Source organism: Lampetra fluviatilis, chromosome 52 (assembly GCF_964198595.1).
Source record: "Lampetra fluviatilis chromosome 52, kcLamFluv1.1, whole genome shotgun sequence".
Taxonomy (NCBI): Eukaryota; Metazoa; Chordata; class Hyperoartia; order Petromyzontiformes; family Petromyzontidae; genus Lampetra; species Lampetra fluviatilis.
The window spans coordinates 575,612-717,376 of NC_136326.1; the positions used below are offsets into that span (position 1 = coordinate 575,612).

Consider the following 141,765-nt stretch of genomic DNA (forward strand, 5'->3'; position numbering starts at 1 on the left):
TCAACCCACCACCCCCCCTATCAACCCACCACCCCTCTCTCAATCCACCACCCCCCCTCTCAACCCACCCCCCTCTCTCAATCCACCCCCCCTCTCAACCCACCACCCCCCTCTCTCAACCCACCACCCCCCCTATCAACCCACCCCCCTCTCTCAATCCACCACCCCCCCTCTCAACCCACCCCCCTATCTCAATCCACCCCCCCTTTCAACCCACCACCCCCCTCTCTCAACCCACCACCCCCCCTATCAACCCACCACCCTCTCTCAACCCACCCCCCTCTCTCAACCCACCACCCCCCCTATCAACCCACCCCCCTCTCTCAACCCACCCCCCCTATCAACCCACCACCCCCCTCTCAACCCACCCCCCTCTCTCAACCCACCACCCCCCCTATCAACCCACCCCCCTCTCTCAACCCACCCCCCCTATCAACCCACCACCCCCCTCTCAACCCACCCCCCTCTCTCAACCCACCACCCCCCCTATCAACCCACCCCCCCTATCAACCCACCCACCTCTCAACCCACCCCCCTCTCAACCCACCCCTCCCCCCCCCCCTGTCCCCCCACCTCTCCCACCACCACCACCCTCCTCACCCACTACCCCCCCCCACAACCACTTCTCCTCCCACCAGAATCTCCTCCCAGTGCCGTGCGGGGTGCAGGGTGCCGGGTGCCGTGCGGGGTGCCGTGCGGGGTGCCGTCATTCATCACGACAGGAGCCAGGCGCGACCATTTACGCGATCCATTTATTCCACGCGGTAGTAGTTGTCACTCAAATCGTATCATCATCAGCATCATCATAATCTTCGACACCTCCCTGTCCACATTAAGACATTTACAAATAATATACAGCAGTTTCTATAAAACAGCCCGTGCATTGCAAAACGAGGAGACAAACCCAAGACGGGTGTATATAGAAGCCATCTCAGAATGGATTCATTTGCTTTTGCAACCAACTCCTCCTCCTCATTCCTGCCATTCCAAAATAACTCGGAGGGATTCACAATCGGTTCCCCTGGGGTGAGAACCAGGCGATTAGGTTCGAGTAACCAATTGCGTGGAAGCCTACGGTATGAAAACTCAGAGAGATCGTGATAAGTTATTTACACAAAGCTGTAGTTCACAAAAAGCCCTATTAAAAGTGTATTTTTTTTACAGTTTGTGAAACGTCGATTAAAATGGGAGCCTGTTTCCGTATTGCTTAAAATCCAGACTGCCGAAATATCACAGCTTCAGACGGGATTTTTTTCTTGAGTCTCAAATTTATTTAGGGCAGCGGTAAGGAACTTTACCCCTTACCGAGGGCCAAATAGGAATTTCAAACAGCTCTGATGGGCAACCACACATCGCCAAAGGCAAAGGTTCCGCCGTATAGCCTCAACAGACTTTAGGGGCAAGTGCTGTTAGCGAGTAGCGACACCTACGAAGGCTGGCACGGTGGCACACGAGGGGTGGGCGACAAGCACCACGCTCGGCCGTCTTCAGCTCCCCAGTGACGACACACTACACCAGGTAATCATTTGAGGCCGAGTCGACCTAGGGGAGGCCCACAACCGATTCAGATAACCGTCACTGACGTTGGTGGCCGTGAGCGGGAATCGAACTCGGGTCGCCAGGTTCGCAGCGCAGCGCGCTAACCGCTGCGCCACCGCTCCCCACCACGACCACCGCCACGCACCTCGGTTACTCGAAGAGGCCCTTCGCTGTGACAAAGGCGGCCGAGTATGGCGCTAAAGTGTTGAAAGACGGTTACAACTCAACACGGAGGTTTCTGTAGCCAAAACGAGGACCCAGATTAGATTTTTGGATGAGGCCACGGTGGTGGTGGTGGTGGGTCATGCCACATTTCCTGTGAATGGCCCTCTCCACCACCCGACGAGACTGGGCGATGTTGAGACGCGCCAATGTGTCGATCACATTCTCGCGCTAACCTGGCTGCAAGGCTTCTTCATTAACGAACTTGAACGCCGAGGTGAGTGGAACGTCGCGTGGTGATGTTGGAATTCAGCGGAAAGTGTTTGACAGCGAGGTGCTAAACAGGTCACTCACCAACCTAAAAATATCTTGTATGCAAAGCTCCGCTGCACATTTCTACGATATGCATAGAAAGGATTATCGTCTTAATAGTCTGTTACATTATTATATTCACGTCATCAGTATAACTTCCAGCCGGCAAGTTTATTCTAAATAATTTATAGTAATGCTATATACATATATAAAGCCAATATATATATTTCTTAAATTTAATTTTACATTTCTGAATGTTCATGATGGCCGTGTCAGAGACGCCGATCCGGCACCACTGAGAAACTGTTTGAATCCGAATCCCCGCTCGCACACTCGAGCAAAGCCAGAATGAGGCCTTTTGCCAGTGGCTTTTGGCTGGCCATCGAACAAAGACGGTCAACCGCATCGCGCGCTCTCAAATGCGCATCTGCGGCCATCTGGAACGCTCTCCCTTCCGATGTTAGGAAGCCACTGGGGCTACGCACTTTTAAATCTAAATTGAAAGCTAATTTCTTTAGAACTACGTTTTGCGTTTATTATGTTGTCCTTGCCCCGCACCTCCAATTAGCATGGTTGGCTACGTACGATGCGAAAGTTTACCGTACACACATTACGGTACAGGTTGTTTTTCCACCGGCTATTTGCCGATCCGAGCCAGAACCAAACCGTGAAAGGCTTCCCTCGCATGCCACCTGAGTTTGGCTCAGGGCCACGTGGGGCTACGCGAGCAGCACGGGTCGCCTCCCGCAGTGGAAAACCACCTGGTGCCACCTGGGCCACGTCAGGCTGGCTGGGCACGGCTCGGCTTGGTGGTGGAAAATAGGAAGTAGAAGTGGGCAAGCGAAACGTCCTCTTCCGCTTTGACCAATTTGGAACTTGTTCATTCGTGGCTCCTGGATGTTCAGGATTGCGAGCAGCGGCGATGATGAACACCGCGGAACCTCTTGGGACATCCGAATGAGCGCGCGAGAGGCTCCGGCCTTTGCCAGTGGGGCCACAAGAGCAGCCGCCTTTGTTGACGTCAGCGAGACTGTCGGCAGCCCACGGCAGCCTCACCGCAAGAGCGACGCGAGGCAGATCGGGGCGCTGCGGCTCTCAGCAAACATTTTCAAAGATGCACATAACAAGAACTGGGACAATTGAGCTGATGAATTAATCGAAAGGCAGTCACCGTTTCCTTTTCGTTGTGGTCGATAACTGGGCCCCTCCCCCACCCCTTTAAAAATAGCGGCCACTTTCCGTGACGCAGCTGTTCGTGCCGATCGACGTCGCCGAGCCTCGCCCATCCATCACCTCCCGTCCAGCGGCACATGTTGGAAACTTGCTCCCCCCCCCACCCCACCCCGTTGTTTCAACGGTCGCGCCAGGAGATCAAACTGGTGGCCTGTAGATTTCAAGTCCAGTGCGCTATCCATTACACCGCCACTGTAGCATCCTTAAGCATATATATACACACGCACGCACGCACACACGCACACACGCACACACGCACACACGCACACACGCACACACGCACACACGCACACACGCACACACGCACACACGCACGCGCAAGATGAGCAGGACCGCACCCCTGTACTTGTGTGCAATGGCACTGCCATTCTCCAACACCGCTCGGCAGGGGCAGTTTCTGCGCTGCGTGAACTCCGGGCATCACCCCGACACAAACCTTTCCCTCGCTCTTGTTGTATTTAGCGCAAATCCACCTCCTATTTACACCGACAGTTTACACCTCCAGCCGCGAATTCCGTTTACCTGCTTTGCATATAACAGTCGCAACGCAAACGGGAAGGGCGTTTATTGTTATTATTTTTTTAAAGTGCCAACAACAACCCTGCCTCCGTCTTGCATATGGTATCGTTACGCCGGACCACTCACAAACGCGACAAGAGATGGAGGGTGGGGGGCGGGGACATCCGCAGTCTTTGCGCTAAAAGTTCTCTCTCCGCGTGTCCCCCGTCTCTCTTCTGTGGCACTGCAAGGCCCCGTGCCCTCGCCGCCACTCGGAGGTCTCCACCGACGCAAGAGCCCCGAGGGCTCGGCACGGTCTCACCGGCCACGGGCGACGGTGCCGCGCTGCTGGCGGCGAGAGCGAATTTGGCGAACGGGGTGTTCGCAAGTCCCCGCGTAACTTATTTTTTTGCATCCGTTGTCAGGCGCGCCACGCGCGCGCGTACACGTGTGCGCGCGCGGAAGCACGCGAGCCCTGCAGACGCCCGGCATTAGCCGCAATAAAAGCAAATCGGAACGAGATCGGCAGCCGCGCGGGTTCCTAACGGGCCGCACGCGTCCCTCGCGACCGCGTCTCAGCCGCCTCGTGGGGGGGGGGGGGGGGCCCCGCCCATTTGCCCCGCGTAGCGATTCCCGACGGGTCTTTAACACGGCAGGATCGCCGACGATAATGAATGATAATAATAAATACGGCCCAGTTCGGTTGCGGAGGCCGAAACTCGTACAAAAAAAATGGGGGGGGGGGGGGGGGGGGGGAGGGCCGACCGTGAATTCTTTACAGAGCGGTGCGGGCGAGAAGTTCCTGCCGAGGGGGGGATTCCGATGGACGTGGTGCGGGGGAAGGAGGGGGGTTCTCGGTGGCGTTGTCCTCCGGCAGCCGCTGCCGTGTCGTCGAGGTGCCGAGCGCGCTCGCGGGCGTGGAGTTTGCGGCGCGGTCCGGAGAAGAATGAACTACGCGGCAACCGCGCCCAAGAATAACCGCTGCCGTCAAAAACTCTGCCGCCGCCATTCTGTAACGTAGAGGCTGACACCAGCGGTCCCTTTTTCCCCATTTATAATAGCAACAGAGTCGCTCTGCACCGTGTGGCGGGAAGCCAGGTGAGCTCGCACAGACGGGTTCACAATCCCACTTGCTGTACGGCCATCGACGTGGCCAACCCTCACAACCCACGTGGGTTTGGGATGCACCGCGTGCCCTGCCGGCGACTGCGCTCGGTCCACAGGCGTGCGCTGCCGTGCTCCGCTCGATTACGCTCGACTCTCGATTTTCCCCCAAGGCCTGGAAGGGAGGGGAAGGTGGCCTGGATAAAGAACACGGCTGACGGATTCGCTGTTTGGCTACGCAGAGTGCAGGGGGTGTTTACTTAGCAAAGTTTCGGGTTTACTTGCCTGCGCGTGTGCGCTCACGAGGGCGCCAAGAGTGAAGTTTGCCGCCCCCCCTCTCCACCCCTCCCCACTCACAATGAAGCCGGGGCGTGTGCGTCAAGATTGCTAGTCACTTTTTGGCAAGGCGGGTTAAATCCGCAGCCCACAGTAATCCACTCACGGATTATCGGGAATCAACCGGCGCTCCTGTTTTCCCAAGCCAACCGCGAGGGGGGGGTGAGAGCCGGAGGGTGAGCAGGCGTGCAAGGGCGTGCCCCTTCACGGAGCGAGATCTACGACGAGGTAAGGGTGCAGCCTGCAATTTTCTTTCTCGCGCTACTGCTGGCAGGGATGGCATCGTCCTACACCGGAGGGAGCCCCAGACACGCGAGGAGAGGTCTGTGTACTCACACTTTACCCCACCACAACGGCCGCCCGTCGACTAACCGTGGTGAACCGATCTTTGCTTCTGGGTGGCGTTAACTGCCACGCCGGGAGATGGAATGGAATTTGGTGACCTGTGGATCGCAAGTCCAGCGCGCGAACCCTTACACCATCGTGACAGCATCGCGAGAGATCTAGGAGTCCATCGGAACGATAAAATTATAATCGGCGTCCCCTGCTGACAGACCGTCAATGGTGCCACAGAGGCCACTCTTGCGAATGAGCGCCGTCACTCAAGGCGCCTCTCCTCTCACCTGGTCAAACAAAACAAAGGTGGAGACTTGAAACGGACACGGAGTCGTCAACCCCCCCTCCACGTTGGCCGCGGCTCTGTCTTCTCCACGACGTCCGGCCGCGAGCACCACCACCATCACCGACGACGACTCACACCTTGGTCCCATAGCCCTGCTGGTATGACGACGGTGCGTGGGCCCGGCCGCCATACCAGTGCTGCTGCTGCTGCTGCTGATGTCGCTGATGATGATGCTGATGCTGCTGCTGCTGATGCTGCCGCGCCTCCATCTCGGAGAGCAGCGCGCGGCGGTAGTCCTCGTAGGAGCGCACCACCTGCTCCAGCTCCTTCATGTAGAGCAGCATGAGCATGCTCTGGTACGTGTCCAGCTCCGACACCTGGAAGAGCTCCCACTTGAGCTTGTGGTCGTACCTGCGCGCGTGGCGGAGCGGGAAGGGTTAGGGGAGGTTGAGGTGGCGGTGGAGACCATTGGTAGTGGTCGTGACGGCGTCGGCGGTGCCGGCAGAGAAGGTGCTTGTGGTGGCAAACATGGTGGTGGTCGTGATGGTGGTGGTTGGTTGTGATGGTGGTGCGGGTGGTGGTGGTGATAATGGTACAGGTCGTGAAGGTGGTCGTCACCATGCGAGCAAGCGCGCGAGTGAGCGATATGGCGAGAAATACTTCATACGCGGGGGCGAGCGCCCAAACGGACGTGCGCCGCGCGAGCCGGTTTCTTTCTTGTCGCGAGCGAGCTCTTACTCGTGCGGGGCGTGCGCGTACACCAGCAGCCACTCGGGGATCTCGGCGCTGTGGTAGGGGTTGGCCGGCACCAGCACCGGCTGGCTCCGCACCGGCGGCTGGGCGTTGTAGAGCATCGGGGGCAACGCGCGCATGGGCGGAGGCTGGTCGTAGCGCAGGATGCTGCGGAGCAACGACGGAGCACGACAGCGGTGGTTATGCGAATGTCGCAAACCAAAGTTGCGTTCTCCCTTGCCACTTTGTTGTTGCTGACCAATTATTATTACGATGATGATTTCGCTCGTTCACCTCGGAAAGCCTCACACTCATGACCAATTTTCAGGAGGGTCCTGCCAAGTTTTCACAGTAGGGGGCGATGCTCCTGCTGTGTGTGATCCCAACTGAGTAATTTGTCGGTGATACTTCAGCAGTATGATGTTTGCTCAATTCCTGTCACATTGTGCGAGTATGTGTGTGTGTTTTTGTACATATGGGAAGAAACTGGAGAAACCCGGAGCGAGCCCATGCAGAACAGGGAGAGAACAAACAAATTCCACTGCACTCACTCTCTCACACACTCACACACTCTCACACTCACTCATTCACACACTCACACTCTCACAAACACACACACACTCATTCACACACACACTCTCACACACGCGCACACTCACACACTCTCATACTCACACTCTCATACACGCGCACACTCACACACTCTCACACTCACACTCTCACTCATTCACACACACTCACACACACTCACTCTCACACACACTCACTCATTCACACTCCGTCGAACCGGGGGAGAACAAACTCCACGCGGTTTGAACCCAAGTCCTTGTTGCGGCGAGGCACGATGCGTTATCAACCCGGCGGGCTGGGAAACGCAGCGGCTCCCGCAGCGGGGGGGGGGGGGGCCGGTAGCTCTCGACAGCCCTCTGCCCAACGGCAAGACCTTGGCTCAAACCAGGGTGGTTAATTTACTTGTGTGTTAGCATCGCCGATGGATCGTAAGCAAACAGAAAAAGATTGCAAAACGATTGCGGCTTGCCGCACAGACCGAAGGAATGGCTAACAGTGAAAATAAAGTGCAGCCCTTGGTGACGTCACCGCCACTTAGTGGCGAATGGCAGTTGTTGTTGTCTGTGTTAACAGTCATAACAACAACGCCACCAACAACATACACAAACCCCACTAACAAACACCACCACCTCAACCGTACCAACAAATCCACTGATGACCACCACCATAGCTGTTCCAACACCACCACCACCACAACCAACACCACCACAACCAACACTACCACCACAACCAACACCACCACCACCACCACAGCTTGACAGGTATGCAAAGATCCCCCATATAGCCTTAACAGACTTTTGGGGCAAGTGCTGTTAGCGAGCACCTATGAAGGCCGCCTTGTTCTCACCAGTTTCGATGTTTTTACGCACCACACCAGGAACTCATTTGAGGCTCAGTCGACCTAGGGGTGGCCCAGGACCGGTTCAATAATCGTCACTGATCTTGGCCGTGAGCGGGAATCGAACTCGGGTCGCCAGGTTCGTAGCGCTAACCGCTGCACTGCCGCCCCCCCACACAAGTGAACACACACGCGCACACACTCGTTTTACGTCGGAGCGGACCTAGGTGCGCAAGGGTGGCGGTACTGCGCCTTGCGGTTGACGTGGTCCACGTAGTAGAGGCCGAACTCGGGCGACTCGACGCGCTCCCAGCCCGGGGGCAGCCCCTCCCTCTCCAGCGGGTGGCTCCAGTGAGTGGTGTTCGTGTTGTGGTCGATGTAGTACCTTGTGAGGGAGCGCAGCAAACACAAGCCTGTCAACCCAGTACCCGACCGAGTAACAGGCCAATTCAGACCCTGTTGGTCACCCCGTACCCCTTATACATCTCAACGGTCGCCCAACAAAGTCCCATCTCAAGGGAGAAACACAAACAAATAGGCATTTTTTTCCCCGTATTGAAACGGCTGTGCGCCCTATGGACCTGACAATTACATTTCCCTGTACAAGAATACAGGGTAGACCGTATGGGTTGATAGCACCACGGCAGTTTACCCTTTCCCTGTTCTGATGACGGAAGTAGAAGGCCACGAGGGAGGTTTCGCGTGGCACAGTTTGGCACCAGCAATCACAGAGTGTGGTCGTGTCGCGACAGTTCTCTGCGGTGAGTAACAACGTCTTTAAAAACAACGGCGCAACTACGCCTCTCTAAATAAAATGAACGCTGAGCCAGCTCGCGCGTTCCTAGATCTAGCGGTGAACAGGACCCCCACCACCCTGCTGACGTCTCGGAAGGGAGAAGGGTTGAACAGGCGTGGACGCGGCGACCAATTCAAAACAACCTCCACGGCACGAACTGCAGCGTCCTCACCTGCGCCCGCGGATCGTCCAGTCCACCGTCCAGCCCGGCGGCAGCGGGAGATCGTCGGGACCTGGCGGACCGGCCGAGCCAGGCGGTGGCAGCTGCTGCTGCTGCTGCTGCTGCGAAGCAGAGGCCGACGCGAGGCTTCTCACCGACTGGGCGCTCACGACCGAGCGGGGCTGCCCTGTGAGAGAGGAGGACGTCAATAAACAGGGCAGTCCATCAGCCCACCAGCCCACCAGCCCGCCGTATTTAATAACTTATTTACGTATTTACTTAAGGTAATTAATCAAAAAAGTATCCCTCGTCGCGAATAACGAGGGAATGCTGCACGGCACTTCCGTCACGGGGCCGTAGGGTGCCGGCGTACCTTGCTGCGGCCTGCGTTGCGGGGCACCGGGCCCCCACCGCGCCTGCACGCCGTACGGGTCGCCCGGCGGCCCCACGGCACCGGCGGAGGCGCCGTACTGCTCCGCCGGCTGGTAGGCCTCGCTGTAGGCCCCGGCGCCGCCGCCGCCGCGGTAGTCGTCCTGGTAGGGGTCGGGCGGCACGCGCCGGTGCGTCTGCGGCGCCGGCTGCTTCTGCGGGCCCTCGTCGGCGTAGTAGGGGTCGGCGGGGTAGAGGTAGTGGGCACCGTCGGCGCCGTTCTCTCCCTGCTGGTCGGCGGCGACGTAGTCTGAATCGCACGCGGAGCACGGGGTCACGGGGTCACAGGGTCACGGGGGCCGCCACTCAAACGGTCGTCTGTGGTGTGGGGTGATTGGCCGGGTGACCAAGGTTGCCGCGGTGGCTCGGAGATGTTAACTACCTCGCCTGGTATACAGCAGGTCGTGGGGTTGAACCCGACCCGGACGCCTGCTGCTGTATATTTGGAGGTTGCGCGTCAATCTCTCTCTTCGTGATCTCGTGGATTTTCTCCAGATCCTCTGGTTTTTCCCTCCACATTTAGAATCCACATCACGCGTTTAGAGTGTTTGGTTGCTATACATTTCCACGTGATAAGCCAGGTCACTTCTAAAAAAGAGCTACATAGCTCAGTGGGCTTTACCTGGTAAAATAACAAAAAAAGTTTAGTTTAGGCTCCGAGGTCAGAGCTGTGAGCGGGCACCTTTAAGATCCTGGGTTCTGAACCCAGGTTTCAACCACCTGTACGTATGCGCTGTATGTTGAACTTCTTTCGCACCATACGCAGCCAACCGTGACAGTTGCAGGTGCGGGAAATAATGATTTTGTCATTCTCGGATAAGCCTCGAGCGTCTTGATGTGATGCGGAGGCTTTCACGACCAAATATTATGATCCAAAATTAGTTAATTTTGGGTTAGATCGTCATCGCGTAATGTATAATTCCGGTTTGTCTTGACTATAACCTCCGCCACCCCAACAGAGCCAATCACATTACGTTGACACGTCGTAGGCAAATGTGCCCTGATCAACTGTTTCTTCAGCAAAATCGTTGGTAAGTGAGCAGAATGTAAATATTTTTGCTCGAAGTTTCGCTGGAGACGACACCCAGCGTCATCAGACGGTGAAGCTTACGTCGGGCGAACACGCTCACGTCCCCGCCTCCGAGACGATGGAAAGACTTTGTGACACCACCGACCTGCCTCCTCCTCATGTCGCTGCTTACAGGCTATCCACAACGTATCCGTTACGATCGATTCAAGAAGATTTCTAACGATCGCCATGAAGCTTGGCGCCGCGCGCAAAACACCGAGTTATTTTTCAATCAATGAAATGTGAGCGTGCGTTTTATTGTTTTTCCCTCTGGCATCGGGGGTCACAATGAGAGAGATCATTTACATTTAGAGTACGGCTCTTTTGTCGATCCTCCGCTGGTTGAGGGCTTATTCAATGCCGTGCAGGTCACGGGAGCTGTATGACCGTACTTCACCACGCTGCCCAGTGCTGATTGTACACGGGGAAGCGACGTTGTGGCGCGGTTAATCAATGGATATTGGCAGCGCTGCCCGATGCCACGCACGAATCGGCCATCGTGTGCCGTCGTGACCATCCAAACTTGAAAAGTTACCCACAAATTACTCAATCGGGATCACACAACAGCAGCAGCATCGCAACGTGCTACGAAAACTTGGCAGGAGACCTCCTGAAAGGAATCTTGACACTCAGCGAGGCTTTGCTGGGTAAACAAGCGTAATCGCAACAACAACAGCAGCAACAACATAGCTCCACTGCAGCCTCGCACCGCCTGCTTTTTTACGCACAACGGTCGCTCGCTAAAATCCGAGCGCCATGCAGGCCGGAACCTGCTTGGCTTCCGGCTCAGACAAGGCCGGGCAAATCCCAGACGAACCCGTCATGGGCTTGTATCAGAAACTCTCTCACGATCACGCGCACCCACTCACGCCGTACAATCCTCTCTCGCTCCGCCCCCCCCCCTCGCGAACTCACGCCGGCGCTCTCCTCACCGTATTCCCGCGGCGCCACCGCCGCCGCTCCATAGCTGTAGGCGCTGTGGGGGGGCGTCCGCCGGTGCTCCCGCCAGCCGCTCTCCGCGGCTTGGCCCCCCCTCAGGAAGCTGGTGTTCCGCGAGACGCCGGCACCACCGCCGCCGCCCGCGGACGACGAGACGACGGCATTGCCGGCGCCGTCCTGGGCGCCGTAACCGGACGGTGCCGCGCCCGCCTCGGCACGCCGCGGGATGGTGGGGCCGTGCCGGATGAACGAGGGCATGAGGTCTGCGGGGGAGGGGGGGTAGACGGGGGGGGGGCGGCACAAGCGAGAGAGACGCGCGCATTGGAAGCGCCGCAGCGGAGGAAGGAAAACCTTCGGCCTGAATTTTGCGCGGCAGGGCGGCTGGCGGCAGCGGAGACGCTCGTGCCTCACGGCAAGAAGCGCCTGGGTTGGATCCCTGACACGGGCGCCTTGCCGTGTGGAAGCAGTACGTTCTCCCCCAGTCCTGCGTGAGTTTCATCCGGGTTCTCTGGTTTCTTCCCATAAATAAAAAAAACCCACACAATGACACCGGCTCATCGCGTGGCTGCTGCCTTCCCACCCCGTCTGCGGTTCTGCTAGAAAAAGAGCTTTATAGCTTATCGGATTCCTCCAGTATAAATATTCTGATTCTGGACCCTCCTCGTGCCTCTAAGGTCGTCCCTTCTCTCTCTCTTCGAGAGCGAGGGAAGCAGACGCCGGCTATTGCACTCGCACGGCAAACGCGAGCCGCTTCTCACGTGGTTTATCGGATGACGCCGTCTGGTAATGGCTGGTTGCCCACCAAAGGTCCCATTCGACCCCTCGGTAAAGTAAAAGTTCCCCCCATCCCACCCTGGCTCAGAGCACCATCGTCATAGAGATGTGGGGCTGCTTGGTCAAGTAACTGGAGACCGTCATCCAGCAGCGGATTGACAAGAGGTCTGTGCGTGTGCGTGGAAACAGCTTACAAGTGCACCGTTGCACGGGCTTGTAGACGAGCAAGGGTTTGGCTGATCTTGTTGGGTTTGTAAACCCATCTGTGCGGACCTTTGAATCTCGTGAGTTCGATCCGGACCCTGACGCCTGCTGTATATATGGAGTCTGCGTGTCTCTCTCCCGCCATGGTCGCGTGGAATATTCTCCGGGTCGTCCGGTTTTCCCCTCCGCATTTAGAATCAACATCATGCGTTTAGAGTATTCGGACGCTATAAATTTCCACATTTGTCATAACTAGGTCGCTTCCAAAAAAAAATCTATATAAAGCTCAGTGGGCCTTAGCTGGTCAAAAAAAAAAAATCATGAAGGGTTATTGCCACCTCCTCACGGTTGCTGCCACATGGAAGCAAAACACACACATTGGCCGAATATCTGAGTGTGGGACTTTCTGAAAATGTCCCTAGACTTTGGGGAGGCGTTCCTGTACAAATAAAATGACACGTTTATTGTAGACGTTAACTGGGTCACATACCATGTATCATGGAAAACACAAGAAGCACAAGGCAACATACACAATGCCAAGACACACACAGGGTACAAACAGGAACACAACACGCGAAAACACAGTACGCAACGTAAATACACAACAAAACACGCAATCGACAACACAAGGCAGACCGTGTACATGTGCTGATGAACGCAAACGGCGAACAGCCACAAGCACCACTCGCACGACATACACAAACAAACACAAACAAACACAAAACCAACACCACACGCAAGCACGGTCGACAGAAGCACAGGGTCAACAGAACAGCGAAACACATCATACAAGAAGGGGAACCGCTACCCCTAAGGTAATTGATGCGCAACACTTCACAAACACACATACATACACAACCATAACACACACCACACAAACACACACAACCATAACACACACCACACAAACACACATACACAACCATAACACACACCACACAAACACACATACACAACCATAACACACACCACACACACATACACAACCAACACAACCATAACACACACCACACCAACAACACACACACAGGTACGCACGCACACACACCTGCACAAAGACAAAGATCCCCCGTATAGCCTTCACATACTGTGGGGGCAAGTGCTGTTAGCGAGTACCTATGATGGCCGGTGTTCGTAGCGCCACCGCTCCCCACAACATTGAGCAGACACAACACACAATACAACACACAACACACCACACAATACACAACGCACAATACACAACACACCGATTTGAACACGCAACAAACACAATCCTAAGGCTGCGCATTTCCCTTTTCAAGTTCCCTGACACGACACACAGCAATAGCAACACAATACAAGTTAACACAGACACACAACACAAGTCAACACAGAGACACACAACAGAAGTTAACACAGACACACAACACAAGTTAACACATAGACGCACAATACCAACCCAAGTTAACAGACACATACAATACGCATATACCACAGGACACACACCGAGGACAGACATCAGACATGCACAGGATACACACACGAAACACACAGAAAAAACACACACGGGACACACAAACGATACATACACGCACGTCACACACACAAGGCAGATATACACAAGACACACATACCACGGGACACGCACAGAGAAACACACAGGACACACATACAGCTCACACACAAACCACAGGACACACACGAACCACAGACACACACACGTACCAGAGACACACACACGTACCACACACACACACGAACCACAGACACACAATCGTACCACACACACATACGAACCACAGTACACACACATGCCATAGACACACACACCAGACACACACGGGATACACACGGGACACACACAGGACATACGTACCACAGACACACACATGTACCACAGACACACACACGGGACACACACACGAACCACAGAATACACACATACCACAGACACACGGGACAAACACAAGACACACATACCACACACACACATAAGAGACACACACACAAGATGCACATACCACACACATACACGGAAACACACAGAACGCACATACCACAGGACACACACAAACGGGACACACGCAAGACGCACATACCACAGATACCACAGACACACACATACACACGAGACACGGGGCACACACAAGACACACACAAGACGCACACACCACAGGACACACCACAGGACACACGAGACACACACAAGACGCACATACACACACACCACAGGAGACACCACACACACACCACAGGACACACACAAGACACGCACCGCACACACCACAGGACACACACAAGACACACACACACGAGGCGCACACACCACGGGACTCACTCCTGAGGAAAGGCGCCGCCTCCCGCTTCAGGTATCGGCCCTGCACCTCGCTGGGTTTGCTCGCCTCGTGTCGACTCTTCTTGCGCGACAGCATCGCCTCTCTCGCGGCCTCCCTCCTCAGTCTCACAACAACAACCACCACCTCCGCCTCCTCCCCCTCACGCACGCACAGGCGCGCGAGCTCCACCACCACCACCCTCCTCCTCACCACCACCACCGTCCTCACCACCGCCGCGCTCCTCACCGCCCTCTTCCTCCTCCTCACGGGAGGCGCCGCGCGCCCGCGCCGCGCGGGGCTCGCTGCTGAGACGCGCACGGAGCAGGGGCCGCCATCGCGGCGGCCATCATCGTCGTCATCGCCGCCGTCGTCATCACCACGCCCCGCCCCCCCAACCCCCGCCCCCCCCCAACCCCCGCACCCGTCCCCCCCAACCCCCGCCCCCCGTCCCCCCCAACCCCCCCCCCAACCCCCCCAACCCCCCCCTGTCCCCCCAACAACCGCAACCCCCGCCCCCTCCCTAAGTTTTTAATGCCGGCGTCGTGACGTCAGCACGTTCCCGCCTCACCTCCTGACGTCACCACGCAACCACGAGTTCGTTCGGAATGGCGCGCGCGCGAAGTCGTCGGGTGACATCATCGCGCACGACGGTTTCCCCCCCACCCCGCCGACGTCGGCGCAAGTGGGTCAGCCGGCGAGGTGACGCCATCACGCACGAGTCGATGGCGTGCTGGTTACGTCATCACGCAAGTGCGCGTTCCCTAAACAGCGACACAATCAGCGCAGTTTCTCAGGGTCTCTCTCGCCTGAAGACCTGTATGTACACGTATGTACACGTATGTGCATGTATGTGCATGTATGTACACGTGTGATGAACTTCTTTCGCACTGCACATATCCAACCGCGCTAATCGGAGGTAACGCGATGCTGTCTCTGTGCGCGTAGCCTGGCAAGCGGGGAGGGTTGTAGGATGGCAACATTTGTTGTGAACAAATATTCTCCCGTGGGCGTCCAAGTGCCGGAGCTGTGGTTCGCCAGGACTCCTCCTCCTGCGCCTGTTCCCTCTCGCGTGGGATGAGAAGGTTGCTTCCTCGCTCACTCGCTCGCTCACGTGGGTTTCCTCCAAAAAATCGAAGCTCATTCATTCGGCTGAAAACATCTCAATATCCAGTGGGCGGCAAAGCTTGGGCAACAATTCTCGGTGGTGCCGGCTCTCACGGCGCATTGGCTGCGGTTCATCCCCGAGTCACCCTCGCGCTCGCTCACAAGAGGGAATTCTGTGCGGCGGCATGACGGGTTGAGATCACGAGCGCATGCCACGGCTGGGGTACGCGGGCCAGGCGGCTACCACCGCGTTCGGTCAACTGCCGGCGGGCTGCGGGGCACGGCGCATTCTGCTCGCACGCAACACAAACGGTCCATTTTCTCAAATGAGCTCAATGTAAACAGAGGAAAGCGAGTTTGCCACTTCCCAGCACCGAGAAGCACGTCATCGCCCCCCATTCCAAACCCTCACGACCTGAACACACCACGGGTTTGTTCAGATTTCAACCGGTTACATTTTGTACAATTTGTCCACGAGCCCAGACTGAAACTTTTTTTTATTTTACCACAAAAAAGTTATTTCACCTGCAGAATAAAACAGCTATTTTTCAGAAGCGACCTGGCTGTCACAAACTATAGCTCAACGAAGTTGCGATTCACGTGGAAATAAATGTATCGCAACCTAAAATAATCTAAAAACACGTTTGTAAATGTGGAGGGAAAAAACGGAGGACCCGGAGAAAAATCCACGCGACCACGGGGAGAACACGCAAACTCCCAACATACAGGCGTTAGGGTCGGGATCGAACCTAGGACATTGTAGGTGCCAGGCGAAGTAGCGAGCATCTCGCCACCGTGGCGCCCGTAAGGTATTTCACTTGCGGGCGCCACCTGAGCTAGAGGGTGCACAGCCTTGGCTGTTTCAATCTCTGTGGCCAAACTGTGAATAATGCGATAACCACTTGGGGCGAGTGGAGTTACCAAGTAATTCACGGGACTCACTCCTGTATTTGTACGGCTCATTAGCCGTACAAATACATTGGTACGAGTACACTTTTGCGACCTTGGGTGGTACGAATATCTGCTCCGGACCACGGACTAAAGCTGCGGCGAGGGGTGCCTACAATGTACGAGTTGGGAGACCTTTTAATTACGGATGCATCATAGCCTGCATGCAATGGGCAAAACACACACGAGCCACATGATGGATAACAAAATGACATGTTTATTACAAGGTATTATTTTCAAGAGAAGGAATTCTTACTTGGGTTAGAAATTCCATTTATGGTAACGCTGGGCCTAAAACCAGTCCACGCGGTTTATTATAAAAGTGAAATCTCCACGAGGCCAAGACAGATTTTTTTTTACGTTACTGGCCACCGATGTGAAGCAGTGCGGTGGTGGTGGCGGCAGGGATGGTGATGGTGATGGCGGCTGGATGTGCACATTTATTTCAGTGGTGTGATTGGGGACGAGGCCGGCTTCACCCAGAGTTCGCGGGAACGGGTTTTGTCGACGTTACCCTCGTTCGCGAGCGTGTTAATCGACGTGTTCCACATTGCTCCCGTGAGCACGCGTGTTTTACATTGCTCTCAGCGACAGTGGCTTATCGATGGGTCGTTCCGAATTGTTCTCGTCCGCGGCGTGTTACTTCACCGATCTTGGTCTGCCAAGGAGCTCCCTCGCTCAGGCTGCGCTCTGTGAAGGCGTCGGCCTCGTATATTTGACAACTGCATTGCCCGTGTGCGGGCGTCCTCGTTGGCCCCGCCGAGACTGTTGTCTGTGTGGGCGTCTTCTGCCATCTCCCGCGGCGCGCTTTCACACGGAGCGCGTCATGTGCTCTACGATGCCGCGGTGTCGGTGTGGGCGTGTGCTCCCTCCGCCGATGGCGCGCTGTCTGCGTGGGTCTGCGATGCCAACACCGAGGCCTCGGGGGAGCGACGCAGCCCTGCCACATTAAAGCTCATGTTGTCGACACCCAAAACTGCGACGATGACGGTGTTGTGTGTTTTGACGACTGATGGTGATGGCGAGTGTTGTTAACGACGAAGGTGGTGTTGAGGACGATTGAGTTCTAAGGGCGGTGCCAAGTCACGATATTGACGATGATGCCAAGAGCCGACGATGGTGTAGCGATGATGGGTTGTGAGTGTTGCTGGCGACGGTGCAACACGCCCACAGTGTTAACCCAGCTACACCGAGACGTGAGCACATCGTCATCTCACGACGAGGGGGCCCAACTGCCTGACCAGGGCGACACCCACCCCACCCCACCCAACACCACACACAAACACATCGGGCAACAGAGGCTAGGAGTTGTGCATGTGGAATCTGGCTTGTGACACTGTGCTGCTGCCTAACAATTTATCATTCTCATTCCATGTTTGCATCCTCGGCCAACGCACACGTGGCAAGGCAGTTGGACTGAATGTCTACTGAACGACACAGAGCCAAGTGGAGACCCCCAGATGGCCCCCCTAAAATGTAAAAACAAGACGGACAAACCAAACGAAAACGAACGCGCTGAGCAGATACGGGCGCTGCCAAGAGGGGTCGGGGATTAGCGAGCGAGCGGAGGGACGATTCTGATGGCCCAGCGCCGCCGCCGATGGAACGCTCTTCTTAGATGAGATCGGCCACTGTGGAGAAGAACAGAACAAATGTGGGATTTAGCAAGCGGTGTGTATGTAGTACGTATGTGGTACGTATGTGGTATGTACGCTGAACTTCTTTCGCGCCGTTATGCAGCCAACCGTGCTAATCGGAGGTGCGGGGGGGGGCGGCGAAGGACAACAAACTAAACACAAAAAGTAGTTCTAAAGAAATTAGTGCTCAATCAATAGATTTAAAACGGCAGCACCCTGATATCGGAAGAGCATGCGACGGTTTGTCCGATGGACTTGCAACCCAGAGTTACACCGGTTCCATCTCCCTGCACGGCAGTTGCAGGTTCATGAAAGTGACCCCCACCCCAGGCCTCTACCCAACCAGCCGTACGAGTTCACCAGACAGGAGGTCGTGTCTGTTGGGGTGAAGTGTGGGTACTCACACCTCTTCCTAGATGTATGCCGGGTGGAAGAGTAGGCCAAGTAACCGATCGAGGGGCTCTCTTGAGCTTCCTTAAGTGGAGGCCTTTGCGCCGGCAGCGGCGTATGAAATGTATTGCAGGGCTGCACCTTTACCCAAGTGGGAGCGCAACCCAAAGCAACGTCCCGACCCCGCACAAATCGTCTTATTTACGTCGTCTGCCCCGCACGTTACGTCTCGTCGTAGTGCCTGACCAGCACGGTGAAGTACGGTCAAACGACGTCTACGAGCGACACGGCGTGGCGAGAAGGCGGGGAGGTGGGGGGACTTCATCCAGCAGTGGAGAGCGACTAACGGGCCTTCAACGGCAGCGTCGGCAGGCGCCCCCCCCCTTACCGTTCATGGGCATCTCGTCGATCTGCGTCGAGTAGTACTGCTCGATGTCGCGCAGGATGCGGATGTCGTCGTTCTTCACGAAGTTGATGGCCACACCTTTGCGGCCGTAGCGGCCCGATCGGCCAATCCTGCGGGCGGAAAGCACCGTCGGGTTTTCGTAAAAAAAATATTTCCCGAGTGGAGGTCACGGCGCCGAGCCAGCACCGGCGTGTTGGAGAGCCAAGCCACAACATTCACAATATGAGTGTGGGACGTTTCGCCAGTAATTACAACCGGCATCATCAGACGGGCAGCCAGATTTGTGTCCGCCTGATGATGTTAGTTGTAATTACTAGCAAAACTTCGTACTCGCATTGTAAATGTTGTGGATTTGCTCTCCAACACACCCGTGTGCTGTACTAGTAACGAATTGGCATGTTCTGTTTACGTGACAACCTTTACTAATTGGCTGTGTCAGGTGGTGGTGGGTTTGACAATTATTTTTAAGTGATCCAAGCCAAAAAACCTATATATTGGATGTACTATGAGAACTATTTTTTATTTTACCAGGTAAGACCCACTGAGCTATTTATCTATTTTTCAGAAGCGACCTGGATATCACAAATGACAGCTCAACGAAGTGGCTTAGCATCATCATCATCGTGTGGAAATTTGTAGCAGCCAAATACTCTGAACGCATGTTGCCTTTAAATGCGGAGAGAAACACCGGAGGACCCGGAGAAAAATCCACGCCACCACGGGGAGAGAACATTCAGGCATCATATACAGGCATCAGGGTTGGGATCGAACCCAGAACCTCCTGCGTACCAGGCGAGGAAGATCACATCCCCTAGCCACCGTGTTGCCGCCCTGTGATTAAGCCGCGTTCTCAAGTCTGGCGAGTTGATCGACGGTCTAAGCCCGGTCACCAACAACTGCAGGAAAAAAACCTCCATAGCACCCACAGAATTGTGTTTGATTGTCTACCTAACTGGGCTAAATTCCAGCTGGGAATTAAACATATCGGGATTAATAAAGATTTACATAAATCGTCACGTTGCCTATGAAACCTGCTTGTAGTCCTGGCTTGCAATGAGAAGTCAGCGGTGGCTGACCTATGCATAAACACGCCCCCCGACATAGGAATGTGGAATTTCCGACACTGCCTTAGGGCTGTCAAATGCGAGATGTGAACCAATTTCCAAAGGCTCATCGACTTTAATCTTTGCGCAGTGAATCACTGCGCGTGTTGGGCGGAGTAAGCGACGGCGAGGCGCTGCCGGGACGGGTACCTGTGGATGTAGAGCTCGCGGTTGTTGGGGAGGTCGTAGTTGATGATGAGGGAGACCTGGGGCACGTCGAGACCGCGGGCCCACACATCCGTGGAGATCAGCACACGGCTGCACGCACGCAGACGTACAGATGCACGCGGGGACAAACGCAGACACATGCTTATAGCAGCAGCAGCCGCCATTCACCACGAAGTGGCAATCACGCCTACAAAACGATTGCGCCAGGCTAGGTGCGCTTTGAGTCTACGTAATGCCGTCGAAGGCTCGCCCGCAGGTCAGAGGTGTTATGGGCTAACTGCCTGAGATGACTGACAGATGCACCAGCTGTGCTCCCCACTCTGCCAACATGCAAACACATGTACACACAGATGCACGTGACGTGAACACATGCACGCACAAGCAAATACACGCACAAACACGCACGCAGGAACACACAGCAACGCACGCATAGGACGCACAGGCACACACACACGGTACACACAGACGCACGCCAACGCACTAACACCAATGCCTCGTGGGAACACAATCCAGCGCTGTCTCACAACACAAACTCATTTCTTCAGAAGTGATTTTTCTGTTATTTTATTGTCCTTCCACCCCCGCACCTCCGAGATGAGCACGGTTGGCTACGTGCGACGCCAACGAAGTTCAACGTACGTACGAGAAACCCCCCCCGAGCTCATCGGATCAGGTGAAGTCGAGCAGTGCCCAGGCCTGGCGGGCAGCGCTTGGCTGAGCCATCATCAGCTTGACGCTCACTGGGCGGCGGAGCAGGGGGGGGGCAGCGGGGAGGGGGGTTGGTGTGGGGGGGGAAGACGCGGGGTAGTTGTGGGGGAGTGGGGGGGTGGGGGGGGGTGGGGGAGCGGTGGGGGGGGGGGGCGGGGGAGGGGCAGCGGGGGGGAGTGGTGGGGGGGAGCAGAGTCGGGGGGGTTGTGGGGGGGGCAGGGGGCGGGGCACCTCACCTGGCACCGGAGCGGAACTCCTTCATGATGGTGTCGCGCTCCTTCTGTGGCATGTCCCCGTGCATGCTGGACACCGTGAAGTTCGCCTCGCGCATCTTCTCCGTCAGCCAGTCCACCTGCGCCATGCGGTGGCGGGGAGCGGGGGAAGATGATTAAACCGTTGCAATAGTGATGAGGGGAGGGGGGGTATAAAAACATTTACCATGGGAAATGGATCCCTCAAATTTCTACCCTCCAATCCACTAACAAAACAGAAGCTCCCTTAACAGACTGGCTTGCTGCTGCCTTGTTAGTTGTTATTATGATCAAGTCGCTAATCTCCTCTTTTCACGTTCAGGTGGTCAAGCCAGGTAACAGCGATGTTTTGACCCCGTATTTTGTAGGTAATTCTTTCAGCATTGGGATGTCTGGCCACAATACCAGTGAGATTGTGTAGTTTGTTTTTTAGCTATGTGAGGAAACCCATGCAGGGACAGGGGGAGAACGGACAAACCGCAATGCAGGAAGGCGCCCGAATCGGGAATCGACGTACACGCAAGACAAGCGCGTCACCCGCTGCGCCACCCTGCCACCCAGTGCATCATCGCTTGAAGGGGGGGGGGGGGCACCTTGCGCTTGGTGTTGCAGAAGATGACGGCCTGGGTGATGGTGAGCGTGTCGTAGAGGTCGCACAGGGTGTCGAACTTCCACTCCTCGCGCTCCACGGCCACGAAGAACTGCTTGATGCCCTCCAGGGTCAACTCGTCACTTGAGGCGCACAAACACAACACGCGTGCCACGTCAGTGTGGTGGGGGGACCCCCGGCGGCGTCACAAATGCGCGGCCCCTTTGTCAATCCACTGCTGGATGAAGGCCTCCCCATGCAGTGTCGCCCGACAGTGCTACACCCGCGCTGGTAATGCGGACAAACGAGACGACGGGCAAGGCGGACGATACAAATGGGACGGAACATGCGGGACAGACAATGCAAGACAGAACCTAAGGGACAGGCTAGGCAGACCTCACAAGGTAGGACACGACACAAAAGGGATAGACACACCTATCACCTTTGAATGAACACAAGAGACCGCTCTGCCAACGGTGTGGCTTGGGCAGCATGGGCCAGGAAGGCAATGGGCCTCCCCCCCACCCCCCCCCCCCGTCCTCAATTCCGCTGCCTCTTGGTCGCCCGGCACTTGGGCCCTTCCAGCCCGAGGGGGCCCTGGCGCGGGCGCACCGCCTGCACACTGAGCTACGCCACCGCCCCCCACCCACCCCACCCTTCCCACGTGCGATTCGCGCTATGCCCTACCGTTTGACCAGGATGCGGATGGGGTCCGTCATGAACTTGTTCGTCATCTCCAGGATCTCGTGCGGCAGCGTGGCGCTGATGAGGCACACCTGCGTCGCCGGGGGCAGGTAGCGGTACACGTCGTAGATCTGCTCCTTGAAGCCTGCCAAGGCAACAAAACGATACGTCGGCGACGCGGCACGGCCGAAATTCCGGCAGGCCACCCCAGGGGATTACCGCCGTCTGCTTCACAGCGGACGTCAAAGATCCGGTGCGACGCCAACGGGAACACAGAGTAAGCCACCGTGTGTGCCGGCATCACGGTCCAAGTTTGAAAAACAATTAGGCCGCAAATGACTCAATTGGGATGACCCAGAGCAAGCATCGCTGGCAGGTGCCGAGAGGGGGGGGCGGCTGGCGGCAGCGGTGACGCTCGTGCCTCACAGCAAGCAGCGCCTGGGTTGGAGTCCCGACTCGGGCACCTTGCTGTGTGGAATGTGAATGTCCTCTCCCTGTTCTGCGCGAGTTTCTTCCAGGTTCTCTGGTTTCCGCCCATAAAAAACCCCCCACAGAATTTGACAGCGGCTCATCGCGTGACCACTGTCTTCCCAACCCGTCTGTGGTTCAGCTGGACATCTGTGAAAAAGAGCTTGATAGCTCATCGGATTCCTCCAGTATAATTGAATATTCTGATTGCGAATGTTTGAGGTGAGATGTTGATGTAAGGGCGATGTGGAGTCGCCGAGGCATTTGAGCGTCGTTCAAAACGCTTGCTCACACACACGTCATTCGGTTCTTTAATTTCTTCACTGGCTTCCTCTTCAAATTGACAATTGATTTTCAAGGTCTGCTGACTCCTATTAATTATTCTGCTCGTTTGCCCAGGAAAGCCTTGGGACTCCTTTCAAGTGATCACGTACGTCTCCCCCAGCACTCACGTTCACACACGGCATCAGGAACTCCGGTTAACAACCCATTGTGACCTCACGTGACCATCTGGTAAGATGTGGAGCACCCTCATACGACGGTTATTAGGCGGGCTAATAAAACTTGGGTTGAGCCACGACAAATTCAAATACAATAGATTTGGGTTAAATTTCGATTTAAAGCTTTCGTGACTGCAGGGATTCATCTTCTTGGTCCTTTCGGTAAAGTCACGTAGAAGGGAAATAATAAAAATAAAACTTTATAAAAATAAGAAATGTTTTTTTTATTATGTTTTATTTTTATTATTTTATTATTTCCCTTCTACGTGACTTTACCGAAAGAACCAAAAAGATGATTTGGGTTAATTAGGGTTACGGTTGAGTTGACAAATAAAATTAACTAGAGACTATTTTTATTTTACCAGGTAAGGCCCATTGAGCTACACAGCTCTTTTTCAGAAGCGACCTGACAACAAATGATAGCTCAACGAAGTGGCTTATCATCACGTAGAAATTTTAAGCAAACAAATACTCTAAATGCATTTTCTTAAATGTCGAGGAATGCGAGTCGGCGCGCGCGAGTGAGCGAGCGTGCGAGTGAGTGAGCGTGCGAGTGAGCGTGCGAGTGAGTGAGCGTGCGAGTGAGCTTGCGAGTGAGCGAGCCGCCCACCTTTGTTGAGCATCTCGTCCGCTTCGTCCAAAACTAGCATCTTTATCGCACGCGTGCGCAGATTCCTGCGACGGATCATGTCTGTGCAAAAAAGTCACCAACATCGCATATATTGGTCACAAGCGCGAAAAAACACAACTCTCGTTTACAGTGCGACCCGGATAAACGCGAAACAAACGCAAATCACGTTTTTATAACGCAGCGAAGCGGTGGGCAGCACAAAGGGGGGTAAAAGGTGCAAGAAACACGCTTCCGGATGAAAACGCAGCCGCGATCGAAGTAACGGCGTGGGGCGACGTACCGAAGACCCGGCCCGGCGTGCCGGCCACGACGTGCTGCCCGTAGTCCAGCTTGCGGATGTCCTCGCCCACGTTGGTGCCGCCGATGCAGGAGTGGCACTGAACGCTCATGTAGTCGCCCAGCGCCTTCAGCACCTGGCGGGCGGCGGAAGGGGCGACGCGTGACCGAGTGAGACACTCCTCGAGGCCGAGTGAGTCCACTCTATTTTACTAAAACTTTTATTATTTTAACCGGGAAAGGTCCTGCTGAGCTGTCGAGCTCTTTGTCAGAAGCGACCTGGCCACGGATGTCGGCTCAATCAATTGGCTTATCACGTGGAAATGTCTAGCAGCAAAACACTCTAAACGCGCGTTGATTCTAAATGTAGAGGGAAAAACCAAAGGACCCGCAGAAAAATCCACGCAACCACGGGGAGAGGAACATGCAAGCTCCAAATATACAGCAGGCATCATGGTCGTGATCAATCCATGCCCTCCTGTATACCACCTGCAGACATTGGTGACCGAGCTGAGACCATCAACTCATTACACTTGAGAAACGAGTCTATGCAAGTATATGGGTTTCTATAGGAGTCTGTGGATTCCTACATAAGTGTACAGGTTGCCTATGCAAGTTGCTCGTGATTGGGAGGACATTAATAAGGAATAATAATATAGAGCCGGTGGTCTAAACAAGGCTGTGTGGCGATGTCATGTGATGTATGCAAGGCGTGATGGGAGCCCCAAAACGACGAGGCTCCACTTGGTAACATCTCAAAAATTCGCTTACAACTGCCACGTTATTCATTGTTTCCCAACTACAATCGTATGAGGACGGCTGCTTGCGTTGTGGCCGAAACGTCGTGAGAATTATTTCATTTTATTATGTTTTATTTTTATTATTTTATTACTTCCCTTCTACGTGACTTTACCGAAAGAACCAAGAAGAACTACAATCGTGTTCATATTATTTGCGCACAGCAGTTGGTATTGATAACTATCGGCAGGTCACACACTCGCTGATGCGTGTCAATCGCACGCAGCAAATTGTACCTTCTGTATTTGTGTGGCCAACTCTCTTGTTGGAGACAAGATGAGGGCTTGGGTTTCCCGGACCTGTAACACACACACACACAAATTATCATCACGAGTCGCACTATAACCACCATTACCACTATCAGTATGACGGCTATCGCCACCGCGACCATCACTATTATAAACATTACTATTAACTCCACATTCACCATCATTACCAGCGCTATTGTCTTCACTGTTATCATCACCATAACTACTTTTGTCATAATAAATGTAATCATCACCAACGGTATAATTCTCGGCACTATTACCATCTTGCCTGTTATCATCCTTGCTGTCATTATCACCGCGGTGATTATTAGCACAATCGTCTGCACGGCGTTTAAGAGTATTTGGCTGCCGCTATATATTTCCACACGACGATAAGCCACTTCGTTGAGCTATCATTTGTGGCCAGGTCGCATCTGAAATAGAGCTGCACAGCTCAGTGGGGCCTTACCTGGTAAACTAAACATCGACTGCAACAACTCATCAATCGGGTCTCTCACCTGAGTGTCCAGGCACTGGAGCACCGACACGCAGAAGGTCGCCGTTTTCCCCGTACCGGACTGAGACCTGCGCACGGCGGGTGGGTGAGATAGAGTCGTCGTTACATCTCTCGTGTGGGTTGTGATTCGTCTGTGATCCATGTGTGGATTGTGGTCCTTTAATCTGCACGCGAGTTGTGACTGGTCTGCGATACGCGCGCACGTGGATTGTGAGTGTCGTGTGTGTTGTGTGTGGATTGTGAGTGTCGTGTGTGATGTGTGTGGATTGTGAGTGTCGTGTGTGGTGTGTGTGATGTGTGCGGCTTGCGAGTGGGTCGACACGGAGAGCGATTGTTCCGAGTGGGCGAACGCACTGTGCGATGACGTCACGGCCCTTGATGATCTGCTTGATGGCTCGCTGCTGGATCGCCGAGGGCTTCTCAAAACCTGAAACACACAACGTGCCGCTCTTGTTACTCACTCGTCACGCTCTCATTGGTACATCGCAGTTGTGTGTTAACAGATGCAACTTTCAGCGAAGGTTGTTCGTTTCGGATTTTTGAGCATTATTGATAATCACATGTGACAGCTTTGCTGTATGTGATTGTACCAGTTTATTATTTTGTGTGTATATTTATTCATGGTGATTTGGCCTGTACTCGTCTCCTGTTTGAGCCTCAAGACTTTATCTGGGCAAAACAAACCCCCGAATGTATTCATATACGGTGGTTTGTTTTGTGCAGTCAGTCGTGACTGGGCTGAGTTCTAAAAACTCTCGGCGCACACAAGCCCAGCTGCATCACGTGTGCATGGAATCCGGATTCAGACCCAGGGTCTCGACAGTCAGCTCAGGGTCCCATGCCACGGCCATTATGTACCCCCAGACAAGACGTCAGGGGGCTTAGATTTGAACTTGGAACCTCAGTAGTTACTGCCATCATATGAATTAACACAATTACTATAAAAGACAGCACCGTGCTCACACCCCACGGATCTTCCTTGTAAAATAGCCAGGAAAGTGGATAAACGGGACCATCCGCGTAACCTATCAACATAAACTCTCAATAGTGTAATGCTAGTGATGGCATCACTCACTCTTCTCTGTTGGTCGAGGCCACAAATTTAACTCAGAACACCGGGTTAAGTTGTGCGCTAACCAATGCACCACAGCTCCACCCGTATCGTATACAAAACTAACAGTGAATTCTTACAAGCCCCAACAAGTCCCACCGGACAAGCTGATCACAATATCCGTTTAATTATCAGCAGTGATGATTATCAATCCACTGCTGGATGAAGGCTTCTCTAAGTCACGCGGTGGCGTTCTACCTCCACCCGAGTTCATGCCATCGCTCGCGCCGTCGGACGCACGCGTTCCATTTCATTGCAACGCTACAATGAACACCATCACCCACACAACTTCACCACCAATGTATTAAAATGAGCGCACTCAGTTTTACCATCAACACGATCACACCCACAGCTTTACCATTATTGTTATTATCATCAACACGACCACTCTCAGCTTTATCACCTTCGATTACCACAGTTGGCAACGTATGGTGGGAAAGAAGTTACACGCACATTTCTGTAATTAACATAAACACTCCGCTTTACCCTGAACACGGGCACACTATAAACTTCACAACTACTCTAACACAATCTTTAACACACTTTCACCATGAACTCAACTTCACCACTACTCTACTAACACAATCTTTAACACACTTTCACCACGAACTAAACTTCAACACTTCTCTACTAACACAATCTTTAACACACTTTCACCACTAACTCAACGTCACCCTACTCTACTAACACAATCTTTAACACACTTTCACCATGAACTCAACGTCACCACTACTCTACTAACACAATCTTTAACACACTTTCACCACTGACACGGTGGCACACTCTAAACGTCACCACTACTCTACTAACACAATCGTTAACACTCTAAACGTCACCATTACCCTACTAACACAATCTTTAACACACTTTCACCATGAACTCAACGTCACCATTACTCTACTAACACAATCTTTAACACACTTTCACCATAAACTCAACGTCACCATTACTCTACTAACACAATCGTTAACACACTTTCACCACTAAACAAACGACCCCGCGCTTCGCCGCTAACACGACAACACCCCGCAGCCTCGGCCCGCGCTAGGCGAGACGAGGCCTAGGCAACGCCGCCGAGGCCTGGCCTGGCCCGCCGCCGCCTTACCGTAGGCGTAGATGCCGCGCAGCAGGTCCTCGCGCAGCCCCATGGAGTCGAAGGTGGGCGTCACGTCCACCTCCTCGCTCGTCTCGAACTCGATCTTGGAGAAGTCCTCCTCGAGCACGCGGCGCGGTCTCGCTGGGGCTGCCATCGCTGCCATCGCTGCTGCCTCCTCCCTCAAAGACGACGACAGAGGCGCGCACTGCGCATGCGCGGGGCAACGCTTTACGGTAGGCGGTGTCGCAAAGAGGTCGTACGCGGTGGAGGGGGGGTGGTCACGACGGTGACGTCACGGCGCGCGAGGTCGAGAGCGGAAGTCGCGTCACCGGCGCCGTGTCGCCATCTTGATTAGTTCAACGGGGAGTTCCGCCGCATTATTTATTTAATAAAACGCGTTGCTAATTGATAATTTATTTATTTATACTGCGGGAGGAATCCGATGAGCTATAAACGCTGTTTTTTTTTTACAGAAGTCCAGTCGGGGCACGGGGGTAAGAACGTTAACAACAACAAACATTGCAAGAACACGACAGGAGTGCAAAGTACAATAAAGGCCAACAACAACAACCGCCATTCGCCACTAAGTGGCGGTGACATCACCACGACGCTTGTGCCAGGCTAGGTGCACGATCAGGCCACGTGAAGTGTCGAACGCCCGCCGGCAGGAGGTCACGGGGCAGACCCAGCAGGTGCCACGGGTCGACTGACTGAGACGAGTGGCCGACGCACCCTGGCGTGCCAACAAAGTAAACAAAGCACCAAACACAAACACAACAACACAAACAGACAACACAAACACAACAACAACACATACACACAACAACAACACAGATACACAACAACAACACAGGCACACAACAACACAAACACAACAACAACACAGACACACAACAACACAAACACAACAACACAGATACACAACAACAACACAGACACACAACAAGACAAACACAACAACAACACAGACACACAACAACACAAACACAACAACAACACAGACACACAACAAGACAAACACAACAACAACACAGACACACAACAACACAAACACAACAACAACACATACACACAACAACAACACAGATACACAACAACAACACAGGCACACAACAACACAACACAACAACACAGATACACAACAACAACACAGACACACAACAAGACAAACACAACAACAACACAGACACACAACAACACAAACACAACAACAACACAGATACACAACAACACAAACACGGCAACAACACAAACACACAACACAAACACACAACACAAACACAACAACACAAACACAACAACAACACAGATACACAACAACACAAACACGGCAACAACACAAACACACAACAACACAAACACACAACAACACAAACACAACACAAACACAACACCACAAACACACAACAACATACAACAACCACACTGCACCATCCCCATTCTACCGGGCAAATGACAGCTCAACAAAGGCGGCTTATCGCTTGGACATTTAAAGCAGCAAAATCATCCCGATAGTCTAAACGTCACGGTGCCCGAATTGTAAATGTTGTTGTAAATGTTGTTGTAAATGTTGTTGTAAATGTTGTTGTAAATGTTGTTGTAAATGTTGTTGTAAATGTTGTTGTAAATGTTGTTGTAAATGTTGTTGTAAATGTTGTTGTAAATGTTGTTGTAAATGTTGTTGTTGTAAATGTTGTTGTAAATGTTGTTGTAAATGTTGTTGTAAATGTTGTTGTAAATGTTGTTGTTGTGTGTTCACTCTCCCAACACACAGCCGGTGAGTGCAGAACGAGTCACGAATTGGCCACGTTTTGTTGACGCGACAAACTTTACTCATTGGCCGCGTGTCGGGTGGTGGCGGGTTCAACGACACATTCGTATTTACACGACCTCTATTATGGGTCGTTTAAAGTAAAAAAAAATTAACCCGTAAAAACAAAGTTTTTCACTATAAATCCTTTATATGCGTGGCGGCTAGAGTCCTCTCGTCCTCTGGCTTGAGATGGCTGCCACCTATGGGTCAGATGATTGCCTGCCACCATTAAGCAATTGGTAATTAAATATTATTTATTTTTTCCTAAAAAGTGTAAAATTTTGGAAATTTTTTTTAACGAAAATAAATTGTCACGCACAACGAGTCTGTGTGCAAAATATCAGCTCGATTGGATCACGGGAAGTGGGTTAAAAAACGACCGAAAAATGTGCACGGTCGTAAGCGCGCAAGCAAGCAAGTGAACTTAATATAAAGGATTTAAAAAAGTATCGACCTGAAGTTCGTGAACGAGACACAGTCCCGAGCACCACCGTTGTGTAAAGGCTGGCGGCTCTCTGTCAGTCGCCTGCGACCCAGCGCCTGTGGAGGCAGCGGCGAGGGTTGGTGGATCACACACAGATGGTGGGAGACTCCCTTCTCCCCGTGGGCGTCGAGGAGGAGCCGCGTGCCCTGGCTCGCCAGGAGAAGGCGGCACAGCAAAGTGCGCCACGGCCTCCACTTGTTCAATCTGCATGGGAAAGAGCGTCGCCCCCTCGTGCGAGTGGGGTTTCTCCGGGTGCCCCAGTTTCCTCCCGCAGGTAAACACCCAGTGGGCCGACACGAGAGGAAGATGAGACGTGGACATGAAGATCGCAATATCCTGTCGGAGACTCGCAAAGTGACGCGGTCACTTACTCGCTGGAATGTTTCTCTTTATAGATTTTGCCGCGGTGATTTTTGACGTAATTTCAAACGAGACGTCGTATATAACCACTGAATGCGGTTTGCGAGGATCGTTCGTCAGCTTGCTGGTAGCTGATGGAAAAAAAGCGCATGACACGCGTGTACACGTCACACGGAGCGCATGACACGCGTGTACACGTCACAATGAGCGCATGACACGCATGTACACGTCACAATGAGCGCATGACACACGTGTACACGTCACAAGGAGCGCATGAAACGCGTGTACACGTCACAATGAGCGCATGGCACGCGTGTACACGTCACAAGGAGCGCATGAAACGCGTGTACACGTCACAATGAGCGCATGACACGCATGTACACGTCACAATGAGCGCATGACACGCGTGTACACGTCACAATGAGCGCATGACACGCGTGTACACGTCACAATGAGCGCATGACACGCGTGTACACGTCACAAGGAGCGCATGAAACGCGTGTACACGTCACAATGAGCGCATGACACGCATGTACACGTCACAATGAGCGCATGACACGCGTGTACACGTCACAATGAGCGCATGACACGCGTGTACACGTCACAATGAGCGCATGACATGCATGTACACGTCACAATGAGCGCATGACACGCGTGTACACGTCACAATGCATGTTGTTTGGCTGTCGGGCTGTGGAGGGATTCTAATGGCACAGTTTTTGGTCAGATCATCACGTGGCCTGACAGATTCTTTCCTTTCTCCATCTGAGAGTTGGCTGGGCTGCCCTGCAGCACAGGGCTCCGGTCTTCAGCAGTTCCTGCGAGCAACTACGTCATCTATTCAATATAATTATGAATCATATCGGCTATGAAAACCTACGTGTTAAGAAGTAGCCAAGAGTGTTGTTGTTGTTGTTGCCTCAAGTCCGCCGGACATAGACGTCTCAGCCTTCTGCTAAGCAAGTAGGGCACGCCGCGGTGGCGAGATGTTAACTCCCTCGCCTGGGCTGCAGGTCGTGGGTTCGACCCCTGACGCCTGCTGTATGTGGCCGTCACCTGACGATGCTGCTGCTGCTGCTTGTTGTTGTAATTACCGGCGAAACGTCACGGTGCTCACATTTTAAATGTCGGGTTACTCCCCAACACACAACCGGTTTGCTGAACTAGTAACGAATTGGAATGTTTTGTTAATATGACAAACCTTGCCAATTGGCTGTGCCGGGTGGTGGCAGTTTTTAACGACACATTTATATTTACGTGATCTAATCCAAAAAAACCTCTATTATGTATATTCGGAGTTTGCATGTTTTCCCTGTGGTCGAGTGGATTTTTCTCCAGGTTTCCCCTCCACATTTAGAAAGATGCGCTTAGAGTGTTTGGCTGCGATACATTTCAACATTTGTGGCAAGGTCGCTTCTGAAGAGCTAGAGAGCTCGGTGGGCCCTACCTGGTAATGTCAAATGTTGTAGTTTATTTTTACAAGTGAGCTACAGTAGTTCTATCCTGCAGCGAGGAGACTACAATCAACGTCATCCTCAAACGTTGAAAATACGTTCGTCATCGCGGGAGAAAGAAAAAGGAGCAGAACACATTTTGACGTTTATATTTTTATTATTCATTATTACTCTCTTAATTATATTTGAAATCTTTAACAAGAACAATGACATTATCAAAACCTGATGCCCAATCACAAGTGCACGACATTACACGTAAAATCACAGCATATCACGGATATGTAAAACGAGTCAAGTAAAAACCTCCATTCCATTAGTCACTTCACGATGCATATCTTCAGCCACGGGACACATGCGTGCGTTCTGGACCCTGCCTCTGCAGTTCTCTGATTCTTAATGCACAAAGCTTCAATACCCAGTGTATGGTTTCGGAAGAAAAGGAACTCTAGACAAAAAAAAATACTTCTTGAGAGACGTTTCAGGATTCATAAAGCAACAGCTACCAAACGTCCCCGCCGTGTGGCTGCGACAGTGTCCCAACAAGCATTTGCTAAATCGTGTTTATTTGTTCTTGCTTATAATTGTCTGGCCTCATGCTCAACTCATGATAGGGGGGGGCGGGATAAAGGACGGGGGGGGGGCTACCTGAGCAGTGGGCGGGGCTAGCAGGAGCGTGGGGAGGGTCTATTAGCAGCAGGTCAGAGGCCCATGAGTGGCAGGGGGTTAGTGGTTGAGTGGGAGGGGGGATAGTGGTTGAGTGGGAGGGGGGATAGTGGTTGAGTGGGAGGAGGGTAGTGGTTGAGTGGGCGTGGTTAATGAAGGGGAGGGGCTGCCAGCTCACCACCACGTGTCCCAGTTGAGTCTCCCAGAAACATGGCGTGTTTCGCGATCCAGCCCTCGTGGACTGCCAGTTAGAGGCGTGATGATTCTCTCCGTCACCTCCCTTGCCCGTAACAATTTGATGAATTGTTGCAATTCAGGATGACAATTAGATTTCAGAATCTGTTCTTTATTGTTACATTATGGTGTATGGAGTGGTCTCTCATGGCTGCGAGCATCACACGAACCTACTGAATACCTGCTTCTTCAAATGGCGCCCCAGAGGTCAGATGGTGGCCTGCAACGGCTCATGGTCGTGGCCCCAAGAGCTATGGCCCGCAGAGAGATATGGTTCACCAAGACGTAGATTCAGATGAGATGAGGTGAGAGATGAACGAGAGATGAGATGATTAATCCGTAAACAGACGGATATAGATTCGCGAGAGGTGAAAGAGACATGAACAAGGGATACATGCGAAAGGGGCGATTGTGACCAGAGGACTATCAGTCGTCCCATCATGCCTTGCGTGTCCAGTGATGTCACTGCACTGCGTGTATCGCGAACACAGCCTTGTGTTAGACTAACCAGCTGTTGAAAACAACATGGCCAAGATTTTGACTTGAGTTGTTGAACTAAATCACGGCTGTGTGCATTATAAGATCAGGGCAGTGATATTGTGTCACGTTGCATGCACGGCACCATGGGAGAACTGACGGTTTGGCCACGATGGCGATAGTGACGAGGAACTTGGTAACGTCTCAAGAATGTACTTTCCGCTGTAAAGCCATTCCACCCCTCCTAAATTACGATTCCAAACCACAATAGCATTCGTATTAGAGTATTAGCGTACCGTTTGGTGTTCACAAATATCATCGGCAGGTCAGATCACATTGAAAATAATAAAATCGCCGTGAGAGAAACGAGTTGCTTCTTGAAGAAGTCTTTAGACACTTCAAACTGCAAGCAGCGACAACACAAAAATGAGTACCCATCGAGTGGGTGCTTTAAGCCAGTGTGTTCGAAATAAAGTTGCATTACAAAAATAAATTAACCCTCAGACAGTAGTGTAGTTACGACAGCAGCCAAACGCCACAAGGGGACGTATAATCTGAGTCGAATGAGCAGACGGATTCCGCTTTGAGCCAGAAACCCAACCCCCCCCCCCCCACGTGCAGGAGGGGCCTACACCGCATTACATGGGTGCAGGCCAGAGATTGTAATTGTCAGACCCATACCAAGGTGGAAAAACAGAGATGTGGTTGTTTGCGAATAAGCAGCAGCACAGTTTAAACATCACCATTCTTTTGTCTCCAAGCCACAACTGTATCTGAATGGGCTGTTGGCGTCGCGTCAAACAGAAATCTCGCAGAGCAGCGCAAAACTTCGCAGAGAGAATTCTGACATCCATTCAAGTGACCTCTGAACTACGCAGTAGCGGGGAGGCGGCACTTTTATCACCCACTGCCACTTGCCGCGTGATGGTCAAACCGATGGTTAACATTCTCAACAGCTGAAATTTAGACAAATTAAAAGTGCGGAACCAAATTTAATTTTGAACGGTATTTTTTTTCGCGTGCGCTGACACCATCAACTCTTCGGCACTTGAGAACCCGGTTCAATCACAGGTGGCCCAAACCTGGATTCAGAACCCAGGACCTTAAACGGAGCCAGCTCACAGCTCTCACCTCGGAGCCAGCCGACCAATCACCTGACACCATTTCGACGAGAAATTTGATATTCGACGAACCATCGAAAGCTTGTGACCAAATAAAATCTGCAATGTCTCCGACCTCATCAGACCTAGGAAGCTAGGCAGGATTGAGCCTGGATTGTGTGTGGATGGGCGACCGCCACCGCCACGCGTGCAACATGTTGGAGGTCGCTGCGGAAATAAGTTGTCAACAAAGGGCAGTGCTATTGTTGTACTGTACTACGGTATACTATGCACCATACCGTACTACGGTCCATCTATGCTCCCCACCTTCACGAACTCGCACTGACCCGCATTGGCGAAGTCGGGTTAAATAAACCCCTATGGCCCACGTAAGTGTGAGGAGGCCCTCATCCAGCATTGGATTGACAAATGGGTTGTCCACGCGCATTTATAACCATTGAGGAGGTCATCGCTTATTCATTTCACTTTCAATGGCCACATGGGGGTCTTGCCAGGACAATGGATTCCTGGTCTCAAATTGGGGGACACTGCCGATTTTGCCAAGTTTTCTACCCGAGGTCACGGACCACACGTACGAGACTGCAATGGTATTTAACATCTCATCGTTTTTTTGCCATTCACCAGAACCTCCACCAAATAGAGCACCGTGTGAACAAGCCACCGAGAAATAAAATCCTCCCCTCCCCCCCCCTGACCGTAAGCTGTGGGGTGCCACTACGGCAGCAGAGCTCGGACGAGTAACGACGAGTTCGCAATTCGATATCAAATTCGCCGTAGAGTCGTTTGCCATCAGTATTATCCGGCCCTCGTGAATTCTAGGGGGTCGATAAAATGCGTACCGCTTTGTCGGACATCACCAGCGGTTGTCCTATGGAAAGACTGGCCCCCGACGAAGGAATATGGAATTTCCACTGGCAGCTTGGGAGAGCGGGCGATTGCTGACAGAGATGAGAACCGCCCCAATGTTTGTTTGAGCAGGGAGATTACTCAGGGAAAAATCTGAAATTTAGTGGACTCATTTTTAAATCTTCCAGTCATTGTGAACCGTTCCGCGACCACCAACTCACTACGCTCAAGAAACTGGTTTCAAGAGAAACAAATCCCAAACGCAGGGTTCACAGCGACGCTGGCTCAGTGCCTATGACCCTTGAAGCCACCCGGCAACGTCATCCGATATAAATTAATCCACCCAGCCACCCGCGGACTTTGCCGTGATATCTGCCCGTAGGTTCGTTTGGAATGCACGGTGCGTACACTACTTATACGGCCCGGGGTGTGTGGCAACGTGGCAGAGGGCTAGGCTAAGTAGGGTGTTCACTTAATAACTGAAGCGCTATCGATAACCGCATGCAAAAAACAGTCCATTCGCGGATTGCCGCACTTATTAAAATGTCTTATCAACTGAAAAAAAGTCAAACCTCTGCGTGTGTATCTCAGTCAACCCATGGGACCTGGGTCTGTCCCGTGACTTCCTACCAACAGCGAACCCTCCACACTTCACGGAGACTTAATGTGCACCTAGCCTGGCACAAAGCACCGTGGCGACGACACTGCCACTTAGTGGCGACTGTCGTTGGAGGTACCGCTGATGAGTGCCGTGCGGTTTGAACGTTCGTGCGAGCCAATCGGTCCTATCGTCACCAACCTTGAACTTTAATTAATTATCGATGCCGTGACAAACGGAACCGATAATCTATTCTGAAAACGGATTGTCGAAAAATCTACGATCGGCCAATAAACTCCATCGGCTAACGATCGGAAGGAGAGGTTACAATCGCTCCGGGGATTGTCCCAGCCCATCATCCGACTCGGCTTCAAAAAAAGAGCACCGATTTGTGTTGACAGTGATTGTCTCGTTGACCCTTCGAGGCGGCCGACTGAGATGAGCGCCACACGGCCTGGGACAGGAGCGAGGAACCGGAGCCCACGCGCCGGATACGACCCCCGACCTCATTTCACACGGCCCCGCGGACACAGGAGGCCTACACTACTTCGAAGCGACCCGCCAACAAATATTTATCCATCGCTGCAAGCATCTCAGCCGCACAAGTCGGGTGCGGGAGGGGAACTATCGACCTGGCATCATCAACCACTGTGTTTCTAACTTTAGCGCCGCGCTCAAAGTCACTGCTGTCACTCCAAGACACTCCTGGCAGTGGCAGCAGTGGCTGCGCTGCCCATGCAGTTGCCCGCCAAAGACATCCGAAACTTGTATTCTACCCTGGGGAAGGAAACGGTTCCCCACCCGTGCACTGAGAGGTCGACTGCCCGGTTCACCGGCCCCACGTCGCGCCAAGACGGTCAAAGCGGCAGTGCCACAGCTGATCGTCGCTAATGCTTCTAAGCGTCCAACCCATTCTACTCCCAACTAAGTGCAAAACACAAATTATAGCACAGAAGCGGGTGCTGGGGGAGGGGGGGGAAGCTGACATTCGTCCTAAACTCATCGCAGCTGCGCTTAACTCAACGACACAGCTCAGTAAGGCTAAACAATTTCACCTGTTTTGCATTTAGTGCAATCATTGGTAGTGAAATTTTGGGACACCCGCTACTTTTGACTAAACGCGCGATTGTTTAATTTTTACAGCAATAATGACGAAACTTCACTTTGGTTTTGTGCTATATATATTTTTCTCAACAATCACGCGTGTGTGTGAGTGCGCGCGAGTGGGTGAGCGTGATGAGTGGGTGAGTGACTGTGAGTGGGTGAGTATGGATGGGTAGGTGGGCGAAGAATGAGAGGTGAGAGGGGGCCCTCCCCGTCAGTAGAGGTAAGCAGGGAACGCTTCCTGTGTGAGATCGTACCGTGTAAAGCAAGTGAACAGGAGCCCACATTGTCGTCACGAGGTCGTGAGCTGCCGTTCGGGGGCCGAGCTAACGGGGCCCAGAATCGTTGTGGGGGCCCAGATCCACGTGGCTGGAGCTCAGGGGACGAGACTCGCTCAGCCGGCGGTTCGATCTGCCAGCCTGCGCACACACGGAAACGTACACGCACGTGGTAGTACACACGGGGGGGTCATACACAAGGGGTCATGCAGGGTCGTACACACGGGGTCGTACATGGAATCGTACACACGGAATCGTACACACGGGGTCGTACATGGAATCGTACACACACGGGGTCGTACACACAGGGGGGTCATACCCACAGGGTCATCCACACAGTTTTCAGGCTATTTGTGTCCGTTCCAGCTCCGACAAAGAGAGATGGTTTGTGTCTCTCAGTTTGCTTGCTATGCGATAAACACCTCTAGAGGGCAGGGCGTATGAGATGATGCGGATGGAAGGCAACTGAAGGGACCTTGGAATGACAGGGTGTTCTTAAACAACGTGGGCAGAATAAAAGAGTATACCGTGCCCCGTTCATAACGGGGGTTTTTGGGGAACTATTACTCCTAAATATATAAATATTAAGAAAATTTAATGGCACTCACGAAGCTCACAAACTGAACAGCGAGCAAAGCGGCGCTGCTTCGCTGTTAACTTCACCTCCATGCTGCGCAGGATGCCATGTGCCAGTCTAGTCCAAGTGCAGCCCCAGTCTAGGCCGAGTAATTTTCGGAGGCTTGATTTTTATAACATAAAAAAATGTATAAGTAACATTACAAAGTCTAAGGTGGTAAATTTGGTCTCAATGCAAACACCACATGTTTGGTCAGGAAGTGGATATACCTGGGCACCACCCCGTCACGAAATGAGGCCGCTAAGTAAGTCTGGACATGTGTTGGTGCACACTCCTGTGAGTTCAGTCCATCACCGAAGCGCTCTTTGGCGCAACATCGCTGCTTTGAGTCCGTTGCAAAGCTGGCTCGGGCTCAAGGATGGATCCCGAACATCTGCCACCCGTCACTGGGTTCCAGGTCTCATGAAGGAGCAGAAACCATCAAGCGACACTCCGCTCACCCTCACAGCAGCAGCAGCGGCGGCGGCTTATGGCTGGCCATCGAACAAAGACGTTGGTCACCGCATCGCGCGGCGCTTTCAGATGCGCTTCTGTAGCCGTCTGGAACGCTCTTCCTTCCGATATGAGGAAACCACTGGAGCTATGCACTTTTAAATTATCTAGGTTGACAAAGTGATTTCTTTAGAACTGCTTTTTGTGTTTAGTTTGTTGTCCTTCCCTGGCACCTCTGATTAGCATGGTTGGCTACGTACGGTGCAAAAGAAGTTCAACATACACGTACATACAGGTCTTCAAGCCGGAGAGACCCTGGGGAAACTGCGTTGGCCGCATATCGCTGTAAGTCGTTTGATATCGCCTTTCGGAGACCCCCCCCACATCTGCTGTGAGAGTTAACAGTGGAGTTGCATTTGCGTCAAGATCACGTGCAACAAAAGCTGATGGGAGGCACAGGCGAGATCAAACGGTCGGGATAAAATGGTCTTACTTGATACGGCTCCTCCCAAGTCTTGTTGCTGGTATTTAAAGTGATGAGCGAACTCGCACGTTTCATTCTACAATGCACGAGGAGAGAGAGAGAAAGACGAATCACAGACAAGAGCAAAGTTATTTGGTGACGCTGCCACCGCTCCGCACGGTGCACCAGCACAACCAACAAAAACACGTCAACACGGCCGTCAAGGCCGCCGATGTGCGTGGCCTGAAGACAGAAAAAATAAACGGGCGACGTTTCGGGCGATGGGGCTGAACATTGACGTGCTGTGAAACAGGCCCATTGCCCAGCATGTCACCTGGTATATATTATTTTTATTATTATATTTTAAGGCCACCCGCAGTGTAGTTGACGAATGAGTTGAGTTTTTTGTTGTCGTAAAGTTGACGCACTTTTGCAAAACTGCAGAACCAGCACGAGCCAGTGGAACTCCACAAAACATAGCATCCAATAGGACGAGGCCGCACACACTTCATCCCGTGCTCCCTCCCTCTGGCCTGGCCAGGGCGATCGCTTCCTGCGAAGCGACGTTTGTCTTTCGTGCCACTTCCTCCTGCCCGGGGGCTGTGGAATTCTCTTCCGATTCCACGCCGAATCCTTCGGCTCGTTCAAATCCGCGATTGATTTGTGGGTTAGGTCACCGCGGAACGACCGGGCCAAATCTGTGTTGTTAAGAACCTTCCACACCAACCCGACGCAGCCAAAGAAACTGAATCGGCAAGCGGAGGAAAGCGCTTCACAACGCGCCGATCATTATTGTTGTTGTCGTCGTCGTTATTGCCGGCAAGTCGAAGAACGGTTGTCGCAACCAAACGAAGCAAATCATCAGCGGCCGATGACGCTTGCGAGAGACGCGGCGTGCGCAGACACAGCTGGCGCCGCCGGTTCCGTGGCGAGCGCAAGGGGGGATGGGGAGGAGGAAGCGGGGAGGGCCTTACCCGGGGTTGCGAGGTTCCTCCACCTGCCCCTTGAGCTTCATGACGAGCTTCTCGCTGCTGCGCACGATCGTCTCGCGCAACTTCCCAAACGAGCTGCTCCGCGACATCGCTCCCGTCCCGTCCTGGGCACGCGGGCAGCACACCGACGGGCGCGGGGAGGCGCACGCGCGGAACTCGTGAGCAGAGGTGGAAGAGGCGCGGCAAGCGTGAAGCGGGCATGTGCGTGTGCGCGTGCGCGACGATTGTATCCAGATTGTCGACTCCCTCATCGCCGACGAACAGAATCAACCCGGAAATGTGTCTCATCTCGTCAGATAATTACTTGAAAGAAAATGTGTTGAGCGGGAACACTATGATGAGAAACGGCGTGCTGTTGGCGGGTCAAAAATATTCCCCCCGCCAGTACCCGATCAGTGGGGTTACAACGCTTGCGGCGATGCGTTGACAGGTTTGCGTTTCAAGGCAGTGGGCCTCATGTGTGTGACGGGCTGTATCCTGGCCACGGGCCGTAGGTTCCCTCCCCGTCTCTTAGCGAGTACAAACGTACAAATCCAGCCTCTCTCTCTGCATGCAAACGAGCCCTCGAGTGGCACTTTAACTCAGTCGGCAGCCTCCAAGGAATTATCGGACAATCACCGTCAACACAAGCGGGGCTCACTTTTTCAAAAGCCCCCCCACAGAGTGATTTGAACTTCAGGCCTCTATGTCGACTGCTGGATTGTTAGGTATCGTGCGGCCTTGTGAAATTCTGCAATCGAGGGGGGGGGGGGGGCAGATGCCCCATGCCGGCTCTCCGGAGGGCCGTGCGAGTGAGCGAGTGTGCGCGAGTGTATGAGAGTGCAAGTGAGCGCGAGTGCATGAGAGTGCGAGTGTATGAGAGTGCGCAAGTGCGAACCGCGAGGTCACACACCCCGGTCCATTGCGCCGGGATGCTGACGTCGTCCGCGCCCTCGGGCCCGCTCTCGTACTTGACGAAATCAACCGAATGCAGCGACATCTGGCTCCCGCTGTCGTGCGCGCGCACCAAGTTGCCGTCCTGCACCGCACACGCCGACAGCAGGGTCACTACGCGGCAGCTGGCAAGAGTGAGGAGACAGCGGCACGAGCGAGCAGCTGGAGACAGCTGGCACGAGCGAGCAGTGCGTGGGGGAGCAGCAGTGGCGAAGGCGGCGGTACCTGTGGGTGGCCGCGTGCTATGTATTGCTCGAGCGTTTGCGCGGCCTCCACCCGGCCTTGCCTCCGATACAGCGCCGCCAAGTTCTTCAGCGTGTTCGTCACCGTGGGGCTGCGGCGGCGACGATCACACGCACACGGGGGGGGGGGGGAAGAGAGGTTGCGTCACACAAACGAAGGCACGGCCCAAACAAAAAAAGCCCACACGGCTCCAAACAAACAATCCAAGCGCGTTGCATGAACGGCGAGCAACTCGCCGCCGCGATCATCGGCTGAGACGGAGCTTGTGTGCGTTAACTCGAGCCGGAACGATCGGTCGGTTGCGTCGATAGGCCGACTGAAAGTTGTGTTCGGCTCAAGCTTCTCCGGGGTCGATCAATTTGGGTCCGGGCGAAAAACGGCAGCCATGCCATCGTCCCGCCGCCTCTCCGAGGCTGGGAAACCCCCTACAAAGCCATGCCGGGAGCGATGCGGCCGGTGCCGAAATCTCTACCAACGCAACGCGCCCATCACCACCCGGTCAGCGGCACAAGGAGGTGAGAACAAATTTTTTTCCCCAACTATCGTCACGTTATCGATGCGATAATCCGTTTATATTAATATAATAATTGGAAAGCCCGGCTGTAAAATCTAAACACGCAGTGTGTGGTGATGCCACGTGATATGCAAGGCATGCCGAGAGGATGGATCCGATGGTCACAATGGTGCCGCCACCAGAGCCCGGCTAAGCTTGTCTGTGGAATTTGCATGAACGACGAAGCCACGAACAACGCGAAACAATACCGTTACTATTAACAACAACACGTCGCAACTGTCGGAGGAGACGAGGAGACTTGCCTGTCTTCTCTGCTGACCTTGTACCAGTTTCCCAGCTCAATGTTGCTTCCCTGGGTCACACACAAGCACACCGCAACGAGACGTCCCACAGCCCGCTTGCCACACGGCCCCAGCACAGCGACTAATGATCGCGTGCCCTCGAAATAACGAGGTCACTTAACACCACAACCATACCGTGTCCGGCCCGTCCACCGGGCACACAAAAGGGGTGGCAGGATCACCACCCTGCCTGGCCGACTTTGTCTACAATGCTGAAGTTCACGCACTGCACCGGGTACTCATTTAAGGCCGAGTCGATCCAGGGGCAGGCCAGGACGGTTTCAGATATCACTCGCCACGAATATTCGCCTTGGTCGTGAACGGAACTGGCTTTCTGGGTTCATAGAGCAGTGCGCTAACCAAAGCGCCACCGCTCCACCCAAGGTTAGTAATAAAGGCGACAAAGAAAGATCACCCGGATAGCCTCTAACAGATTGTTGAGGAAAGTGCTGTTCGCGAGTAGCAGCACCGACGATGCCGGCACTGCGCACGCGGGTGGCGAGCACTACGCCCGGGCTCCCTTGGTCTCCCCAGTGGCGATGTTTACACACTGCACCAGGTACTCATTTGATGCCGAGTCAACCTAGGGGAGGCCCAGAACCGGTTCGAATGCGTCGACACTGCATTTGGTCGCGAGCGGGAATCGAACTCGGGTCGCCGGATTGGATTCGTAGCGCAGCGCGCGAACCACTGCTCCCCCGCTCGACAACCTCACAACGCACTGGGCATCTGTGCAAAAGAGCTTCATAGCTCGTCGGATTTGTTCAGGATCAACAAAAATTCCGTTTCTGACACGCGGCCCTCTGCTCGCACCTTCACGTTGTACTCGCGCTCCTCGGCGTGCACCCAGATGGGCTTGTTGGGACCTAGCAGGGAACAACAAACAACGATCGTTCATCTTCTTGGTTCTTTCGGTAAAGTCACGTAGAAGGGAAGTAATAAAATAATAAAAATAAAACATAATAAAATAATTCTCACGACGTTTCGGCCACAACGCAAGCAGCCGTCCTCAGGTGAAGACCAGGTCTGTCGGGGAGACAGCGTCTGAATTCCGTGATAAGAATCGAAATTTAACGATCGTTCAGTTTGATATTTGACCGTATTGGCGGTACACCGGTGGTGCGCGGTATAAACAAACAAATAAACCGCAATAACTGGTTATTTTCCCGCGATTTGCGGGGTGGCGATGGTGCGTCAAAATCAGTTCTCGTGATGTCGAAGCTGGTCGGAAGACGATTGTTGTGAGCGGGCTGAACACGAAGGAGCTTCACAGTCTGTTGCCGTATAGCAGCGCCCAGCCTGATGACGATTGGCTGCTGCGTGTTTTGACTCCTCGTGCCCGAGACAGATTTGACTCCCCGTACCCTAAACTTGGTCGGACGGTTCCTCAATTAAACGGACCCAAATCAACGGTCTCGGTAGACTGAATGAACCTTCGAATCACGTCAAACTTGGCGACAGGGTCAATTAAAGACAGATAAACAGAGTTGACAATTCAAATTTGATTTCAGACAGTTTTATGAGGACCGGCGTGCTATGCTGCACCGGTGTGCCCCAATGTCCATTTAACCGGGAGAGCCTCACCGAGTCTCAAGGCTCGTTATCAGGAGGGGGAGGGTCCCACTTCGTTTTCGCGACCCAACGCCAAGGGAAAGGCCTCATCCAGCAGGGGATTGACACAAGGCATGCGCGTGCAAAGTGGATTCTCATCGTGCTGGCCATTAGCCAAGAAAGAAACTTGGATTTTATTGGTTAAAAATAATCCAAATTGCAATGCGCACGACGCAAAGCGGTATGGCGATCGTAAAACTTTAATCGAGTTGATGATGGCCTAGCGACCCCGCGATGGGGGTGGGGGAAGCGCCGTTGTGTCAAAGTCTCACCGTCAAACGATCCAAACTGCTTTTCGTGAGCACGCGTCAAGATGTCCTTGTACAGGGCTTCCGCCTCGTTGAACTTCCCCTGCTTCTGGTAGCAGGAGGCCTGGAAGAGGGAGCGGAAGGGAGTCAGAGCGGCGAGGACTTTGCTCGGCCATAATACACACGAGCGCACTGCCACGCCACACGGCGGCGATGCGCCACCACGGTTTACCGCGTCAGCCGCTCGTTGCAGAAATTCAGAATTTGATGATTGGGACCCAGGCTCTTCTTGCTGCGAGGCTCACGCGTTACCACCGTGCCACTCTGTAGCCGTATGTATGTTGTATGTAGTATGTATGTTGTGTGTATGTTGCATGTATGTTGTATGTATGTACTGTTGAATTTATTTTGCACCGTACATAGCCAACCGTGCTAAATGGAGGTGCGGGGGGGAGAACAAACTAAAACACAAAAAGCAGTTCTAAAAAAAATCAGTTTTCAATCTAGATCAAGATGATTTAAATGTGCACAGCTCCAGTGGCTTCCTAATATCGGAAGAAGAGCATTCCAGACGGCCACAGAAGCGCATCTGAAATGCGGTGACCACCATCATTGCTCCATGGCCAGCCAAAAGCCGCCACCGCCGCTGTTGCTGCTGCTGCAAAGATGACCGCAGTTTGCGTGATGATGGTTTAACGCTCCGTGACGAGACCAGCAGCGAGGCGCTGCGGTCCATCACTGGTGGCAAGGTGTAGAGCGGGTGGAGGAGGTGCCGCCACCGCCGCCACCGACGCACCAGGTTATTCTTGGTCTTGGCCACGTTGGGGTTGTCGGTGCCCAGCTGCTTGGTGTAGATTTCGAGGGCCCGCCGGTAGTAGTGCTCCACCTCCCCATACTTGCTCTGGTTCTGGCAGAGCAGTGCCAGGTTGTTCAGCTGCTTTGCCACGTCCGGGTGGTCTTTGCCTAAGATCTGGATGGACAGAGAGAGACACACATAAGCAGGCAGGTGGAAATACATTTTATATATATAAATAAAACACTCTTCATTGACAAATATTGTCAGGCTCTAATTTCGTTCACAAAATTAACTCTGCCATGCTGGACGTGGTGGTGGTGGTGGCAGCGGCAGCCCGTGCTTGCGTGCGTGCGCATGAAGGCCACCCACCCCCTCGTGTGCCGTGCCGGCCTTCATAGGTGCTACTCGCAAACAGCACTTGCCCCAACAGCCTGTTAAGGCTACACGGGGGACTTTTGTCTTGTAATATTTACAGTCGCGTGTGTCGTGAATAGTGTCTGTATAACAAAGACAAACATCTAACAGACTTCAACAGGCTGTAGGGGCAAGTGCCGTGCCGGCCTCAATACGTTCTTGCTCACAGCACCTGCCACTGGAGCGATGCACTTTTAAATCTACATTGAAAACTAATTTCTTTAGAACTGCTTTTTGCGTTTGTTATCCTTCTGCCGAACCTCCGATGAGCACGGTTGGCTACACGCGGCGCGAAACAAGTTCAACATACACACGTACAACAGTGTGTTCAAGGCGTGTGTGCGCGTGCATCAGGACACGGCGGTGCCGTTGCGCACCTTCTCCCGGATCTCGAGCGCGCGCTTGCAGAGCGGCTCGGCCTCCTTGTACTTGCCGCGCTTCCCGTAGAGCACGGCCAGGTTGTTCAGCGTTGCCGCCACCTGCCGTGAGAAGGGCGCAACGGGGCGGGGTGAGCGGGCGAGGAGGGACGGTCTCGCACGCGCGTGGCGGTGGCGGAAATACGTTCAGCGGCTCGGTGCCGACAACGTCGGGGTCCACTCGCCGCGACGAGAGGGCCTCAGCAGAGAGGGAGTCGTGTCGCTATTCCTCCTCATCCGATGAATGAGCCCAGACTACAGTGGATTATTATATGGTCCACAGGTTAAATATATGGGCCATAGGTTGACTGTATGATCCACATGTGTACTGTACGATCCACGGGTTTGGGTCGAGGATGGTCTCATACTCGCGTTGGCTCCACCTGTTCAGCGCTGTCGTGGCACCTTAAACCAAACCAACGCCGTCATCCGGGGCGAAACGGATGTCGTTAATTTGATTCCATACGTGATCAGCGTTTACGCGGAAAAACCCTCGGACGGGTTTTGACTTTTTTTCCGAGTCTCGTCGGCAAGGTGCGGCCTGCTATAAACAATTGCTGCCGAGTCTCCAGCTGCGATCGGGAGAAAGCGCTTCCACGAACACCGGCGGAGGGCCTGTCCAGTGCCAAGGGAAGAACAGGAGTTCACGTGGCTTTGGTTTGGAAAGACAAAGATCCCTCCCATAGCCTTAACAGGCTCTTGGGGCAAGTGCTGTCAGCGAGCACCTATGAAGGCCGGCACGGTATACGAGGGGGTGGCGGCCTACACCACGTCCGACCGCCTTTGTCTCCTCAGTGGCAATGTTTTTTACACACCGCATCAGGTACTCATTTGAGGCTGAGTGGACTTAGGGGAGGCCCATGACCGTTTCAGATAATTGCTGCTGGTGTTGGCCGTGAGCAGAATCGAACTTGGGTTGTTGGGCTTGTAGCTAACCGCTACACACAAACACACGCGCACCTCCACCGCGTCTATCACTGCCACGGGGCCTTCAGGGGACAGCAGTATCCAAGCACGGCGCTATAATCATAAACGCAGTGGTGCTGTTGTCAGGTTGAAAATATTAAACGAATATATTTGTTGACTATTTTAACTATTTTAACCAGGTAAGGCCCGCTGAGATGTATTGCTCTTTTTCATAAGCGACCTGGCTTTCACAAATGATAGCTCAATAAAGTGGCTTATCGTGTTAAAATGTATTGCAGCCAAATACTCCAAACGCGTGATGTTGATTCTAAATGTAGAGGGAAAAACCCGGAGTATCCGGAGAAAAATCCACGCGGCCAAGGGCAGAGAGACACGCAAACTCCAAATATACAGGCGTCAGGTTTGGGATCGAACTCACGACCTCTTGTATACCAGGCGAGGTAGTTAACATCTCGCCACTGTGAGATGCCCGTAAGTACCCGATTAGTGCAGCTACAATACTTCCAGCGATGGACGATTTTAGTTCACGAGCTGTTTCCTAAGCGGCAGGCCTCATGTGGCCGCGGTGAAAGCGAAATTAAGTAGTGGGCCCTATCCGGCCCGTGGCCTGCAGGTTTCCCACCGCCGGAGTGCAGAAACACTGCCCGAAAGAAAACATTACTTCTGTGTAACGTTGCAAGAATCTTCTCTCCGAGATGCGCGACAAAGATGCCGCCGCTGCAACAACCAATTACCGCTGGGTGGTCTTTCCCCAAGGTCTTCTCACGAATGGCCAAAGCATCGTTCAGCAAGTTTCCCGCCTCCTTGTACTTGTTCTGATCTCTGTAGAAACGACAATGACAGAGGACATCGTTAACACCAAAACACGTTAGGAAAAATCGTGGAAACGCATTGATCGTGTCGAATTCGTCAGAAGTATGTGATGAGCGGTACGATAGCTGTCAAGACGTCCAGTGGTTCCCGCACTGCGCTACGAACCCGCCGACCCACGATTCGATTCCCACTCGCAGTCAATAAGCGATACATCTCTGAACTGTTCCAGGGCCTCCCCTAGGTCGACTCAGGCTTAGAAAGGAGTACCTGGTGCGGTGGATATAGATTTGCACTTGGGAAACCAAGGCGGCTGAGCGTGGTGCTGGCCAGCCACCCCCTCATAGGTGCTACTCGCGAATAGCACTTGCCCCAACAATCTGTTAAGGCTATGGGGGGGGGGTGATTCTTTGTCTTGTAATATTTACAGTCTCGTGTGTCGCGAATTGTGTCTGTATAACAAAGGCAAAGATCCACCGGACAGACTTCAACAGGCTGTAGGGGCCAAGTGCTGTTGCCGGCCTTAATACGCGCTTGCCAACAGCACTTCCCCCAACCACAGTCGAAGGCACGCGTGAGTATGCGTGCGTGAGTATGCGTGCGTGAGTATGCGTGCAAGAGTATGCGTGCAAGAGTATGCGTGCGTGAGTATGCGTGCAAGAGTATGCGTGCGTGAGTATGCGTGCGTGAGTATGCGTGCGTGAGTATGCGTGCAAGAGTATGCGTGCGTGAGTATGCGTGCAAGAGTATGCGTGCGTGAGTATGCGTGCGTGAGTATGCGTGCAAGAGTATGCGTGCGTGAGTATGCGTGCAAGAGTATGCGTGCGTGAGTATGCGTGCGTGAGTATGCGTGCGTGAGTATGCGTGCAAGAGTATGCGTGCGTGAGTATGCGTGCAAGAGTATGCGTGCGTGAGTATGCGTGCGTGAGTATGCGTGCGTGAGTATGCGTGCGTGAGTATGCGTGCGTGAGTATGCGTGCAAGAGTATGCGTGCGTGAGTATGCGTGCGTGAGTATGCGTGCGTGAGTATGCGTGCAAGAGTATGCGTGCGTGAGTATGCGTGCGTGAGTATGCGTGCAAGAGTATGCGTGAGTGCGTGAGTATGCGTGCAAGAGTGTGCGTGCGTATGCGTGCGTGCGTATGCGTGCAAGAGTATGCGTGCGTGAGTATGCGTGCGTGAGTATGCGTGCAAGAGTGTGCGTGCGTATGCGTGCGTGCGTATGCGTGCAAGAGTATGCGTGCGTGAGTATGCGTGCAAGAGTATGCGTGAGTGCGTGAGTATGCGTGCAAGAGTGTGCGTGAGTATGCGTGCGTGAGTATGCGTGCGTGAGTATGCGTGCGTGAGTATGCGTGCGTGAGTATGCGTGCGTGAGTATGCGTGCAAGAGTATGCGTGAGTGCGTGAGTATGCGTGCAAGAGTGTGCGTGCGTATGCGTGCGTGCGTATGCGTGCGTGAGTATGCGTGCGTGCGTGCGTGAGTATGCGTGCGTGAGTATGCGTGCAAGAGTGTGCGTGCGTGCGTATGCGTGCGTGAGTATGCGTGCGTGAGTATGCGTGCAAGAGTGTGCGTGCGTGCGTATGCGTGCGTGAGTATGCGTGAGTATGCGTGCGTGCGTGCGTATGCGTGCGTGAGTATGCATGTGTGAGTGTGCGCGAGTGTGCGTGCGTATGCGTGCGTGCGTATGCGTGAGTATGCGTGCGTGCGTGAGTATGCGTGCGTGCGTATGCATGCGTGCGTGTGCGCGAGTGTGCGTGCGTATGCGTGCGTCAGGGACAAGTGGGGGCACCACCTGTAGACGAGGGCCAGGATGTTGAGCATGGTGGCCACGTCCGGGTGGTCGTGGCCGCTCGTCTTCTCCAGGTCCTCGAGGGCCTGCTTGCAGAGCGGCACGGCCACCTCGTAGCGGCCCTGCGACGCGTACTGGATCACCAGGTTGTGCAGCGTCTTGAGCCGCGCTGGGATCTCGTAGCCGCCCGAAGGCTGATGGCCACCTAGGACCGTGCACCCACAAAGAGATAATGAAGGATTCCCTCCGTATAACCTTCACAGGCTCTTGCGGCAAGTGCCGTTAGCGAGTAGCACCTGTGAAGGCCGGCACGGCACACGAGGGGGTTGGGCGGCCAGCACCATGCCTGGCCGCGAGTGGGAATGGAACCCGGGTCGCCGAGGTTCGTGGCACGGCACGCTAACCGCTACCCATTTACCGCACACACTCAACAGACGCATGTCAAGACTCCCACACAGGGCGGCAGCAGCAGCATCATCAGAGAGCAGCAACTGTTATCGTTACCCGACATTCAATCTGGTGCCATCCAATTATTTACGGAATCGATTAAAACTACATTTTGCTCAAATAAAGCATTGAGGCAGTGCTCATTGCCTGTTTACAACCGTGAGTCAGTGGTGGAAACTACACATTCCTGTGGCAGGGGCGAGTATAGCCAAAGAACAACCAGTGTGACGTCCCCACAGAGCAGACCACCAGGCACTGAGGTCACAGGTCACTAGAAGAGGGATTCAGTTTTTCAAAAGCGTTATTTTGGACGAGCGGGGAAAGAACGGAAATAAAATTAATGGTGTCCATTTATCCAGCAGAACCTTGCAGCGTCTCAAAACTCTTAGAGGAGGGTCCTGCATTGGGAAATTGGCCAATTCCACGAACGATTACCAGGAGAAAGCCCCACACGTTGGTGGAGGTAATACTCAAGAGGTGAATTCACATGAACAGCCACCAACACATCCGGTGTCTTGCCATATCATGGCCACCTTGCAGTCGCCTAGCTGGTTTGGGGTTTTCTCAAATGAGCGTGCGATCCACTAACCCCTTGGCTCGACTGCGCCGGCTCACAGCTGCGCGTGGCACCGCTCTCTGGGCTAAAGACGGATGAGATGACGGGACGGCAAAGGTGTGAACGAAGAAGCCTCAGAAGAGAAACTCGCCTTCATGGCTGTCGTTCGGGAAGAGGTCGTCAAGAGGCTCCTTGGACAAATCCTTCTCTCCTTCTCCCTGCTGACGGACAGGACACGCACACACACAACATGCACAAGTGCTCCCGCATAAAGACAAAGAGCCGTCATATAGCCTTTGAAAGATTGTTAGGGCAAGTGCCGTTAGAAAGCACCTATTAAGGCAGGAACAGCGTGAGAGTAACTGGCGTGGCCAGCACTTTGCCTTGAATTTTATGTTTGGGGACAGGGGTGTATGGGACGCGTGGGCGTGTGGGCACGTGGGTGTCTGGGTGCGTGGATGTGTGGGCACGTGGGCGAGTGGATGTGTGGGCACGTGGGTGTGTGTAGGCATGTCGGGGTGTGTGGGCATGTAGGGGTGTGTAGGCATGTCGGGGTGTGTGGGCATGTGGTTGCGTGTGGGAGCGCGTCGTGTGTGGCGCGTGGGCACGGACGCACCGCCTCCTTGTTGGACTCGTCGCCCGCCTGGTCGTCGTCGTACTTGCGCATCTGGTTCATGAACTCCAGGTGCTTCTTCTCCTCCTCGAGCTGCGCCACGGCCTGCTCGCTGCGCTGCAGCTTGAGCTGTGTGCCGGCCAGCTCGTCGCGCAGCCACTGGTTCTCCTGGCACAGGCGCCGCACCTGCGCCCGCAGCTTCTGCTTCTCCGCCTCCATCGTGTTCAGGTGATTCGACAAGGCCACCATGACCTGCTCGCCCGTCGGTTGCCAACGAGACATTACTCCAGAATTGTTTACGGTTGCTATTATTTCCACGTTTAAGCTCAACTCAACTTTTTACTTCACCAGGTAAGACCCATTGAGTTGTATAGCTCTTTTTCAGAAGCGACCTGGCCACAAATGATAGCTCAACGAAGTCGCTTATTATCACGTGGAAGTTTATAACACCCAAATACGCTAAACACATGATGTCGATTCGAAATGGAGGAAATATCCACGCGACTATGGGGAGAACATGCAACTCCAAATATACAGCAGGCGTCGGGGTCAGGATCGAACCCATGAACTCCTGTATACCAGGCGAGGTAGTTAACATCTCGCTACCGTGGCACCCAAGGCGACGAGATATTTACCCAGGAAAGCCTCACTGGGCCGTCCCACCACCTCAAGTGACTGCGAGTTGAGTGCAGCATGGCCTATTATTGCGCAGTCATTGGTCGAGCGGACCCACCAACTCCAATATTTTTGTGTCAAAATTTCAGCAGCAAAATGAACCGTGCCCACCGCTAAGACAAGTGGACCAGCTTGCAATCAGAACGGAGTTTTGTTGATATTCTGTTTGGTGGGGGGTTGACTCGGCCCATCATCCTTCCCTCCTGGGGTCGGTAAAGCGAGTTACCACTTTGTGAGAAAGACAACATCGATTGTCCTGTGGATAGACTCGCCTCCGCCATAGGAACGTAGAACTTCCACCACTGGCTCAGGCACCGTAAACAGGAGATGAGCGCTGCTTGAATTTAGCAAATCATTCCGAGTGGTGGCCATTATCACGATGTGTGAAGGGTTTCACCCGCTCGTTATCCATTGTCGACTATAATAAAAAAAAACACACAAGTCGGTGACATATTTTGGTCACTCATTTCGTGAAGACTGGACCGCGTGGCCGGCCACCTCTTTGTGTTTAGCTTCTTGTCCTTCCCCCGCACCATCCGATTAGCACGGTTGGTTACGTTCAATGCGAAAGAAGTTCAACATACATACATCTACAAGTATTATGACAAATTTGTTATTTTACCAGGTAAAATCCACTAAGCTTGATAGCTCTTTTTCAACGAAGTAGATTATCGTGTGGACATTTATAGCAGCAGCCAAACACTCTGAATGCATGATGCTGATTCTAAATGTGGAGGGAAAAACCGGAGGACCCGGAGAAAAATCCACGTGACCACGGGGAGAGACACACAAACTACAAATATACAGCAGGCGTCGGGATCGAATCAGCGACCTCCTGCGTACCAGGCGAGGTAGTTATCGTGCGAGCGAATCGAACGGTGCGAGGAGCAGGCAGAGCTGCCCCCGTGTCGGAATGTGGCTGCCCCCCCCCGCCCCCCCCACCTGTGCCTCGTTGAGCCCCAGCTCGATCATGTCGAGGGAGCGCTGCACCACGCTGCTCTTGTCCGACACCACCCTCTTCTCGTCGTCGCGCTCCACGCACTTGAGCGTCTCGAGCAGCGTGCTGAGGATGGCGTTGTGCTCGTTCTTGAGCGCGTCCAGACCGTGCACCACCGACTTGGCGCTGGCGATGATGTCCTCCTGCGACATCTTTTCCAACTTCTCTTCTCTTGGGGAAAACATTTTGAACTGCCGTCGCGGACACGGAGAGACAAATAATTTACTCATCTTGCCGCCCCCCTGCCCCCACCGTGCCCTCTCCGCCCCCCATCCTCTTACGGAAAGAGACACAAACAAATACAAAGATCCCCTGTGTAGTCTTTGAGACTGATTTGGCAAGTGCTTTTAGCGGGTACCTATGAAGGCCGATACAGCACATGAGGGGGTGGGTGGCCAGCACCACGCCTTTTCCCTCCCAGTGGCGATGTTAACGCACCGCACCAGGTACTCATTTGAGGCCGAGTCGACCTAGGGGAGGCCCAGGACCGGTTCAGATAATCGTCACCGGCGTTAGGGTTCGTAGTATAGTGTGCTAACCCCTAAACCATTAGTCACTAAACAGACGCAAACACACATGACACACGCATGCTTATACAGACACATACAGGCAGCCGTTCAGACCGTCTCAAATGAACTCCACTCCCAGTGGCAGGGCACGTGAGAAAGTGCTGCCCTCTACTGTGCAGCACAGACGACACTTGAAATGATCTCAGAAGTCGCTCTCTGATATCCACTTCCGTGCACCGATAATTATCGACACAATGGGTCGCATGTCGTTGTGAGAGGCCTGAATGGAATTGACTGCGGATATGACATCGTTCGCACAACTGGAATACTTTTGGGCTGGTTGGGGAATGAAAGACGTGAAATATGAGGCACGCGTGAATTCACTTTGGTCGCATTGTAACTCGGGCACACTCGAGTGAAAGCACTCTATAAATACACCACGCGGCACGCCGTACAGCTTCAGAGCACACGTGCTGAACGATGCACTTAAAGGGCTCCCAGACATTGCCAGGCCACGCCACTGCTCGCCCCTGATTCACCAGCGGGCGGCCCGCACCGCCCCCGTCGTCGTTCTTAGAGGTCCAGTTCCAGGGCAGCTCCTGTGGCCGCGTGGTGGAGTGGTTGTCCCCGTTTGGACTAAACGAGCGTCTCACAAGACGCAGTCCTTTGGACTCGCATGTACTCACAAGACAGTGCTTGAATCCACAAGTACTATAAAAAGTGGCAGTACACGCATGTACTTTCAAGACAATGCTTGTACACACATGTACTCGGGACGCAGCACAAGTACTGACAAGACAGTGCTTGAATCCACAAGTACTATCAAGACAGTGGCAGTACACGCGTGTACTTTCAAGACATGCACTCTGCGGAGGCCGTGCTCACAAGACGGCCATTCGTACCCGCCAAGTCCCCAACACGGCCCCCGTGTCCTCACGAGACCTCCTGCTCACTCACGGCGACCGCGACTGACCCCCCCCCCCGCGTACCGCGTGACCCCCCCCTCGCGTGAACCCCCCCCCTCCCTGCGTGACCCCCCCCCGCGTGAACTTCCCCCTCCCCGCATGACCCCCCCCCCGCGTGAACTCCCCCCTCCCCGCGTGATCCCCCCCCCCGCGTGAACTCCCCCCTCCCCGCGTGACCCCCCCCCCCCCCGCGTGAACTCCCCCCTCCCCGCGTGAACTCCCCCCTCCCCGCGTGACCCCCCCCCAGCGTGAACTCCCCCCTCCCCGCGTGACCCCCCCCCCCCCCGCGTGAACTCCCCCCTCCCCGCGTGAACTCCCCCCTCCCCGCGTGACCCCCCCCCAGCGTGAACTCCCCCCTCCCCGCGTGACCCCCCCCCCCCCCCGCGTGAACTCCCCCCCCCCCGCGAGTGACCCTCCCCCCACCCGCTCGGGGATGAGGCGAGAGCTCCTTGGTGACTCTCTGTTGACGGACCCCGTGGGGGACCCCGTGGGGGACCCCGTAGGGGACCCCGTGGGGGACCCCCCCCCCCGACCCCCCCCCCCCACCACGATCAGACTCGAGACGCCGTCACCACCACGACCCGCGGGGCCGTCGCTTCGGTCCCGGTGCCGAATGCCGCCCCCCTCCTCCTCCCCCTTCAACATCTTTGCAGCTGCTGCCGCACTCGCTTCGTGGTGCCACCACAACATGAGAGCCGTGTGACTCATCCTGAGCCATGAGACTCAAGCTGTGAGCCGTGAGACTCAAGCTGAGAGCCGTGAGACTCAAGCTGAGCCGTGACTCAACCTGTGAGCCGTGACTCAACCTGTGAGCCGTGACTCAACCTGTGAGCCGTGAGACTCAAGCTGAGCCGTGAGACTCAAGCTGAGAGCCGTGACTCAACCTGAGCCGTGAGACTCAAGCTGAGCCGTGACTTAACCTGTGAGCCGTGACTCAACCTGTGAGCCGTGACTCAACCTGTGAGCCGTGAGACTCAAGCTGAGAGCCGTGAGACTCAAGCTGAGAGCCGTGACTCAACCTGAGCCGTGAGACTCAAGCTGAGCCGTGACTCAACCTGTGAGCCGTGACTCAACCTGTGAGCCGTGACTCAACCTGTGAGCCGTGACTCAACCTGTGAGCCGTGACTCAACCTGTGAGCCGTGACTCAACCTGTGAGCCGTGACTCAACCTGTGAGCCGTGACTCAACCTGTGAGCCGTGAGACTCAAGCTGAGAGCCGTGAGACTCAAGCTGAGAGCCGTGACTCAACCTGAGCCGTGAGACTCAAGCTGAGCCGTGACTCAACCTGTGAGCCGTGACTCAACCTGTGAGCCGTGACTCAACCTGTGAGCCGTGACTCAACCTGTGAGCCGTGACTCAACCTGTGAGCCGTGAGACTCAAGCTGAGCCGTGACTCAACCTGAGCTGTGACTCAACCTGAGCCGTGAGACTCAAGCTGAGCCGTGAGACTCAAGCTGAGAGCCGTGAGACTCAACCTGTGAGCCGTGACTCATCCCGTGAGCCGTGAGACTCTAGCAACCTGTGAGCCGTGACTCAACCTGAGAGCCGTGACTCATCCCGTGAGCCTCTAGCAACCTGTGAGCCGCGGCCATCCACATCCCCGGGAAGACTCCCTGAGGCCAAGCACGCAGCGAGTCCCAGGGCCCGACAGCCCCCCGGCTCCTCGGCTCGTCCCGAGGAGCCCCAGAAGTCGGGAAACTCCGAGACTCAAGACCCCCCCCGTCACCACCAACACCACCACCACGAAACCCCGAGAAGGCCACAGAACCACCGAGTCACCGAGCCCCCCGAGCGAGCCAGCAAAGCCCGCAGAGCCCCCCACGCTTCCCGCCCCCCACTCACGGCGCCTGGAGTTGCCGCTGCTGCTGCTGCCACCCTCGACCCGTCGGGGTGGGGGGCGCAAGATGGCGGCGTTCCCACAATGCGGCGCGGCGAGAGTCACGTGACGACGCGACAAGAGAGAGGTAAAGGCGCCCCGGGTAGCCTCGCGCGGGGTCTTGGGGCGAGTCTGCACTTGCTCTATTACTGTAGTACCATACCGCCTGGGTGTTTAACGTTAGCGATTTGTCGTATTATCTGGCTGTATAGCAAATTAAAAAAATTAATTACTTTGCTATGCGTGTTAAACATTTGTGTTTTAATGTTTATGTGTTTTTATATTTAGGGCCCCTTTATGACTTCTGTGACAGGCCCCGCACGAGCTTCATCCGGCACTGGATGTCGACAAAGATCCCACTGTTCGATTCCCGCTCACGGCCAACAACATCAGTGGCGGAGAGTACTGCACCTCAACCGGGTCTCCTCTAGGTCGACTCAGCCCTCAGGAGGTGGGAATGTGCTCGCTCGTCCGTGCTCAATGACGACCGACATGGCTGCCATGCGACGGCGTGGCCACCAGGGGGGGCAGCCCCCCACCCCCTCCTCCCCCACCTCCTCCTCCCCCCCCCCTCCTCCGCCCCCTCCTCCTCCCCCCGCCCCCTCCTCCTCCCCCCGCCCCCTACTCCGCCCACCGCCCCCTACTCCGCCCCCCGCCCCCTCCTCCTCCCCCCGCCCCCTCAACGTTTCCCCCCCCCCCTCATGCCCCCGCGTCGAGTTCCGCCGCAAATCGTCACTTCCGCTCACGCCCGCGGGTCTCTTCCCGCCAGCCCCGCCCCGCCCGCCGTCTCCGCCTTCAAACTCCTTCGAGAAGCCGGCGACCGACCGACTCCGGGGTTCGTCTCCGCGTCTCCTTGCCGTTTGCCGTGACGCCTTCGTCGTCTCCTACTCCTCGTCCTCCTCCTCGAGGCGTCGTCCGGGCTCCACCCACCGCCTCCCGTCTCCGCCGATCCGTTCCCTCCCGTCAGAGGCGCGTCTCTCGTGAGCTCTCCCTCCCCGTCGCCATTCATCTGCCTCGTCTCCACAGGGCCTCCTCCTCCAACTCCCTCTTCGCCTCCTCCTCCTCGCCGTGGCTGCAACTTCAGTCGCTAGGCCTGCGTCGCCTCCATTCCCTCCACCCCACCGGGCTGAGTTCCTCATCATCCTCATCATCCTCCTCCTCATCCCCCTACCCCTGTCGGCCTCCCGTCATTTCCTCCCTCCACCACCTCCACACAGAGGTCGCAACCGGGTACCCGATACCCTACCCGATACCCGGCTACCCGTACCCGGCCGGGTACGGGTAGCCGTTTGCGACCCTGGTGCGGCCGGGTACGGATACGGGTAGGCCGTGAGTCACTGGTGAGTCACCGTCACTCATTTCGGGTAGGGTACGGGTAGGGAACAGGTACCCGTGCCGGGTACGGGTACCCATTTGCGACCCTGGTGCGGCCGGGTACGGGTAAGGAATCAAACCCCGTTTGCGACTTCTGCCTCCACATCTCTCGGCAGGGGTCGGCAAACCTGCGGCTCTTCTCGAGCCGCTGCTTCGCGGCGTTTTTATTTGTCGAGGACCCCAACCGCCGTCTCGTAGTCACCACGGGGCGTCATTGCGGCTCTTCAACATACGTTGATGGGGTGGGGGTTTTTTCGAATTTGACAATAATGCCCCATTCCCTAATACAGGGTTTTTGTTAGGTGAGATCGCGTAAATATTAATGTTGTCGTTAAACCCGCCACCACCCCGACAGCCAACTAGTAAAGGTTGTGTCACGTAGACAGAACGTGGCCAATTGGTCACCAGTACAGCATGAACCGGTTGTGTGTTGGAGAATAAAGCCACAACGTTTACAATCGGAGTACGACGTTTCGCCACTAATTACAACCGGCATCATCAGGCGGACAGCAGCCAGATGTGTGTTCAATTGGTAAAGCCCCCTCTTGTTATATTGGCTGCCGACCCCAGGTCTATCTATTCTAGATCATTCAGCCACTTAATAACACATTCCTGCGGAGGGAGCTGGTAGGAACGTTGGGTTGCTCGGTCAATGGCCAGGGTCAACGGCGGCGTGGTGTATTCCGCAAATATGCCCGACTGTGAAGGCGGGCACAAGCCGGCGTGAGTAGGTTAAACGTTCAGTTTTACAAGGGCACCACGGGGTGACCAGCCCCTCCCCACCCAGCCGCACCCCTCCCACCCTCCCCACCCAGCCCCTCCCCTCTCCACCCAGCACCCCTCCCATTTTTGGATGCAGGACGGACGGACAGAATAATCCCCTGTGGGCTGGTGTAACCAGGTTACTACCAGTATCACGGACCTGCCGACCCCTTATCGGTGCCTCCCTCATTACAGACCAATTCACACCTTGTTGGTCATCACGTGCCCGTTTATAAATCTCAACGTTCATCCTACAAAGTTTAATTATGAGGGAGAACACAAACAAATAGACACAATTATAATTGTGTTTGCCCGTATTGGAACGGCTGTACCCCGTATGGACCTGAACACTAGATTCCCTGTACCAGAAGGATACGGGGTAAACCGTGTGGGTTGACAGCGATGACAACGGGTTCGAACGTTCATCTGTGCCGCCCGCCGCCACCTCCCCCATCACCACCTCTAACCTTTCTCCATCCATCACCTGCCGTCGGAGGTTTTGTTTATGAATGTATTTGTTGTTGTAACGTGTTCTTACCCGCCCCTACTGGACATTTGTGAAAAATAACTTTAGTGCTTATCGGATTCCTCCAGTATAAATACATATTCTGATCATGAAATGTTGTTTTAACGGAGGAAATAATAGGTACAATAAACCGTACCCCGAGCTGTAACAGTTGCAAATGTGCAAGAAATGTGTTTGACACCAGTGGTCATTCTCAACCTTGTTTCGCCTTGTTGAAATGTTTCAACCGAATACTCCCTTATCTGACCCAACATTGTTCTAAGTAAATATATGAATAATAAACATCAATCATTTAACCAATTGATCATTTTGTGAGGTATCATCCGACCTCGTTAGTAATTGCAAGCGAATAAAAAAAAAACATTCAACGGACGCTTTGCATGCATGACAATTTGTTCGCACTCGCTGTTTATTCTTGTAAACCACATTGTTTACGATTAATGAGTTTAGAAGGGTCTTTTATAGCATTCTAGGTTCCCATATGGATTAAATCTGTATCGTAGTTATTTTATATTGGCAGATTCATACGTGATTATTCATCAATGACCCATGTATGATATTACACACATTTATAAATCACCTTACGTACCCTACTGGTTGAGAACCACCATTTTAATCTCCTCAATCCCTTCCATCCCACAGCCTTGGCTGTTCTCCCGTCATCGTCGGCCATGTCTGCCACTCCAGCGCCACCATCGGCCATCGAGAACATCTCCCGCAGAGACGCCGAGAGAAAGACGGAGGTTGAGCGCCGTCGCCGGGAGGACGAGGTTGACCTGGCGCCGGGGGAGCAGGCCGACCGCTTCGGGGCGACCTTCGGCACCGAGACGGCGGCCCTGGAGGCGCTGCTGCTGCGGGGCGCCGTGGAGGAGGCCGCAGGACGCGCCTCGGCCTTGCAGGACCTCGTCAACCAGGCCACGCTCTACCTGCCGGCGTACTGCCTACGTCAGGCGCAGGGCAGCCTCGACTCCTTTTTGGCCAGGATCAGGGCCAAACGGGAGGAGGCGGCGCCCAAGAAGAAGTTCGCCTTCAAAGCTCGAAGCAAGAAGGAGGCGGCGGTGGAGAAGGACGAGACCGACGACAAGGTGGAGGCGCCGCCGGCGACGGATGGCCAACACAAGCGGTCGACCAAGTTCGACCTGGTCCAGTGTGGCTTCCACGACCTGGTCGGGCAGAAGCTGACGGAGCGCGGCGACCGGCTGTCCGGCACGGACTGGGCCCTGGGGAACCTGTCCGGCTGCACTGTGGCACTCCTGGGCTCCCCGAGCACCCTGCATATCACGGGCGTGAGGGACTGCGTGGTGCTGTGTGGGCCCGTGGCCACCTCCGTGTTTCTGGACGACTGCAAAGGGTGCAAGGTGGTGGTGGCCTGCAGGCAGTTCCGTGCCCACCGCTCCGAGGACACAGACTTCTACGTGGACGTGGCCAGCAAGGCCATCATCGAAGACTGCGTCCGAGTGAGGTTCGCGCCCTACAACCTGAGCTACCCGGGCCTGGACAGCCACTTCAAAGATGCGAGGATGGAGGGTCACGGTCAGACGTGGAACGGAATCAACGACTTCAACTGGCTGGCAGACGTGCCCTCTCCCAACTGGAGCATGATCCCAGAAGATGAGAGGGTACCCACGTGGAATGTGGATGCGGTGTGATGAGCATCGGTCATAGTTCACCTCCGCGGCGTCACCACAAATGCTTGTGCCAGGCTGGGTGCACTTGAGGCCACTTCAAGTGCTTGGATGCTCGCTTGCAGGTAACGGGACGGGCTCAGGTGTGTTTTTTTCCAGTGGGAAAAAACACAGCTGGTAACTGCTCCCGATTGTGCCAACTCGCTGCTCAATCTGCCCAGCGCTCTGCTCGCCGTGAGACGACACGGAGAGAAAAAATGCACTCGGCTACACGAACGTTCTGTGGCAGACTACAAAAAATTCGCAAGCGATCAATTTCAAATTAGTTAGTTACACTGAAAGGTTGTGGAGTTATCTATTTAAATGTACACTACAGCCCTTGTGTTCATTCACCGCTGGACGAGGGCCTCCCCACACGGCGTGTGGGTCGTGGGTGTTATTTGACCATACTTCACCACACAGGTCAGTGAGGATTGCAGGCGGGGGGGGGGCATGCATAAATGTGGGAACAAGTGCAGTAGTAAATTTTGATGGATTGCTTTCTGCCCATAACGTTCGCCCTGCTGCAACCTTCAGCGCCTGCTTGTGGCACACACACACACAAGCAGCAGCCAGGCATAACTCTGCTCAGCTTCGGCGATCTGACGATCAGCGCATTTCGGGGCAGTTTGGTCAAAGGCATCAACTGTTCTTTATTAACATTCGCATCAACACTTGAGCTCGCGTGTAACAAACAATGAAGGCATTCCATTGTTGAGTTTGATTGGCAGTGAAAGTTGCGCATTTCTTTCAATGTTAACAAAGTTGCTTAGGCACAGAGGTCAAAAATGCAAAATTGGCCACCAACAGAGAGCACTTAAAGAGGTTTGTTGAAATTATTGTTAAAATTACTCTTTAAAACTGTTGTCATGCATGTGTGCTACGATTGTATGAGCAAAAAATAAATTGCAAGTGTTGCTGGGGTTATAACTGAACTAATGTGCGCACTCCAGATGGTGACGGTAGGGCCCGGGGCGTTTGCTCTGCTCACGCCGCTAGCTACTAAGTGAGCCCCCGTCGAGGGTTTTTGGTCTACCCCTTCCACGCTGGTGTATTTGACAGTAAAACGAGACTTGAACAACCTCTTGTAATCGGCGACCATTCGCTGAATCGCACGAGCAGAGAAGGAGAAGAATTGCTTGCTATTGACATTACCACAAAAATGCGGCGTGTGGAGACTTGGTTCTCGTTAGATTTTGCGTGTGCAATAAAATTTAAAAAAGCTAAACTGACGAGCATTATTTATTCGTGTGATTTTAAAACTGTCCCGAAAATTGTCATTGACAACATTCCGGGGTCCTAAAGTGCAGTGTACAAACTAGACAAGTTCATATGAAACTGCTGAAGAGTCGTCATCTCAAAGCGGCCTCTTCTTGTTGCTGTGTGGGCTCCGCCGGATTGCACGCAGCATCCACGGCTCTGGGGCTTTTGGCAACAGATTCCTCCTCGCACAGCTCCTTAAACTTGTTGGCCGTTTCCAAAAGACATTCCCTTATTTCCCCCTGAAAAGGAAATAAAATAGAACAAAACTCAGAAACGAGGGCTGGCAGTCTTTCCGGTTGAAAAGTCTTTGTTGTACCTTACAATGTGAATTTTGGTCAACAACATCGAGACTTTCACGCGGACACGGGGAACCTTTTCCTCAGTCGGGTCGAATAGGATTTGCAGAGATATCTTTGGTGGGCCGCACTCGGAATACGCACCTTGGTGTTATCTCATAACGTACGTATCGAGGCTTTTGCGGTGAGGCCGTTGAAGTGATTAGTGAGTGATAGGTTTTTACCCTTTCAACTGGTACAAAAACTGACACCTTTATACAAGGCATCATGTTTGCAATAACCACAACACAAGCAGTCAAAATGCAAACAGAAAGAAAAGAAACTATGATAATTATTTGCACTGTCCTTGAAGTTGATTGGTCCACACCCGAGACAGCTTTTCTTAGGGCCTAGTCTCCATTGGTGTTGGACCAGATGACGCCAAAAGGCGTACCAGTTGAAAGGGTAAAAACCTATCACTATATTTTGCCACTGGTAAAGGAGGTCTCATAGTGATTAGTGATGTCGCAATGAATATAGTTTGCGGACATTTTTCATACCTGTCAACACCTTATCAGTGCCTACCTTATCACAGACCAATTCACACCCTATTGGTCACCCCGTGCCCTTATAAATCTCTAAATACATCCTACAAAGTCCCATCACAAGGGAGAAACACAAACGAATAGACAAACATTGTTTTACTCAATTTCCCTGTACAAGAACACGGGTAAACCGTATGGGTTGACAGGTATGTATTTTGAAGTGGTAGGCATTATTGCTGTGGGGAGTATAACATTAAGTCGTGGGCCAAACGTTCCCCACCTACGCCTGAACAGACATTGAAATGTACGAGTGGCATGACCGTGGCGTCACTTCAGCGTAATAATAATGACTTGCCTGAGCGTAACTTTTAAACGTTATTTTTGCTCATTCGCCAAGCTTCGGACTCATGTGGCAGAGCGCGGGATACAAAGCCTCTACGCGTAGCAAGACCACTGCGCTTAGCTGCAGTGGGGTGTGGCATTGCCGGCATGGGCCCCGGTACGAGGAATGAAATTAGGGTCCATGTTCCTCATTTCCCCTCGTCTTTGGAGCACGGCGCCTGGGCAGGACCTCTCCTCCAGGCCTGTGGGAACCGGTGCAGTCGCACCACTTACACACTTGAGAAAACTACGCCACCAGCCAGCTGTTTAAAAACTTTTTTTGTCCTGTAGATATTAATATTGACCTGTGATACAAAATAAATAAATGTCGTCGGTTTCCAAGCCCTCGATACAACCTCAGCGGGTTCACCCGCTCGTCACGTTGGTCGGTACCTCCGGAGGAAGGTCTTCCAGCAAAGCGTCCCACCTCGCCACCAACGCACTCCCAACGTGCAGCCTCCCCGCCACCAGCTGCCGCGACAAGTGCAGCAGTGCCCAGCAGCAGCGCTGTCGTGTCGGGTGGTGAGGGTGGTGAGCGGTGGGGTGGTGAGTGGTGGGGTGTTAGAGGGGACGAGGGGGTGGTGGTGTAAACAAAACATGCCAATTAGTTACTACTTGAGCGCACTGGTGTGTTAGGAGAGTAAACCCACAACATTCATAATAATCGAGCACGACATTTATCGGAGTCCAAGTTTTGACATAAATAGCTATGAAAGTACAGATGTGAACAAACCTTCTTGTCTGTGGCCGAGCGCAGGTAAGAGACATTTTTGTTGGCCAGGAGGAGGTGGAACGGGGGTTGCATTGAGAACTCGGCCCAGACACCCTGCAGAGCTCCCAGCAGCCTGCGCGTGCTCTCCTCCCAGCAGTCCACGGCGGGGCTCTCGTTCAGCACTCTGTCGAAGGCTGGACACATTCGCGCAGTCACGTTGACATTTACCGTTGTGTTTGCGAAATACTGGGATACCCGTTCTCTTAACAAAACCCGATTGAGGCGGTGACGTCACGGCCAAACGGTAGCACGTTCGCCACTCGTCGTGGGTTCCTGGTTTGAATCCAGCAGGCCGCCCCGGTTATTGCTGCGGTGTTTAATACTACGTACCATCTGCATCACAGTGGACGTTAAAGATCCCCTGACATTCGCAAGAGCAGGCCCGTTGTATTTCGGTGTCACAGTCCGAATAAAAAAACACAACACAAATACAATGAGTGTTCTATAACGCCGCCAGTTTTCATAACGCGAATTGGATACAACGCGATGAATGTATTAGGAAACACATTTTTACTAAGCGGATGCGAATTGAATATAATGCGATCGAGTGAACGGAACTACGTCGCAGCGTGAGTAGGAATCAGCGGTCGTACGGCGGCCTCGGCGTAGCATCGCACGAGGCAGTGGGATGCTGCTGGATACTTCTAGATGCTACCCACGCGCCTCGGTGTTTGTTCGGCCTGCGTAGGCATCTCACGTGTTATCGCGGACTGCGCTTTACCCCCGATATTATTTATTACGTGATTTTTCCATAACGCGGTGTTCTTCAGGAACACTACTACTGGAATAGGCTGCATTAACAAGAGGATATTTTTGTTTTTGTTCAGTGTTGGCATTTTCCTTCCGTGTGGGAGGCCAGAGAAACCACCATGTGTATGGGGGAATAACACTCAAAGCTCCACAACGAAATTTAAAGAAATTTTTTCTTATCAAACAATAAACAAGCTGGTTAAGTAGATGGCATCTGTTTAAATTCAAACGTAAGACAATAGCACTTGCACACCACCATGCAGGATGTATATATGTTGAACTTATTTCGCACTGTACGTAGCCAACCGCGCTAATCGGAGGTGCGGGGGAAGGACAACAAACTAAACACAAAAAGCAGTTCTAAAGAATTGAGTTTTCAATCTAGATATAAAAGTGGCTTCCTAACAACGGGTAATAATGTACTCACCAATAGCAGCGGCAAGTTCCACCGCGTACTGAGCAAACGCCTTCTCTACCGTTGGTGACAAATACTGCAACACAAAAACGTCACAACGTCGTGAGACAGAGTTCCATTCGGCACCGTGCGCACATCGCCTGTGTAAAATACACCGCTGGCGTGGGTGTGCCCACACCGCGCGGGTCGCAGGCGTCACTTGACCCCCGTTGGTCGCGTTGGTCGAGTGCGGTTTGGCGTACGTGAGGAGCGTGGATGTGTGGGAGCATAGAAGTACAGTACAGAACGACTATGATGTTGCTGCACTGCCACCCCCCCCCCCACTCCTGCCACCTCCCCGACTCCGCTTCTGACATCGTAGCCGCCCGGCAAGTGACAACAATTGTTCTTGTTCAAGGTGGTCGCTCAACCCGGCCGAGCATCCGATCTGATGAGATTTGGCACACCGACCAGCGTGGCGAGAGCACGGTCAAACAGTTGTTTGTGTTCCATCGCGTGAATATAAATGTGTCGTTAAACCCGCGACCACGCGACACAGACCAATGAGTAAGGTTTGTCACGTAAACAAAACATGCCAATTAATTACTCGTGCAGCACACCGCGTGTGTGTTGGAGAGTGAACCCACGACAACATTTACAATTCGAGTACCGTGACGTTTCACCGGTAATTTACAACAACAACAACCAGCCTCATCAGGCGACACATTTACGCGATCCAACCCAAAAAAAGCCTCTTATTGTGGATAATATTGGTCGCGAAAGCCCTACTGCTAAAAATTAAGGTGACCAGACGAAATTGCACGCTCAGAACTGCTCCGTACCTTTTTACACTGCAGAGATCCGTGGAGGCGTCTCACGAGCTCCAAGACTGCTCCCTCGGTGACGGCGGCGCCCTCGCAGCTCGGGGCCACCGTCACACACAGAAACTCCTGTCGAGAAGACGAACCCGTCGACCCCAAACCACGCGCGCGTGCACACACGCACGTGAGCGATTCCCAACGCGCACGCGGCCACGCGCATTCAATGACAAGGGCAGTTTCAATAAGTAAAGGGACGATCGAAAATTTCTGTAACCTATGTTGGAACAGGTTTGGCAAAGTGTTTCGGTGAAAAATGGACTGTGACGTGGGTAACTCGTGCGCAAAATAGTTTTATCTCCAGATGTCACGCATCCTTGCACAACTGCACATTGGAAGAGCAGTGAGCTTACTATTCATTGTTTGTCCTGCAAGCGTTCAGAAAAGAGTTACGAATGCATTGAGTAATGAAGCGGGTAATATGACGATATCCGTAGGAATCAGCAAAGATTACACAGTACACCGAGGACAGCACAGCAACACCGTGGTCATCTAAACGAGTCTCGATTCATCCATTGCGTGTGACATCATCGGTACGGCTTGACGTTTTGCTTTGGGAAAAACTTGGGAGCCTCCAAAGCCATGCAAGGGCTGACTCGGCACAGCCTCGGCGGGCCTGGGATTTACAGTGGAAGGAGGCACCCGATACCAAAGCCGTGCCAGGACCGAGGCGGCTCAATTCCCTCCAGCTGTGGAGGTCAAAGCATCGGAGAGGATCAGAGTGAGCGGCGGCTTGCCTTGAGCTGCGTGAGGACAAGCGACGGCATGGGGTTGGCGTGGCTGCAGGCTGCCGGGCACGCGCGGACGCTGGAGCCATCGCGACTTGGCTCGCTGGTCAAGCTGCACGAAGCGGACTTGAGCGGTCCGTCCACTCGGCTCCTCAACGCTTTGCTCAGGAGCTCTGCCAGCCGCGCGACCACACGGGACACCCGCGAGGCAATCGCTAAGACTCACCGCAGCATTGATGATGATGATGATGACGCGTACAAATAATAGTGATGATCAGGAATGCGAATGTTTGATATTCGTGCCATACTTAACGCGCAAGGCTATCACGATGGGGCTATGAGTAACAGACCAGCATCATCCGCCAGGAGGTGGCGATGTTGCTGCGTGGTTTAAATTTCTACCCGAGGGAATCGACCATCATGTGAAAGAAGTAAAATGAATAACTTTTTTTTGTCGTTTATTCCACAATCAAGTAACTGTCCCTGCTCGTGGCTAATTGCTACGCGGCTCAACAAAGAGCTCACTGTGGAGGAGAGCGACTCACTGTCGACGTTGCTGTTGAGCCACTGGGCGGCTTTCTCCTGCGCCAATCGGACAACGATGTCGGCAGCAGTGCTCACCACCTGCAAGCAGAACAACAACAACAACAGCCGCTGCTGCTGCTCTCCGACGTGTTCTCAGGCTGCGGTCACGTGAGCTCCCAGTCACCGACAACCTTGACGAGTGAGGAACTGCTCACGACTAAACCAGCTGCCTGCATCGACATTTTTTACACATTTTATCCGCAGGCGCGGTTAATCCGCGGCCTGGATCATCCCTCCACAGATAATGGAGAGCTAACCATGAGTACAAGAGGTGTGCACAAATAGGCCAGCAACTTCTTTGCCGTACTGCCTCCTACTAGCCACTTCATAGACATGACGGGTGGGTGATTGGTGCACATGATATACCCACGATGATCCACCCCGCCCCCCTCACACCACCCCCGCCAGCACGGCGTTGGATTACAGACGCGCGTGGACGCCTGCCGCTGTCGCAATGTGGTATTTCATCACTCCGGCTCATAAGCGATCCGTCCATCCAGTTGCCTGGCTTTGACCTCCCAAGGCGCCAACGGGTGCAGTTAAACCGCTTCCGGTGTGACCAGGCAGTGCGTGTTGCTGCTTCCGAACATCGATGGGGTCCGTGCTTGGTGGCAGCCCCACTACCGTGTGAACGCGCGGAGCAGGAGGACCAATGGGGCACAATCGCCTTCGGCTGTGAAGCACATCAGGGCGTGCCGGGCAGACTGATTGCCATGCACGTGCTGGAGGAGGAGGAGGCTGCACAGTGGGTACGTGGGCTGACGTCCACTCAAGGAACATTTATTGATTGTATCTATATTTATTTTGTATATGTTTCTGGTCTTTTGACTGCGGGAAGTCGCGGGAAGTCGCGTGAAATGGCATTCGCGAAACAAATCCATGCCGACGGCCAGGACGTGACCTTTTTCGCTCCTGACCTCTCAACTCACCTGGGGGGACAGCTCTTCGGGCAGCAGCAGCCGCATCACCTGGGGTGCCTTGGTCGCGCAGAATCTGTCGCGTAAGGGCGACAAAACAGGGTGGGTCGGACAGGTACGCGCACCTATGTAGCTGCAAGAGCTACGCAATTTTAATGCTCTCCAACCAAGGCTGAAATGTTTTATGCATTAGCTCCATCCGTTTGTTCGTCCGTCTGACTGGCGGTAACGGGAGGGTATGGTAACTTTCACAAAGATGGCCCGATATGAAATAAACTTCATCGTCAAGTTGCGGGCCAGTCAAGCAAATTAAAGGGTAAGCCCAAACTTGGAACCCATGCATATGGGCATTTCTCTTTCTTGTTTCGTTTGCATCTTCCTTTAAGTCGGATGTGGGGAATCAATTCGTTGCTGCGTGCCAAAACATAAATTCGAAGTGCTTGTGAAGCGTGAGCACGCACCTTAGCGTTATCCAACGATAGTGTGGGAAAATCGTGCTCAAGTGTCGACCGAATATTAGCGGACCCTTCACAGGGACGGGAAGGTGTTTTGCGCGGCCAAAAATACTGCCCCCTAGCACCCGATAAGTGCGGCCAAGATGCTCGCAGTGATGGATCGTGTCATTTTGTGGGGCGTATCGAAATGGCGGGCCTCATATGACCGCGGGCCATGAGAAATTAATCTGGGGGTTGTAGGTTCCCCACACCCGCTCTAAGTATCGCGTGCGCTGAAGTGGCCGCGTGGTTCACGGGGCTCATAATGGCCACGTCACACAAGACAATTTGCCTGCTGAGGTCCAATGCGGGTTTCAGCCCCCTGCGCAATTAAACAACCAAAAACTCATTTACACTATGAGATCTCTTTAACCAGTGGCAAAATATAATGGTAGGTTTTTACCCTTTTAACTGGTACAAAACTGACACTTTTATTCAAGGCATCATGTTTGCAATGACCACAACACAAGTAGTCAATAAAGCAAACAAAAAGAAGCAACTCTGATAAGGATAATAATATGCACTGTCCTTGAAGTTGATTGGCCCACACCCGAGACGGCTTTCTTTAGAGCCTAGTCCCCATTGGTGTAGGGCCAGATGACACCAGAAGGCGTACATTGCACTGTTTTTGCACTGTTTTTGAGTTGTACGCCTTCTGGTGTCATCTGGCCCTACACCAATGGGGACTAGGCTCTAAAGAAAGCCGTCTCGGGTGTGGGCCAATCAACTTCAAGGACAGTGCATATTATTATCCTTATCAGAGTTGCTTCTTTTTGTTTGCTTTATTGACTACTTGTGTTGTGGTCATTGCAAACATGATGCCTTGAATAAAGGTGTCAGTTTTGTACCAGTTAAAAGGGTAAAAACCTACCATTAACCAAAAACTCGTAGCATTAACTTTGTTTTTCAATTAATTCCATGTTTTTGATCTTGAATGCTTTTGATTCGGGGTCGCCAGCAGCGAGGTCGTGTCGCAATATTACGGAACACTTGAGCATTAAAAAAAGACCGACAGACAGAGATAGGATATTGGCACTGTATTTCTTGAGAACTGCTCTTCGTGTTTAGTTTGTTATCCTTGCCCCCGCACCTGCGCTTGGCTACATACGGCGCAGAAGAACTTAAACGTACACGCACGCGGCCACGAGCGACACCCGGCGGTGGCGATTGGCGGTGTCGGCAGCGCCCCGTGCACTCACCGCTGCGCAGCGTCGAGCGCCGCGGCGGTGCCCTGTCCGGACAGCTGCGTGCACACGTCCTGCAGCGTCAGGTCGGCGGGGACGCCGCCCGCCAGCGCCGACACGCGAGCCTCCCCCTCCTCCACCAGGCCCGCGAGCAGCGTCGCTCTGCGGCACACGCAGAGTGACGCCTCGTGCTCGCTCACTCACTCGCCATCGCTCTCTCCCCTCTCTCTATCGAATTGACAAAAATTAGAAACGCACACCGAGTATGTATGTACGTTGCGCTTCTTTCGCACCGTGCGTAGCCAACCGTGCTAACCGGAGGTGTGGGGGAAGACAACAAACATAGTACACACATACGCGCTCATGTATCGCACATTTTTTTTATCAATGCACTGCTGGACGTAAGGCCTGTCCACGCCGCGCGCGACGTGGGGGTTATTTGACCGTACTTCACCACGCTCGTCAGCGCAGCTTGGTGAAGGCGGGGAGCAGCATCCCGCTGGGACATCCCTTCAGTGGCCTATGGCAAGCTGTCTGTGCACGGTGGTCGCCCGTCTATCCACTATGCAAGCTCAACCCCGCTTAGCTCCCGAGATCCGATGACATTGGGTATTCTCCGGGTGCTTTGCTTACAGGCGCCTGATTTGCTCGCACGCACATTCGGTCAGAAATATTCCTCGTATAGCCTTAACGGACTATTGGGGTAAGTGCTGTTAGCGAGTAGCACCTATGAAGGCCGGAACGGCACTAGAGGGGGTGGCTGGCCAGCACCACGCCCGGCTGCTTTTATCTCCCTAGTGGCGATGTTTACACATCGCACCAGGTACTCAATTGAGGCTGAGTCAACCTAGGGGAGGCCCAGGACCGGTTCAAATAATTGTCACTGGTGTTGTCCTTGAGCGGGAATCAAACTCGGGTCGCCGGGTTCGTAGCGCAGTGCGCGAACCGCACCGCTACCACGCACAAACACGCACAAACACGCACAATTCAACACACGTGGGTTCAGTTCTACTTCGGGGTTCACTTCTGTCGCTCTGTCGAATCGCCTCTCACCGGATGTGCTTGACGCAGTTGGAGCAGGTCCGCTCGGCCACAAACTCCACCGTGCGCTTCAGGGAAGCCGGGAGATTGTGGAAAAACGCCTGCTCCAGCTCCGTCTGCAACGGGGCAATCACTCGCACGCTCATTCGCTCGTTCGGTGTTTAAAGACAAAGGGTCCCCCCCCGCCGTGTAGCCTTTAAGAGACTTTTGACGTCAGGTGCTCTTAGCGAGCACCCCTCCGGCATACGGAGGGGGTGGTTGGCCATTATCACGGGCTCCCCAATGCTGTTTTTTTGACACACCGCCCAGGGTAGTAGGGGAGGCCCCATACCCGGATCACATAGCTTCGTCACCGTTGTTGGCTGGGAGTGCGAAAAACGAACTCGGGCCGCCGGGTTCGTAGCGTGGCGCGCGACCCGCTGCACTGCCGCACCCGAGCGTTCGCACACACACACACATAGACACAGACCGGCCCCTCACCGAACACAGCCGCTAATGCTGCGCTCGTCGTACCTGCGTCTGTCGCTGGGAAAGCCCGACCGACGGCTCCATGGCGGTGGGGTTAATCTTGCGGATGAACCCGCCATTCCTCCCGGTGCCACCCCCGAGTGACGTTGCCAGAAGCCTGCGCAGTTCCCCTGCAGCAACGCGACAAACCCTCGTTGCCATCATCGTTACCCAGCCACTCATCACCCGCATCACCCAGCCACTCATCACCCAGCCACTCATCACCCATCACCCAGCCACTCATCACCCTGTTGGCATGTAACGATTAATTCCCTCCCCTTCCAGATTAGAGGAAATGTTACAATGTGATGTTTTATTATAATTAAGTTTTTGCTGTACGGACGACATACAGAGATTGTGAGAAAGGGGTGGTGGTGGTGGCTACTTGACAAGGTATGTGCAGCTGTGGCTGAAGCCTTGTGTTTGGCGGAAGAGACGTTACCAATGTAGGGGCAGCAAGTGAAGAGCAGCTGCTGGTCGACGAGTGGCAGCGTGTCCTGGGACAGACGAGAGGCAGAGACGCATGCAACGTTGTAGACCCGATGGACACAACGGCGTTCTGATGGAAAAGCAAGTATTTCTAGGGTACCCCACCCCTGAATGTGCACGGTATATCAAGAAGGCACTGCATGATGTAACAGTTGCAAGCTTGTGGATGGTGGTAGACGCAGTGTCATGGTACCCACCAGGCCTCCTCCGCTTGGGTCTTCCAACACCCTCTGCGGCAACTCGGCAAAGAATACTTCATCAGGAAACGACGGGACCTTGGTAGAGCAAGTGCATGTTAGGCAGAGCGACACTGGCGAGTGGGCCTGTGGCATTCGAGTTGCCACGATTCGGAGCCGCGATCAAGCAACAAATTTCTCTCTTTTTAAAACGATACGAGGATGGTGACCGTCTCTAGTGCCTGCAGGGAGTCCAGTTAACTAATTACGTCTAGTTTAACACGTAGGCTTTCGCGACAAATAGCCATAATATTGGTTTTGTTTGGTTAAATGTTGTGGATTTGCTCTCCAACACACCGGTGTGCTGTACTAGTAACGAATTGGCACGTTGTGTTTACGTGACAAACCTTATTAATTGGCTGTGTCGGGTGGTGGTGGGTTTAACGACACATTTATATTTACGCGATCTAACCCAAAAAAACGATATGGATAATTACGTACAACATATATTAATCATGTGTCCCAATTATCACGCACACAATTCAATGCGTGTATCGCAGGTGTGTAAGAATCTAATTTGTGAAAACCACACCTGATGATGATTGCTTGTGTTGCGATCGAAACATCGTGAGAATTTTATTGTTTTATATTTTTATTATTTTATTTAATTGTTTCCCTTCTACATGACTTTACCGAAAGAACCAGGAATATGAATCCCTGCAGTCACGAAAGCTTTAAATCAAAATCGAATTTTAATTGAGGTGGGGCCGTGGCTCAGAGGTTGGCAGGCGGCTGCCCATGATTAAAGCAGGCTCTCAAGTAGAGTTGATGGTCCCAGCTCGCTCACAAATGACTGGGCGCCGTGGTGGCGAGATGTTAACCACCTCGCCTGGTATGCAGGAGGTCGTGGGTTCGATCCTTACCTCTGACACCTGCTGTATATTTGGAGTTTGCATGTTCTCGCTGTGGTCGTGTTAATTTTTTTCCAGGTCCTCCGGTTTTCCCTTCCACATTTGGAATCAGCATGCGTTTAGAGTATTCTGGGCAGCTGCTAGAAATGTCCACGTGATGCTAAGCCGCCACTCTGTTGAGCTATCATTCGTGGCCAGGAAGCTTCTGAATGAGGTACATAGCTCAGTGGGCCTTACCTGGTAAAATAATAGTAATATAGAGAGGTTTTACCCTTTCTGGCAATACAACAGGTGTTAGGATGTTCAGACGCCAAATAGATACCTAGATCAGCTGACCCCGAGCTACGAATACTGTATCTGGTGTAGGCCAATCAGTTTAAAAAACGATGCAGATATTACCAGAGTATTTTTGTTTGCATGTTCACCACAAGTACGTGTGGTTAATGCAGACTTGATTCCTTGCAAAAAGGGATCTATTTGGTGTTTGAACATCTTACACCTACTATTTTATTGGCAAAAAGGGTAAAAAGCTATTTAAATTTTTCATACTTTGATACTGGCAACAAAAGGTCCCGTGATAAAAAATACTTAACGGTGTTTATAGTCTTTGTACCTGGAACAACCATCCCAGCAGCAGTAGCAGCAACATGCGGTTAAGGCCACAGGCCTCGCTGGGCTCCAGCACAAGAGACCTAGAGAAGCAGCCAAGACGACAACGCTCGTCAGCATTGCCATCCCATTCGAGCGAGACAATTACATTGCAGACTTCTCACCCACAGGAAAGCTACAAATCTGCCTGTCGCCTGATGAAGCTAGTTGTAATTACTGGCGAAAAGTCGTAATCAGATTGTAAAGTTGTGGCTTGGCTCTCCAACACACTGGTTAGTGCTGTACGAGTGACGAATTGGCACATTCTGTTTACGTGACAACCCTTACGAATTGGCTGTGTCGGGTGGTGGCGGGTTTAACGACACATTTATATATTTACACTATCTAACCCAAAACACCTGTATTGTGGAACGACTGTTAGATCGCCATCACCGTAAGCACGTACCGATGCTACTTGCTGTTTGTATCACAACCTATGTAGCCACGACTCTAACATCTGAAAACGTCGCAGGGCGCCCATGAAATCATAGAGCCGAACAGCTTCTCGGGTTTTTCCTGCTGAAATAAATAAAAGCTATCAATCATATCTCTCTATTTAAAACCGGACAAGGAAGAAAAGGCACGCTTGTGCATGGATTCTGTGACGCATTCTGACATGCGTTTGCCTTCAGATTCATTACATTTTTAATTACCCATAATAACAGTCGTGCCGACACCTGGCACTCAGAAAACGGTGTACGTCCATCCCTGGGCCGCGATGAGACCACGGGGCTAAGCGGCTCTGCTGGGAGCTTGCGCATCAGCCTTCCGCAGAGCGGGGAGGCCTAGTCAGGCGCTTTTCGCACGGGTTTTTGCCTTCCAGGTTTTGGGAAACCCTTCGGAGCGGCGGCTGCGTGCCAGCGGCGACGTGCCTGTAAATGTGCAGCATGGAGCGAAAGACTCGCGCGTAGCACTCCATTCGCGCCGCCCCGCGGTCCGTCATGCCGAGGAACTCGATGACCCACGGCAGCGTCAGCACGAGCCGCCGGGCCCCGCGCGCTTCTCCCAACGCCGAGTCGACGTCCAGCACCTGGGCGCTCTGCGCACACGAGACAAAGACCCCCCCCCCCGCCCCGTGTGATGCACGCAGGCTGTTGGGGCAAACGCCGCGAGCGAGCACCTATTGTAAGGCGTCTACGGCACGTGAGGAGGTGGTGTGACCGGCAGCGCCCCCGACCGCCTTTGTCTCCCTAATGTTGATGTTTACACACTGCTCCAGGTACTCAGTGAAGCTGAGTCGACCTAAGGGAGGCCAGGGGACTGGTTCAGATGTTCGGCACTGGTGTTGATGGTCGTGAGCGCACCAGGTCTTAATTTAGAGTGAATACTAAGGGGGGGGGGGGGGGGCTGTGAACTGTTCAAGATCGTTGCCACTCATCTGAATAGAGATGCAGACCAAGATCAAATGTAGTAACGTCATTAGCGACTGCAGTGCACCGAGGGAGACCAAACACGGCGATTGTCTACACTGTCCGTGCATGTTAAAAACATGAACCCAGTCGACCCAATTGGCCGAGCTGACAGGTGGGTGGGGAAACGCACGGCCGTCACACGACGTCTCGCAACGCAGAGTGGACTAAACGAACGACAAAATTCAATTCACAGACGGACACAGTGACGAGACCAGAGGTCGGCAACCTGCGGCTCCGGAGCCGCATACAGGGGCTCTTTGGCTGCCCCCCCTCGGGGCTCTTTGGCTGCCCCCCTTGTGGCTCTTTGGCTGCCCCCCCTGTGGCTCTTTGGCTGCCCCCCCTGTGGCTCTTTGGCTGCCCCCCTTGTGGCTCTTTGGCTGCCCCCCCTGTGGCTCTTTGGCTGCCCCCCCTGTGGCTCTTTGGCTGCCCCCCCTGTGGCTCTTTGGCTGCCCCCCCTCGGGGCTCTTTGGCTGTTCCCTTGTGGCTCTTTGGCTGCCCCCCCTGTGGCTCTTTGGCTGCCCCCCCTCGGGGATCTTTGGCTGCCCCCTTGCGAGCAGCCTTTAAAAAAAGAAAAACTTTCAATCTTAAAACGTAATTTTATGCAATATTATTGATTAAATATGGCAGGGAATGGGTCACTATGGAATATTTTGGTGAAGACAAAATGTACAACAGTCAAACTGCGTTGTTAAATAATAACTAAGGGGGGACACAAACTAAATAGACTCAGTTTATTCCATCGCCTGCGTTGTTTATTTATTGAAGTCAGAATGTGTGCCGTCGTCATCTGCTGTGTACACGCTGCTGTGTTTGTGTACAAGTCGCTCTCTCTGCGTGCGATGCCGCTGCTCTCCAATTAATTTGGTCAAAGACAAAAACAAAGTGGCTCCACTTCTTCTCCGAAAGGCTGCCGACCCCCGAACCAGACTGAGATCCCCGACCAAGATACGGTTAGCGACTAAACGAACGCAGGCCGTCCGCCCACACCTGCAGGCGCAGATCCAGCGCGGGCTCCTGGGGGCGCGTGGGCGTCGCGTCGTGCGTCCGGTACGGCAGGAACGCGATGAGGCCCAGGAACTTGGCGAGCAGTCGCGCCGTGAGCAGCACCGACTTGAAGTGCTCCCTCCACTCCTGCGCAACGCCGTTTGGGTTTCACTCGCCGCGCACGCATCCAGTTCTTCTTCGTTCGATCGCTACGCGTTTAGATCCTCGTCATTTAAAAATAAAACCGGCCCGGTTGCTTGGCGCAGGGGTCGTGATGTTATTCCCCGCAGTGCATTGCGGCTCTTGAAACACTGAGTTATATTTTTATACCAAATAAAAAAAAATGGCTCTTCTTGTTATTTTGGTTGCCGACCACTGGCTTAGCGGTAGAGTGAGCGGTCGGCAATCGGAAGGTCGCGAGTTTAAAATCCTGGTTGGGCATTGACTCAGCCCATCATCCCTCCGGAGTCGATAAATTGAATACCACTATGGGGAAGTCAAGAGTGGTTTTCCTGCTCCAGCAATGTGCAATTTCTACCACTGCTTCAGGGCTGTAAACGGGAACCACCAAACCAGACAGGCCACATCGAAGCAAATAGGCAATTCTCGAATACAATAAACAATTACCTCAACTAGTGAACAATCGCGAAATTCAACTGCCCTTCGATTGACTTTAGGGTCATCGACGCTGCAGACCGCATGTTTGTACGCGTTTAGCACGAGCGTTCGGGGCACGTTATCAGTGGTGAAGTTGTACACACAGACGCACACACGGACATACACGCGTAAATCGATAGCATCCGGGGGCAGCACCTGTTCACAGGTGTCCCAGTCCCCATCAGGAGCGAGGATGCACTCTCCATTCAGCTCCATGATCTGATGCCTCAAGCCATCCATCAGGTGCTGGCACAGCGCAAAACTGCCAACACAGAAGCTTAACGTCGTCATCAGCATCATCGGCAAACAGCGGCTCAGGCAATTAACATCGAAACGTCTAGGCGAGCTGAGCAACGGATTCAAAGCAAGGAAGAGCCAATTGTTGACCTCATCTCAACTGCTTTAAACAAGGCACTAACCAGCACGGTAATATTCGTTTATCCAACGAAGCCTCGCCGAGTCTCAAAGCTCTTTCAGGAGGCTCCTGCTTTGGAAAGTTAGGCTACTTCCTTATAAATCAGCATTTTGCAATTGGGAGGGGAAAAATAGAAAGAGTACCCGGAGAAGGCTCATCGCACACGGCTGGCACTCGACGGAACACGAGCGGCACACCGAGTTGACTTTGGCCGCCGCCGCCATTCCCTGGCCACGCCGCGGCCCTGGGGGACAGTCGTGTGAGCGACGCCGAGGTCGTCGCGCGGTCCAAGAGGAACTCTTGACGGAGCTAACGACTTCGGCGGTTATCGCTGCGTTGTACTTCCTGTGCCGTCCCATCGCCGGACGGACTGACGGACAGACTTTTGGTCGCGTGTACAATTCGGGAAAAGACACTGGGCAGGCCAACGCCGCGTCGCTCCCTCACCTGTCGGCCACCAGGATGAAGTCTCGGAAAAACGCTTGGTACGCCGGGAAGGCGGGCGGCGGGCAGGGCCCGCCCTGGGCCTGCGGGGCGGTGAGGCGCTGCTGCAGGCGCTGCAGCTTGCTGGGGTCGTTGCCTCCGAGCGCGCTCAGCAGCGGGGAGGCCACGTTGCTGCTGGGCACCCTCTCGTAGGGGTCCTTGCACATCTACACTCGGGAGGTGGGGGGGGCAGGTGTTGTTATAAAAAAATATTTAATTAAATCGCCACCCCCCCCCCCCACCCATGCCCCCCCCTCCTACATCAACCATAACAATTTGGAAGAACAGCATTAAATGAAAATGTACCGTATGTTGACAATCTGCGGTGAGTTGCAGTGAGGTGATTATGTGCTCAGGTGTGGTGAGCTGCAGTGAAGTGGAGCGAGGTGTGGTCAGCTGTGGTAAGGGGCGGTGAGCTGCCACAAGCTGTGGCCGGGTGCGGTGAGGTGCGGCGATCTGTGGTGAGGAACGGTGAGCTGTGGTAAGGAGCGGTGAGCTGTGGCCAGGCAAGGTGAGGTGGGTGCGGTGAGCTGTAGTGAGGAGTCACTCACTCGAATGAGCTGAGCTTGAAAGAGCCGAGCGAAATGACTGTGGTTGTGCTCCGATGACAGCTGCACCATCATTGCCCTTCGCACGTTCCACATACATCAGAACGCGATTGTCAAGACTCATTCGTGTTTCCCCGCATATCACAGGGACTGAGGGGGGACCCCAAGAAAGTCAGAATTTTCTTAGGAAATCAATTCAATTGACACTCCCGAAGCTCATTAGATGAACAGCGTGCAAAGCAATGCCCGGACGTGTTAGCTACATCTTGGCACTGCGTAGTAACGTCTCGCGCCAACCAGTCCCAGCTTAGTAGTCTTCTCCACCGTGAATATCTACGAGATCCCTTGAAGTGACCCTGGTCCACACAGGAGAGGGAAGCGCTTTCCCACGCACGGCTCGGTCACTTCCCGTCACGGAGAGAGGGCCCTCGCATCGACACAAGCGACTGAGCGTGCTGCAATTGGAAACACAGCGTGTGTTGCCAAGTCCAAAATATTCAGCTCTGGCGCGCGATTGAGTGCGGGCCAAGTGACGTGTAAATGTTGTTTCCAGGATGTTTCGACGCAGTCGGCCTCAAGTGGCCGCGCGCCGTGCGGAATGCGGCCACGCGGAGTATTTGCCGCACCTGATTTTGTTGCCCAGGACTCGTTCGAACTCCCAGCCCGGCGAGTCGCGCCCATCCTCCCACTCACGGATCAGCGCGTAGAAGACGTCCCTTCGGGTTACGAAAGAAACGCAAAACGCACAGAACAGGAGCACGTCACACGGTGGCGCAACACGCGTCTTGATGGAAAGCGGAGCTAGCGAACCGCCCCGGTTTGGCCAAGACAGGTGCGAGTGTTTTAGAAAGACCGTCCCCTGGTGTCGCGCATTCTCTTTTGCGAAAATATGATAACAAGAAAAAAATTCCGCACGGAATTTTCTGGACTCGCGATCGGCTCGCGACGAGGATGAAGGCCCGAGCCGTCCGAGCATCGGGCAGGGTCCGTCAGAATAGGCGGCACGAAGACGAGACCACTCGGCAAACCGGAGGACCTGGAGGAAACCCCATGATGGACACCGGCAGGAAATACCAACTCCGCACAGTCTGGAGTCGAACCCAGGCCCTTCTTACTGCGAGGCACGAGTACGGCGCAGCCCCGCCCCTCATGCCTCCCGGAGGAGGACGAGTCGGGGCAGGGGAGGAAGAGGTGCGTGAGCAACGAGAGGGAAGATATGTTGGTCATGGAGCCACACCTCTGCTTTTTAAAGTTTTGGAAGGAGCGATTGCTGGGGAAGTTTGCTCGGTTGTCCGTCTTGGGTTGGAAGGGAACCGAGAGAATGGTGGAGGTGGGAGTGGTGATGACCTGTAGAAAGAAAGCAAAACACAACGTTAAAAACTGAACACTTTGTGGAGGTGGCCCAGGCGGTTCGTAATGGCTGTGTCAGAGCAATGGACCAGCACGGCTGAGATCCAGTGTTCAAATCTGAGTTTCTGCCACTCACGGATAAGCCGGGTTCTCAAAAGAAGTAAGATGGGAGGGGTCTTCCTGGTCACCAATGACTGCACAAAAACACATGTTTACTTTTCACGGCAAACTGCAGCTCTGACAACTGAAAGTTATCGCCAGACGATGAACACCTCTAAAGCAAGTAAAAACTTGTACTACCACCATCACCGCCCAGTGTGGGTAACGGGCTATTTAATGGACGTTAGTTCTGTGACGTCAACGTGTCGAAAAGAGTTTAAAATTTCGGTTTGCCATGCTACGAGCACTCTTTGCAGGGTATGTGCAAGGTGTGCCCCCTATTGTTGATAAAACAAAAAGGCCTAATAATTGAGTGCTTCAGAGCTCGTTCTGTAACGGCGTCTTCCACAGCTGCTTTCAAACGCACGGTCGGTGCAGCGCGCCCAACGTGACGCCATCGGTACAGTAATTTCACCGTAAGTATCTATGAACGGATCACTTTGTAATATAATTTGGTAAAGGAAAAAATTCACTCAAGATGCTGTACGCGGGCTGTGCGCGCGCAGGCTGTTTGCAGGCGGTGGGGAGTGCAGACGCTGTTGCTGGCTTGGCTGCGTTGTCTCACCCGGGCGGTGCTGACGCCGTAGGCCGCTCGCAGCTGCTCCAGCAAGGAGGGGGAGAAGGTGGCCACGCGCTCGTGCTCCAGAAGGGAGCGCAGCGTGCTCCGGTCCAGGCACCCCAGCAACCTGGGTACAACGCACAACCCCCACCCGCGCGCTGTGGCAACTCTCAGCGTGAGACGCGGCCCGAGCAAGTGAACGAAATTTATCAAAATGTTTTAATTTCGCGCTGATTACGTAATTGCTTTACAACGTTGCATTTGTTCCCAGCGGGGTATTTGACGGTAATTCCAGCGCCAGGCGCACAAGGAAGCAGCACGGCCGTAGGACTGAGTAGCTCTCTGCTGGGAAGGGCGTGTCCCTTTCGGCAGGGTCCCGCCTCCGGGCGGCACGTTTGGATGACTTGGTACCTCGACTCACGTTTGCAAATGTTGACAACGCCGACAGATGCTGGACCAGAAACTTGAAATGCATCATTGACGCTTGAAATGTGCGCTGACTGCGGAATGCCTAAATCCACAAACTCACCCCATGAGCTTTTCCAGGACCTTGACAGCGAAGTAGACGCAATTATGAACGCTTTGGAAGTAGGCTGCTTTGAGAGGTTCTGAAATCGAGAAAGCGCGCACGTTTAAAATTCTGTGCACTGCAATTTTAGGAAGGGTATGTGAAAAACAGGAGATCTGAATCAGTTCTTCATCTCTCCGTATGACACGGATAAGACAACCGAGAAGGACATTGCAAAGTTAATTTTAAATAAAATTAAAACAAGAGTCAAAGCGAATCTGACCATCACTGCCGCCACTTGGCTCCGGACGGTCGTTGTCGACGACGACGACAAGGGCCTCCTCTTTGGCGACGTCCGCCGTTCCGCACGGCACCGTGAGCAGCTGCAAGGTGAAGTAAACCTCCAGCAGCACGTTCGGCACCAGATTACGACGCAGGCACACGGAGTAGAGCTCGGCAAAGACGTCCAACTGATGCTGGTGCGACACCCGGTCGGGCCGTGGGGTCCCCGGCGACTCGTCAGCCACGGTTTGGCTGGCCGGGCCCGCTGGCGAATCGAGCAGCAGCTGTGTGGCGATCGCTGGCGACGTCGCGGGGGGAGTCGCGGGAGACGTCGCGTCTGGTGTGGCCACCTCCAGGCCGCCCCGCTGGGCCGCGTGAAACACCGGGGTCGTGCAGCAAGCGGACGAGTCGTTCGCTGATTCGCTCGTGGTGGAGTCTGGGCTCACTTGCTTGGCCCTGTGGAAAGGCAGGGAGCCAAAGTCAAGGAGCAGTGAGAATCAGGAATTTAGAAGGCAGAAAGTGGCCGGGTGGTTGAAAGGTCAGCGTGATGTGCTTTAATATTACATGAATTGTTGAGCACTTAAAACATTTATATTGCATTCAAAATTTTTATTTTATAAAACGAGCAAACTGCATGTCTTTTGGACCTGAATGTTCATTCCTATGTCCCTCCCAGGCAATCAGCAAAACATTTATCTTATAAATGTGCTTTATGTCCCAGTTCATCTCGCTTTGTCGGTTTCTCTCTTCCTCGGTCCCCTCTTGTACCTCTCCCTCCACTGTAGCTCATCCCTCCCCCCATCTCTCTCCCTGTTCCTCTCTCTCCCCGCTCACCACCTTCATAAGTCATCAACAATCCATTATATATTAAAAAAATAAATCATCAGGAGTGCATGCATAAGTGCATTCAACCTTAATTGGAAAGTATGAAAAATTAAAAAGCCCCAGAGATAACATAGTTTCGCTCACCGATTCTGTCTCGGCATCGCGCTGTGCTGGTGGTGGCTTTGGGCGCTACTGCCAGGCTGGGCGTGCCGGCCCGCCAGCTGGCTCTGCGAGGTCGGGCTGCACCACGGCATCGTGTGGCGGTCGCGCGGCGTGGCCGGTACCGCACCCCATCCGGGCGGCGGGGGCGGGGGCGGCTGGCTGAGCGGCGTGGAGGTGAAGCACTCGTTGGGCTGCGAGCGGTGGTGCGCCACGCTCACTGGCGTCGGCTTTATACGGCGCGAGGGCCGCGAGCTGCTCACCACGGACGCAACAACGATGACGGCAAACGATCGGTGAAATTTACCAGGAATTAAAAGCATGTGTACGCAGGGATTCTGGTAATGCTTTCCAACGTGCCGTTCGTCCCTGGGGAGTATTTAATTGGCGATAATAATGATCTCTGCAATAAGATGATACCACATGAGGTGTGACGTCGGGAGATGTCACGCATAATGACATTATCAGGGGGAAGGGGAGGCGCCTGAATGAGTGTGAAATCATTGTCTTACCCGAAAATAATTCTTCAGTGTGTTTTAATTGCCAATTTACTTGGCTTTACACGGTGTATTTCCCTTAAAACTTCACACACAATTCCAATTATTGTACTATTGGCAGCATGTCAGTGCAACACTGTGACAACTGCATGCGGAAGGAAACATCGCAGAACTTATCACTTTAACATCCTTCCATCCACGCATTAGGGGCACAATTTCCAACAGTCTCTGCTAGAGACAGAATGTCCATCACAGGGCAAGGTGATTTTGTAATTGTTGGAATTAAGTGAAATTTGTTTTCATTGCAATGTTTCTTTTGCGACGCAGGAAAGGGTGACAGGCTCGAGGTGTCTTTGAGTACATCGGTTAATCGCGGATAGCCAAAACCGAGAATCGAACCCTGGATTTTAACAGTGCCAGCTCAGCCCTCCGACGCCTGGGCCATCCAGCCAGCTTGCGACAGACCTACGACTACCGACGTACTTGCCAGAGCTTGCGGCGCCGCCCATGGACGGGAACTCCTCCAGGCTGCACAGGTTGGGAGGCACCATCACGTCTCCATCGGCGACGCAACCGCTAGCGTCTGGGCTCCTCGCAGCAGATGCACAATCCACCTCTCCACCACCGGAGGACTGCCCGCCACCCACCGCCCTCCGTGATGAGGGCTCCAAGCTCGTGCCACCCTGTCTATGTTTACTATTTTTCCGGCCATGCGGAGGATGCTGCTGCTGCTGCGCCTGGTCCGGGTGCCTGCTCATTCTCGGACCTCTCTCTCCGTCTCCCGACAGAGAGGCGTCCGCTCTTTGGCACGGGGACGACTGAAAGCATCTTCCCAGCGCCCCTGCCGCCGACCCATTCTCTCTGGCTTTCCCGCAGGCGGGGCTGCTCTGCTTGACCCTGCGTGCGGCGTGTCTGTCCGACCCGTGGACTATAAAGTCGGAGAGGGAGGCCTTTTGCGCGGAGCGCGGCGCGCGCTCGCCCGCCGAGTTAGTGGGACCGGCGCAGAGCGGCGGACCGTCCGCCCTGGTCCCCGGCGCGACGTCTCCGCCGCGGCCCCCCCTTTCCAGTGGCGGGCTTCCCGGCCAGCGCGCGACGTCATCCTCGAAGCCGCGGGCGGGCATCGCCGGGCAGCCGCCGCCGAAGGGGGAGTTTTCCGCGAGCAGTTCGAACGCGCCGTTGAGCGACTGGCGGGCTCCCCGCTGCGGGTGCTCCAGGCTCGACGGCGGGGCGAAGGATCCCGCGGTCGACTCCGGCGCGGCTCGGCACGGCGCGCGACTCTGCGCCGCCTCCCGCGAGCCCCGCGGCCCGAGAGAGCCGCTGTCCGACGGGGTGCGCTGGCCGGGCCAGTGCGCCGGCGCGCTCGGCGTCTTGCGAGGCGAAGGTTGGCTCCAGCCGACGGCGCCGCTCGCTTGCTCCCGCAGGAAGTTCAGCAGGAAGGGGATGAATTCTCGCCAGGCGGCTTCTCCGAGGGCCTCCAACGCAGGCAGCGCGGACGAGGAACCGTGATCGCATTCCTGCCCCACCGAACACCGACCGCAGCCGGCACAGCGATGCTGATAGTACGTAGTGTGATTCATTACATTTTTAAAAAACTGCAAATAAATAAATAAAGATAGATTTGGAAAATCGATAGGATGGTTAAAAGTGTATACGTCCCATGTCGTCTCAGCCGAGTCATCTACGAATATACAAAAAATTACCGCGGAGCACAATATCGCGGTGGTGAGATGAAAACATTTACGCGTGTACCTCTCTCAGGAAACAACAGTGCGCTACCAAGCTTGTGTCAAGATAACAGAACTTTGAGGTCTCTTCATAGACCTCATACACACTCTGCCTGTGGGTCTCGTTGTGAATCTGTGCGTCTGTATGTCCCAGTGGCCCTACAGGAGGCTACTTGACCCTTTATAAATAATTTCAAGCCTGTACCCACCGCCCCCCTTAAAGAGTTCAGAACGGCTGATGTGCGCATCTGGTATATGATGCGTGCATTGTACCTGAGGCTTGCGTCTAAAGTGCCCGTATGTAGTGTCGATGTCAATGATCGTTGTAAAGTGTCTGCATGAAGTGTGCACGATTAGGAAGACTCTCGGGGTTCAGGGGTCAGCAGGGGGGAGGGGAAGTCAGCGGGGGTGGGGGGGGGTCAACGGAGGGAGGGGGGTCAGTGGGCGGAGCAACGAGAGCGGGGAGGGAGTGGTTTGTCGCGCGCGTTTTTGGGCGGGAAACTGAAGGCGCGCGCCACGCGCCCGCCACGCGCGCAATCCGCACGCCAATGTCCGCGCGCACCTGCCCTGAGGCGTCGTCGTCGTCGGGATGTCCGCGGTGGGGGAGTGGTGGCGATGGTGGCGGCGTCGCGAGCCACAGCGCGAGCATCGCGCGCGCCGCGGCATCTCCCCTCAGGGCGCTCTTCAACAGCAGCAGCGGCGGCGGTGGCGGCGCGGAGGAGGAGGCGGCCATGGCGGACTAGCGGGGGGCGCGCGCTCGATCCTCATTCAAGGGCCCGGGGCGACTCGCTTCTGTCTTCGTCCCGGAGGCGGGAAGACGGCAGTCGCCGCTCTAACGTCGCAAAGCGGCGAGCGCCATCGAGGTCGCTTTGTCTCCTCGTTCGAGGGGCGGCAGGAACAGCGAGTTGCTGCGTGACGTCATCGAGCAATTGTGGACAGCGGCGTGCGTGACGTCATCGAGCGAAATATTTTTAAGGGCCGTCTATAAATGACGTCACGCACCGAGGGGGGGGGTCAGACATTTGTGACGATGTGTGACGAGGGAGGGGGGTTGGGAAATATGACGTCACATCAAAATGCGCAACTTTACTCGGTTCTTGGTTCTTTCGGTAAAGTCACGTAGGTGAAATAAAAAAATAACTAAATCACGATGCTTCGGAGGCAACACAAGCCTCCATCAGGCGGGACAACCACAGCAACAAACAAAATATAGACAACACGTTCTGCTTAATTAAATATACTTTTTAATAAATCTTTTCTCCAACAGAGTGCAGCGCCACATTAAATATGCACTACAATGACAATAGTTTAAAGCGATTCGAAGCATTTTTTTGGGGGGGGGGGGGGCAGAGCTTTGTGACGTCATATTTGAGGGGGGGTCTGACTTTGTGACGCCGCGTGACGAGGGGGGGGGGTCAAACATCGTCCAAAATCGCGTGACGTCATTAATGTACGGGCCCCATACCAGGCGAAGCCCACTTGAGGCGTTAACTTATTTTTCAGAAGCGACCTGCCCACCACAAATTGGCAGCCCAACGAAGTGGCCCAACATCATTTGGACATTTCATAGCAGCAACTTGATCAGAAAAGTCGCCCCAGAGCGGCAGGCAAGTTGACTGCGTCACATCGATCGCTTCTGTGCGTGTGGCTGTTCACAGCGCGGATGACGTCATCCGTCACTTCTGGAGCTGCGAAGTTACTTAGTTTATGACGTCATCGATAGTTTGTAAAATACTAAATTTACGCGCGTGACGTCATCAACAGCTTCTGTCTGACAGTGGCAGAAGTCGCTGCGCGCGTGACGTCACCATCACTCGCGTGTTTCCGCCAAGCAGCAGACAGAAGCCCCTGCTGCTGAGCACGCGTTTCCGCTAGCGATTCCCGTACTGCAATCGATTCTCGCACAGCAATCGTGGGTTAAGATAATCGATTGTTAGTCGCCGAGATAATCGATTGTTAGTCGGTGAGATAATCGATTGTTAGTCGGTGAGTAAATCGTTTACCAAGAGGCAACGGTGCGTGTCGGTACGGCTGATAAACAAACCGGTGAGACGAAGAATCGATTAGTTTAATAACACATTCGAGAATCGGAATCGTTACATCTCCCACTCCCAGATGCCAGATGAGAGGTTTTTCTCTCTCTCTCTCTCCCCCTCCAGGTCGCCCCGGCGTAGCCGCTGGTTGCCCGCGAGGACTCCGCGCGCTCGTTTCGAACGGGAAGGGCCGCGAAGAGAAACCTCCCCAACTTCAGTCGCCAAGCAACTTCCTTTCGTGCACAGGTACTGACTGCGGCGAGCCGAATCGCAGCATCCCACACGATGGCGATTATTCACGCGTACGGAGAGGACCGCAGATCTTGGGCAATCGTTGGCGCCCTTCAAGGAAACGTGACGAGTTGAAATTATATTATTTTATTATTTCCCTTATACGTGACTTTACCGAAAGAACCAAGAAGATGAATCCCTGCAGTCACGAAAGCTTTAAATCGAAGTTCATATTTTTGTTATACTGTTAAATAGCGCGATTTTAGTAGTGGAAACGTCAAAGTGTAATGATGGTCACCGGTTGCTTATTGCGTGGGAATGGAGAACAACCAAAGAGCGCACGGTAATTCCTCGCACAACGCGGCCATAGATGCGTGTTAAGCGAAAAACGCGTTAAGCGAGGAGCTACCGCATGACCCTACCCTGACCACTTGACCCCCCCCTCTTTGGCCACAGCGCGAAGGGGAGGGTCCGGCAATGACCTCCCCCTCGTCGTCGTCGTCCCCGGCCGCGAGCCCCAGCGGCAGGAAGGTGCGGGACGTGGCCGCCGACTGGCACAACGCCGTCGCCAAGTGGGACCGCCTCGTCGTCGAGTCGGGCCTGGCCCTCGCCTCCAGGGTGGCCAACTCCCGCCTCGCGTCGCCGTGAGTGCCGGGACGCCGCTCGCCACTTGCCGATTGGTTCGTGCCGGGTGCGCGTGTGGGGGGAATGTTTTTGTTATATTTATATATTAAATGGGACCTTTTTACACGCTTTTATTTAACTCACCCTGTCTGTTGTTGTTGTCGTTGTTGTATCCTCAAATATTGTAACTACATTTTTACCCACTTCCCAATGTATCGACTGCAAACTTGGTATACTTATGTCATACTGATGACAATACCATATTCTATCATATAATAAATAATATATTTTTAAACATTCTTTTTTATACGTTATGTTTCGGCTTGGCTCTAATTGTCCACGGTCAACTGACGTTGTGGCAAGCTTCGGGGCCACTTCCTGGAGTCGTGGAGTTCTTCCATTACTAGTACGCTACATTTCATGAAAGCGTGTTTAAAATTTTTTTGTTTTATATTACTTATTTTGCCAGTATCGAAGTGTAAAAAAATAGGGATAGGTTTTTACCCTTTCTGGGCAGAACCTAAACAATTATATCAGTTTCAGTTCAGTTTATTTTGAAGTAACGTGTGAGTGCTCAGAAGCTCATAAGTCGGGTTTCGTCAATTAAAAACACGTGACAGACATAACAGAGAAAAGCAAATAATACAAATGAATAAATAAAACGGTAAGAAATCCTATTTTTTTAAATGTTATATTTATGTTTTCCCGCTCATCGTCACATTACGTATTGCAGACAGCCCCGTGGGTGCCCACTGCATCGTTTGTTGCCACTTTCCTCACGTCTCCTGCGCCCCAACGTGCCCAAGCAGTGGCCACAACTGTCTAACACCGATCTTGTCAAGTCATTCTCCGTGAGGTCTTCCTCTCTTTCCGGTTCCTTCCATTTTTCCCAAACAACGTGATTTTAATTTTCCTGTTGTCCATCCTGCACGTGTCCAAATAGTGCCAGTCTTCTCGAAAGCACGGTTAATTCGCACGCCCGCGGACAGCGCGCAAGCGGATAATCGAGCGCCAACTATGGCTACGAGATGCCACCCGTAGCGATTAACACGCGTGGAACGAATCCCTCCCTGGGCAGGAAGGAGGGCAATTCTGCGCCGACTGCGGAAGCATCGGCCGCGGAATCAGCACGATACCAGGAACTGGAGAGAGACTGCAACCAACTCGTCGAGGTGTGGGAGAAGTTGGTGAGTGTGCGTCGTTGTCATCGTCGTCGTCGTCATCGGCAGCAGTTCACAGAGATCCTGGATTAAAACCCTGGGATTGAGTGGTTGGCTCTGGTCAAGCGGTCCATACCAAGCCAGAGCACAGCGCAACATCTCCGAGCTGCTGCGTTTAAATGCAGGTTTCACAAACTCGCAAATAAAACTGGTTCTTAATGACTGCACAATGACACACCCAGGGCCATTCGGCAACACGATGTGATGTCACGCTATGTGTGTGCCTTGCCGGGTGTCCACACAAGTCCCACATACCATACTGACATACAGTTCTCGACCGCCGCTATAGGTTGGCAGAGAGATCTATAGGACTTATAAACAATAAACTAATTGTAAACCAAATTTGCGGGTAAAGCCCATTAAGGTGTATAGCTCTTTTTCAAAAGCGACCTGGCCACAAATGATAGTTCAATGAAGTGGCTTATCGTGTGGAAATGGAAAGCAGCCAAATACTCTGAACACGTGATGTTGATTCTGAATGCGGAGGGAAAAACCGGAAGACCCGGAGAATAATCCACGTGACCACGTGGGGAGAGAGAGAGAAACGCCAACTCCAAATATACAGCAGCAGGCGTCAGGGTCAGGATCAAACCCACGACCTCCAGCATACCAGGCGAGGTAGTTAACATCTCCTAGCCACCGTGGCCCACCGTGCCTCCCCCCGCCGGTACGTACAAACATGGTTACCCTGGATGGAAAGCGTAAAAATATCCAACTCCGGCTTCCTCCCACTTGCATGATAAACACTAAATGGCTGAAAACATCTTAAAATAAAACTCCCGATGTAAGCGGTAGGACCCTCCTGAAAAGGAGTCCGAGGGCTCAGCGTGGCTCTCACGAATAAATAACTAAATAAACATTCACCGGGCTATGTGTCTTGAACTTCTTTCACACCGTATTTGGCCAACCGTGCTCGCCGGTGGTGCTGGGCGGAGGGGGTAAGGACAACAAACTAAACGCACGAAGCCGCGCGTCGCTCCCGCTGTTGCAGAGGGGACTGCTGCAAACGATGGAGAAGCTGACGTCGACGCTGCAGGCCGTGTGCGACCTGGAGTGGTACCAGAACAAGCAAGCGTGGAGGCCAACTCCGCTCTTCCGTTCCTGGCCGACAACAACCTTCCGTGAGTACAACAGCCTTCAACGTCATTATTATCTATTGATTAATATCTAGTGACTTGCTCACTATATAACTCGCTGACCCGGCCATACTTGAGACCTGTAAAAAAGAGCTTCACATCTCATAGGATTCCTCCTGTAGTTAAATAAAGATTCTGATTCTGTCGGAGCAACAGCCTTCTGTAAGCACAATCTCCCCGTAAGCACAACTTACCCGTAAGCATAGGTAGTACAGTACAATTAGGGGATTTTGTGGCATTACCCTTTGCTCTCCACCATAATCCCCCTCCCCCCGAGTCCCCCTCCCTCTCCCCCCCAGTCCTCTTCTCCCGTTCTTCCTCCCCCTTACCCCCCTCTCCCACGCCATGCGTGGTGGTCGCCCCTCCAAGCACTATCCAGGCTCAGTCCTTGCTTGGCTTCCAATGTGTGATGAGATTGGGTGCACTCCGGCCAATTTTGTCATAGGCACAAGACGAGCAGGACAGGGTTAACAAAACAAGGGTGGACTCGAGCGTCGAATCGCGACCTCAAAGTCGTGACCACTTACGAGTTTGTTTAACCGCTCTGCCCCGACCCGTCGCGCCCCTCCCCTCTGTCTGGCGCACTCCGCACTGTGGACCAGAGGTCGCAACCGGGTACCCGATACCCGTACCCTACCCGATACCCGGCTACCCATACCCAGCCGGGTACGGGTACCCGTTTGCGACCCTGGTGCGGCTGTGTACGAGTAGGCCGTGAGTCACTTCTCACAATTCAAGTTCCTAGAATCAACCCACCTGCGCCTGCAACATGGTCGCAATCGGGTACCCGTACCCTACCCGATACCCGGCCGGTAGCCGGGTAGGGTACGGGTACCCGTTTGCGACCAGGTACGGGTAAGGAATCAAAACCCGTTTGCGACCTCTGCTGTGGACGCAGACGAGGTGTCGGCCCAGCTGCAGGCGCAGTACAGCGAGGAGCTGCGGCTGAGGCGCGTGCTGGTGGCGGAGATGGCACACGCCCCGTCGCCCAGCCTCTCCATGGTCTACCTGTCGGCGTGGCTGCACCAGCCGTACGTCACCGACGCCGCAAAGCTCGCGCTGGAGGCCATGCTGACGGAGACGGGGCACCGGGACATTCTGTGAGGGCGTTCGCTCCGTCCCCGCCACGGCCAATCCCACTCGGATCTGTGACTCGCTTGGGATCTACGGATATAATGCGCCCCACAAATGTTAGTTGCTATTGCAAAGGCGACTGCGTCGGTTGCTTTTGCGGTTGTGCTGTGGCAGCACTGCCCGAAGCGTTTGCGGGCTGTGCCGCCTGACCTTCGGATTGAAGTCCGACGTTTCGCTGCACGTGCCGGGAGCTTCTTCAGGAACTGACGTTTCACTCCACGTGTGGGGAGCTTTTTCAGGAACTCTTAAGACTGGAACTCGTTGCTTGTGCACTCCACGAGTGTGTGTTGGGGATTCTCAAGACAAATCCGAATTGTCATCTTTTCACGACGCCCCTTCCAGAATGATTCTTGTTTGTTCATGGATCGTTTCACCTCGTGGTTTTATAACGTGTCCGCATGGTGTATCGTTACATTCTGCATTGAACTCAATTATTCATGCTTGCCAATAAATACTTTACACCCACGCCGATGATATTATCTGCTCTTCACTCAAGGGTTGATGATTTAGTGCCTACCTCTGCACCTCCCTCCCCATTTCCCGAGGTAATCCGAGAGTTGACATCCCTGAATGTTGAGACTCGGTGAGGCCCTCATGAGTGAACAAACGTCATCACAATAACGGAACCGACCACACTGGTGTCTGTCTTCCCATTTGGGTGGAATCCGCATGATCCCAGCACCATGGTGGCAAGATATTAACCACCTTGCCTGGTATACAGGAGGTCGAGGGCTCGATCCCGACCCCGACGCATGTATATTTGTAGTTTGCATGTTTGACCCGTGGTCGCGTGGATTTTTCTCTGCAGCCTCCGATTTTTCACTCCACATTTAGAAACGTGCATTTCAAGTATTTGGCATCTATACATTTCCCACGAGCCACTTTGTTGAGCTCCGATGTGACCAGGTCACTTCTGAAAAAGAGCTATATAGTGGTGGGTTTTACCCGGTAAAATAAAAGTTCATAAATTAGTTCATAACGAAGGGAGCCAGCTGCTACATGTTGGCTTATACTTTTTTCGTATGGATATGGATTGAGTAGAAACTAAATCTTTGTTGCAATTCCAACTGCTGGCTTCTGGGCACGAGTTTATTGTACAGCCTCATTGACATGGTTTCCATTATCTTTTTTTATTTTATCCACGCCCCCCACCAATCACCACGGATGATCAGGAGTTGTCTGAAGTGAAGTTTATTGGTTATATCTGGAACAAGTCTGAAAGTCAACATGTTTCACCGTCGGCCAAGAAAGTGTGGGGGTTAGAAACGGGGAACTTTCTTTGAACCTCGGCCAACAATGTCAAGAGGTTGGAAAGGGGATTGGAATCCAAACACGACCGCAGATTTGAAAATTCACCGAGATTTTTCAGTTTCTGTGCCAATCGCCCAAAATATCATAGAACAAATATAAACAAAAAATTACCAACACCCACGAATATTTGTTTCCGGATGCTTTAAAAGGGCGGCTGCAACCCAATATAAACCACATCTTTATAACCCAACGTCGGAAAAGTGATAATAGTACACGCAAAAGGTGAATTGTAGATGGCAAAAGGTGCGAGTACGACCAATAAATAGAATTAGTCTTCCCATCATGCCTTGCACGCCACATAACATCACCACACCGCCGCTGAAGTGCGCGCAGCCTTGTTTTAGGCCAACAAGCCAACACGGCTGCATTACTTTAGACGGCATCAAAACAACGTTTAGGAAGCCTTTACAAGAGTGTCACCCCAAAGTCATGAAAAAGCCAGCCACGGAGAGCCCACGAGTATACAGTGTTGCAGCGCAGATTGTTGCCGGTTGAAACAACAAAAGTCTTAACCCGGAGAGGCGTCCCCACTTGTGTGTGAGCGTCACGTCTCCACATCCTCTCCACCGCCTGGTCCGCCGCAAGATGAACGCCGCTCCGAGCCTTCCCTCCTGCGCGACAGCAGTCCAGGTTTTGCCGACAGCTCCCCGCTCCAGTTCCCCCTCGGGTCGCTCCGCTCCACGTTTTTCCTCACCACCGCCACCACGACCCTCGGGCGCGCTTCAAAGCCCCTCTGTGCAACGGGGAACGCAAGTTAACACCGGGGCCAGAAGTGTACAGGCACACAGGACAAGACGGTAGTACAGCGCAAACAATAAATAGCGAAATAACAAACAAAACGAAATGTCCAGCACTGGTTACACGAGGAAAGCCCGGAGCCACCCCAGCCCACCGGTTCATGCCACCCAAAGCCATCGCTGACTGAGACCATCCCTGCGCGCTGCACGCAAGAGAGCCCCCGGCGTTTAATCACGGGCGGCTGAGACCCAGATTCGAACCTCGGATCTCAGCGGAGCCAGCTCGATTGTCATGAGGAGGGGTCCGGCAGCCTTTCAAAGGAGGCATTTTCTTTTTTTTTTGTCTTTGAACAAAATAGTTGGAGAGCCGCAGCACCGCGCACAGAGAGAGTGACTTGTACACAAACACATCAGCTGGTACACAGCAGATGACAACACATTCTGACTTAAACAACAGATGATAGAATAAACCACGTTTATTTAGTTGTGCCCCCCCACCTTAGTTATTCTTTAACAACAACAGTTTTACTGTTGTACATTTTGCCGTCACCAAGACATTGCCTAGCGACCCATTTCCTGCCACATTTCATCAATCACCCTCACGGTAAATGAAGGTTTCAGTAAATAAAACGGCTGCCTGTAAGGGGACTAAGCCAACGAGCCACCGCAAGTTGCCGACCCCTGGCCATGATGAACCCTCCGAGACAGATTAGACTCTTTAGACAAATCCTGACCCCAGGCTTAATAATGAGGATGTCAGTAGTGCCGACAGTTTCTACCACACGGCCATTGTGACACCCTCGGAGCCACCCGCCGCGACCTCTTTCTGCTGCCCGTCTCGGAGCCGGGTGGCTGTGCCGGCTGGGCAGCGCCGCCGCGGATGTACCGCAGATGTACCGTGGTTGTACCACGGATGTACCACGGATGTGCCGCTCCCGGCCACGCCACCAGACCCCTAGGGCCGGCATCGCCACTGCACCGGGAGCGGCTTGAGGTTTCTGTCCCACGTGAGGAATACTGAGGCTGCTACGAGGGACAGCAGCTCCAGACCAGTTGGTGTGGGAGAGGCCACAGCACAGTCGAGACCTCTACGGGATACTGGAGAGGGTTCAAATCTAGAAATACTGGAGAGGGTTCAAATCTAGAAATACTGGAGAGGGTTCCCGCTCGCCCCCCACCACCATGCCGTTCCTCTGCAGCCACACGCACGCTCCGCTCCGCTGGCTGTTGCTTGCCCAGAGATAACGTTACGCGGCGAACATTTCCCGCGTCTTAACTCTGTTGCGTTCTTATTCTGCAAATGCCGTTTAACGCCCCGTGTTAAAAACAACTAAACTTTGTCGCTTCTTCTTTGGTTCTTTTCGGTTAAGTCACGTCTAAAAAAAAAATTAAAATAACATATTACGACGTTTCGATTGCAACACAAGCAATCATCATCAGGTATAAAAGAAATAGCAACAAAAAATCTAACTAGAAAACTATAGACAGACATACAAGCAGACAGACATCACAACGGCACACAGAGAGAGGACACACATCGGCACAAAGAGAGGGGTTGTCTCTATGACGGTCCCTTAAATATAGAGAGGGGGGGCGAGAACGGAGAGAGGGAGGGGGCAGAGAGAATTAGCATATCAATGAGTGTACGCCAACGTACTGCTGCTGCTGCAAGTAAGATGACAATGTGGAACGCGCACGCAAAATTGAAAACTAGGAGACAGGCACACGAAAATTAAATAACCCAGCAAAATATCGAAATGTGATGTAATACAACACAGAGAGTCGGTTAACACACAATTAACGCATAGTCTGGTTGATTACGTGTTTCAAAATTTGCTAAGTTAGAATTTTAAGTGTGAACATTCCAAAGAGAGGACACAGGCAGAGAGAACAAATAGCCAGAAAGAAAAAGGATAAGCTTAAAACTTCCCCGTAGAAGTGGTTCAATCTTAATTTAGGAGCTTTCGTGACTGCAGGAATTATTCTTTGGTTCTTTTCGGTTAAGTCACGTCTAAAAAAAAAAAATTAAAATAACATATTACGACGTTTCGATTGCAACACAAGCAATCATCATCAGGTATAAAAGAAATAGCAACAAAAAATCTAACTAGAAAACTATAGACAGACATACAAGCAGACAGACATCACAACGGCACACAGAGAGAGGACACACATCGGCACAAAGAGAGGGGTTGTCTCTATGACGGTCCCTTAAATATAGAGAGGGGGGGCGAGAATGGAGAGAGGGAGGGGGCAGAGAGAATTAGCATATCAATGAGTGTACGCCAACGTACTGCTGCTGCTGCAAGTAAGATGACAATGTGGAACGCGCACGCAAAATTGAAAACTAGGAGACAGGCACACGAAAATTAAATAACCCAGCAAAATATCGAAATGTGATGTAATACAACACAGAGAGTCGGTTAACACACAATTAACGCATAGTCTGGTTGATTACGTGTTTCAAAATTTGCTAAGTTAGAATTTTAACTGTGTCCTCTCTTTGGAATGTTCACACTTAAAATTCTAACTTAGCAAATTTTGAAACACGTAATCAACCAGACTATGCGTTAATTGTGTGTTAACCGACTCTCTGTGTTGTATTACATCACATTTCGATATTTTGCTGGGTTATTTAATTTTCGTGTGCCTGTCTCCTAGTTTTCAATTTTGCGTGCGCGTTCCACATTGTCATCTTACTTGCAGCAGCAGCAGTACGTTGGCGTACACTCATTGATATGCTAATTCTCTCTGCCCCCTCCCTCTCTCCGTTCTCGCCCCCCCTCTCTATATTTAAGGGACCGTCATAGAGACAACCCCTCTCTTTGTGCCGATGTGTGTCCTCTCTCTGTGTGCCGTTGTGATGTCTGTCTGCTTGTATGTCTGTCTATAGTTTTCTAGTTAGATTTTTTGTTGCTATTTCTTTTATACCTGATGATGATTGCTTGTGTTGCAATCGAAACGTCGTAATATGTTATTTTAATTTTTTAATTTTTTTTTAGACGTGACTTAACCGAAAAGAACCAAAGAATAATTCCTGCAGTCACGAAAGCTCCTAAATTAAGTTTGTCGCTTCTGTTTACCCACACAGTTGCACTCGAGAAAGACCCAAGTCGCCCTTGCAAAGGAAAGCAATGTTGCTTCATGTGTCTTGAAGGATTTAATCCCCTGATTACGTGCATGCGTATGTTAAAAGAGAACCATTAGATTTGAACGTGGCCTGCGCCTCATCCGATAAGGCACAGACCCAGGAGGCCCGACCCATGCCCTCCCCTCCTCCCGGTGCACCCTGGCCCAGGCAGCCTGGCACTCGGACTAGGCAAGGGGCCTGCTTGGCTGATGAAACATCTGAAAACCACCACGGACGCTTAAGAGACTGTTTGTCAATCTACTTATGGGTCGTGGGGGTTATTTGACCATACTTCACCATGCCGGTCATTGCGTGTTGAAGTTGGGGGATCACAGAAAATGAAGCAGGTGCACTGCCCTCTGCTGCCCACAACCCCTCAGCTCCGTAGCCTATAACACCTGCTGACGCACAGTGGTGACCCATCCACGCGCCACCCGGTCTCAACTCCACCTTGGCGTCTGAGAGGCGATGGGACCGGGCAGTGCATCCCGAGCGGTTCGGTCTTAGGCCTACAAGCACTAACCAGGGTCAAAACCTAAACTAATTTCTGTTTTATTTTAACGGGTAAGGCCAACTGAGCTATCACTAATTATAGCTCAACAAGGTAGCGGCTTATCGTCACGTGGAAATTTCTAGCTGCCAAACACTCGAAACGCGTGATGTCGAGTCTATATGGAGGGAAAAACCAGAGGACCCGGAGAAAATCCACACGACCACAGGGAGAACACGCAAACTCCAAATATACAGCAAGCGTCAGGATCGAACCCACGACCTTCTCCTGTATACCAGGCGAGGTAGTTAACATCTCGCAACCGTGGCGATACCCCCGCTCAGCTTCCGAGCTGGGGCGCACCGTGGGCGGTGTCGGTTGCCGTACCGACGCGGGTGGACGTCGGGTGGACGTCGCTCTGCCGCCTCCGCTAGGTGGACGGCTTCGCCGAGGGCAGGCCGCCCACACCGCTCGGGTGCTCTGCGAGGCCGCGTGGCGGCGGGCCGTCCTTGACGCCGTACCCCCGGAACGCGGGGTTGTCCTGCAGACGGTACCAGCCGAAGTGGACGGACACGAGGCCAACGCCCATCACGATGAGCACGCGGTACCGCTTCCACACGTCGCGGAACGCCATGGCAGCGACAAGAACCTGCACGCACGCGCAGAGGGCAACCGTCAACAATCGCAACAATCGCCTGACGGGACGCGGGAACCGCTCACGTCATCGTGAGTTGTTACTGCCCGGATTGGAAGCCAGGATCTCAGCGGTGTCAGCTTGAGTCCCCTCTGGCACGGCCAATATCAGCGAAACCCAGACCCAGGATCTCACTTCTCAACCATGGTGGCTCAGCGTCTCTGACACGGCCATCACGAGTGAAAGAAACAGAGAGACATAGAACCGGTGCTCAAAACCAGAATCTCAGCAGTGCGAGCTTGGTGATCGGGCAAAGCCCACCAGCTCGCTAAACTTGAGAACCCGTTGATAACAGGTGTGGCTGAAACTCAAGAAATAAAGCGAGAATCTCCTGTAAAGCAGGCGAGATAGCTCACATCTCGCCACCGTGGCATCCACATATGAGACCCTTGAGGAGACACATCCTGGCCCCAGACGTGAGCAGTGCGGGCAGTGTCTACCACACGGCCATTGTGACACCCTCCGAGCCACCTCCCCTTGCCGCCCGTCTCGAAGCTTGGCGCTCGGCAAGCCGTGGCTGTGCCGTGGCTGTGCCGCTCCCGGCCACGCCACCAGACCCCCAGGGCCGGCATCGCCACTGCACCGGGAGCGGATTGAGGTTTCTGTCCCACGTGACGAAGACTGAGGCTGCTGCGAGGGACAGCAGCTCCAGGCCAGTCGGTGTGGGAGAGGCCACAGCACAGTCTAGAGCTCTAAACCAGTCTATGGTACAGCCTAGAACTCCATTACAGTTCATAGCGGTCTATAGCACAGAGACTACATCACAGAGTCTACATCACAGAGTCTACATCGCGAACCCACACGTGCGTGCAGTGTGGCAATCGGAGTCGAGCGGCCTCCGGAAGAAGTAACGATCTACATCACTTATCTATATATAATAGACCTTACAAATGTATCTGTAGAGTGTGATGTATCTGTAGAGTGTGATGTATCTGTAGAGCGTGATGTATCTGTGTTCTACGACGAGGAGGCTGCCATGCCGCAGAGGCGCGAGTTACCTGCTCGCGCCGTCCCCGCGTGGCGCTGCGACCCCGAAGTCTCCTTCGCCGCGCTGGGGGGCGGGGCGCGGAAGCTGGGGGGAGGGGCGGGGCGTAGGGGGTGGGGGGGATTGAGGGTGGGGGGGATTGGGGGTGGATTGGCGGTGGGGGGGGGATTGGGAGTGGGGGGTGATTGGGGGAGATGGAGGGGTGGGGTTTTTTTTTGGGGGGGGGGGCTCGCGACCACGATGACGTCAGAGCGTGACACGACAATAATCACAATGTGACCTTAAAGGGCAAATCTAAATAATAGGCGACGTTTCGGGCATTGATGCTGCTGCGTTGTCAGTGGTGCATAAGTAATGAGAAGAAGACAAAGACTCAGTGGCTTTGAAGGGGGGACGAAGCCTGACTGGCACTGCTGATGAGAGACCGAATGTCAAAACCGGTCCAGTTCTGCTTGTGCTGTTGAACTACTTTAGCACCGTACGTGAGCCAACCGTACTCATCACAGACTACATCACCCCTCCCCCAACAACAACAACAACAACACTCGGCACGGAGCAGGGTCGGGGGTGATGTTTCACCTGCGACCTGGACAGCTGAAGACGACCCACCACCCGTACCCCCCCACTCACTCCACCCGTACCCCCCCACCCACTCCACCCGTACCCCCCCCCACCCCACACCCGTACCCCCTCACCCCACCCACCCGTACCCCCCCACCCCACCCGTACGCCCCCACCCCACACCCGTACCCCCCCACCCCACACGTACCCCCCCACCCCACCCGTAATCCCCCATCCCACCCGTACCCCCACCCCACCCGTACCCCCCACCCGTACCCCACCCCACCCACCCGTACCCCCCCCCACCCCCCCCACGAAAAAAATGTGTTTGTATCAAACTAAATGAGCAGCGACCGCACCTCCCAACCAACATCACCTCCTTCTGCTGCTGCTTGTCGTGGATGGGGCATCGCGTCGTCCCCCGCTGTGCACGGCCTCTGCTGCTCTGGACGATGGCCACTGTCGCACCGCGACTGCTGCAGAGTTTCACAGTTCCACATCGACTGCTGTGGTTCGTGCGGTGGATGCGGCTTGGGGTGGACCACGAGCAGCTTCGTGCACGACCAAACCCAGGGCTCTTCGGCGTTGTCTTTCACAAGGTGTTGCGTTGGCAGTGGTGCACAAGCACAATGAAGTTATTATAAATATAAACTTAAACACATTCGTAAATAATGCAGGAACACCAAAATCAAAACCATTATTATTTTGCACTTCCCATCGGCCTTTCCTTCTGGGAGTGATTTTGGTTTATTACAACAGCGTCGGTTCAACACGAGCAGAGATCTCGACCGGTTTCGACAATCGGTGTCTTATCAGCAGTCAGGCTACGCATGAACCACTGCTGGTGAACTGCCCAGATGTTCATCGGCAAGGAGCACTCCGTGAGATGTGGGTCCGAGTTGGACACAAAACTCGACACACCGCAGAGTGAATGTGCCCGGCCGTGCCGTGGTGCATGAACACGGCAATTAACAGCGGGCCCGTGTTTGTTTCGACGGTCTTGTGAATGATCCGGAGATGAGAGTGAGAGCGGCACGGGTGGGGGGTGGGTCCGGCTCAGAGCCGGGCGGCCGCGCGTGGGGAACGCCGAGTCTGGCGGAGGGTCCAGCGAGGTACAAGCGAGCGAGGGAGCGAGAGGGTCAAGCGGGCGAAGGTCGAGCGAGCGAGCGAGGGTCGAGCGAGCGAGGAAGCGACGACGTGTTGCGAGTTTGTTTTGTTCACCCAGGTGGTGAGAACTCAAGGCAGCGGGGTGAGTCGCGTTTGGACGACTGACGGGGGGGGGTGCGACGATTTCCGTGCGCGCGGTGCCAACCGGGCCGGGTCCCTGCAGACGACGCTCAGCGTGAAGGAGACGGCGCGTGGCGGTGTCGTGGTTATCGTGGTTCTCTTCGTGGTTATCTTCGTGGTTATCGTCGTGGTTATCGCACCACCGCGGTGGTCACCGGGGCGGCTGCTGGATTCCGAACGGCGACAATCGGGGTGGGTGGGGGGGGGGGTCCGACGCGCTGACCCCGGGCTCCGTCGGCGTTGACGGCGACGCCGTGCGGCCCCCCCCCCCCCCCGCGCTGGTAAACGTGGGGGGGGGGGGGGGGAGCCTTTGCCGGCAGAAGAACGCAACACGCAAAGGGCACAATGTGGACCTGGCAGGAGACACACACGGTGCAGACGAGACGGGGAACTGGAGACAGCGCGGATGAGACGGCGCTAACGAGGTAGAGCAAATGGAATGGACCACACCAATGAGACGGGATATTAAAAACGAGTCGGACAAAACAAACCAGGCAGACAAATTCAAACGACGTGAAAACCGAATCGATAACAACGCACGGAACCGCCGGCGACGGTCCCACGGGTCGCACGCAGGGTGTCACGTGGTGTCACGTGGCGTCACGTGGTGTCACGTGGGGTGTCACGTGGTGTCACGTGGGGTGTCACGTGGGGTGTCACGTGGTGTCACGTGGGGTGTCACGTGGTGTCACGTGGGGTGTCACGTGGTGTCACGTGGTGCCGTCGGCCATGACGGGTGCAGTTAGAAAATGCCGCGGATCTCCTCCGTGTCCGGGTCGAGGTCGATGTCGTAGAAGCATGGCCTCACCGGCAGCCCAGGCATGGTGGTCATCTGCACAACACACACACAGACAACAATCATCATCATCATCACCACCACCAGCATCACCATCACCACCACCAGCATCACCATCACCACCACCAGCATCACCAAAGACAAAGATCCCCCGTGTAGCCTGAACAGACTGTAGGGGCAAGTGCTGTTAGCGAGCGCCTATGATCGGCCAGCACTACGCTCGGCCGCTTTTGTCTCCCTAGTGGCGATGTTTACACAGCACCAGGTACTAATCTGAGGCTGAGTCGACCTAGGGGAGGCCCAGGACCAGTTCAGATAATCGTCACTGATGTTGGTCGTGAGCAGGAATCGGGTTCGTAGTGCAGCGTGCTAACCACAGACAAACATCCGCCGTTTCGCCTCAACAGACTGTTGGGGCCTGGCGTGGTGTTGGCCACCCACCCCCTCGGCCTTCAGAGGCGCTCAGTCTGCCGCGATAGTCTGCCGCGGCTATAAGGTGGATATTTGTCTTTCGTTTTTGTGAGCGCGTGTCTGCGTGTGTGTGTATGCGTGCGTGAACACGTGTGTGTGTGCATGAACACGTGTTGCGCGTGTGCCCTCACGGTGCCGACGAGCGGGTAGAGGAAGCCGGCCCCCACGCTGGCTCGCACGTCGCTGATGGGCAGCACGAACCCCTTGGGGACGCCCTTCAGCTCGGGCCGGTGAGACAGCGACAGGTGCGTCTTGGCCATGCAGATGGGCAGCTCGGCAAAGCCCTGGGGAAACACAAAGACGAAGATCGCCCGTGTAGCCTTAACAGACTTGTAGGGGCAAGTGCCGTTAGTCGCGCCTGCGAAGGCCGGCACGGTGCACGAGGGTGGCCAGCACCGCACCCGGCGGCCTTTGTCTCCCCGGGTGGCGACGTTCGCACACCGCGCCGGGTACTCATTTGAGGCCGAGTCGACCTAGGGGATGCCCAGGACCGGTTCAGATAATCGTCACCGGTGTTGGCCGTGAGCGGGAATCGAACTCGAGTCGCCGGGTTCGTCGTGCAGCGCGCAAACTCCTCCACTGCCGCTACGCCACCGCTACACTACCGCTACACCGCCGCTACACTACCCGCTACACTACCGCTACACCACCGCTACACCACCGCTACACCACCGCTACACCACCGCTACACCGCCGCTACACCGCCGCTACACTACCCGCTACACTACCGCTACACCACCGCTACACCACCGCTACACCACCGCTACACCACCGCTACACTACCCGCTACACTACCGCTACACCACCGCTACACCACCGCTACACCACCGCTACACCACCGCTACACCGCCGCTACACCGCCGCTACACTACCCGCTACACTACCGCTACACCACCGCTACACCACCGCTACACCACCGCTACACCACCGCTACACTACCCGCTACACTACCGCTACACCACCGCTACACCACCGCTACACTACCCGCTACACTACCGCTACACCACCGCTACACCACCGCTACACTACCCGCTACACTACCGCTACACCACCGCCACACCACCGCTACACTACCCGCTACACTACCGCTACACCACCGCTACACTCCCGCCACACCACCGCCACACTACCGCTACACTACCGCTACACCACCGCTACACTACCCGCTACACTACCGCTACACCACCGCTACACTCCCGCCACACCACCGCCACACTACCGCTACACTACCGCTACACCACCGCTACACCACCGCTACACTACCGCTACACCGCCGCTACACTACCGCTACACCACCGCCACACCACCGCTACACCGCCGCTACACCACCGCTACACTACCGCTACACCACCGCCACACCACCGCCACACCACCGCTACACTACCGCTACACCGCCGCTACACCACTGCCACACCACCGCCACACCACCGCTACACTACCGCTACACCACCGCTACACTACCCGCTACACTACCGCCACACCACCGCTACACTCCCGCAACGCACGCGGACAAGGAGACTCGCGCATATTAAAAACAGGGAAGAAAAATCATCCAAGTGCATGGGCTCTGTGATGGTTACCAACGGGCGTTTGCACACGCTAGCCCACCAGCTGTACACAGTGCACACGCTAGCCCACCAGCTGTACACACAGTGCACACGCTAGCCCACCAGCTGTACACACAGTACACATGCTAGCCCACCAGCTGTACACACAGTGCACACGCTAGCCCACCAGCTGTACACACAGTACACACGCTAGCCCACCAGCTGTACACACAGTGCACACGCTAGCCCACCAGCTGTACACACAGTGAACACGCTAGCCCACCAGCTGTACACACAGTGCACACGCTAGCCCACCAGCTGTACACACAGTGCACACGCTAGCCCACCAGCTGTACACACAGTGAACACGCTAGCCCACCAGCTGTACACACAGTACACACGCTAGCCCACCAGCTGTACACACAGTGCACACGCTAGCCCACCAGCTGTACACACAGTGCACACGCTAGCCCACCAGCTGTACACACAGTGCACACGCTAGCACACCAGCTGTACACACAGTGCACACGCTAGCACACCAGCTGTACACACAGTGAACACGCTAGCCCACCAGCTGTACACACAGTGCACACGCTAGCCCACCAGCTGTACACACAGTGCACATGCTAGTCCACCAGCTGTACACACAGTGCACACGCTAGCCCACCAGCTGTACACACAGTACACATGCTAGCCCACCAGCTGTACACACAGTGCACACGCTAGCCCACCAGCTGTACACACAGTACACACGCTAGCCCACCAGCTGTACACACAGTGCACACGCTAGCCCACCAGCTGTACACACAGTACACACGCTAGCCCACCAGCTGTACACACAGTACACACGCTAGCCCACCAGCTGTACACACAGTGCACACGCTAGCCCACCAGCTGTACACACAGTGCACACGCTAGCACACCAGCTGTACACACAGTGCACACGCACCACCAGCTGTACACACGGTACACATGCACGCCAGCCATGCCCTACCTGCTTGGTGTAGAGGTCGATCTTCCTGCGAGCCTCCTCCGAGAGGCAGATGTCGTCTGCGCCGTACACCTTTTGTGCGATGACGCGGATCTTCTCCTCCACGGGCAGCTGCGCCAGGCCAGACGGTACGTCACAATGTGTGCGCGTGTCGACTCAGCCACAGACGATTATGTATGTTGAACTTCTTTCTCACCCTACGTAGCCGAACGTGCTACGTAGCGTGCGATGGCGCAAGTGTGCATATGTGCGCTCGTGTGTGGAGCGGTGTGTAAACATCGTCACTAGAAAGACAAAGGCGGCCGGGGGTGGTGCTGGCCACCCTCACCCCCTCGTGTGCCATGCCGGCTGAGGCTACACGGGGTAGCTTTGCCTTAGTACGTGTACGTGCGTTTAGGTGTGCGTATACATGTGCGCGCGAGTACTTGGCGCGGTGGGTAAAACATCGGCGCCGGGGAGACAAAGGCGGTCCACCAACCCCATCGCGCGCCACACGGCGCCGCTACTCGCCACGAACGGCACTTGCCCCGACGCTCCGCTAGAGGCTACGCACGGGGGGGGCGACCTTTGCCTTCGCGTCACCTGCAGCTCGTAGAGCAGGCGGGGGCGGCCCCGCGGCCGCTGCGCCGCCTCCACCACGGCCTGGGCCAGGGCCGCCGCGCCCTCCCCGCCGGCGCGCCACGCGGCGCAGCGCAGCGCGGCCGCGGCGCCAGCGCGCAGGGCCGCGGAGACGAGCAGGGCGGTCTCGCGCGGCGTGTCCGTGCTGCACGCGCGCGCACAGGCGGAGGTCGCACGCGTTAGTGGCGTTAGTAGAGAGTAGCGGCACCTGGGAAGGCCGGCACTGTGGCACACGAGGGGGTGGGTGGCCACACACGCGCACACGCGTAGACACCCACACGCACACACGTAGACACACGCACACACGTAGACACCCACACGTGTAGACACCCACACGCGTAGACACCCACACGCCATGCCGCCCGTCCGCTCACGTGAACTCGTTGATGGCGACCACCACTGGCACTCCGAACAGCTGAGCGATCTGCAGGTGCTTGACGAGGTTGGCGCATCCACGCTCGAGCAGATCCAGGCCCTGCAGACAGAGCCAGCGCAACGGGGTGGGGGCGGAGGGGGGGGTGAGGGTGGGGGGCGGGGGGGGGTGGGGGGGCGGGGGGGGGTGGGGGGTGAGGGTGGGGGGCGGGGGGGTGACGCCGCTCGTGGCGGGCGTTCGCGGTTCGGACCCCGGCGCGGGCCGCCCCGGTTAATACCGCGGCGGTGTGTACTCGCCGTCGAAATGCCAACGCGGACGTTAAAGATCGCGTGGCGTTAAAGGTTTTTGTTTTTGATTAACACCGAAAATATGAACTCAGTTTGGACTACGCTCATAGCAACGTCGCTCCGAAAATACAGCAGGCGGACAAACGGATAGGCACACAGACAGACAGACGGTCAGTCAGACATGCAGACAGACAGACAGTCAGTCAGACACACACAGACAGTCTGACAAGCACAGACAGCCAGACAGACACACAGACAGTCAGACATGCAGACAGACAGCTCGACAAACATTCAGATTCACAGACAGCCAGACAGTCTGATAGACACGTACAGACAGCCAAACAGTCTGACACACACAGACAGTCAGACAAACAGGCAGTCTGGGACACACCGGGACTCCGTGTGGAGGAGCCGTGGATTGTTCGTTGTCACCGTACCTCCTCCGTGTACTCCTTAGGCAGCGGGGCACCAACAGTCACCTGAGGAAAGTTAAGTGGCGACCGTTACCATGACAACCAGGCACATGATCGATAAATAACCGAATTAACCAATCGACGCCTTCAGTCAAATCAAACTCTTCCGCCGCCGGTCACCGCGGCGACCCCGTGCTGGGTACCTTGGGGCCTCCGCCGTGCATCTTGAGGGCCCGCACGGTGACCACCAGCACCACGGCGTCGGGGCACAGGCCCGACAGGCGGCACTTGATGTTGAAGAATTTCTCGAGCCCGATGTCGGCTCCGAAGCCGGCCTCCGTCACTGCCGCGGAAGAAAATAAAAAAAAAGTGTGACGGGAAGCGACGATCCTGTAAGCGAGGTCGACAGTCGCCGGGGCCGGGAATGGGAAGGAATTACCGGGGTGAACTCATTCGCACGCCCACACCCCACCCCCGGCCCCCGCGTACCTCGCACACCGCCGGCCGGGGACCGAGCCGACCGAGCCTGGACACGAGGGGGTGGCGGACGCAAGCGTCGGTCGACGAATCGGCGTTTTTTGTGTCGCCGTTTGAGCGGCGCCTGCCCCGACTCGAGCAATCGCCAAGCACGCGAGCGCCGGGCAGGGCGCGGACGGGAACGGGCGCCACGGTGGCTGGGAGATGTTAACAACCTCGTGGGTTCGATCCCGACCCCGACGCCTGCTGCGTGTTTGGAGTTTGCGTGTCTCTCCCCGTGGTCGCGTGGATTTTTCTCCGGGCCCTCCGGTTTTTCCTTCCACATTTAGACTCAACATCACAAGGCATTTAGAGTATTTGGCTGCTAAAAATGTCCACACCATGATGAGCTGCTTCGTTGAGCTATAATTGATTATAGGCAAAAGCTACGTAGCTCAGTTGGTCATAACCGGTAAAATAAAAAAATCTATTTTTAGTTTAGGTTTCGACGCTGGTTAGTGCTTGTAGGCCTAAGACCAAACCGCTCGGGGTGCACTGCCCGGTCCCATCGCCTCTCAGACGCCAAGGTGGAGTTGAGACCGGGTGGCGCGTGGATGGGTCACCACTGTGCGTCAGCAGGTGTTATAGGCTACGGGGGGGTTGTGGGCAGCAGAGGGCAGTTGTTAAGAGCGTACCCACGAAGCCCTGCTCTCCCACCAGCTTGAGGGCGATCTTGTCGGCCAGCACCGAGGAGTTGCCGTGGGCGATGTTGGCAAAGGGGCCCGCGTGAACGAACACCGGGCTTCCCTGCGGAGGCCGCAGACGCGCGTCGTCGGACAAGAGACGCAAAACTCCCCCCAACGAACAACAACAAAGACAGCAGCAGCAGCAGCAGCAGCAGGCTCTTGCCTTGTACGCACATCCGGCACGGCAGAGACTACATAGCGACGTTTTTAATCAAACGTACCTCGTCGAGTTTTCTCAGCCAACATAACGACTTGTCGTTATGTATATAACGACTTGTCGTTATGTTGTCGATCAGAGGGCAGATGCCAATGTCTAGGACTGAAGCTGGCCACAACGAGAGGGCTTCAGCAGCGAGAGAGAGAGAGGAGAGAGTTGGTGTCGTGTCGCTCTTCCTCCTCCACTGTTGAATGAGCGCAGACCCCAGTGGGTTCACTGTGCCTGTGTCTTTAATCATCTCTATGTATCTCTACGTGTCTCTGTGTATCTCCATGTGTCTCTATGTATCTCTATGGGTCTCTATGTATCTCCATGTGTCTCTGTGTATCTCCATGTGTCTCTATGGGTTCACTGTGGGGTCCGCAGTGTGGGTTGTATGGCCACAGTCTCACTGCTGTGCCTGTGTCTTTAATCATCTCTATGTATCTCTATGGGTCTCTATGTATCTCTATGGATCTCTATGTATCTCCATGTCCCCCCATGGGTTCACTGTGCGGTCCGTAGTGTGGGGAGCATATCGGCCGCTGATGTCCTGATTGTTCTGTAAGTGTCTTCGAGGAGGCATGTGACAGGCAGGAGGAGGAGGGGCGGTGTTGTTGTTTGTGTCTCCAACGAGGCGGCGTTTGTCCTGGGACCCGGCGAGCCTTTCGCTGCGGGCCTCACCTCCAGCGTCTGCATGAGGTTGGGTTTGATGGCCTCCTTCATGAGCACCGCCAGGGCCCCGCTCACCCCCTGCAGCAGCAGCAACAACAACAACAACGGCGGCGGCGGCGGCGGTGACACAGGCGGACGCGTGGAATCCGACGAGCTGTGAAGCTCTACTTCACGGACTGTCCAGTAAGCGGAGCGCGAGGGTCGAGGCGGCGCCACCGTTCTACGAGTGTGGGGGGCTATCGGGACTCTGTAAGGGGGCGGGAGGCGCGGGGGGCGCGGGGGGCGAGAAAACGCCGCGGATGTAAAGTGAAAACGAAGCGGCGATTTCCGTGCGGAGGAGCTGCAGCCGAGGGGATAGGACGTGCTTGATTGGTTAATTGATCAGGGCTAGAGATAGGACCAGTACTTGCATCCGATTGGCTAGTTGGTCAGGGCTCGCGAGTGCTCACCTCTGATTGGCTAGTTGGTCAGGGCTCGAGAAAGGGCGAGTGCTCACGTCCGACTGGCGAGTTGGTCAGGGCGAGTACTCGCGAATGATTGAATCGTTGGCTATTTGGGGTTCAAGGGACTGCTCATGTTTGATTGGCTCGTGTGCTCCCCCCGACCCCACCCCCCTTCCCATCCCCCAAGTGAGAATTCCACATTGCCATGACGAGCGGGAAGGCGGCGCCGTCTGTGGCTCTGCCGGGTGTCGTGCCTCCATTGCCGGTGAAGCAGCAGCAGCAGCAACTGTTGTTAGTTGCAGCGTGAGTCCCTGTACAAGTTGCCGCGTTAGTTGACGCGTTAGTTGCCATGTTAGTTGCCGCGTTAGTTGCCGCGTTAGTTGCCGCGTTAGTTGCCGTGTTAGTCGCCGTGTTAGTCGCCGTGTTAGTCGCCGTGTTAGTCGCCGTGTTAGTCGCCGTGTTAGTTGCCGTGTTAGTTGCCGTGTTAGTCGCCGTGTTAGTTGCCGTGTTAGTCGCCGTGTTAGTCGCCGTGTTAGTCGCCGTGTTAGTTGCCGTGTTAGTCGCCGTGTTAGTTGCCGTGTTAGTCGCCGTGTTAGTTGCCGTGTTAGTCACCGCGCAGGGTCGCCGCGATTGCGTCGTCGCACCAGGTCCTCGGCGGTGACGGGCTCCCCGCTGCGGCTCGTCGCCACCACCATGCGCGCCAGGCGCTCGCGCATGTCGCCCAGGCCGCCGGCGAGGGCCAGGATCGCCATGATCTCGCTCGCCACCGCGATGTCGAACTGGGTCTGCGGCGCGGCACGCGGGGTTGGGGGGGGTCAAGGGGTCGTCGCGTTCCGCTCCGAGTTACGACGAGCGGCCGAGAGCCTTCGACACGTGACGTGTCTGAGGCTCTCGCCGCTGGCAGGAGGTCAGCAGGTGCCATGGGCTGACCGGTTCAAATAACGTCACCGGTGTTGGCCGCGAGCGGGAATCGAACCCGGGTCGCCGGGTTCGATAGCGAGTTGCGCTGACCGCTACACTACCGCTCGCGCTGCAATCAACACGTACACCGCCACAAAGACCGGTACTCCCACACACAACAACAACAACAACCGTCGTTCACCACTAAGTGGCGGTGACGTCACCACGGCGCTTGTGCCAGGGTAAATGCACTTTGAGGCCACGTGAAGTGTCGAATGCCCGATGGCAGGAGGTCACGGGACAGACCCAGCAGCTGCCATGGTTTCACTGAGATGAGTGGCCGATGTACAACCTGTGCCCCCTACTGTGCCAACTTGCTGTGTTCTAGCCGCCCGGCGCTCCGCACACACCACAACCACCACACACACCACTACCACCACAAACACCACTACCACCACAAACACCACTACCACCACAAACACCACTACCACCACAAACACCAATACCACCATCCACCACTACCACCACCCACCACTACCACCACACCCACCACTACTACCACACCCACCACACCCACCACTACCACCACTACCACCACACCCCACTACCACTACACCCACCACTACCACCGCACACCACTACCACCACCCACCACTACCACCGCACACCACTACCACCACCCACCACTACCACCACACCCACCACTACCACCACACCCACCACTACCACCACTACCACCACAAACACCACTACCACCACAAACACCACAACCACCACACACACCACTACCACCACAAACACCACAACCACCACACACACCACTACCACCACAAACACCACTACCACCATCCACCACTACCACCACCCACCACACCCACCACACCCACCACTACCACCACTACCACCACACCCCACTACCACTACACCCACCACTACCACCGCACACCACTACCACCACCCACCACTACCACCACACCCACCACTACCACCACAAACACCACTACCACCACAAACACCACAACCACCACACACACCACTACCACCACAAACACCACAACCACCACACACACCACTACCACCACAAACACCACTACCACCATCCACCACTACCACCACCCACCACACCCACCACACCCACCACTACCACCACACCCACCACTACCACCACTACCACCACTACCACCACACCCCACTACCACTTCACCTACCACTACCACCGCACACCACTACCACCACACACCACTACCACCACACACACCACTACCACCACTACCACCACTACCACCATACGCATCTCTGCCACCGATTCCCACCGTGTAGCCTCTAGGAGTGCCGTCAGCGAGTAGCAGCGCCTACGAAGGCCGGCACGGCACACGAAGGGGCGGTTGCCAGCACCACGACCGGCCGCCTTTGTCTCCGCGAGATATTAATTTCAGGCTAAGTAGACCTAGCGGAGGCCCAGAGAACCGGTTCAGATAATCGTCACCGGTGTTGGCCGTAAGTGAGAATCAAACTCGGGTTTGAGCGGGTTGGTAGTGCTAACCACTGCACCACCACTCCCCATCAGTCACTGCACACGCACACAAAGACAAAGATGCCCCATATAGCCTTAACAGACGCACCTCTCTTGAGTGCCCTTTCTCGGTAGGAGACTGCCCGACGGTCACTTTGCGCAGGTACCGGTCGTTTGTGTCCAGGACTGAATGCAAACACACGCACACAACAACAACAACACGCACACACACACGCATACACACACAACAACAACACGCACACACAACAAAAACAACACATACACACACGCACATACACACGCACACACACACACGCACACAACAACAACACACACACGCACACACACACACGCACACACGCACACAACAACAACACGCACACACACGTCATAAGCAATCAAGCAAGCAGGTGCACGGACTACACCGCAGGAACTGAACCGTGGCTAAGAACCCTGCCGAGTCTTCGCTTGGCCGGGTAGGAGAGGAGTGAGTTGGTGCATGGCTCGTGCACACAAAGACAAAGACCCCCCGCATAGTGTTCAGGGGCTGTTGGGGCAAGTGCTGTTAGCGAGCAGCACCTATGAAGGCCGGCACTCTGGTACACGAGGAGGTACGGACGTGGCTAGCACCACGCCCGGCCACCTTTGTCTCCCCGGTGGTGATGTTTACACACCGCATCAGGTATTCATTTGAGGCTGACCTAGGGAAGGCTTAGGACCGGATCTGATAATTGTCACCGGCGTTGGGCGTGAGCGGGAATCGAACTCGGGTCGCCGGGTTCGTAGTGCAGCGCGCTAACCGCTGCACCACCGCTCCTCGCGCACGCACACGGACACGCGCGTGTGTGCAGCGGCACTGCAGGAGTATGACCTCTGACCTCTATTCCAGGTCACCGTGTCGGGGTCAATGTCCAGGCGAGCGAACCGGGTCACCTCCTCGCTCGTCAGAGAGTCGGCCTCCGTTTTGCAGATGCCCAGTTTCTGTCAAACGTCGACTCACGCGTCAACTCACGCGGCAACTCGCGCATCAACTCACTCGGAAACTCACTCGGAAACTCACTTGGCAATTCACACGGCAACTCACGCGTCAACTCACGTTTCAACTCACTCGGAAACTCACTCGGCAACTCACTCGGCAACTCACTTGGCAACTCACTCGGCAATTCACACGGCAACTCGCGCATCAACTCACGCGTCAACTCACTCGGCAACTCACTCGGCAACTCACTCGGCAATTCACACGGCAACTTACGCGGCAACTCACTCGGCAATTCACACAGAAACTCACGCATCAACTCACGCGTCAACTCACTCGACAACCCACAGGTAAACTAACGCGACAACCCACAGGTCAACTAACGCGTCAACTCGAATTGCAGCTCAGACGTTAACTGATGGCAACTGGCGGCAACGCGCACGGGTGAAGAGTAACAGTTGCTGCTTCATGGGCAACAGAGACGCGCCGCCCCCATCCTCGTCCCCATCACCGCCTCCGCCGGGAGCGTACCTTGAGACGCTGGATTTGGATCGGCGCGAAACGACGAACCCCGTTGAGCAGCGGAACGAGGCGGTTGTAGAGAGCCTGGGGAGGGGGGGGGGCAGCGGGGAGGGCGGTCAGCGTGGCCGTCGTCGCAGCGGCAGCCAACGCCGGCCGGCACGGGCGCCGCTCGCGATCGCGCCGCTCCTGGTCGGAGAGAGGGGGGATCCCTCGTCGTGGGAATGTGGAATTTACCACCGACAGGAGACGCACGGGAGGGACGCGCCGCCGGTTGGATCTACGCCGGGCAAAGTGGCGCGCGAACCAGCGGACGAGCCGGAGGAATACGACTCCGCTGCGGTTCCGACGGTGCACGTCGGTGGTGCACGTCGGTAGCGGCGTGTCGGTAGCGGCGCGTCAGATCGATCTTCCGCACGCCGCAGCGCCCACGGGAGAAACGCGACTCTTCCCGCAACAAAACCAAAATCATACACATCCTCTCCTATCCTCTCCTGTCCTCTCCTATTCTGTCCTATTCTCTCCTATCCTGTCCTATTCTCTCCTATTCTCTCCTATTCTGTCCTATTCTGTCCTATTCTGTCCTATTCTGTCCTATCCTGTCCTATTCTCTCCTATTCTGTCCTATCCTGTCCTATCCTGTCCTATTCTGTCCTATTCTGTCCTATTCTGTCCTATTCTCTCCTATTCTCTCCTATTCTCTCCTATTCTGTCCTATTCTGTCCTATTCTGTCCTATTCTGTCCTATTCTGTTCTTGGGAGGTGGGGGGCAGAATCTTTGCCTCTACCTTTGTCCCGTGTCGTGACGGCTGCGGCGCCAGCGATCCGCGCGCTGCACTCTGCCGGAGAGCCCAGCAACCCCAAGAGTTGTATTCCCGGCCCGTGGCTGGTGCAGCCGCCCCGGCGTGCTCACCTTGTCCGTCTGCGTGCTCTCGTGGAAGATGCGCGCGTCGATGGCGGCGGCCAGCAGGTTGTTGGCCGCCGTGATGGCGTGGATGTCGCCCGTCAGGTGCAGGTTGAACTGCGGACGGGACATGGCGGGCGGGCGACGTGAATCGAACCGTCGCCTTGATGTGCCGCTGCGTCCGCGTGAATCTGCGTCGACCTCCTCCACGCCCCCCCCCCCCTTCCCGGAGCAGGAGGGGGACGACCGCGAGCCTTCCACTCGCGAGGCCTGCAGAGAGCCCTCTCCACGATCCCACTTTAAATATTGATAGATTTTTTTTATTATTCACGACGCTTCACTGAGCACGCTGCCTGAGACGAGAGCCATTTGTGATTTATTGTAAAATTCCAGGGAATGAAACATTGCTGAGACATCACTGAGACATCACTGAGACATCGCTGTGGCAGGAGAGCGCCGCACCCTGTCGCTCTCCTGCCACGTTCCGCCCACCCCATAGAGCGACATCACCGCCCTCTCCTGCCCAGAGAGTCTCGTCTGCACGTAGCTGTTTCCCTGTCGCCCTTCTACCGACCTCTCATGAATGCATCGTTCTCATCTGTCGGCTGTCGCGCGCGAATTGGACGATGAATAATCTCTCTTTCCCGCGGCCTCGCGTCTCGTCCCGGCGGCGGCGTGGCGGCTATCGAGCAGTGTGCAGGCGGTGCAACTGCACCGGGGCCTACAGGCACTGGGCAAGGAAGAGGTTTGCGGGGGGGAAATTGGGGGGCAGCTCGTCCCTCCCATTTAATCCCTCACACACCGGGGCCCGCGTCACGCACGCTATCGTGCGACGACGACGACGACGACGAGGATGGTGCCGATGACGCGGTGCGTGAGCTCACCTCCTCCATGGGGATGACCTGGGAGTAGCCTCCTCCGGCCGCGCCCCCTGGCACGGGGACAGAGCGAGACGCCGCGATCACGTGACCACCCAGCGCACCGCACAAGAGGCGACAGTGCCCCGGGTAGCCGTGCCCACCGCCGGGGCTGGAGGAAGGCGGACGGTACTAACAGCGCAACAACCACCGACTGTTAAAGACAGTGGGCCGCCCCGGTTAATGCTGCGCTGCGTGCCGACTGTAAGAATGCCAAGCATCGTCCGCTTCGCGGCGGACGTTAAAGATCCCGCGCCGGCGTCACGCTGCAGATTCGTTGACTGTTTGGAAAAGGTGATGCCGCTGGACAACCCGCCGGGATCGGGCGCAGCGGCAGCGGCGATCGTCGCTCCCCCGACTGCGAAGACTCGGCGCCCTCCGGGCCGATTGACGAGACTCCCAGCGAAGCGTCAGAGCAACACCGTGACGACAACTTCCAAAGTGTGGCTTCGCCAGGCCCTATGCCAACCACGCCACACCCCTCCCCCCACGCCCCTCCCCCCACACCCCCCACGCCCTCCGAGACATTCGCCCGCGCGCCACCTTTGATGCCGAACGTGGGTCCCTGCGAGGGCTGTCGCACGCAGGCGAAGGTGTTGAGGTGCAGCTGCGAGGAGAGCGCCTGCGCCAGCCCCACCGCGCTCGTGCTCTTGCCCTCGCCCAGCGGCGTCGGGGTGATGCTGCGGGCGACAACGACGTTCGCGTCGCCGTGACGACGACGAAGACGACGACGCCGCGGAGATTCCCGCCGCCAAACCGGCGTGGCCAGCCGGCCCGGCAAGCGGCCCTCCTAAAACTAAACAGTTTTCTTTTGTTGACCAGGCGAGGCCCACTGAGCCATATGTCGCTCTTTTTCAGAAGCGGCCTGGCTATCAACAACGACAGCTCATGTGGAACTATACAGCAGCCAAATAATCTAAACGCACGTCGTTGATTCTAAATGTGGAGGGAAAAACCGGAGGACCCGCAGAAAAATCGACGCGACCACGGGGAGCGAGAGAGAGAGAGAGAGACGCAAATTCCACATACACAGCAGTAGGCGTCAGGGTCGGGATTGAACCCACGACCTCCTGCATACCAGGCGAGGTAGTTAACATCTCCTGGCCACCGACGGCCCCTCCCTACCTGGTGACCACCACGTATTTGCCGTCGGGCTGGTGCCGCAGCCGGTGCAGAGTGGACAGAGACACCTTGGCCTTGCAGCGTCCGTAGGCCTCCACCTCGCCCGGCAGCAGCCCCACCTCCTGCGCCAAGAGGTCCGCCGCCTTCGGCGTCTGGGCGCGGGACACCTCGATGTCGCTGGAGCAGGGACAGGCCGTACGCAAGGGAGGACAACAACAACAACAATGACAACAACAACAACAATGACAACAGCGACGTGGGACGCAGTCTCCACCCACACCACCCTCCGCACCACTCCCAGGACGGCGGTCACCGCATCGCGCGCCTTCAGATGCGCTTCTCAGGCCGTCTGGAACGTTCTTCCTTCTGATATTAGGAAGTCACTGGAAGCTATGCACTTTTAAATCATCATCACCATCTAGATGGACAATACTAATTTCTCTCGAACTGCTTGTTGTGTTTAGTTTGTTGTCCTTCCCCTGCACCTCCGATTAGCCACGGTTGGCTACGTACGGTGCGAAAGACGTTCAACATCCATACATACATACACATGTAATTGGCTGAAACACCTTTATACATAGAGGACCGCAGAGCTTGGTGGGGAACTGTTGGCAGTGCCAGCTCCTCACTGCGTGGCTCCTGCTGCCTTCCCACTCCGCGTCTGTGGTTCCACCTCCTGGTGCCTCCGAGTCGTCCTTTCTCTCTACGAGTCACCCTCTCTCCGAGTCGTCCTCTCTCTCTACGAGTCACCCTCTTTGAGTCGTCCTCTCGCTCTACGAGTCACCCTCTCTCCGAGTCGTCCTCTCTCTCTCTACGAGTCACCCTCTCTCCGAGTCGTCCTCTCTCTCTCTACGAGTCACCCTCTCTCCGAGTCGTTCTCTCTCTCTATGAGTCACCCTCTCTCCGAGTCGTCCTCTCTCTCTGTACGAGTCACCCTCTTTCCGAGTCGTCCTCTCTCTCTACGAGTCACCCTCTCTCTGAGTCGTTCTCTCTCTCTGTACGAGTCACCCTCTCTCCGAGTCGTCCTCTCTCTACGAGACCGATGAGCGGGTACCGTGCGGTGGTGGCGGCGTCGGCGGAAGCGTTACGACTTGACATCATCATTACTGAGCTTTTCCATAAGCGACCTGGCTATCACAAATGGTAGCTGAACGAAGTGGCTTAGCATCATCATCATCACGTGGACATTTCTAGCAGTAGCCACATACTCTGAACGCGTGGTGGTGTCGATTTTAAACGTGGAGAAAGAAACCGGAGGGACCCGGAGAAAAATCCACACGGCCACGGGGGGAGAGAGAGAGACACGCAAACTCCAAATATACGAACCCCCGACTTCCTGCATACAAGGCGAGGGAGTTAACATCTCCGCTCGTGCTCATTCATCGTGAATCTCGCCGGCCCCACGGCTCCGAGCCACCCCTGGCTCTCCGGGAGAGCCGAGGGCAGCGGGGGGGGGGGGGGCGAGCGCCGTACCTGGGCACCGGAGTCAGAGGCTTGAGCGGCAGGGGTCGGAATCGCCATCGCGACGCCAGCGCCTGGCGCACAAACTGCTGGGAGCTCTGCGGAGAGAAGGTGCGGGGAAGACGCCCCTGGGATTCATAGAGCCGCACAGCGACCCGCAGACTCGCACAGAGACCCGCAGACTCACAGAGACTCAAGACTCGCACAGAGACCCAGACTCACACAGCGACCCGCAGACTCGCACAGAGATTCACAGACTCACACAGAGACCCGCAGACTCGCACAGAGACCCGCAGACTCACAGAGACTCAAGACTCGCACAGAGACCCAGACTCACACAGCGACCCGCAGACTCGCACAAAGACCCGCAGACTCACAGAGACCCACAGACTCACACAGAGACCCACAGACTCACACAGAGACCCACAGACTCACACAGAGACCCAGAGACTCACAGAGACCCACAGACTCACACAGAGATCCAGACTCACACAGCGACCCACAGACTCACACAGAGACCCACAGACTCACACAGAGACCCAGAGACTCACAGAGACCCACAGACTCACACAGAGATCCAGACTCACACAGAGACCCACAGACTCACACAGAGACCCACAGACTCACAGACTCACACAGAGACCCACAGACTCACACAGAGACCCCCAGACTCACACAGAGACCCACAGAATTACCAGACTCACACAGAGACCCACAGACTCACACAGAGACCCAGAGACTCACAGAGACCCACAGACTCACACAGAGATCCAGACTCACACAGCGACCCACAGACTCACACAGCGACCCGCAGACTCGCACAGAGACCCGCAGACTCACAGAGACCCACAGACTCACACAGAGACCCACAGACTCACACAGAGACCCACAGACTCACACAGAGACCCAGAGACTCACAGAGACCCACAGACTCACACAGAGATCCAGACTCACACAGCGACCCACAGACTCACACAGAGACCCACAGACTCACACAGAGACCCAGAGACTCACAGAGACCCACAGACTCACAGAGAGATCCAGACTCACACAGAGACCCACAGACTCACACAGAGACCCACAGACTCACAGACTCACACAGAGACCCACAGACTCACACAGAGACCCCCAGACTCACACAGAGACCCACAGACTCACACAGAAACACCAGACTCACACAGAGACCCGCAGACTCACACAGAGACCCAGAAACTCACACTCACACAGAAACCCAGACTCATTGCTGTGTGGGCGGCATTTCTTGGAACATCCACGCGCGAAGGTCACGTGACTGGCGACTGCGCCCATTAAACGTTGCCGGCATTCATCCATTCATTCCCGAATGCCGCCTAAGGAATGAATGAACATCGTGAGATGTATAATGGGACATTGTGAGATTACATATCACTCAGTGCATCTTAAAGTAGAAGTCGCGTGTGGCTCACGCTCAGCGGAGTGCGAGAGCCACGACAACATTTGCTCTCCGTAGGGTTTCATTTCACGCTTAATTTTGGAGCTTTCGTGACTGCAGGAATTATTCTTTCGTTCTTTCGGTTAAGTCACGTCTAAAGATAAAATAATAAATTAAATAATACCATATTACGACGTTTCGATTGCATGATGATTGCTTGTGTTGCAATCGAAACGTCGTAATATGCTATTATTTAATTTATTATTTTATCTTTAGACGTGACTTAACCGAAAGAACCAAAGAATTCATTTCACGCTATTTGTCGTGATCGTCGACATCGTCAGCCACGATCTCTCCACTGCTGGCTGAAGGCCTCACGACCGTCAAGACGCCGCCATTCCACGTGGCGTCGTGGACTCCCCCCCCCCCACGCTGCCCACGAGCCGCCAAGGACAAAGAGGCCCCGTGTAGCCTTGGCGCGCTGCCGGGGCAAGTGCCGTTAGCGAGTGGCGTCTGTTATGTGAGGGGTGGGGGGTGGGGGTGCGTGGGTTGGCCAACACCGCGCCCGGCCGCCTTTGTCTCCCCAGTGGCGATGTTTACACACCGCATCGGGTACTCATTTGAGGCCGAGTCGACCTAGGGGTGGCCTAGGACCGGTTTATATAATCGTCAATGTTGATGGCCGTGAGCGCGAAGTGAACTCGGGTCGCAGGGTTCATAGCGCTTCACAAGAACACAGTCAACCACACACAGTCAACCACACACACACAGTCAACCACACACACACACTCAGTCAATCACACACACACTCACTCAACCACACACACACACTCAACCACACACACACACTCAGTCAATCACACACACACTCACTCAACCACACACACACTCACTCAACCACACACACACTCACTCAACCACACACACACTCAGTCAACCACACACACACTCAGTCAATCACACACAGTCAACCACACACTCAGTCAACCACACACTCAGTCAACCACACACACACTCACTCAACCACACACACACACAGTAATCCACACACACACTCAACCACACACAGTCAACCACACACTCAGTCAACCACACACACTCAGTCAACCACACACACACATACACCCACACATACATCATACACTCACACATACATCATACACACACACATCATACACACATCATACACACACCCACATCACACACATCACACGCACACATCATACACACACACACATCACACACACACACATCACACACACACACATCACACACACACATCACACACACACACATCACACATCACACACACACACACATCACACACACACATCACACACACACATCACACACACACATCACACACACACATCACACACACACATCACACACACACATCACACACACACATCACACACACACATCACACACACACATCACACACACACATCACACACACACATCACACACACACACACATCACACACACACATCACACACACACATCACACACACACATCACACACACACATCACACACACACATCACACACACACATCACACACACACATCACACACACACACACATCACACACACACACACATCACACACACACACACATCACACACACACACATCACACACACACACATCACACACACACACATCACACACATCACACACACACACATCACACACACACACATCACACACACACACATCACACACACACACATCACCCACACACACATCACACACACACACATCACACACACACACATCATACACACACACACTCCCTCATCCCAGACGCCACGTGTCTCCCCCCTTTGTCTGCCACCCCACTCCACTCTCCTCACCTGCATTGTTTATTCTCGATGGCCGCGAATCCTGTTGTCCGCGATTTCCCGCGACGCTCTCGCTCCCTCCGCTCGCCTCTCCCGCGTCTCCCCTCGACCGCCTTTGTCTCTCTCGCCCTCTCTCTCTCCCGCCCGCCTCCTCGCTCTGCCCGTGTCGTCTCCCGCGTCTCGGGAGGGCGAGTCGCTGCTGCAAGGGCGGGGTTGTGAAATGTTGGAGACGAGCCACCACTGTGAGCCGCGAGGCATGCGCGGAGCGACTCCACTCGGCTCCACGTGGTTACACCGTGGCTCCACTGTGGCCCCACTATGGCTCACTCTGGCTCACTCTGAAGCTGGTGGCTCCACTCTGGCTCACTCTGAAGCTGGTGGCTCCACTCTGGCTCACTCTGAAGCTGGTGGCTCCACTGTGGCTCACTCTGAAGCTGGTGGCTCCACTGTGGCTCACTCTGAAGTTGGTGGCTCCACAGTGAAACGCGTGGGTCCACCTTGGGGCTCCACTGTGACACGGGTGGCTCAACCGCGCGGCTCAGTTTGAAGCTGGTGGCTCCACTGCGAAACCTCGTCGTGTGTGATCCACTCTCAGCACGCACCCTGCGGCCTCGCTGTGAAATGCGAGGCTCCGGTTTGTGGCTGACGAAATCAACACTTCTTATGTAAGATGTGTGGTGGTGGTGGTTCACACGAGGGAGACCGATGCCACTACACATGTATAAATACTCAACACGTTCATTAGCAACGCTTCTGCGTGGTCTTATAACGCAAGTTAAGACAACGCCGCGACGTTTCGGGCAATGCCCCTTCTTCAGAGCACATTCAGTTTTAAATTTCGATTTAAAGCTTTCGTGACTGCAGCAGGGATTCATATTCTTGGATCTTTTGGTAAAGTCGCGTAGAAGGGAAATAATAAAATAAAAATAAAACATAAAAAGCACATTCAAATTTGACCCAAAGAAGCCCCTCACCGGGGATCTCTTAGAGTCTCAAGGCCGCTTTAAGGAGGGTCCTGCCACACTGGGATGTGCGGCCACCTCGTATTGGACGCGTCCAACATCGCAGCAGGCTCCAGCCGTGGCCACCGCGTGACCCGGCTGGCTTCTGTGGCCTTCGGAACCTTGTCGAATAGCCCACAAGACAAACGCCTCCTTCATCAACAGTGCACACATACTGCACGTGCACTTGTATGTCTGTCTCTGCACATAAGTCCATAGTGCTGTATCATGAAAACTAAACGACGTTTTTGTTATTTTACCAGGTAATGCCCCACTGAGCTGTATAATAGCCCTTGTTTTCAGAAGCGACCTGGCTATCACCAATGATAGCTCATCGAAGTGGCTTGTCGTCATCATCGCGTGGACATGTACATCGGCCAAACACTCTGAACACGTGATGTTGATTTTAAATGTGGAGGGGGGGGGGACCCGGAGGAAAAAATCCACGTGACCACGGGGAGAGGGAGAGAGAGGCACGCAAACTGCAAATATACAGCAGCAGACGTCAGGCTCGGGATCGATCCCACGACCTCCTGTATACCAGGCGAGGTAGTTAACATATCCTGGCCACCATGATGATTGATGAGAGAGAGAGAGACTCAAACTCCAAATATACAGCAGCAGGCGTCAGGGTCGGGATCGAACCCACGACCTCCTGTATACCAGGCGAGGTAGTTAACATATGAGGGCCTTATTATTCTATGGGTCAATCGGACCCTGGTCACAACACACTGGACTGCTTGCTAGCTCCCTGAGAAGGCGGTGGCGGATAATCTGGGGTGGGGGGGGGTTCCCTGGCAAAGAACAGAGACAGAGCGAGCTGGAAATGTGGTTTGCCCACACAGCTCCGGGCACTGAATTCCACCCCCCCAGAAAAAGCCACTCCCATCTCGCGGAATGAATTAACGACTTCGACCATGGCTTTTAGTCGAGGGTTTATTTCTGAGAGGGTGGCACGGGTCACGGGGAATCTCGTTGAACACGCCCATGGTAATTATACCGCTCGTAGCAACAATAATGATGATGCCTCTCAAACTGTTTAGAAACTTCACGAAAGGCACTGCCACCACGTGGCTTTGGACGAGGCGCGTGACACGAAGTCAAAACGGGCCACCCTACTGATGAAGCGACTGACCAGTGTGGTGAAGTATGGTCCCACAAAAAAACAAAACTCCCATTGCCGAAAGCCGCCGAGAGGGAGGCCCTCATCCAGCAGTGGACAAGGGTCTGTAAACTATAACTGCAGCACTTCCACTGTCAGTAAACTTGGTTCGGCTCTGGCCTGCGGGCAGCTGCGATTAAACGTGGCCACGTGGCCACGTTCAGAAGCGTCAACGTTCATTAAACCCCTTCGTGGCGACATTCATCGTAAAACTGCCTTTGTGGCAGATGGAAACGTGTTGGTACCATCATTATCGTGATTTGTATTCCGCTTCTTTACCCATGAGAGCATCGGTGAGAGTCTCGTGACCCTCTTTGTGAGGGTCCTGCCAAGTGCTTCGCGGTCGTGGGGGGCGATGATTGGTGCCACACGAACATTCACTCAACATCTGCGGTGTAAATGATGAATTTTTGTTGTCTAATTGAGGAAACCCGCAAGTCCCTTAGACGGGCACGCGACGGCCTCGGCTCTTGGGAAGGCCGTCACGGAGTCTTTGACGTCGTTCCGGGACGGGGCCGAGAGGAGGGCGCGTGGAGTCAACGTGACGGGGTGGAGGGGGGGGGGGTGATACTACGCCGCAGTACACTTGACAGGGCGGCCCGCTGGTGTCACTCATCCAGCGGTGGAGCGACGCGTGGCACAACACTGGTGGTGGCGCGCCCCAGCGGCGCCTTCCAAGACGTGGGCGGTTTTCGACGCGGGCGGGCGGCCGCCCTGGTTAATGTCAGCAACAACAACAACAACAACATCAACAACAACAACAATAAATGTACCACGCGCAATCCGCTTTGACTCAAGAGTGGACGTTAAAGATCCCGTGACGCCACTGGCAAGAGCCAGGACCACACACACCCGCCGTGTGTGTGGCAGCGTCTTTTTCACACATTTTCCAATTTTATATATAAATAATATTGATTTATACAGGGCGTTGAGTGTGCCGACTGTGCGAAGCCATAATACTACTAATAGTAATACTACTACTAATACTACAAATAGTAATACTACTACTAATACTACTAATAGTAATACTACTAATACTACTACTAATAGTAATACTACTACTAATACTACTAATAGTAATACTACTACTAATACTACTAATATTAATAATACTACTAATACTACTAATAGTAATACTACTAATACTACTACTAATAGTAATACTACTACTACTAATACTACTAATAGTAATACTACTACTAATAGTAATACTACTAATAGTAATACTACTAATAGTAATACTACTAATACAAATAGTAATACTACTGCTACAAGTGATACTATTACTATTAGTAATGATAACGATGAATGCATTGGTAAGTGTGCGGTGGTGTTTTTATGGATCCGAGAGAATGTCGTGGTTTGTTGTCGTTGTTGTTGTTGCTAAGACAGGGAAAGGCGGCTCTGAGGCGAGAGAACGACTCGCTCCATAGGAAGCACCAAGCGAGAGCGGGCCGCGATTGTGTTTGTTCGAGAGAAATTGTTAAAACTGAATGGAATGCGTGAGGCGGGGTGAGTGGTGGATTTTAAGGAATAAACTTCAAGTTTGGCGAGTGTCAGAGGAAATAAAACCACCGCACACACAGCCACACACGCCACGCCACAGGGTACCCACAAAGTCCATTTTTGCGCGTGGCAAAAATCTCGTACGATATGTTGAACTTCTTTCGCGCCGTACGTAACCACCCGTGCTTCTCGGAGGTGCGGGGCGAAATACAAGCAAGTAAAATACAAAAAGCTTTTTTTAAAATAAAAAAATGAGCTTTCAATCTGGATGATTTTAAAGTGCCACGGCGAAGGGAGAGCGTTCCAGACGGCCGGCAGCAGCGGCGCATCCGAGAGCGCCTTTAAGAAAGTCCCAAAGGGGGAATGAAAGTCACGTGCTCCTGCTGCTGCTGCTGTTGTTGTTGTTGTTGACAAGTCTGTGTCTCGTGGAGGCCGCATCACATCAGATGCCCTGCCAAGCGATAGTCCGCGGAATTCCCCACTCACAATCCTGGACACTCATTCCCCAATTTGCGACGGCGTGAGTTCACATTCAGTGACTTTGCGGCGACCCTGTGCCACAACAACAACACGATCATGACGTCATTGTGCTCGCTATGTAAACAACAACAACGGCTCAGCGAGTCTTGGGACGTTGGCTGATGTTGTTGACGTTCTCTGGGAGACGGAGCCTTGTGAATGAATAGCTGGGCAGCTCGTTGGGCCTTACCTGATAAACATAAACAAATAGTAGTTGTTGTTTTCTGCAGGCAGACTCCGCGATTGTGGAGTCGCCTCCCTCTCTCCGTGGAAGTCTGTTTCGCCGTTTAAACAACTCGCTCACACGAGTAGTTCCCCTGTAGCTTGAGATGTCAAACATCCCAATGTTTTCTGATTGGATAACTCTGCAGATATGATTCGCTTTTATCATAGCTCTTCCTTTTATTGGAGTTTCGAGAGTAGTCAGTGACATTGTCGTGATCAGCTTTCTATTGCGCTTACATTTTATTTATATTTGTGAGTGGAGTTACAATGTTTATACTTCAATATGAACGGCGCAATATCAAATAGAGATTAGTATTACTACTGCTACTACACTGCACGTGGAGACCTGTGGCACCTGTAGATTTAAAACTAACTTCTTGAGAACAGCTGTTCGTGTTTAGTTTGATGTCCTCCCCCCCCCGCACCTCGGATGAGCCACGGTTGGCTGCGTACGGTGCGAAAGAAGTTCAACATTCGCTACATCCACAGTCCAGCACCATGGAGGCGGCTGGTGGCTCACACACAGACCACGCCGCGAAACTTCCCGCGAGCTCAGAGGAATCGTTATCGTGGCTCGCCAGCAGATGGCGGTACAGAAAAACAAGTTAAACTCCATTGGAGCGATCGCAACAATAATTATTATTCTAATGTTTCACGCGCGTTCCATCTTCGGATTCCGATTGCGCGATCCGTGGACAGCAGGAAACAAGAACGGATCCAGGGGCCAACCGAGCACACTAAAGAGGCAAGGCCACTTTAAAGCGATGGGGTTTCAGAACAGACTTAAATCGATCTACCGACTTCAATTGCCTGATTTCAAGTGGCGGGGCGTTCCTTAGCTAGTGGGTGCCACGCTCACAAAAGCACGGATCGCCAAAAGAGCGCAACCCGGACCCTGGGAGTGCTGATCAGTTGGAGATCACAAGATCTTAAGGGCCTTGATGGATCCATAATAAAATAATAATACGTAAAACCGTCATAATTAGTGATAAATAATGAGTAATAATTAATGATAACGTCAAGATAAATCATGATTAATACATTATAAATAATACCGAATAATAATAAATAATAAGCAATAATACCGTCATAATAATTATAATATTAATTACGATGCAGTCGTCAATTAGAGCCGCCGTGCGATGTGGCTCCGGAGCCGCAGGTTTCCGACCCCTGGGATCGAGCGTTGCTCCCTCTCCCACGCGTTCTTCTCTCTCCGCTGGACTCCCGTGACGAGGGGAACTCATCCCGTAACCTTCTTCACGAGAGGGCCGCAGAGCGCGTGGCCCACTGCTGAGGCTGCTCCCATAGACCCTCGTCTGTGCTTCCTCTCGCTGTGGAGTAGACATCGCCACTGGGGAGACAAAGGCGGTCGGGCGTGGTGCTGGCCACCCACCCTCTCGTGTGCCGTTCCGGCCTTCATAGGTGCTCGCTCACAGCACTTGCCCCTACAATCTGTTAAGGCTATACGGGGGATCTTTGTCTTGTGTGTGTGTGTCGCATGCTGTGTGTGTCGTATGCGGTGTATGTGTCGCATGCTATGTGATTGTGTTGCCTGTGATTGTGTTGATTGTTGCTGCTACACAATTGCTCAGGGCACCCTCCTCGCCCCGTGTTCCAGCAGGCACCTGCAGCGGGGACAATTGTACCCCCCCCTCGACCCCCCCCAACACCCCCCCCCCCACGTGCTCACAATGGGCCACATTGAGGGGGCCGCTTCCCCGGAGCTGATAAGGCGCGTGGGGGGGGGGCACGTGGGCGCCGACGGCGGAAGGAGACGGGGGGAGACGGGGGGCGTTCACTTACGGGACCCCCCCCCCCTGAACTCCCCTCTCGCAGCCCCCACCGGCCGCCAGCGCTCGAGACTGGCCGTGCGAGTGGTGGGGAGTGGTGGGTGACGAGTGGTGGGATGGGAGCGGTGGGTGGGGAGTGGTGGGGAGGAGCGGTGGTGCCGCGGTTAGCGCTGCGCGAACGAACCTGGCGACCAGAGTTCGATTCCCACTCGCGGTCAACACCGGTGACGATTATCTAAATTATCTGCAGCGGTCCTGGGCCTCCTCCCCTAGGTTGACTCGGCCTCAATTGATAACCTGGAGCGGTGTATAGTAAACATCGCTACTGGGGAGACAAAGGCGGCTGGGCATGGTGCCGGCCACCCACCCCCTCGTGTGCCGTGCCGGCCTTCATAGGTGCTGGCTAACAGCACTTGCCCCTACAGTCTGTTCAGGCTACACGGGTGATCTTTGTCTTGTGCGTGTGGGGAGCGGTAGTGTAGTGGTTAGCGCTGCGCTCCGAATCCGGTTATCCGAGTTCGATTCCCGCTCACGGCCAACACCAGCGACGATCATCTGAACCGGTCTTGGGCCTCCCCTAGGTCGACTCAGCCTCAAATGGATACCCGGTGCGGTGTGCAAAAATATCGCCACTGGGGAGACAAAGGCGGCCGGGCGTCGTGCTGCCCGCCCACCCCTCCGCGTGCCACAGTGCCGGCCTTCGTCGGTGCCGCAACTCGCTACTAAACAGCACTTGCCCCGACATTCTGCTGAGGCTGTACGGGGGAGCTGTGCCTTTGTGCGCGTCTCGCGCTGTCGACGTGGTCATTGTGTCGACCCCGTTGGCTCCAGAGGAAGGCCCCGGCGGGGTGATGGCGAGGGATGTCGTCATGGTTTTATTTTCTTTGGTGGTGGCGGCGGCGAATAAACGAAATCCCTTCGCCTATTTATTGATTACAGCAAAACAATACGAACTCAAACGCGCGCGCGCGCGCACACAATGTGGTGACTCGTGTTGGCGCAGACGTCGCCTTGCAAATTACTCGCCTGGGATTACACTCGCAGCGACATCGCCACCACCACCCCACCACCACCATCACCACCGCCACCACCATCACCACCACCATCACCACCCCACCACCCCACCACCACCACCGCCGCCACCACCGCCACCATCACCACCACCATCACCACCCCACCACCACCACCGCCGCCATCACCACCACCATCACCACCACCATTATCACCACCACCACCATCACCACCACCACACCACCACCATTATCACCACCACCACCATCACCACCACCACACCACCATCACCACCACCCCCATCATCGCCATCACCACCACCGCACCACCACCCCACCACGACCACCCCACCACCATCAACAACAACCGCCATTCGCCACTAAGTGGCGGTGACGTCACCACGACGCTTGTGCCAGGCCATGTGCACCTTGAGGCATGCGTGCTACATGACCCAGCCAACGCAGTCTTGCCTGCCGGAGGAGCTCATCGATGGGACTTTGCCCAGATCTTTCAAGAATTTGTGAGCTCCTCACACAATCCAGCCTGGTTAAACCCAGGATGGATCGTAGGCAGGCCAGCCTAAATGTTTCTAACCGGCGAAGATGCTCCATTAGGGGGGTCAACGTTTCGCAAGCGTAGAGAAGGGAGGGAATGACCGTGGCCGAGAAGACCTGAAGCTTCGTGCGGAGCGACAGACCAGGTAGCTTCCACACAGCGTTACACAACCGATGAAAAGATATTGCCGCTCGACTGATTCGGAGTGAGACCTCTGCTGTTAAACCGGAGCCGGTCATGAGCACACTGCCCAGGTATGGTAAACTATCCACTCTCTCCACAACTGCCCCATCACCAATTGGGAGTTGTGGGGGTGGAGTGTCCGATGGTACAAATTACCTAGGCAGGTGCTTAGTTTTGGTGGGGCTGATGGAAAGGCCCCACCTCTTAGTGGCAAGCTCCAGGTTCAGCAGCAGCGCCTCCAACTCCTCCTCTGCACACACACAAACCCATTGCATCAAAGTTCAGACTCCCTAAAATCATTAGACGGGTTTCTCAAGGGCACATTTCGTGCAAGGACTCTGCTCGCAGCTGTTCGCTCCAAGATTTCCGATTGCGTTCCTCGTCTCATTGGCAGGATGCCAAGAGCACAATTTGTAGAGAGGGGCAGGATCAGGGGTTCAACCCCCCACCGTCAAAAGTTTCGCTGGTTACACAAACACTGCAGGTAAACACTGGCCCGCAAGACCCAAACCCCACTCGCCCTCTCACTAATCCACTCACCCATTCACCCTACCCACCCACTCACCCATGCACCAACCCACTCATCCATTCACTCAGTAATCCGCTCACCCATTCAACTACCCATCCACTCACCCATTCACCAATCCATTCACCAAACCTACTCACCCAATCACCAACCCACTCACCCATTCACCAACCCATTCACCAAACCTACTCACCCATGCACCAACCCACTCACCCATTCACCAACCCATTCACCAAACCTACTCACCCATGCACCAACCCACTCACCCATTCACTAACTAATCCACTCATCCATTCACCTACCCACTCACTCACCCATTCCCCAACCCACTTAGCCACTCACCCATTTACTCACTTATCCACTCACAAAATCACCTACCCATTCACACATTCACCAACCCACTCGCCCATTCACCCACTCATACATTCACTAAATAGCCCACTTACCCATTTACCTACCCACTCACCAACCTACTCACCAACCCACTCAACCCACTCATCACCCACTCCCTCCGAATGCCCACACGCGTCTTCCTCCTGGCATTGTACCCACTGGTGCAGGCTCGGCATTCCTCCTGCTGCTGCTGCTGCTCCTGCTGCTGCTGCTGCTCCTGCTGCTGCTGCTGCTCCTGCTGCTGCTGCTGCTCCTGCTGCTGCTGCTGCTCCTGCTGCTGCTGCTGCTCCTGCTGCTGCTGCTGCTCCTGCTGCTGCTGCTGCTGCTCCTGCTGCTGCTGCTGCTGCTCCTGCTGCTGCTGCTGCTGCTGCTCCTGCTGCTGCTGCTGCTGCTGCTCCTGCTGCTGCTGCTGCTCCTGCTGCTGCTGCTGCTCCTCCTGCTGCTGCTGCTGCTGCTGCTCCTGCTGCTGCTGCTGCTGCTCCTGCTGCTGCTGCTCCTGCTGCTGCTGCTCCTGCTGCTGCTGCACTCCCTCCTGTCCTGGGTCACCATCACTCCCTGTGTCCTCATCCCTGGCTCGCCGCATGGAACCTCCTCTCTTCTCCAGGCCCTGCTCCCCCGTCTCCCCCCTGTTGCTCCCACCTTGCTCATTGCCACTCTCCTCCTCCTCCCCACGTGGTCTCCGTCTCCTCCCCACGTGGTCTCCGTCTCCTCCCCACGTGGTCTCCTTCTCCTCCCCACGTGGCCTCCGTCTCTTTATTGCCCCCCCCCCCCGACATGCAAGTGGAGTTTGTCTCTCAGCTGCTCTGATACGAGAGCCACCAAGCCCCGACCCGAGGCGCCGCATTCCCCCGTGCCCTCAGTGCCGTGCGCTGAACGTCCGTGGTGAACGACCGTGGTGAACGTCTGTTCACCACAATGGTTGGACACCGAATAGCTTTGCAATCAACACACAAAAGGCAAAGTTCCCCCGCATAGCCTTGACAGACTGTTGGGGCAAGTGCTGTTAGCCAGCACCGGTGCAGGCCAGAACTGTGGCACACGAGGGGGTGGGTGGTCAGCACCACGCCCGGCCGCCTTTGTCTCCCCAGTGGCGATGTTTTTACACCGCACCGGGTACTAATTTGAGGCTGAGTCGACCTAGGGGATACACAGGACCGGTTCAAATACTCGTCACGTGGTGTTGGCCGTGAACGGGAATCGAACTCGTGTCTCCGGGTTCGATAGCGCAGCGAAGCGCTAACCACTACACCCACCGCTCTCACTCACCCACCACGACACACTGCCACCACCACCACCACAACACCACCACCCCACGATTACCCAACACACACCATCCACACCATGCCCACCACGTGCACACCACCACACACACCACCACACCCACAACACCACCACCACCACCCCACGATTACCCAACACACACCATCCACACCATGACCACCACGTGCACACCACCACACACACCACCACACCCACCCTGCATCCGTGCGCCACCACCCATGGGGCTTCCTGCTTTTCTCAGCAACTCAGAAGCCGCAGGTTGTTATTGTGCGGCTCTCGCTGGCACCCTCCGCTGTGCCCCTGCGTGTGTGTATGAGTGTGTGTGAGTGCGTGTGTGTGCGTGTGTGAGCGTGTGTGTGAGCGTATGTGTGTGTGTGAGCCTGTGTGTGAGTGTGTGTGTGAGTGCGTGTGTGTGTGAGCCTGTGTGAGTGTGTGAGGCTGTGTGAGTGTGTGTGAGAGTGTGAGAGTGAGTGTGTGAGAGTGAATGTGTGTGACAGTGAGTGTGTGCGAGAGTGAGTGTGTGTGAGTGAGTGTGTGTGAGTGTGTCTGTGAGTGTGTGTGAGAGTGAGTGTGTGTGAGTGAGTGTGTGTGAGTGCGTGAGTATGCTTAAAAGTACACAATCTTTGTATCATAGGCGACGTTTCGGGCAATGGCCCTTCATTATATAATTGCCACGTTATATTTCCGTTAAATTCCCGTTACATACCCGCTACATTCCCACCGCCAAGGAAGTCGATTCTGATCGCCTCCACAAATCAAAACGGTGTGGTCGGCCCACATTCACCACCACCACCACCATCATCTACTCCACCATCATCTACTCCACCATCATCATCTACTCCACCATCATCATCTACTCCATCATCATCATCTACTCCACCACCATCATCTACTCCACCATCATCTACTCCACCATCATCATCTACTCCACCATCATCATCTACTCCATCATCATCATCTACTCCACCACCATCATCTACTCCACCATCATCTACTCCACCATCATCATCTACTCCACCATCATCATCTACTCCACCATCATCATCTACTCCATCATCATCATCTACTCCACCATCATCATCTACTCCACCATCACCATCATCATCACCACCTGCATCATCAGCGTCATCATCGGCGTCATCACCATACTCATCATCTACGTCATCGTCATCATCATCCTCCGGCGCCGTCATCGTCATCTACGTCATCATCACCATCATCTGGATCATCATCTTGCACCTCCATGGTTACCCAAGGCATCGTGAGCTGATCTCATTGTGATGGATATTGCGCCTTGCCGAAGGCGGCGAACAAACAATGAACTATTTACATCGCAGAACAGTGCGATGAGACGAGTTGATGAGTGTGATGATGATGCGTGAAAGAGAAGAAGATGATGATGATGAGAGTGTCGACGAGGCGTTTTACGATGAGTGGGTGTGATGACGCACGGGGCAGGGACGTTGTGACGAGGGGGTGGTGGTGATGGTGGTGGTGATGGTGGTGGTGATGGTTGAAGTTGTGAACAGGGAATGGTGGTGGTGATGATGTGAGGAGCTCACAAATCCTTGAAAGATCTGGACAAAGTCCCATCGGTGAGCTCCTCCGGCAGGCAAGGCTGCGTTGGCTGGGTCATGTAGCCCGCATGCCCAGCCACCGCACGCCTAAACAGCTTTTGTTCGGCCGGATCGAGGGGGCTAAACGGGCGCAGCACGGGCTAGAGAAGAGATGGAGTGATGTGGTACAGGAGGACGTGGAGCTGAGTGGACTTGTCGATGACTGGTACCAGCGGTGTCAAGATCGGCCTCTGTGGAGGAGGCTCGTGAAGGACGCTGCTACTAGGCAGTTGGAGGCAGTCGCCCTCCAACAACAACGGAGGGCGGAGGAGCGACGCTCACAACAACGAGCGCAGCGCCGGGTGGCTGAAGCAAAGCAAGTTGGCACAGTAGGGGGCACAGGTGGTGCATCAGCCAGTCATCTCGGTCATCTCAGTCAGTCGACCCGTGGCACCTGAGTCTGCCACGTGACCTCCTGCCAGCGGGCGTTCGACACTTCACGTGGCCTCAAGGTGCACATGGCCTGGCACAAGCGTCGTGGTGACGTCACCGCCACTTAGTGGCGAATGGCGGTTGTTGTTGTTGGTGGTGATGGTTGAAGTTGTGAAGAGGGGATGGTGGTGATGGTGGTGTTCAGTGATGGGGGAAGGTTGGGGAAAGAGGGGTGTGGCGAAGTGAGAGATGATGACAATCGGTGCGCGTGCGTGGAGGTGCGAAGGGAAGCGAGCGAGTGAGTGAGGCTGATTGATGGTTTGGGGTGTAGGAGCTGAGCTTGTTCCAACGAGCGAGACGGAAGGGAATGACGATTGGGCACAGGGAGGAGGGGGGACAGAGAGACAGAGAGAGCGACTTGTACACAGACACAGCAGAACACGACAGCACACATTCTGACTTCGATACACAACAGAGGAGATGGAATAAACTGCGTCTATTTAATTTGTGTCCCCCCTTAGTTATTATTTAACAACAACAACCACCACCACACAGTGTGACTGTTGTCCATGTTGTCATCACCAACACATTCCACAGTAACACCCCATTCCCCGCTATACTTCATCAATGATCATCTTCGCGTTTGTAAACACACGGCTGCCCGCAAGGGGGCAGCCAAAGAGCGGCGCCGCCTGCGTCTCGCCGCCAACCAACCAACCAACCCGCACTCGGCTCCGATGGGACCCACACACACACAGAGACCCATAGACTCACATGGAGACCCACACACTTAGAGACCCATAGACTCACATAGACACCCATAGACATACATAGAGACCCACACACTTACAGAGAGACCCATAGACTCACATGGAGACCTACACACAGAGAGACCCATAGACTCACATAGAGACCCATAGACTCACATAGACACCCATAGACATACATAGAGACCCACCCACTTACAGAGAGACCCATAGACTCACATAGAGACCCACATACAGAGAGACCCATAGACTCACATGGAGACCCACACACAGAGAGACCCATAGACTCACATGGAGACCCACACACAGAGAACCATAGACTCACATAGAGACCCATAGACTCACATAGAGACCCATAGACTCACATAGACACCCATAGACATACATAGAGACCCACACACTTACAGAGAGACCCATAGACTCACATAGAGACCCACATACAGAGAGACCCATAGCCTCACATGGAGACCCACACACAGAGAGACCCATAGACTCACATGGAGACCCACACACAGAGAGACCCATAGACTCACATAGAGACCCATAGACTCACATAGAGACCCATAGACTTACATCGATACCCATAGACTTACATGGATACCCATAGAATTCCATAGAGACCCATAGACTCACGCAGAGACCCATAGACTTACATAGAGACCCATAGCCCACATTGTTGTATCGCTGTTAATCAGATCAATTACCTCACCCCCACCCCGCCCCCCGGCCGTGCCCCCCCCGCTAGGGGGCGGGGCGGGGCGTGTCCCTGCTGCGGGCAGTGGGCGACTCCCGGTGAGATCCGGGCTCAGTCGAGGCGAGTCAGAGAGGGACAGACACCACCACAACAACAGCAGCCTGCTGCTGCTGCTGCTGGTGCTGCTGCTGCTGGTGCTGCTGCTGCTGCTGGTGCTGCTGGATTAGATGTGGATCTGATGCTGCTGCTGGGTTAGATGTGGATCTGATGATGCAGCTGTAGATCTGACGATGATGCTGCTGGGCTAGATGTGGATCTTAATGCTGCTGGTGCTGATTGAACTATTGAGTATGACAAGCCCGCTGCTGCAGCTATAGCTTGTTCCACCACTGATGTATCATCTGCTGCTGCTGCTGCTGCTGGACCCGACTGCCATCGTCACTGCTGCTGCTACGAGTGGTGGTGGTGCTAATTGAGCTGGTTTTGGTGAATCCATTGATCTTATTGCCTCTCCTAAAACGTCTCACTGCTATTATTGCTGGTGGCTGTAATACTATTAACGGATGCTAGTGCTGCTGGTGCTGCCGCTAGGGCTCTGTTAGTGCCTCTGCTGCTGCTAGGGCTGCTGCTGCTGCTGCTGGTGCTCATGGAGCAGCGGCACCACCGTCAGCCAAACGGATTGCGCTTGCTGATCTGGTGATGTCTGCGCCGATGGTCACTCGGCGTGAGGAGGTGGAGGAGGTGGTGGAGGAGGAGGAGGTGGAGGAGGAGGAGGATGAGGCACCGTTGATCGGCACGGGGGTGCCCCCCACCGCACCGGCGACCCCCAGAAGTGGACCCCGGCAGAGGGCCCCGGGTGCCCCGGCGCGACCACGTGGCCAGTGGTGGTGGGCGGTGGGGGTCCCCTCGCCCCCCAGAAGAGTCGCGCTGGACGGCGGCGACCCCCAGGGCGCACGGAACCTCGGGGAACCGAGCAAGCTCCATGGAGCCTGCAGGGACCCCTCCTCCTGCAGAGACCCCTCCCTCTACAGGGACCCCTCCTCCTCCTGCAGGGACCCCCCCTCCTCCTGCAGGGACCCCCCCTCCTCCTCCTGCTGCTACGGGGACCCCGGTGTGAGCCCCGTGGCCGCTCGGCCGAGGCGGGGGGTCGCGGCCCTCGGCCCCCACGTCGCCGCGTGCCTCTGGGCGGTGCTGCTGTGCGCGCGACTGCAGGTGACGTCACCCGCACCTACAGCACCCGTACTGACGTCACCTACAGCACCTGTACTGACGTCACCTACACCTACAGCAGCTGTACTGACGTCACCTACAGCACCTGTACTGACGTCACCTACACCTACAGCACCTGCACTGACGTCACCTACACCTACAGCACCTGTACTGACGTCACCTACACCTATAGCACCTGCACTGACGTCACCTACACCTACAGCACCTGCACTGACGTCACCTACACCTATGGCACCTGCACTGACGTCACCTGCACCTACAGCACCTGTACTGACGTCACTTACACCTACAGCACCTGCACTGACACTCACCCACACCTACAGCACCTGCACTGACGTCACCTACACCTGTACTGACGTCAGCTGCACCTACAGCACCTGCACTGACGTCACCCACACCTACAGCACCTGCACTGACGTCACCTACAGCACCTGCACTGACGTCACCTACAGCACCTGCACTGACGTCACCTGCACCTACAGCACCTGTACTAACGTCACCTACACCTACAGCACCCGTACTGACGTCACCGATAGACCTACAGCACCTGTACTGATGTCACCTGCACCTACAGCAACTGTACTGACGTCACCTGCACCTATAGCAGCTGTACTACCAACACCAACACATTACATTCTTTACACATCCCATCTGTAGCACGGCCTTCTGGGAGTGCGTCATTTCAGCGACATTGGTTCAACACAAGTCGAACTCTGGGCCGGTTCTCACTTGAATCGGACGCTGATGAAGCTGCCAGATGTGTGGTTGCAGGCAAGGGGCCCTCGGAGTGTTTCAGTTTTCAGTTTCATGTATTTGGTGTAGCCCTGTGAGCCATTCGGCTCTTGGATCGGGTGCAGCCGCAACAAACAAAAACAGGAACAAGAAACATCTTAAAGTGGCTAAGCGCAAACAAAAAAATCTAGGAAAAAACAGCAAAGTCTTCCAGAAAAAGCACCGTATATCACCGCTGTGTGCAAAAATCCCAGTGGGGTGCAAGTCAAACAATAACCAAGAGCGAAGGAGGGCCCATGCGTTCTGCAAAGACCCAAGTGTCTACACAGGTTGCTTCGAAACAGATGCGAAGACTTATATGGGACTATCGTTTGTAATGGGAAAAGAACGGATGATACAACGCTGTAACGTGATCGGTGTCAACGCTACGCCTGGAATCTTCTCCAGGTGGTCTCCAGAGCCGGGTGGAGGCGACACCTTTCTCGTGGCGTTGTTGCAAATTCTCAGAAGTGTTAATAACATTGTGAAGCATCCTGTACATGTATATATATGTATATACATTTATTTATTGACAGTTTTCGGCACAGCACGGGAGACATTCATTCTTAGTTTTCGCTACGACTGTGACGGTGCGTGCCACGCTATGCCCCTTCCATAGAGGCCGCAATGTGGTGGTTTAAAGTCTGCCCCGGGAGACGCTGATTGTCCACCACTGCCCGGTCTAAGTCGTAAACTAAACTAAAACTCAACTAATTTTATTTACCAGGTAAGGCCCCACTGACCTCTATTGTGGCTCTTTCCTCTTTGTCAGAAGCGACCTGGCAATCACAAATGATGGCTCAACGAAGTCGCGGCTTACCATCATCATCATCACGTGGACATTTATAGCAGCTGAATACTCCAAAAGCGTGATGTCGATTCTAAATGTGGAGGGAAAACACCGGAGGACCCGGAGATAAATCCACGCGACCACTGGGAGAGAGACGCAAACACCAAATATACAGCAGCAGGCGTCAAGGTCGGGATCGAACCCACAACCTCCTGGACACCAGGCGAGGTAGTCAACATCTCCTAGCCACCGTGATGATGATGATGAGAGAGAGACACGCAAACTCCAAATATACAGCAGCAGGCGCCAGAGTTGAGATCGAACCCACTACCTCCTGTACACCAGGCGAGGTAGTTAACATCTCCTAGCCACCGTGATGATGATGATGAGAGAGCGAGAGAGACACGCAAACTCCAAATATACAGCAGCAAGCGTCAAGGTCGGGATTGAACCCACGACCTCCTGTACACCAGGCGAGGTAGTTAACGTCTCCTAGCCACCGTGGCGTGCTCGTCCCAGCGCCGGTGGTGACTTCCCATGCTCCACGTGCGTTCGTCTTCGACCTCAGACGCCGTGGCAACTGCGCCCGAGGCCGCTGTGATCCCCGTGATCCGGCGATGTCCCCAGTAATACCGGCTTGGCCGCGCTCAGACCGGGGCCAGCGGGCTGCAGGAGGGGGGTGAGGATGAGCAGAGGAGCAGGCAGGGTTGAGTGGGAGGGGGTGGGGGAGGCTCGGGGAGGTCACGGAGTGGTCGAGGAGGCGGAGAGGGAACGGGGACATTAGGGAGCGAGTGGGCAGGTAGCGCAGGCGCGTACTTGACCGTTACATTGGGAGGCGGAGATTAGAACACGTGGATTAGAGACCCAAACACAGGCTAGTGACATTATATTGATCTCCATCCAACAGCAGATAGAACACTGTGATCTCTATCCAGCAGTGGGTAGAAAATATCGCTCTCCACGCAGCAGCGGATGGAGCATCACCATGATGAAAGCATGGGAGACCGACAGCGAAACCCTTGGTTGAGAGAACACGAGCAGGTTAGAGACATCGCGCGGATAGAACGCGACGGTGATACAACCACGGACACCGTCGATGTTGACGCCGCCTCTCTTCACGTTCCCGACGCGAAGCGCTCAGCGACACGGAGGCGCTCACGCGGAACGAGACCTTGAGTCGGGCAGGCAAAGGTGGTGATCGTTGATTGTTGTTACAGCAGCTAGGGCACACGCACACACCCACACACACACCCACACACACATCCACACACACACCCACACACACACACACCCACACACACACACCCACACACACATCCACACACACACCCACACACACACCCACACACACACCCACACACACACCCACACACACATCCACACACACACCCAAACACCCACTCACACACACAAACCTACAACCCACAACAACAACAACAACAACCGCCATTCGCCACTAAGTGGCGGTGACGTCACCACGACGCTTGTGCCAGGCCATGTGCACCCTGAGGCCACGTGAAGTGTCGAACGCCCGCTGGCAGGAAGTCACGGGGCAGACCCAGGTGCCACGGGTCGACTGACCGAGATGACCGAGATGACTGGCTGATCCACCACCTGTGCCCCCTACTGTGCCAACTTGCTGTGCTTTAGCCACCCGGCGCTCCGCTCGTTGTTGTGAGCGTCGCTCCTCCGCCCTCCGTTGTTGTTGGAGGGCGACTGCCTCCAACTGCCCAGTAGCGTCCTTCACGAGCCTCCTCCACTGAGGCCGTTCTTGACACCGCTGGTACCAGTCATCGGCAAGTCCACTCAGCTCCACGTCCTCCTGTACCACATCACTCCATCTCTTCTCTAGCCCGTGCCGCGCCCGTTTAGTCCCCTCGATCCGGCCGAACAAAAGCTGTTTAGGCATGCGGTGGCTGGGCATGCGGGCTACATGACCCAGCCAACGCAGCCTTGCCTGCCGGAGGAGCTCACTGATGGGACTTTGCCCAGATCTTTCAAGGACTTGTGAGCTCCTCACACAATCCAGCCTGGTTAAACCCAGGATGGATCGTAGGCAGGCCAGCCTAAATGTTTCCAACCGGCGAAGATGCTCCACTAGGGGGGTCCACGTTTCGCAAGCGTAGAGAAGGGAGGGAATGACCGTGGCCGAGAAGACCTGAAGCTTCGTGCGGAGCGACAGACCAGGTAGCTTCCACACAGCGTTACGCAACCGATGAAAAGATATTGCCGCTCGACTGATTCGGAGTGAGACCTCTGCTGATAAACTGGAGCCGGTCATAAGCACACTGCCCAGGTATGGGAAACTCTCCACTCTCTCCACAACTGCCCCATCACCGATTGGGAGTTGTGGGGGTGGAGTGCCCGATGGTACAAAATACCCAGGCAGGTGCTTAGTTTTGGTGGGGCTGATGGTAAGGCCCCACCTCTTGGTGGCACACTCCAGTCTCAGCAGCAGCGTCTCCAACTCCTCTTCTGAATGAGCAGCTATTACCAAATCATCGGCATACATAACGTGGTTGACCAATAGGGAGCCATCCCTTGATCGCACCCGGGCGTCGATCAGCCTCCCATTATATCTGTACCAAATGGTAATTCCCCCGGTACAGCTTTTGAAGGCTTCACGAACTACGCAGTCGAAATAGATGTTAAATAATGTGGGAGCCAGAGGACATCCCTGTCGCACCCCAAGGTGTACAGGGAAAGGCTCCGACTCCCGGCCACGTAGTTTTACCCGGGCCCGCTCACCATCATGAAGGTCCTTAATGATCGTGAGCAGAGGGTCAGGGACTCCGAAAGCACGAAGAACAACCCAGAGCCCAGTCCTACTGATGGTATCATAGGCCTTGACCAGGTCAATAAAGCAGAGATGTAGGTCTTTTTGAAATTCCCTACACCTCTGCTGGAGCAGACGGACAGAAAATATGGCATCTGTGCAGGACCGCCCTTTCCTGAAACCGCATTGGGGCTCCGCAAGCCTCTCCTCAGCGTGCCTAGCAAGGCGATGTTGAATAATCCTTGCCAGGACCTTACCCGGCACACTGAGGAGTGAGATGCCCCTGTAGTTGTTACAGTCGGTACGGTCCCCCTTCTTAAAGAGGGGGACCACCAGGGCATCCTTCCAGTCCTGCGGAACCCGTCCAGTGGTCCAGACTGTTGTTATGATGTCATATAGGGCAGTCTGTGCACAAACGCCACCCTCCCTCAGCATTTCGCTTGGGAGATCATCTCTGCCCGGTGCCTTCCCTGGTCTCAGACTCCGGATCGCCCTCAGTACTTCCTCAACAGCTGGCACCTCAGCCAGCCACTCACAGGGGGTGACCTCTTCCAATATTTGAGGCACCGCAGCCTCAGCAGGGTTATCCCCACTTTGTGCCATGATGTTTTCCTGGCTGAGAGATTTTCCCTCCCCCAGGACCTCGCAGAAATGCTCAGCAAATCTGCAAACCTGTTCCTGGGGGTCGGAGATTGGATCACCGTTTTTTCCTCTAATGATGGTAATAGGTGTGGCGCTGCAGGTTACTTTTTTGATGGAATTAAATAGTGATTTGTGATCGCGGGCCACTGAGGCAGACTCCATCTCCTCAGCAACCCGCGACCACCACCCATCCTTACAGCGCCTTACGGCTCTCCGAACCTCCGAGCGAAGGCTGCGGTAAACCTCCTCATTCTCCGACGTGGGATGCTGTAGGCGATGAGAGTGGGCCTGTCGCTTTTTCTCAATTAACCTGAACACCTCCTCTGTCAGCCAGGGTTTCTGGGGAGGTCTGGACCGCGTACCCAAAGCAGCCATTGCAGCTGCATGAGTCACAGTCTTAAACCTCGCCCATTTACCCTCGACATCAGGTGGAGTGGGGGACGATGCCAACCCCAGCTGCAAGCAATGATGAAATTCTCGCTTGCAACTTTGATCAGCTAGCTGAGACCAGGCCACTTTTGGTTGGAATGGGGTCCTGGGTGTACACCCACCACCGGAGTGGAAGAATGGCAGGCGCATCTTACAGATGACTAGTCGATGGTCAGAGGTCAGATCAGCTCCACGGTAGGTCTTGGTGTCAAGGACATGGGCTCGCATCCGCTGGTCCGTCACTATGTAGTCCAGCAGATGTTCTTGCTTGGACCCGGCATGTATCCATGATGTGTGGATGCGCCGATGCCGGAAGAGCGTGTTGGTAATTACAAGCCCATGGGCTGCACAAAAATTTAGCAGCCTTCTACCGTTATTATTGAGCTGATCTGGCCCATGCCTTCCAATCACTCCAGACCAGGTGCCAGCATCATGACCAACTCGGGCATTGAAGTCACCCAACAAGATGACTCTGTCCCGAGTGGCCACTTTAGCCAGCACCTGTGACAGGAGGTCATAGAAAGCGTCTGACTCATCGGCTTTGCCTGCATCCCTCCACGGATGTTCGTCTTCGGTGGGGGCATAAGTAACCACGACCACCACTCCTCGCCTCTGGTTGATGGGAAGGCGAGCCCAAAGTATCCTGGGGCTTACAGCTTCCCACACCTCACCGCCACGCTCCCACGCCCCCTTCATTCTTTTGTTCAGAAGAAGAGCCACACCCTGTTGTTTGGCAGTCTCCTGCCCCGAGTAGAGGACTGTCCACCCCTCATGGTGGCAGGAGCCAGAACCGGTCCACCGGACCTCCTGAATGCCACAGAGATCCAGGCGGTACCGGTCCAGCTCCCGACAGAGGAGTGGCAGCCTCTCCTCCGCAGTGAGCGTTCGAACATTCCACGTGGCCATCCGCAATGGTTTTTCGTTGTTTCTGGAGGAGCCCCGAGGGTGAAAATTCAATCTCCTGGCTCCGCCAAATGGGGTTTGGCCAGGAGACGTCATAAAAGCTTGACCCCCCGGGGCCTCCGGCACAAGCTTACAACCCACACACACACACCCACACACACCCACACACCCACACACACACCCACACACACATCCACACACACACCCACACACACACCCACACACACATCCACACACACACCCACACACACACCCACACACACAAACCTACAACCCACACACACACACCCACACACACCCGAACACACCCACAAAAAAACAAAGACAAAGATCCCCCATATAGCCTGAACAGACTGTTGGGTCAAGTGCTGTTAGCAAGAACCTATGAAGGCCGGCACGGCACACGAGGGGGTGGGTGGCCAGCACCACGCCCGACCGCCTTTGTTTCCCCAGTGGCGATGCTTACTTCCCACCGCACCAGATCATCAATTGAGGCTCTGTAATTTCGTGTTTTTCCAGTAAACAATTTACAACTGTACACGAGGCACGACGATGATCACGTATGTTGCATGTATGTTGGCATATATGTATGTTGCATGTATATCTGTTGACCTTTTTTCGCACCGTACGTTGCCAACCACCGCGCTAATTGGAGGTGCGGGAGAAGGACAACAAATGAACACAACAACAACACAACAACAACAACACAACAACAACACAACAACAACAACACAACAACACAACAACAACAACAAGCAGTTCTAGAGAAATTAGTTTTCAATTTTAGATAACAGATGATCACGACATGACGATATGACGATCACGACATGACACCGACGATGCGATCATCGCTGACCTAATATCATGTGATGTGTATCGTGGTAATATCATGCGATGTGTATCGTCGGCGTGTGGCCCCGCAGCTCGCTGAGCCCGCGGGGAACTTCGAGGTGCGGCTGCTGTCGCTCCGGAACCCGCGCGGGCAGCTCGCCACGGGCCGCTGCTGCGACGGGGCTCGTGGGGACACGCCGGAAGGGGCGCGCTGCCAGGTGAGGGGGGAGGGGGGGTCGCCGTGACCCCTGACACCGAGGAGCAGGGGAGGGTCGCCGTGACCCCTGACACCCAGGAGCAGGGGAGGGTCGCCGTGACCCCTGACACCCAGGAGCAGGGGGGGGGCTCGCCGTGACCCCTGACACCCAGGAGCAGGGGAGGGTCGCCGTGACCCCTGACACCCAGGAGCAGGGGGGGGGGCTCGCCGTGACCCCTGACACCCAGGAGCAGGGGGGGGGTCGCCGTGACCCCTGACACCCAGGAGCAGGGGGGGGGGGGGCTCGCCGTGACCCCTGACACCCAGGAGCAGGGGGGGGGGTCGCCGTGACCCCTGACACCCAGATGAGGGGGGGGGGGGCTCGCCGTGACCCCTGACACCCAGGAGCAGGTGGGGGTCATGGCCCTCTAGGAACGTCACCCCCACAGCTCAGCGGGCCTTTGCCTGCTCTAATAGAAATAGTTAGTTCGTTAGTTTCACGTGCGTGTGCGTGTGTATGCGTGTGTGCGTGTGTGTGCGTGTGTGCGTGTGTGTGCGTGTGTGTGTGTATGCGTGTGTGTGTGTGTGTGCGTGTGTGTGTGTGTGTGCGTGTGTGTGTGTGTGTGTATGCGTGTGTGTGTGTTTGTGTGTGTATGCGTGTGTGTGTGTATGCGTGTGTGTGTGTGCGTGTGTGTGCGTGTGTGCGTGTGTGTGTGTATGCATGTGTGTGT

At 54.4% G+C, this 141,765-nt stretch overlaps 9 protein-coding genes across 14 annotated transcripts in view; 3 read left to right on the forward strand and 6 right to left on the reverse strand.

Moving 5' to 3' along the window:
• Positions 1-734: 734 nt before the first annotated feature.
• Positions 735-14,990, reverse strand: SAV1 (salvador family WW domain containing protein 1). Of its 2 annotated transcripts, none has more exons than XM_078878835.1 (7): positions 14,843-14,990; positions 11,333-11,602; positions 9,276-9,581; positions 8,915-9,089; positions 8,170-8,331; positions 6,545-6,706; positions 735-6,217 (listed from the first exon to the last, which is right to left on the reverse strand). In XM_078878835.1, exons 2-7 carry the CDS (start codon positions 11,595-11,597, stop codon positions 5,938-5,940), a joined length of 1,350 nt encoding a protein of 449 aa, XP_078734961.1. In that variant the 5' UTR covers positions 11,598-11,602; positions 14,843-14,990; the 3' UTR covers positions 735-5,937. The 2 variants fall into 2 exon arrangements, with proteins under 2 accessions (XP_078734961.1, XP_078734960.1); XM_078878834.1 differs by lacking the exon at positions 14,843-14,990 and adding an exon at positions 14,617-14,829.
• A 1,872-nt stretch (positions 14,991-16,862) lies between these two features.
• EIF4A3 (eukaryotic translation initiation factor 4A3) lies at positions 16,863-28,444 on the reverse strand. Its single transcript, XM_078878839.1, has 12 exons — positions 28,257-28,444; positions 26,395-26,467; positions 26,042-26,108; positions 25,512-25,574; positions 24,482-24,614; positions 24,181-24,261; positions 22,606-22,747; positions 21,923-22,061; positions 21,315-21,430; positions 20,353-20,460; positions 19,082-19,209; positions 16,863-18,297 (listed from the first exon to the last, which is right to left on the reverse strand). Exons 1-12 carry the CDS (start codon positions 28,408-28,410, stop codon positions 18,281-18,283), a joined length of 1,221 nt encoding a protein of 406 aa, XP_078734965.1. The 5' UTR covers positions 28,411-28,444; the 3' UTR covers positions 16,863-18,280.
• A 534-nt stretch (positions 28,445-28,978) lies between these two features.
• TBCC (tubulin folding cofactor C) lies at positions 28,979-61,499 on the forward strand. Its single transcript, XM_078878840.1, has 2 exons — positions 28,979-28,996; positions 59,186-61,499. Exon 2 carries the CDS (start codon positions 59,215-59,217, stop codon positions 60,190-60,192), a length of 978 nt encoding a protein of 325 aa, XP_078734966.1. The 5' UTR covers positions 28,979-28,996; positions 59,186-59,214; the 3' UTR covers positions 60,193-61,499.
• LOC144949041 (kinesin light chain 1-like) lies at positions 32,496-55,950 on the reverse strand. 2 transcript variants are annotated; one of them, XM_078878838.1, is made up of 16 exons: positions 55,848-55,950; positions 52,477-52,722; positions 50,863-51,111; positions 50,398-50,464; positions 49,247-49,448; positions 47,381-47,468; positions 45,681-45,782; positions 44,890-45,063; positions 44,118-44,217; positions 43,048-43,100; positions 42,196-42,245; positions 41,362-41,470; positions 41,096-41,221; positions 40,186-40,307; positions 39,242-39,308; positions 32,496-37,820 (listed from the first exon to the last, which is right to left on the reverse strand). In XM_078878838.1, the coding sequence occupies exons 2-16, from the start codon at positions 52,714-52,716 to the stop codon at positions 37,728-37,730; spliced, it is 1,842 nt and encodes a 613-aa protein (XP_078734964.1). In that variant the 5' UTR covers positions 52,717-52,722; positions 55,848-55,950; the 3' UTR covers positions 32,496-37,727. The 2 variants fall into 2 exon arrangements, with proteins under 2 accessions (XP_078734964.1, XP_078734963.1); XM_078878837.1 differs by having other exon boundaries at positions 50,398-50,467.
• Positions 61,500-61,559: 60 nt separating the features above from the next.
• CDAN1 (codanin 1) lies at positions 61,560-84,635 on the reverse strand. Its single transcript, XM_078878836.1, has 27 exons — positions 84,270-84,635; positions 82,467-83,497; positions 81,472-81,741; positions 80,504-80,958; positions 80,242-80,320; positions 79,719-79,839; positions 78,882-78,991; positions 78,271-78,360; positions 77,648-77,723; positions 77,061-77,263; positions 76,355-76,460; positions 75,545-75,688; positions 74,018-74,184; positions 73,111-73,189; positions 71,608-71,685; positions 71,364-71,418; positions 70,928-71,052; positions 70,427-70,530; positions 69,389-69,535; positions 67,708-67,771; positions 66,739-66,817; positions 66,203-66,366; positions 65,430-65,537; positions 64,621-64,684; positions 63,405-63,577; positions 63,065-63,178; positions 61,560-61,709 (listed from the first exon to the last, which is right to left on the reverse strand). The coding sequence occupies exons 1-27, from the start codon at positions 84,438-84,440 to the stop codon at positions 61,560-61,562; spliced, it is 4,527 nt and encodes a 1,508-aa protein (XP_078734962.1). The 5' UTR covers positions 84,441-84,635.
• A 1,203-nt stretch (positions 84,636-85,838) lies between these two features.
• Positions 85,839-90,551, forward strand: CINP (cyclin dependent kinase 2 interacting protein). Of its 2 annotated transcripts, none has more exons than XM_078878841.1 (5): positions 85,839-85,986; positions 86,428-86,615; positions 87,674-87,782; positions 88,807-88,936; positions 89,850-90,551. In XM_078878841.1, the coding sequence occupies exons 2-5, from the start codon at positions 86,449-86,451 to the stop codon at positions 90,053-90,055; spliced, it is 612 nt and encodes a 203-aa protein (XP_078734967.1). In that variant the 5' UTR covers positions 85,839-85,986; positions 86,428-86,448; the 3' UTR covers positions 90,056-90,551. The 2 variants fall into 2 exon arrangements, with proteins under 2 accessions (XP_078734967.1, XP_078734968.1); XM_078878842.1 differs by lacking the exon at positions 85,839-85,986 and adding an exon at positions 85,995-86,314.
• Positions 90,552-91,269: 718 nt separating this feature from the next.
• On the reverse strand, positions 91,270-97,502 carry LOC144948976 (uncharacterized). Of its 2 annotated transcripts, none has more exons than XR_013640230.1 (3): positions 97,446-97,502; positions 96,117-96,402; positions 91,270-92,129 (listed from the first exon to the last, which is right to left on the reverse strand). XR_013640230.1 is itself a non-coding variant. In XM_078878757.1 (3 exons), the coding sequence occupies exon 2, from the start codon at positions 96,385-96,387 to the stop codon at positions 96,184-96,186; it is 204 nt and encodes a 67-aa protein (XP_078734883.1). In that variant the 5' UTR covers positions 96,388-96,402; positions 97,446-97,502; the 3' UTR covers positions 91,270-92,129; positions 96,141-96,183. The 2 variants fall into 2 exon arrangements, 1 of the variants encoding a protein (XP_078734883.1); XM_078878757.1 differs by having other exon boundaries at positions 96,141-96,402.
• Positions 97,503-98,715: 1,213 nt separating this feature from the next.
• Positions 98,716-119,460, reverse strand: LOC144949046 (monofunctional C1-tetrahydrofolate synthase, mitochondrial-like). 2 transcript variants are annotated; one of them, XM_078878844.1, is made up of 19 exons: positions 118,875-119,460; positions 115,617-115,702; positions 114,147-114,320; positions 113,565-113,701; positions 112,989-113,035; positions 112,114-112,221; positions 111,213-111,287; positions 110,584-110,686; positions 109,815-109,891; positions 107,937-108,077; positions 106,859-106,927; positions 105,928-106,039; positions 104,980-105,119; positions 104,801-104,842; positions 104,078-104,178; positions 103,668-103,848; positions 103,089-103,196; positions 100,679-100,831; positions 98,716-100,112 (listed from the first exon to the last, which is right to left on the reverse strand). In XM_078878844.1, exons 1-19 carry the CDS (start codon positions 118,878-118,880, stop codon positions 100,023-100,025), a joined length of 1,950 nt encoding a protein of 649 aa, XP_078734970.1. In that variant the 5' UTR covers positions 118,881-119,460; the 3' UTR covers positions 98,716-100,022. The 2 variants fall into 2 exon arrangements, with proteins under 2 accessions (XP_078734970.1, XP_078734971.1); XM_078878845.1 differs by lacking the exon at positions 110,584-110,686.
• Positions 119,461-130,260: 10,800 nt separating this feature from the next.
• The window catches only part of LOC144949008 (uncharacterized), a 44,305-nt gene continuing 32,800 nt past the window's right edge, over positions 130,261-141,765 (forward strand). Inside the window, exons 1-5 of the mRNA XM_078878792.1 lie at positions 130,261-130,278; positions 132,518-132,564; positions 133,058-133,131; positions 133,297-133,439; positions 140,931-141,056. Of these exons, the coding sequence (XP_078734918.1) occupies positions 130,261-130,278; positions 132,518-132,564; positions 133,058-133,131; positions 133,297-133,439; positions 140,931-141,056 (408 nt within the window). The remainder of the gene's footprint in view (positions 130,279-132,517; positions 132,565-133,057; positions 133,132-133,296; positions 133,440-140,930; positions 141,057-141,765) is intronic.

Bases quoted from the DNA above. Each gene is read 5' to 3' on its own strand.
- CINP (XM_078878841.1), top strand. From the start codon at position 86,449: ATGACCTCCCCCTCGTCGTCGTCGTCCCCGGCCGCGAGCCCCAGCGGC. The intron at 87,783-88,806 runs GTGAGTGTGCGT...CCGCTGTTGCAG, and splicing joins TCGAGGTGTGGGAGAAGTTG to AGGGGACTGCTGCAAACGAT. The intron at 88,937-89,849 runs GTGAGTACAACA...CTGTGGACGCAG, and splicing joins CTGGCCGACAACAACCTTCC to ACGAGGTGTCGGCCCAGCTG.
- CDAN1 (XM_078878836.1), bottom strand. From the start codon at position 84,440: ATGGCCGCCTCCTCCTCCGCGCCGCCACCGCCGCCGCTGCTGCTGTTG. The intron at 67,772-69,388 runs GTGAGTGCACGG...CTTACGCGACAG, and splicing joins GCGCTCGACGCTGCGCAGCG to ATTCTGCGCGACCAAGGCAC. The intron at 65,538-66,202 runs GCAAGCCGCCGC...TCTTCTCGACAG, and splicing joins TTGTCCTCACGCAGCTCAAG to GAGTTTCTGTGTGTGACGGT.
- LOC144948976 (XM_078878757.1), bottom strand. From the start codon at position 96,387: ATGGCGTTCCGCGACGTGTGGAAGCGGTACCGCGTGCTCATCGTGATG.
- EIF4A3 (XM_078878839.1), bottom strand. From the start codon at position 28,410: ATGGCAGCGATGGCAGCCCCAGCGAGACCGCGCCGCGTGCTCGAGGAG. The intron at 24,615-25,511 runs GTACAATTTGCT...GCCGCCCGCCAG, and splicing joins TGGCCACACAAATACAGAAG to GTGCTGAAGGCGCTGGGCGA. The intron at 22,748-24,180 runs GTGGGCGGCTCG...TTGCCTTGGCAG, and splicing joins GGACGAGATGCTCAACAAAG to GCTTCAAGGAGCAGATCTAC.
- TBCC (XM_078878840.1), top strand. From the start codon at position 59,215: ATGTCTGCCACTCCAGCGCCACCATCGGCCATCGAGAACATCTCCCGC.
- LOC144949041 (XM_078878837.1), bottom strand. From the start codon at position 52,716: ATGTTTTCCCCAAGAGAAGAGAAGTTGGAAAAGATGTCGCAGGAGGAC. The intron at 47,469-49,246 runs GTGGTGCCCCCA...TCGTTTCTACAG, and splicing joins ATCCTGGCCCTCGTCTACAG to AGATCAGAACAAGTACAAGG. The intron at 37,821-39,241 runs GTAAGACCATTT...GTGTGTGCGCAG, and splicing joins CTTGGGAGGAGCCGTATCAA to GCTGGCAGATCGAACCGCCG.
- SAV1 (XM_078878834.1), bottom strand. From the start codon at position 14,710: ATGCTGTCGCGCAAGAAGAGTCGACACGAGGCGAGCAAACCCAGCGAG. The intron at 9,090-9,275 runs GTACGCCGGCAC...CCTCTCTCACAG, and splicing joins GCAACGCAGGCCGCAGCAAG to GGCAGCCCCGCTCGGTCGTG. The intron at 6,218-6,544 runs GTAAGAGCTCGC...CCACGCGCGCAG, and splicing joins TACGCGCACGCCCCGCACGA to GTACGACCACAAGCTCAAGT.
- LOC144949046 (XM_078878844.1), bottom strand. The intron at 105,120-105,927 runs GTACGCTCTTAA...CTTCCGCGGCAG, and splicing joins GGGAGAGCAGGGCTTCGTGG to TGACGGAGGCCGGCTTCGGA. The intron at 104,843-104,979 runs GTACCCAGCACG...AACTTTCCTCAG, and splicing joins TGCACGGCGGAGGCCCCAAG to GTGACTGTTGGTGCCCCGCT.